Source organism: Lampetra fluviatilis, chromosome 44, assembly GCF_964198595.1.
Source record: "Lampetra fluviatilis chromosome 44, kcLamFluv1.1, whole genome shotgun sequence".
In the NCBI taxonomy this organism is placed as follows: domain Eukaryota; kingdom Metazoa; phylum Chordata; class Hyperoartia; order Petromyzontiformes; family Petromyzontidae; genus Lampetra; species Lampetra fluviatilis.
In genome coordinates, this window is record NC_136318.1 from 2,287,774 (window position 1) to 2,431,952 (window position 144,179).

Sequence of the window (144,179 nt, forward strand, 5' to 3'; positions counted from 1 at the left end):
AAGCAACTTCGTTGAACTATGTGATAGCAAGGTCACTTCTGAAAAAAAGAGTTTTATATCACTCAGTGGGCCTTACCTGGTAAAATAAAAACAGCAACAATTTTAAATGCCCCTTTAAAATTGGTCATCGGCAAACCATGTGACGTTAAGTGCAGTTTCCAATACGTACCAAATATCGGCACAAATCAAATCAATTATTTCTAGATTTGAAGTTTTCGTGATTGCAAGGATCCGTACTCTTTGGTTCTTTCGGAAAAGTTACGGAGGTAAAAAATAATAAAATAATTAGTTTTTTTAGAAAGAACAAAAGAGTATAAATCAAATCAAGCCGCCCGAACACACCAATTTAAATTCCCGGATTGTCCGGCACAATGATACTCCACATGTGTCAATAACAGCGGGGCCTTAAAAACAAATACCAACCTAAACGAGACATTTTGGGCAATGGTCATTCAAAGCAAACATTGGGGATTTATAATAAATTTGTAAAAAAAAAAGTTTCCCCAATCAAGTTATTTTTTTAGTTATCTTAATTTTGGAGCTTTCGTGACTGCAAGAATTATTCTTTGGTTCTTTCGGTAAAGTCACGTATAAAGATAAAAGAATAAATTAAATAATCGCTAATATTTATTCAATTAAATAATAGCTATTACTTAATTTATTATTTTATCTTTATACGTGACTTTACCGAAACAACCAAAGAATAATTTTTTTGTAGTTATCTATAAGTAGAGCATTGTTTCTTAACCTGGGGGTGCGAGACATGTCAGATTGTTTTGAAGGTAAATAATCGAAAACAAATTCAGCACGGGCACGTAGGTAACACCTTAACTTTGTTTCATCAAACCCTGTGTATGTATTAACATTATACATGTTTTAACGATTGATAACCAAAGGGGCGCTAGGCTACAGTAAAGGTTGTGAACCACTGAGTTACAGCAACAGACAACCCCATCATTAATCAAAACAAGTTTTCAGAAACTAATTTCTAACACATTCCTGCGGAGGGAGCTGGTAGGAACGTTGTTGGGTTGCTCGGTCAATGGCCAGGGTCAACGGCGGCGTGGTGTATTCCGCAAATATGCTCGACTGTGAGGGCGGGCACAAGCCGGCGTGAGTAGGTTAAACGTTGAGTTTTATAAGGGCACCATGGGGTGACCAGCTCCTCCCCACCCAGCCCCACCCCACCCAGCCCCACCCCTCCCATCCCCCCACCCAGCCCCACCCTCACCACCCAGCCCCTCCCCACCCTCCCCTCCCAGCCCCACCCAGCCCCTCCCCACCCAGACCCACCCTCCCCAGCCCCTCCCCACCCAGCCCCTCCCATTTTGTATCCACGACGGACGGACACAATAATCCCCTGTGGGCTGGTGGAACCAGGAAGTTCCTACCAGTATTAACATTATACATGTTTTAACGATTGATAACTAGATGGGCGCGAGGCTCCAGTAAAGGTGGTGAACCACTGAGCAACAGACAACCAAATCTTTAATCAAAACAAGTTTTCGGAAACGAATTTCTATTAAAAGTTATGAAATGCTGCTGGCGCATTGCTTCACGACGGACGGAGCGCCGCAAGGTCAAGGTGGCCCTTGTCAAGGTCCCGCCGGCCCTCGATCTGGGGTCACCCGGCAAGAGATATTTCGCGTTGACAATCATGGCGAGTGGACACGGTGCTACTTGGCCATCTTATTGAGGAAATCAACGGTCAACAAATGTCGACAATGGGCTCATAGCAACTCTATAATGCACTTCAAGAGGCCAGGATTATCTAAGCTGATGTCAAAGCATGAATTAAAATGTCAGGCGTTGTCCCACTTCTGTAACTTTCAGAAGTGAAGTCGAAACCACAAATTGAGTTTTCTTATTGGTGCTAAGATTTAGACTCTGTTTTTGTTCCTTTAACGTCACCGCTGCATTGATGTTTTAACAATTTTAACATGCCATCTTAAACATGTAAATGTAAGTGTGGTTATGTTGCAGCTTCATTTGTTTAGTTTTTTTCCCCAATGTTACATCTTTATAAATAGTATCAATGACCCAGCCAGATTGCAGGCAAATGTTACTTCGGGAAACGATGACTGGATACTTTCAATGGGATGTTGATACAAAAAGGCACAAAGTGGGAAACCGTTTTCATTGCAAGATCTTCCAAAACATCAATGAATGCGAGAGCCCACGGAACAGAGATGCATAAGAGCACAAATGAATCAAGGGGAGCACTCAAAATACCAATTTAATTGTGGGAATAAGAAAGGCCGTTTACCTCAGGAAATTACAACAAAAAAGTTATAAAGGACTGGTATCCATCCAGCTTGCTTTTTTTTCATAATGTACCCTTAAATATGCTCATAGATCTTGCTAGAAATGCAACGGCACATGCAGAACAGAAATCTGAACAAGGAACAATTGTCCTAAGAGTTGGATATTGTATGAATAAAGCAGTTTTTTTATTAGTTTTTTTTGTTAGTAATACAATTTGCAAAGTATGTTTTCCAACAATATTACAGGTGGGCAGTGCAGTTTGCTTTGTGTATGGTAGCACAGCAGCCACCAGCACTGGACTGTGATGCAGGCATCTGGCACAAGATAACATGGAAGCATACAAATTAAACAAAATACACATAGCATCTCTTTCATATATGAAAGCAAATATGCAATTTATTAGGACAAGTTGTTAAATGAGGGGAAATTCATTATTGCAAGTATGACAAACATAATGTGTAAATTATAAGATCTGCTTCTTTACACTCGTAAAACAAACACATTTTTGAAATACATTAAAGATTGTTGAAATAAACTTAAATGCATGGAAGGGGCTTCTACAGTAAAGCTTGTTTTACATAAGACAACGTCCTAAATTACAAAACAAGTTTCAGCTCCCCAGGTCTTCATAAATTGTGTGCCACATCTTGCCATCGAAACAAAGGTATGGTCTCGTTTCACCCATCACTTATTTTACACATCCAAAAAGGAAGCAATCAACTCAATTTTTGAATCATGCAGTTACCCTAAGAGCCATCAAACCAAGAAAAAAAACAGAGGTACGAGACAAAAATGAAACTAAATTTTAATTCTGATGTTGACATATACATTTTACAGTGAAGACCAAAATCCCAAATGCTCAGTCCAGGAAACAACCAACGTAATGCAAAATACACTGTGGTTATGCCGGGCAGGAGACCATACCAGGAGGACAGAGCATATTAAAAGCAAGCATGCAACTCCTGCCTAAGCACTCTGCATCTCCTTGCCAATCTTGTAGCTGAGGATTTTGTTCCAGTCGATCTTGGTTCGGGTGACTGGCAATTGGCGGCGAAGAGCCTTAAAGGTTGTGTCCGACATCGTCTGATAGTTTTCTGAGATCGCCGTCTGCAAGATGAACGCGCGAATAATTTGTCACGCGAAATATTAGCACGTGAAATATGGACACTGCCAACAGAACGCTTTAGACTACAACTTAAAAGCAATTCCTACGTCGTAACGTACAAATGCACAATATCAAGAGAGAACGTGAGGACAAACAGGAATTGTTTTTCAAATATTACAAACATAAAACGTAAAGAAACGTCGGAAACAAATTATAAAATTCGTGAAGTTAGAAGAGCAATATTTTACTCGAGTGCTTCTTGAGATCAGAGGACAGAGCGGTTGGCGACTGTGCAAAGTAAGCAAGTCGAGAAGCATTTAAAACACATTCCTGCGGAGCTGGTAGGAACGTTGGGTTTTATAAGGGCACCACAGGGTGACCAGCCCCTCCCCACCCAGCCCCTCCCCACCCAGCCCCACCCCTCCCACCCCCTCCCCACCCAGCCCCACCCCTCCCACCCCCTCCCCACCCAGCCCCACCCAGCCCCACCCAGCCCCACCCCTCCCATTTTTTGATGCACGACGGACGGACACAATAATCCCCTGTGGGCTGGTGGAACCAGGTGGTTCCTACCAGTATAATACAATGGTGACCAGGCTTGAGAGAGCTTGACAGTAGATGGGCATGGCCTGGGGAAGTGGGAACTGTAGCACTGGAGGTATCAGCATGGGCCACAGCTGTAAACTCGTGTTGAGGAGAGTTGGTCATGCTGGGGGCAGCAGATCGAGCCAGGAGGGGGGTAACTTACGATGACTTGAAGGACATAGCAAATCGTACATTACAAAATATTAGTGGTTATGGTGATAATCATAACACAACATTTCCTTAATTGCTTGCCTTTGGCAGGTTCAATAACATTAAATAAGGAGAACCGGTACAAAGCTGAGTTTTACCTGATACTCATTCTCAGCATCTTCGATAATTTTGATGAATGCCTTGGCAGCTTGAGATTCATTCTGCAACAAGAATATCAACAAGCCGGGAGAACCACAGTGAGTGATTCTCACTCCCAACTGGAGTGTCCCATTGCTTGCTGAGATCGCGTCTGCACTGCACGCTCGATCTTCACTGCAAACGACGCTGGCAAGTGACCGTCTGCAGTCTACGGGATTTAGATTTGTATTTACTGCAGCAGGAAGGACACAATTAGCCGTTGGGCTCTATTTCACGGGCGTTGTGCGACGTAAGACTACGCGTGCTCAGGCGAGCGAGGATGACTTCAAAACCACAATACTCCCAGCAGAGTTCACGCCATCAAGACATGCACACCATTGCAGGCCAGGTGCAGCAGGCCCACAACAACCGAGATGTCTTCTTGGTTCTTTCGGTAAAGTCACGTAGAAGGAAAATAACAAAATAATAAATATAAAACGTAATAAAAGAATTCTCACGACGTTTCCGCCACAGCGCAAGCTGCTTGCGTTTCGGCCGAAACGTCGTGAGAATTATTTTATTATGTTTAATTTTTATTATTTTCCTTCTACGTGACTTTACCGAAAAAAACCAAGATGATGAATCCCTGCAGTCACGAAAGCTTTAAATCGAAATTTAACCGAGACGTCGTTTTACCACAGTCTGCCAAACCTCCACTAACTCGTCCTAATGCTGAGGGGTCGGTCTCTGAGCCAACAGCAGCAGGCAGCACTCCCGTTTGTGACACCTCAGCCTCACTCGCATTCACCACCAGAGGACGCACGTGGTACACACGCAGCACGTGGTACACACGCAGCACGTGGTACACACGCAGCACGTGGTACACACGCAGCACGTGGTACACACGCAGCACGTGGTACACACGCAGCACGTGGTACACACGCAGCACGTGGTACACACGCAGCACGTGGTACACACGCAGCACGTGGTACACACGCAGCACGTGGTACACACGCAGCACGTGGTACACACGCAGCACGTGGTACACACGCAGCACGTGGTACACACGCAGCACGTGGTACACACGCAGCACGTGGTACACACGCAGCACGTGGTACACACACAGCACGTGGTACACACACAGCCTCGCACGGACCACGAGGCATGGTCACCTCTCCTCCTAGTGGGTGCAACTGCGTGGCGATAATATTCTAAGCGCATTCATTCTCAACCTTTTTTGGCAACTGTACAACCTCGTTGACTTTTATTTCAACCGAGTGCCACCCCCCCCCCCCTTGTCTGAGCTAACATGGTTCGAGAAATGTATGAATAATGAACACCAATAGTTTAACCAATTACTCTTTGGTTTTTTTCGGTAAAGTCACGAAAAAAACCATAGAGTATGAATTCTCGCAGTCACGAAAGCTTCCAATCTAGAATTAAAGTTTAACCAATTGTCCAATTCAACGGACGCTCTCTGCATGCGTGACGTAATTTGTTCACGCTCGCTGGTTACTTTTGGAACCTGCATTGTTTACGATCAATGAGTTTAGAAAGAAAGGTCGTTCGAGGTTACCATATGGACTCAAATTTTATTGGAGTCATTTTATTTTGGCAGATTCATACGTGATTATTCACCAATGACTCTCACGTACGGTATAATTTCACACATTGATAAATCACTTCACGTACTCCCTGGGACATTGCCACGTACCCCCAGGGGTCCGTAGAACAGAAAAATAATAACATCCCCACCAAGGAAATGTACAATTTCAAATAACTAGTAGCGTGTGTTGGTCCATTAAATATTTGGAGGTTGAAAAGGGGCCGGGACACTTGAAAAGGCTCAAAACCGCTCTTCTAAACTCTTAATATTTACACAAATTGCAGTTTTGTAATTAAACAATTTCAGATAACCAGCCGACCATCATTACACAGCTTAAGAAACTGCATCCTGTGATAATTTTCTGGTCTTAACTTGAAGTCTCTAAAACGCTGAACTTTTACTCAACATTGCAAGTGTACCGGAACACAAATCACACGCAATGCAAGGCGAACGCGCTCGCCGTACGAGCGCAGGAGATATGGCATTTTTAAAATTTCACTTCTAATGGGAAGCCCAAGGGAAACACAATAGCACCGAAACGGATAAATCTCGAGTGGCGTGTGTTTGCGTTGCGCTACGTACATTACAGGACATGGACTCCTGCACATCCTTGTGGCTCACCAGCTGCACATTTCCATCCTCGTAGTAATGGACCTGCGACAAAGGGGGAGAAAGTGACATGGCAGCCGCCACGTGCACCACTGAGCGACGGTGATATTTGCCACGGAAATTGTGGGCAGGCTTGGGGTACACGCGCGAGGCCACGCCGAGTTGCCAACGGCTCAGAGGTAGCATGTCACGTGGTTTAGCCTCAGGTTATCGGACCATGATGGACAGCAGATGGACCGCTGTATTCCCCAGCCTCTGCCTTGTTTTGGCTCAACGTTGCGACATCGTTCCAGTGCCTCACATTTGTTTGATCGTTGGCTGCTGCAAGCCACCCAGTACCGCCATTCGGGAGCCGCCTCCACCGAGGAAAATCCCGACACTGCTGGTACAGCCATTGGCAAATGCAGCAGAGGACCAGGTCCCCTTGCACTACGACAACAAAAATAGATGCTTGGGCATTCAATGGTGGAGCCGATGGGGCAGCATGACACCATCAATGTATACTCTTCTGCCAGAGTAACGCATTGATGGGGAGGACCCTGTCCAGATGTTTACAGTACCTGTGAGTTTTTACGCAATCAAACATGGATGACATCTTGTACATTTGCTGCAATATTTGTCATTCCACTGCTGGATCAGGGCAATGGAACAAACGAGTGGAACTGCCTGATGAGGTCAATCATGAGGCAGTGCAGGACCAAGGGGACCGGTAGGAGGCTCCGAAAGACTACTTTCATATTGGAGCCAGTTAATCGATTGCCTTGAGGGCTTGTGCTGGCTCACAGCACAATGATAGCAGTGGTGTTCATTCACTTGCACAATGCTTCGAAAACGACGTCGACAGCAGCAGATGAATTCCGACGGCGGTGAGAAGTGACGCGGAGGAATGAAGCTCTCACCTGGATCTTAAGGATGCCGACCACCTGTGCCGTGGGCTGGGACACGGTGAACTTCCATTCGGATCTCCAGCGCCCGTTCCTGGGAAAGGCACACGCGGTGTCAAGTGTCAAACGCCTTCGCTCGCCCCGCTGAAGAGAAGCAGAGAACCTTGCGTACAACAAGCCAACATTTTTCATTCTAGATTTGAAGTTTTCGTGACTGCAAGGATCCATACTCTTGGTTCTTTCGGTAAAGTCACGTAGGTAAAGAAAATAAAAATAAATAAATTAAATCACGGCGTTTCGATTGCAACACAAGCAATCATCATCAGGTGTGACAACCACAGCAGTAAAATTTCTTGCTGTGGTTGTCGCAACGTTCTTCAATCAACTGAATGTACTGCAAGTTGTTACTTATTCTGAGGCTAGTAAATGGGCAGACAATTTATAATTGCCGCTCTGTGCAACTCACAATGACCTATTTCCCGAGCGCTGAATTTCACATCTGGCCAAAAGACCTCTGGGAATTACCATCCAAGCACAACTCAAAATTAACAAACAGGTTCTTGTGGATATACACAAGCTTAATCTAATTGTCAGCACCCTCCAAAATTAAATAATTGTACTTTTATCACCAGCTAACGAATGACACTAAATTCTAACGTTGTCCAGCCACTCTTCTACGGTAAACGTCTGTAAGCAATGACCATGGTGCATGTGGCATGGCATCAACTGCTTAATGACAGCACAAAGAAGGAGTGTAGCAGAGAGCACAAAGCAAACAAAACACAGCCGTCAGGCCCAGCAATTGCAGCTCGTCACTGTTCACAAGCTTGCGAGCCACGCAAGAGAAAATACCAAAGTTTGCGAAGCTCTCAAGCTAGATGGCAGGACAGGAAGTGGTTGAAACCCATCTGTTCGGAGCAATGTTACACCCTCGTATGTGCGGTGTGTTTTCTTCGTGTGCTCCCGTTTCCTTCCCAACTGCCAAACACTCATTAATGCATTTGGCCAAACATTGAAATGCAGGAACCTCCTGAAATAGAATCCTGAGACTCAAGTGAGGCTTTCCTGGATAAACAAAGGGCACTATTATGCACTGGCACAAGTGTGTAGGGGTTTCAAGTTCAAACCTAACTTCCTCCCCCCCCCCACTCGTGGAGATCGGTCAGGCCGAGTCTAGCACGTGATGACGTGGAACCTTGCGGAACCCCTAAGACAAAATAAACGGAGCTTACGGACAGGACACATCCTTGAGCACAAAAGACTTCGCAAGCACGATAACCAACACGAGGCTGGCTCATAGCCCATCAGAATATTATCTTGCTCATGTTATTTTCAGCATCCATGCTCACTGCAGCGTTGCATATACGTTCATTTTGTTAAATAAAACCAGTGTAGTCTCCTTTGCAAGAGTGAGATGCTGGGAAAGGGCGCCGATTGCTACGTATAATCCCAATTGATTAATTTGTGGGTAAAATGTAGAATTTGTACCGTGACACCGGCACACAACGACACGCTCGTGTGCGCAAACGACTTCAGGGGATCTTTAACATCCGCCGCGATCCAGGCATAGCGTCGTAGCGTCATCACGGTTATAACCACAGCGGTTGCTGGATACGAAACCGTGAACCCCTCCAACGAGCGGTGAACGCAGCGCCACCGCCACGTCACCACTCGGCAATGCTGCTTGGGACCACTGTCACTACGGATACCAGCGTCGAGTGAGGAAAGCAATTAAGAGGTTCTAGATTTGAAGCTTTCGTGACTGCAAGGATTCATATTCTCAGGTTTTTTCGGTAAAGTCACGTAGGTCAAAAAAAACCTAAGAATATCAATTAAGAGGTGCCCACCTGCCCATGTCCAGGGTGATTGCTCACGAGACACGTAAACACAAGGACACACCGCCGCGCGCCGTGAATTTACCAGAAGTTCTTGGGCTGGAACTGATGGCTTTCGATGCAGGCTATGATTGTGGGCTGTCCATCGATATTCTTCCCGTACACCTGTCAGGCAAACGCAATGTTACATGCACAGTACATTTTTTACATTTTTTAGGATAATAATTTACTCAAATGCTAAAATCATAAACATGAAAGCATTTCATTCATATTGTGTCATGGCCTGGAAATGCTCCCTTGGTGCGCAGGTCAACTTTACATGCCAGTTTATTGTCTTTTTTTCCTCCAATTTTATCCCATTAGTCCTTTCGGTGTCATGTCATGAGACTTTACTTATTTTAACTTAATTATCCAGGAAAGCCACACCTAGTCGTAGATCACTCTTTATCAGGCGGGTTCTGGATGGGGAGGGGGTATATTTTAACATGTTTTTAGCCAATTACTCAGCGCTTGTACAAGTTGGAGGAAACCGGAGCACCCGGAGAAAACCATCGCGTGCGAGGGATTAACAATCATCCAATCACAACTCGCACAAAGCATTGTGACCCTTTGGCGTTAAGAGGAACAGTCCACGGACACAGATATCAAAGAGCTACCTCAAACATCCCTTCACGTGATCTCTGTTCGACACACTAGGGGGCAGCACCTTTCCAAATGCCCTGCCACTGGCGGCAATATTCAAGGGACGTTGATCAAACGGATTTCTCAGGAGCTGGAATCCGGACTGATGATGAAGTGCAGAGCCATATTTCATACCATGGTTTTTGTTGTGCAGTCACTGGATTGGTGACCAGGCCGAGACCATCATCTCAATACACTTGAGAATCCAGTTTGATCACGGGCAAGTGCCAATATTCAAACGAAGGAACTTGGCAATGCCAGCTCAGTACTCTATTGCGCGTCTGAACCACATGGGCTGGTGCCACGTGCCAATAGAATAAGCTGGCCTTAAAAGTTTGTCCAGATATTCATACAGTTTGTTAGACAGGTTTGTATTGCTTTGCTCTTAATGAGGTTCACAAAGTTACACTGAAATCGAATAACTCCAAGTATCTTTGGCTCTTTTGAGTGTTCAATGAATGGTTACAATCAGCAATATAAATTTAATGGCTTAAAATCCTTGGAATTTCCAAATGAAGCTGATTATTTTTAAACATACTAGGATTTGACTCTTCAAGTCTTATTCGGCATTTCACTGAACCCTCCTTCCGGAGTCAAAGCAACAGCCTCCAGCATACATCAACACCTCTGTTTGCTACATGTTGACAAGACACGATCCTGTCACTGCAATGTGGTGGCCACTTTTGCAATGCACCCGAGGTGTCCCCCAACTTGACACGACGGAACAGCCCAAACGGTATTCCTCCACTGTCGTGCATTTGTTGTAGCTCACAGAAGCACTCTAATTCAGACGCTTCCCTCCCAGCTTAATCGACAATGTCTGTTGTGCCATGCTTTAATCACCGACCCACTTCTTAACATTTCTTTCATGCAAGGTGTTCATGCGGCAATCTGGCAAACTACTTGGCAAACTCGGCGCCCTCCTGCATTAGAAATCTAATCACATCATTCTGCTGGAATGAAACATCCACTCCGGCCATCTTGTTGGTTACGACTTACTGCAGCGTTTCTTGACAAGATGTTAATGAAACAAAACATGTCGGAGGAATGCTAAATTCAAAGGGCTCAAGCACACGCAATGCAAACTGGTAGCATGCCATCATGCGCTGAAAAAGAACCTGCAGATTTCCCAAGTGGGTGACTACACACAACATCGGACCCCTACTGTAAGAGTCTCCAGACGTGGGGCAGGCTTTGCCGGGTAAACAAGCAAAATAATAATAAATCACGAATAAGGATGACAACAGAGCCGGTTTGTATTTTCCAGGCCCGTACCCCCCCCCTCCCCCGTGCCATTGCTGCGAATGTCGGGCGCCGTACCGTGCTCACGCCGTTTGGGTAGTGCTCCTTGACGTAGGCCTGCAGTGCGTTGTCCACGTTGGACCTCCAGGACTCCATCACCATGGCGCCATCCCACGACGAGATGTCAGACGCCTCCTTCCGTAGATGGTCATACTTGAAGGACTGCTTGGTGCGTGGGTCCAAATAATGGCCACCGCCAATGTCACCGTGCTCTGTGATCAGTACCTGGCAAAGGTCGCAAAAAAAACGGAAATCTACTCAAAGCACAGGCCGAGGTTAGGCGAAGCGTAAACAATGTGACTCTTGTGCCAAGACCATTACACTTGAGTCCAGCATTAAGACCTGGTAATCCAGAGCATCGCTATACCCTTGCGACCAAATGTACGACGAAATAATTGGTCTTATTGCCAAGAAAGTTGAACAGCCAGCACAACTCTAAACATGAACAGAAACACAGCCCTACTCAGGAATAGAGCAACGTGGAAGGTATTGGGCATCAAAGATCAGATAAAATACATTCTACTGCAATAAAGCCTCATGCTGCTTTTTTCAACCTCTGAGAATATGTCCCTCAGCACCACTGAACCTGTCATTCTACCAAAATGGGTTCATAAGGCGGAGATTTAAGACAAAATTTTAACCCAGGCTCGCCTGCCAAACTCCGAATCCAGGCATTAATTAATGACGATCACATCCACTCCCCAAGTCAGCCGCGGTGCAAATTGGTGTCGGTGGCAAGCCTGTTCCTCTAGCCTTCAACAACGGCCATGGGTCCCTCCTGATGCGTGGCATAAAAAAATCCATTAAAAGCCCACAGCGACAAATATGAGATAAAAGCTCCCGATTTCAAGAGGCTCTTCCTATTTCATGCACTCCAAACAGCGTAAATATGCCGAGTCTTGCCAAGCATTCATGACCTACCCATCTAAATCACGGAGCACCCAAACTCTCATTACACATCGCTTAAATAACACACTTAATGTGCAGTGACACGGTCTAGCGGTAGTGCGTTCGCCGCTTCTTGCAGTAGTTCACGATTCCAAACGAACGCCGCCCAGATTATTGCTGCTGGTGTTATAATCGTAAAATGTATGCATGTACGTTGAACTTCTTTCAACAGTGCTAATCGGAAGTACGGGGGAAGGACAAACTACACAAAAAGCAGTTTTAAAGAAATGAGTTTTCAATGTAGATGGATTTAAAAGTGCGTGGCTCCAGTGGCTTCCTAATATCAGAAGGAAGAGCGTCCCAAATGGCCGCAGAAACGCATTCGACCGTCATTTGTTCAATGGCTCGCCAAAAGCCGCCGCGAGGATGACCGGAGTTTTACATGATGGTTTAACAGTGGATGCCAAAAATGCCCTGACGTCAATTCGCAAGAGTCGTAAATGTTCCTTCAAAAATACTCTGAAGCAGAAGATTAATGCCGGATACGGTCACATTTACAAATGTGATTTGTAAATTTGATTCTTAACAATGTATCGATTGTTAATTTTTCATGTAAAATTTTACCGAGGGACTGGATGTTGTCTTGGTGTGGTCTTGGGCTGTTTTTTCTGTTTTTTTTACTGCCTTTCCCAAGCTTTGGAATTGATGTACTAATACAATAGGAATTCATATACTTCATTTATTTACTAAACGACGAACTTTTTTTTATTTTACCAGCTAAGGCCCACTGAGCTGTATAGCTCTTTCAGAAGCGACCTGGCCACAAATGATAGCTCAACGAAGTGGCTTAGGTGGAAATTTAAAGCAGTCAAATACTCTAAAACGCATGTTTCTAAATGTGGAGGGAAAACCGGAGGACCCAGAGAAAAATCTACGCGACAACGGGGAGAGAGAGAGACACGCAAACTCCAAATATACAGCAGGCGTCAGGGTCTGAATCAAACCCACGACCTCCTGCGTACCAGGCGAGGGAGTTAACATCTCTCCACCGTGGTGCTTTGTGCTCGGGCAGCCGAACAATCACAGATCAGGGTTCTTCTCTTCCGCAGGATGCAGGACGAGCACAGCCTCAATATAAATCACCACAATCAATACAAAATTACCTGGTCTTCAATTCCCTGAACCTTCACAGGCGTGAACTGATCCATGTTGTAGTCGGCAAAGGCACTGCGAACAGATTAAACAAATTAGTTGAAGCTGGCTGCTGCATTGGCAGTGGTGCCACAAGCACAAATTGCAACAAAACCACATTCATCAATAACACTGCCTGAAAAGGAAAAAAAAAAGAATCGAACGTATTAGGTTTCGGACAATGGCGCTTCTTTGATGTGCTATGAAGAAGGGCCGTTGCTCAAAACGTCGGCCGCTATACATTTTTCACTTTAAGGCCGCGTGATTAACGAATGTGTTGTTATTTTGCTGCCAATTACAACGGGTTTAAACACAGGATATCGTCTTCAAAATACTGTTCAAATTATTTCATGGAATACACATTAAGCTACACATCGAGGGACCGCATTGCATTGGCACTGTGCAACAAAGGGAAACGAAAATCTGGAACAATTATTTGAGTTGTTCGTGAAGCTCAGTGGATTATATCATTAGAGTGGATATTATACTCTTTAGTTCTTTCAGTAAAGTCACGTAGATGAAGATGAAAAAATAATAATAAAATGAAAATAACTTGGATAAGAGGGGGGGGAGGAGCCAGGGAAGTGGGATGCAGGGGGGGGGGGGCATGTGGAGTCGGGGGGAGGGGTTAAGCTGAGTGAAGCTGATAAATAACATCCTTTTTTATTATTATTTTTAAAAAATATTTTTCACATACGCGACTTTACCGAAAGAACCAAAGAGTATGGATCCTTGCAGTCACGAAAGCTTAAAATCTAGAGTGGATATTCTCACGCATTATTCATTACTACCAACTGGCAGTTAATTAGCTGCATTCACAACATTGGAACACGCATCCTCTATTTGGACAGCCTACGTCAGACTAAGTAGCTAATTGGCCAGGGTCCACAATGTCAAGTAAGGCACACCAAGGATCGAGGAAGCATCTCGTCATTTGTTGTCCTCTCTACAGATACTGGTTTTAATTTTTTTTTTAATTTACACAGAAGCACACATCTGCCTTAACCCCTTACAATTAGAAAGGACTAAAAATGCAATTGCCACAAATTCATCGCGGCAATGTCGCACGAGTGCATTGACATGGGGCTGTGAATTGAGATTCAATAATCGCAGATGTACAACTTGACTGGCCATCATCAGCGACGGGAATCAAAGGCGCTTACTGTGACACTCCTTCCCTGAGGAGGTTGTCATTGTTGAGCAGCAATCGCACATCTGAAAGAGAAATGAAATCATGCGTTGAGGAAATCCATACAAAAGGCTTCTCCCGGTGAGATAAATACATCACAGCAATTACTATGACATGCCAATCAATTGCAGAACCCAAGTGTCGACTACAATTGCACACAATCCTTACACAGTTGCGTATCGACAAGAAAACCTTACAAACCCTTGGCACAAACACAAAATAAAAACTCGTCAATATAACAGCACAAAAACCTCGTTACATCTCAAGCGAACGAAACCCTGCCAACAATAAATAATTAGCAAAACTTTGTTTCCATCCAACGCAAAACAAACCACGAGTGGAAAGTGTTAACCATGAAACCCATATGAACACGAAAGCACGCAAAAACCATGCTCACTCACAGTAAATTTCGATTTAAAGCTTTCGTGACTCCAGGGATTCATCTTCTTGGTTCTTTCGGTAAAGTCACGTAGAAGGGAAGTAATAAATGTTTTATTTTTATTATTTTATTACTTCCCTTCTACGTGACTTTACCGAAAGAACCAAGAAGACACTCACAGTAAATTACAATGGCCAAGGTGAGACGTGTGCTTTCCATTTAGATGCAGGGGGAAGGCTGTCCCCCTCACATAACAGGTGCCCTGCAAGGGGACTTGAAAGTGGCCACCTAAGGTTACTATTATTATTACAAATAGAAAGATTCCCCATATAGCCTTGACAGACTATTGGCTTAAATTGCTGTTAGCGAGCACCTAAGAAGGCCAGCACAGCACACGAGGGGGTGGGTGGCCCGACCACCTTTGTCTCCCCAACGGCAATGGTTACATATCGCACCAGGTACTTATTTGAGGCTGAATCGACCTAGGGGAGGCCCAGAAACAGTTCAGATAATCGTCACCAGTGTTGGTCGTGAGCGGGAATCGAATTCGGGTCGCCTGGTTAGTAGCGCAGTACGCCAACCGTTCAACTATCACTGCCCACTAACATGGCGGTGCCGTGAACCAATTATTTTTACGCTTGTTCACCCAGCAAAACCTACCCGAGTCTCACGACTCTTTTTCAGGAGGGTCTTACCAAGTGTTCACAGTAATGGGTGGCGATTACTGTGCACATTCCAACGGAGGCATTTTCGGGTAATTTTTCTACAATTGGGATGTTTTGCCGCACTACTGCTGGGCCACGTCACATGTCCACTAACAATGGGAAAACTTAACACTCGGACGAGACGCACCGACTTTACCAATTTGTGTCAGATATCAGTCTCTTTAGTGGGTTGAGAGGCACCACGTTTTTGTGCGTGCGTTTCTGAAAGGCGTGCAAGGATTGTGCGAGAACGCAGGGTTGACTGCGGACACAGCCCTGACTGGTAAACTCCGCTCTAAAGATAGGCGCATCCTCGTAAATGCTCTTCCCAATGATAGTCATGTTCCAATGTTAGCTGAACCAGGAAACACAAGGAGTGCCACTATAAGAAGCATCTTCTGAGGATTACCTTGTCCTAAGCCAAAGACTTGCTGCAGAGACATTGAGTACGCCTGACAGTATTGCCCCACACTTAAGGACAGCTGCATCTGAACTAAGTGTTTTCTTGGAATTTCTCTCACTTGATACAGCTATCGTGCTGTGACGGTTCCACCTGAAGACGGAAGCTTGTGTTGCCTCCGAAACGTCGTGATTTTTATTTTATTTTTATTTTACTTTTATTAATTTTAATTTTTTACCTACGTGACTTTACCGAAAAAACCTAAGAATATAAGTGAAGGACATAGCCCTACAGCACTGGTCTATGCACTTACACTGAGACCCTCTCACCAGCACTGAAAAATTAGGACTTAGAAATACGCCATTCACGGAGGCTTCCTGCATCATGAAGTTGTGCAACACGCATACTTTGCAAGGTGTCGACATATCAGACAGCCGGATGCTAACCAAGCCACTTGAAAGTAAGCCGTTTCCATTCGTGAACAGCTGTTTGAGATAAATGCTATGCGTGTTGCGGAAAGACAGAAGCGATGCACAAGTCCTGAAGAGAACATGGCAGGCGAGCGTTTAGATATGATCAGGCAAAAACCAGTTGAGCCTGGTGGGACGAGTGTGTGCAGGAGGGGCGAGGGCCGATTGTCAAGACAGGCATTGAAATGGTCTCCACGAATCCGGCGACCAATGGGGAAACTTCTTGGTTCTTTCGGTAAAGTCACGTAGAAGGGAAATAATAAAATAATAAAAATAAAACATAATAAAATAATTCTCACGACGTTTCGGCCACAACGCAAGCAGCCGTCCTCAGGTGAAGAACAGGGCTGTCGGAAAGACAGCGTCTGACGCGTCCCTTCGACGTGACTTTACCGAAAGAACCAAGAAGATGAATCCCTGCAGTCACGAAAGCTTTAAATCAAAATGGGGAAACTGTCAGGGCAGATCTTGGAGGGCACGTGTCTACCATGCAGCAGCTGCAGGGATCTGGTGGAAGTTAGGAAGCGATGGCGATGTGTGGCTTTGGCCATGATGACACCAACAATCTTGACCATGCCATTAAGTTTTGCTTCAGCCAAAAGGCTGTGAGGCGTCAACGTACAGGGCTGCCGGAGTGATCGTCAGCCGTGGACAATGCCAATCCCTGTGCGGCACAAGCGGCAAAACGTTACCGGTCGTCCGGGAGGCAATTGCCACAGAAAGGAGGAAAACACAAGACGGAGGAGGAAGACCTCTGCATCGCTTGAGCAAACACTTGGAAGCACACAGCATCCAGGCTGCGTGCAGCCATGGTAGAGTCCCTTCGTTTCCCACTGCTGCCCATTCGGACATCACTGTGCACTGCCCGACCACCCCACTCAAGCCCCCCCCCTCCCATCTCGCCCCGATTGTCTCAAGTTAGATTTCCCCATTCAAGTATAAAATGTGTAAATGTCTTTAACCGTGGTGCAATGTAGCAAAGTAAACGGCATTAAGGCGCTAAAACGAATCGCATGCGACATTTGAATAGAAAATAAGGGTGAAAAATGTTTCGTTCGTTGATGTGTTGCTACAGGCCTAGTGCCCAAGAAAGGTTTGTGCCCCGAGTGAAGTGAGACATCAGAAAACATCTTAAAGAATGTTATTCTCATCAGGCCTCACGGTGTGAACAAGCGCAGCCTCCACAAACCCTTAGCCAATCCGCCCGCTGATCGTCGTAACGTTCTGACCCACCCATACTGAACATCTGTGAAAGAGCTTTATAGCGGATTCCTCCAGTATAAATAAATGTTCTGATTATGAGAGGGGTCTGTGGAAGTGGGGAGAGAGGGAAGGGAGGAGTGGGGGGACAGGGCGAGGCCACTTGGTTTATGTGGATCCGACTCCACCTTGGTTTAGTTCAGGCTCCTGCAAGGCTTCATCTCTTATAACATATATAAAAACTATTAAATATTTTTTGTTTATTTTACCAGGTAAGGCCCAATGAGCTATGTAGCTCTTTTTCAGAAGCTACCGGGCCCACAAATGATTGCTTAACAAAGTGGCTTATCAAGCGCAAATTGATGGCAGCCAAATGACCCTAAAGCGTGATGTTGATTCTAAATGTGGAGAGAAAAACTGGAGGACCCAGAGAAAAATCCACATGACCACGTGGACAACATTTAAACACCAAATCTACAACAGTCATATTTGGAAGCTGCACAGCAGGCAAGGGAGTAAGCACAATGTCATCGCGCGTGCAAGCCGTCTTGCTCGGGCTTGTGGAGCAGCGGCCGATGATTCGCTGGAAGGCAAGTGCACCTAGACCACAGAGGCAAAACCACAGCGGACTGAGCTCACAGTGCAAGGGCTCACTGTGCCAGACCGCAGCAGTGTGGCTTGCCGGCTCTCAGCCTCACTGCCCGAGTTCAGCGCTGCTCACTCAGCACACCATCATTCGGGTATGCCCAAACAGGAAAGAGAGCTTGGTGTACACCATGGAAATGCAAATTTCGTTTTGCAATTGTATGCAGTTACACTTTCCCCGATGTGTTCTAGTGGTATTGAGGTTATGGTTCAAATTTGGCTGCTGCAAAAAAGCGTTTCAGACGGAAAACTTTTGGAGGGTGAATGCATTTTGAGCCGGGCAGTGGCACAGGCCCGAATTCAAACACTTTGGAGGCAAGGCTTGGAGGATCACACGGAATTGTGAAACTCCCAATCCTGCATGTCTGCGTTATAGCCAGAGGATTGCAGTATAATGTATCCTTGAAGCCACCTGTGCAGATATGCCCGTTATTTGCCTATACGAATGTTTCTCCGGGTACTCTGGTTTCCTTCGACGCGAAAAACATTAACTAATGACATTGTCCACACATCCAAAGGAAAAGCTCCCCCGAAAATGATCGTCTCGGCGAGACTTTCCTAAGGCGCGTTTAATTGGTTTTTTTTTTCAGAACTTTACTAAAATAATGTCCATGAGCCTAAAGCAGATAATTTAGTCATTAGTACCACTGGAGTTGGCATAGCTTCAGTGGTTCCAATTTCTTGACGGGGCCAACAACTATGAATTATATAAGAACAATTTCAAATGAGTGGGTTTGTCAAGCAATTCACACATTACCCACATAAATGGGAACGTTATGTTACCACAGGTGGTATCAATTTCTGCTCTGGCCCATAGACTACAAGATGACATCGGTGTTGTTGCCAATCACTAAATGGATTGCATAATACTAATAACAAGAATTTTAAGTGACGCATTTTTTTCCCCTTACATATATCCCCTATTTTCAATGGACAAGTGAAGGGTTATGATCATGCACATATGCATCTGCACTGTTCACTGCAACTATTAAGTCCATATTTTATTGATTTCGCATTTGCACCAAGCAGGAAGCGGCTTCATCATCTGTGGAACACAGCAACCTCAGACCGCTCGCCAAGGCTGGGTTAGCAGTCCAGAAAAGTCATGACGGAAACTAACCTAAACACATTCCTGCGGAGGGAGCTGGTAGGAACGTTGGGTTGCTCGGTCAATGGCCAGGGTCAACGGTGGCGTGGTGTATTCCGCAAATATGCCCGACTGAGGGCGGGCACAAGCCGGCGTGAGTAGGTTAAACGTTGAGTTTTATAAGGCCACCACGGGGTGACCAAGCCCAGCCCCACCCAGCCCCACCCTCCCCACCCAGCCCCTCCCCTCCCTCCCCACCCAGCCCCTGTCTGCACGACAGACGGACACAATAATCCCCTGTGGGCTGGTGGAACCAGGAGGTTCCTACCAGTATAAAGTTACTTTGATACGAATGTCATTGAACTCAAACTCAACTCCTGCAGTGAACATAGAGAATTCGTCATCCTGTGCAAGAACCACAAATTCACTTTAATCACTTATAACCAGATACTGGGGTGTTTTTGGCATGATGTATTATGTAATCGCGCGACATTTTCTTACGCAGTGTACATGTGATAAACGTACAGAGAAGAGACTTAATTTCACGTTCTCAACAAAATTCTGCTTTAATTTTTTGGCAGTTAATCCGAAAGAAAGCAACGTTGTACAATTATCGTATAGTGCCTACTCGTTGTACCGAACCTATCAACAAATATTGCCGTATGGGGGGGAACCCAAATGAATTCACATACATCTTGGCAGTAAAGAGTCCCATCGTGACTGCAGTAAAATCTACACTTGATGAGACACACAGGCTCCTCGTGCTGCCTGGTGCTCATTACACACCGCAGTGTCTACGTTCGCCATAACAGTAAACCAATGGTTTACCAACATGTAAAAAATTACATCTCCCCAATTGCCTTAAACTACCAAATAAGTGTGATATGCCATCACTAGACTGAATAATTGTACTGCCGTCTTAATCCATTGAGCGGCATGGTGGTACGCATGCCTGTAATCCAGGGTTGGTGGATCAAAGATGTTGGTGAAATTTCGATTTAAAGCTTTCGTGACTGCAGGGATTCATCTTCTTGGTTCTTTCGGTAAAGTCACGTAGAATGGAAATAATAAAATAACAATATAAAACAACAGACCTGGTCTTCACCTGAGGACGGCTGCTTGCGTTGTGGCCGAAACGTCGTGAGAATTATTTTATTATGTTTTATTTTGTTATTTTATTATTTCCATTCTACGTGACTTTACCGAAAGAACCAAGAAGATGTTGGTGAAATCCCCAAACCTGCTGGGCCCAGATGTCAGGGATGTGGCAGTACACAGTGGACGTTTTATCAAATGAAGACTGTTTCACAGCTTCGAGGTGAGCACCTTTCATCGGCCATCCGGAATCCCCTCTCCCTTACAACATGATCTCAGATTATAATTTGACTATTGTACACGTAGCAGACCCACTGAGCAAGTCCAGCGACACGCAGCAAAACCACCGCACCGAGACCAGCGACAAAAGCCCCAAAGGGTCAACACACGGAGGGGAACTTCCTCTTCGTCAGGTTATAAAATAAAATACTTCCATAATACCGGACCGTTAAATACTTTCAATACTCTACAGTGTACTTGGCATCATCATAATCACACCCCCATTCATTACCAAACAATTCTAGTAAAAGTCCGATACAACGCGGTTCGTTAAGCGGGCAAGGGTCATGCCGCCCCCCCCGAAAAAACAACAGTGGTCTATCGCTCCCCCCTCTCCACTAGTTGCGGCACCGTATGGCAAATAGCCGTCAACACCCACCACCTGACCTGCCCCTCACAATACCCTCCACGGTGGTGCATGCACGGTTGGGAAAACAGACACGGAGACACTCACACAGACACATGTAGCCGGATGCAGAGACACACAAAGAGACACGGAGAAACACACGTGCATGTTCCATTGTAACGGGGGGGGGGGGGGGGGCAGTAGCCTAGAACCCGGGTGACTATTCATGTCCACCCCCCTCCCCGCGTTAAAATCGACCTTACTGTGGCTATTTTTTTACGTCAGTTTCACGATCTTCAATTTTGCAAATCAACTTGCTTATTCCGATTGCAACAACTTAGGTGTGTGAGAATTACTAAGAACCACACTCATTTTAAACAATAAAATTCCCCACAATTGCAGTCAGAGAATCCAAACCAATTAAAATGTTCCCGTGTATCCCAAGTCCAGTGCCGTATACCTGGACCTTACAATGCACAGCCACCGCAGGGCATACAGTCTGATTGTAACAACATGAAATACTCTTCCGTATTAAGAAGAGGAAGTTGCTGAAATTTCAAGTGGTGGCCCATACTGTGTGTGGCATGCAGAACTGGAAAGCTTCTGGGACTCAATAGAATGTGTCAATATAATTAAGGATTAATTTACTTTTTTTAATTATCGAGTAACAGCTGTCTTCCAAAGAGAAAAAAATATGACTTGCAGAATTACAAGCACAGGGCTATTACAACCAATCCGTTACTAATGGTTTTTAACTCTTACAAATGTCCTTTTGAAAGTCTAAACGAGAGAATATTTGAAAGTCCATTTCCATTGGCTGTTTGTGGAAATCATCAGTCCTATCCCAAGTTGACCTTCTCCTGATCCCTGTTCTTAAATATTTGCTCTTTCCCATTGGTCTTAATCAGTTGATTCACCTCAAACAAGTCACCCAACCTATTGTTCGAGTTCCCATAATTCCAACACATCCCTCCTCGTCTTGGATGAGCGTTAGAGGATTTACATGAAGTGGTGGCTAAAGGTCTCTGGATCTAGAGTTGTGGGACTAATAGGGTACAGAACCAATCCCAAAAGCAGGCGAGGCTCAAGTAGGACACATTGGCACCCAAAACAGGATAGTGGGTCACTGGATATTCAGGGAAACAAATAATATGAAAACAAATAACAATAACGAACATTGTGACGGAGTTGTGGGATTGACAAGTCAGCCCCAAAAAAGGACATGGGCACACTGGAATGTGCAAACCTCTGCCAAGCAGATAAGCCAAGCGCTGCTAGTTAATAAACGTAAATAAAATAACATGACTATTTATGGAGACAGTTAAACGACATGGAGAGAGGCGAGTGTAAGTTAGGGAGAGGGGATTTACACCCCATGGCAGAAGTTCAACCCTTCTGGGCTTGTCAACCAATACAAATCTGTCCATGGACCACAGGTTGGGAAGCACTGTCCTAGATTTGAAGCTTTCGTGACTGCAAGGATTCATATTCTTAGGTTTTTTCGGTAAAGTCACGTAGGTAAAAAATTAAAATTAATAAAAGTAAAATAAAAATAAAATAAAAATCACGACGTTTCGGGCGCAACACAAGACAGAAGCTTGTGTTGCCTCCGAAACGTCGTGATTTTTATTTATTTTTATTTTACTTTTATTAATTTTAATTTTTTACCTACGTGACTTTACCGAAAAAAACCTAATAATAAGCACTGTCCTGTCTCATAAACGTGGTGCCACTGGGCCATGTCACCACCCCAGGATACAGCATTTGGAGCAGGATGGAAGTTCTTGCAAACCTGAGATAAGTCGTTGAATCAGAACCAAAAGCTTCGTGGTAAGGTTGTTTTCGAATGAGTGTGGGTTAAGCAGGAGAAAAGCTGTTCGGTCTGGTTGTGAAAATAAAGATATAATGGTGGTAAGTATCTAAAACAAAGAGAGTAGGGGAAGGCTAGACATTCAAACTAAAGCATATTTCTCCTCTTATGGTACATACAAGCTTTAAAAAATATATTAAAGTAACCAAAGAATGAATGCTCTGAATGTCCATCATTTTCTTATATCATAAAAAGCTTGTAAAACACACACATACCCAAAGATACCAATACAGGGTGAAACAGAACGTGGAGCCCTTCAAAATATTGTATGCAGCAGTCATTCACGGTTTTATCAGTTAAGGACATCAAGAAATAGAAACATTATCAGAACGTATAGCGTGACAGAAGGTGCCAGGCTAAGGTACGACAAGCTCAGAATGGTTTTTATTATTCTAAAAATTACGGTATTATGTAACCTTGGTGACAGACAAGATTACTGAGTGTGTTAACCATACAAATAAATCACACATTTGTCTCATTGGACATAATCTACACTTTAACAACTTAAACAAAACACAGCAAAGTGTTTCTCTCCATGTGCAGTGTGCCAGATGGCCAGTTTCTGCAAAGCCAACCAAATATCAGCTGATGGCAGTAAGTGCCACCCTCAGTTCCACATAGTGAAGATACTAAAAAAAGTGAGTGGAATTTCATCTACACATCATATATAGCCATTAAAAGCTGTTGAAATAATAAACAGTTTTATGTACATGGACAAAATTTAAATTATTATGGCTAGGAAAACCTATATGTTAGAATACAAGACAGGGTTTAAAACAAAACAATAGTACATTTTGAACCCTTGAGTAGACGGAGTAGTGAATATTTGAAGGTAGCGTAAGAAAACAGGCTAAGCAGAAACTTACCGTTAAACACCTCGTTAAACTCCCCCGGAGGTGCATGTTTGATGAAGTTGGCCGCAATCCGCACCTGAAACAAAAATATAGCTTCATTAAAAAAAAATTCAATTACAAAGCACATGACAAACACACTATTTAAAAACCAGTAACTTTAGAAAACTACACAGCCGATCCCTGCTTTTACGACACAATGCATTGCTGGAAAGGCCGTCGTAAATCGGATATTATTTTGCCATTGATGGCAGAAACGTTGGAAACATCACTTGCCGGTGATTTTTTTCCTTTCATGAGCAATATTTAAAAACGGGGTTTAATGAGTAAAAATCCACAAAAACACTTGAGGATAACAAAAGCTTCATGCCAAGTCACATCGGAAACAAGACTGCCTCTGTTCAATTGTGTTCAGAGTCGTTGTTGGAATACAGTTTTTTTTCCGTCGTAAATCGATCCATATGGTGGCATTATATGAAACTCTTAAATGTGGATCACCACTGTAAAACCGGAGACCACCTGTAACAATTCAACTGCAATGTAAGTCGACAAAACCAGCAACACCAATCATCGAATTCCAAAACACAAGAGGTTGCATGAAAACTTCCCAACATCAAAATGAAAGGCCATAAATATCTGTGAAGGGGGTGGCAATTTGCGGGGCCATCTTAGAGAAGTGATGCAAGGCTGCATTTCCCTCCCCATGACAGAGGGGGGGACACAGTTCCAGCAACAGATTGACACGATGTACATTCACGTGCAAAATGAGTTTCATTTGCAAATGTAGGCTTCCAAAAGAAATTGAATATTAAACAGCCGTCTCTCCTCCAATCGGATGCAATTACTTCACTTCAGAATTTTACAAATAGCAATTAAATCAAAAGTTTCTTGTTTTACCCCAACAAAAGGTAAATGTGCCCAGGAATGCAATCCCAGCGGTATTGTGCCTTGTCCTCACAAGATCAAACATTGCCACAATGCATTGTCCCAGCAACCTTGTATAATTTTAATGAGCTTACTCATTAATTCTAGATTTGAAGCTTTCGTGACTGCAAGGATTCATACTCTGAGGGGTTTTTTTTTCATACGCTACAGCAATTTTACTGGAGCAGTTACACCTGATTGCGGAGGCTTGTGTTGCTTCCAAAACGTCTCGAGTCAATTTATTTTAAAAATTTACCTACGTGACTGTACCGAAAAAAAACAAAGAGTATGAGCTTAGTCATACTTTTTAATGATCGACGTGTTTGCCTGCTACTCAATAGCGGCTATTAGTTACCTATTCGTATGCCTATTAAACATAGGCGCTCAGAAAACATCTTAAAAGAATGTCCTCAACAGGCCTCACGGTGTGAACAAGTGCAGCCTCCAAACCCGTGTCGAATCTGTATCTCTGGCCTCTCTGTTTCTGTGCTGTAAAGAAGGGCCATCGCCCAAAACGTCGCCCGCTGACTGTCGTAACGTTCTAACCTGCCCCTACTGGACACCTGTGAAAGAGCTTTATTGCTCTTCGGATTCTTCCTGCAGGATAAATATTCTGATTCTGTAAAAAAAATGTAGGGCCAGTGTTATTGTCGAATGTGTTGAGGTCGGTTTGTTTCACCAAACATGCTGTTACACACACGCAGATGTACTACATCAAAAACAAATGCATTCATTGCATCACCAAAACGTGCTTAGTTTCCAAGGCATCTGTCATTGTTTGTGAAATAATATTTACTCTGCTTCAAGGCAGCAATCTCTGAAGCATGGTTCTGTATCCCCAGCACTTGAGATATTTACATTTTACAAAAAACACCCTCTACACAATGACTCCTGTTGTACAGCGTGTATGTGTTACTCTCTCGCGTGGCCCAGGGCAGAACGGCACAGCACGTTTTTCGCAGCGTGCCATTCATCACATTTCACTCTGCGCTCGCTTCGCATCATGCCGTAAACTCCACGTTGAAATCCCGTTAAGATTGTGTGACCGGAATCATGTTACACTCTCCCCTGTATTTACACCACTGGTCTTTCAATGTTTGCGTTACAAAAATGCCCTTAGTAGTAGCCTTCTTTTGTCGGTGTTTAATGTAACAAGTGTATCGCGTGTAATGTTAACATTGTTTCTAAAGCTGGGGTATTTTGAAAAGTTCCTCGGCTAACGGCAGACTTTAATAAGAAGCCATGAGGCGCAAACTATCAGGCATGCCACCACCGATGACTTCAACATAAACACGCACATTCTGGTGGAACAAGTGGAATGGCTTACAAAATAAATAAAAACACCATTCGAAGCCTGTTGCTTTTTTGTTTCAAACTACTAACGAAAGAAGGCAACTTTAGACGTTTAGCAACGTCTCAAAAAGGGGTTTAAGAGAGAGTCGAGGAGAGCAAGAGACGTTGCCCAGTGGGATGGCAGCCACACCCCACACTGTCCTACGAGGAATCTCACCATTCCTGCCAAGCAAGTGGCGACACTCAATCGCACACTGGCTCTGCCGAGGTGCAAGCCCCCTACACACTACATCAGTGGTTCGTAACTTTTACTTGCAGCCTTGCACCCCATCTTTGGTTCTCAATTGTAAAAACAACGTATAATGTTAACAAATACATCGGGGTTTGATGAAACAAAGAAGTTGTTAAATTTCGATTTAAAGCTTTCGTGACTGCAGGGATTCATCTTCTTGGTTCTTTCGGTAAAGTCACGTAGAAGGGAAATAATACAATAATAAAAAATAATAAAATAATTCTCACGACGTTTCGGCCACAACGCGGGTGAAGAACAGGTCTGTCGGAAAGACAGTTGTTACTTAGGCGCCCGTGCTCAATTTGTGTTTCGATGGTTTACCTTCTAAAAAAATCTGGCAATGTCTCGCACCCCAGGTAAAAAAAAACACTGATCTACTTCACTGTTGAGCAGTACACAGAGATGAGGAGCTGTTGCCCGTAACAGTGAAAGCCCCTCTGAGATGACCCTGTATTTAAGTGCCAGGCAAATGGGAGTCAATCTCCCGCGGAAGAGTCATTAAAAATATCGGGTATCGTGAAAAGTACTCGCAAATAAGAGAGCACATTCCAAAAACACTGCAAAGCGTGCAATGTAAACTGGATTTTTTTTTATTGTGTGCATGTTTTTATCAGTGTAATTGCCTTCCATCGGCACAGCCATTTAAATATACGTACAGCAGGTACTCAAATGTTCACCATTTATAAAATAATTCCACTATATTTGTAACTAAAATAGCTTTCAATTGTAACTCAAAACGGTTGTCATGTCTACAGGTGATATAGGTTGTGAGTATTGTTAATGATGTAGGTAATAATTCACTTCCCCCCCTCATTAATTATAATTTGGGGTCCCAACTCATAATAAAAATACTGTAGTTTGTTTTACCAGTGTCGTGCGTGGAATCTGAAATGGTTGCAAATGTTACATCAACCAGTGTCAGCAGCCAACAACATCATACGTCACCGATGAATGTTTTGTTCATGCAACAATCACTTTAAATCCATGAATCGTTGCAGGCCTGCTGTTTACGATATCATAATTTAATCGAATGCAAAGTGCATCCGGCATTCTCTGCCCTTCCAATGAACGTCATAAACACACATCATCAAGTCACCAGCAGAATGATTGCCTCTGTGAGAGCCGCTCTCCTTGTGAAATAAAATTCTTCATATTGCACCGCGCATATTGGCGAACGATGGTGGAACTGTGCACGTTTGCAAACTTGGAATGATCATGGACTGAAGCGACTTCCCCCTTGAATAGTGTCCAGTCGAACCCCTCTTAACGACGGTAATTGGTTCCACGAAACCGGTCGTTAAGCGAGTACTGGATAGGAAATACACGTGACAGGCTTCATTTGTTCCCATAGCACCGACACTATTTCACCCCAAAAAAATACTGTATAATATTTAAACAATGGATATTAATACATAAAGATAATAACAACATTACAAACACATAATATGAAAAGAAACATGGTTAATCGATGCATTAATTAATATTTACTGTACCTACAACAGCGTGTCGTTAACAGGGGAATGGTCAGTGAGCGAACACATTGGGCTCTATGGAGACCCGTCTACTATACACTACACTATACACTACACTATACACTACACTATACACTACACTATACACTACACTATACACAACTATACACTACACTATACACTACACTATACACTACACTTATACACTACACTTATACACTACACTATACACTACACTATACAACACATTGGAATCTATGGAAACCCGTCGTTAAGCGATTAGTCGTTAACAGGGGTGGTCGTTAAGAGGGGTTCTACTCTACAATACCAAACACTACACTACTATACTACACACTACACTACACCTACTACACTACACATTGGGCTCTGAGGCCCGTCGTTAAACGACTAGTTGTTCACAGGGGTGCTCGTTAACAGGGGGTTCTCCTCTACAAGACTGCTCCCCCCCCCCACTGGACATGATTGTCAAGAAATTATCCGCCAGTCGGTTCGCGTCCTTGCGCCCAGCGCGTCAATAGCGCATGGCGAGTCAAGGCAAAGTTAAAACATTAAAAAATCTTGTTAGGACTCGTTGTTATTCCGGATAGAGTTATTGTCCTTTCTTTCTGTCGCCGTGAAAGCGCGTTTTTTAAAACATCCGCATTGGTGTCCTACTAAAACAAATGTATCTCGAGAATTGCATGGGAGATCAAATGTATCTGAACTCCTCACTCTCCCCATATTAATTTTTTTGAGCAAATACCCTCACACCTTACGCATCACACACCTGCCTTGCAGGCAGCAGCAACCAAAGCCTCCTATATAGAGGCTCTTGCACAATGTGTGTGTGTGTTTCAGTGGGAGATTATACAGCGTTAATAACACATTCAACCACGCGTTTCTTTTCGTTCACTTGGCATCTGTGTGTTGTGCAAATGTGAAGGGCGAGGGGGGAAACAATGAAAGCCTGTACTGTGCAAAATTCATGCACGTACGATTCGTTTGCAATGAAACACAAGAGAGACGATATCTCACCTTTTTAAATTTCGATTTAAAGCTTTCGTGACTGCAGGGATTCATCTTCTTGGTTCTTTCGGTAAAGTCACGTTTATATATTTTTTTCATTTAAATGTACAAATGTAATGTCAGTTGTACGCATACAGCAAAGTAATTTTCACGCAAATGTATATGTTATCCTAAAGCTGTGCCGCGTGCTTTAATGCCCTGACTAATGACATGTTAATGCCACGTGACCCCCTGGCACAGCGTTTCTCACGCTCTTTGCAGATCTACTTCTTGCACGAGAATGTTATCCCTATGGGCCCCCAAATGACTGTAGACTCCGTGTCAATAGAAGAATACAAAACCATTTAGTCAATCTTCACCCTGCCATTGTGGTTACCTTTGTTGACTTTTATCAGCTCAAGAAGTTAAACAAAACATGTAGACCCTCCTTCTTCTTTACCAAGTTATGGTTCCGTTTTCTACACCGGCTACAGTGCAAATTCCTCTTCTGGTGTATAAATATCCTGCCGAGCAAGCATTGCCACGGTCTGACTGGGGCAGATGCCACTGCCTCAATGTGCTGAACAAGGAGTAGCCACAGCAGCAGTTACCGAGCCAGCCAGGGCTTCACTGAGCCACTGTACAACACAGAATATTCCGGCCACCACTCATGACGACTGCAGCTCAAACCTGAAGTACCCGAACCACAAACGAGTGCACAAAGGTTATTGTTGTCATGCGATTACAGTGCCTCCGTGTCCAAGTACAAATATTAAACAAAGGAGTTAGTCATCCCCCACTTCAGCGGGGGGAAAAAATGCAGCCTCTATCAGCAAGTTGTTATGCTGCAAAGCCTTACCTGACTGAAATACTATACCGTATTTGCCTTTGGAACATTACAATAAAGCCTCTGCTTAGCAATGCAAAGCAAATATTGAATTAGAAAATCCATGTTCAGATTTACACTGATTTTATATGAAGGCACTTAGAAAAAACTCAAGTTTAGCACTGACGATATTTCCAGTTCCAAGTGCACAATTATCAGTGATCATAAAAGAAATCTATTTTTTAAGAGGTTAATATCGTGAGTATACATAAGTAACATAAAGGACATAAGCCCTACGATAAGAAACTCATGACATTACTGTATTGCTCAATCTGTACCTGAGTAACAATAACGTTATTTGGCAAATAAGATATTACTTTGAAAAAAAAAATCTAAAATAATGTCAAATACCCTGAATCTATATTCACCTCAATCAGGATTCTGCATGGCTCACGAACCATCAATGCATTCTGAGTGGTAGTACAGTATACCTGCAATATAAACAATACCTAACCCACATCATCAATGCAAAGACAACTATGTAGTGGTTCCATCATCATCATGAGCCATGAACTATCCATAGTTGGATGGAGACCTCAACCAAGTCATGCAAATCGCTCAAGATTCTGCCTTGCAACAATCCACCTTGCTCCTTCTTACACACGAGCAAATTCGATTCCTCCATCTCTTCCAAACCACTTGAATCGGTTCTCATCCACCTCATTTAATAATTTTCATTGCGGTCGATCTTCAATTACCACCCTAGGCATACATACCTAGGACAGCACATTAACTTATCCAACCAATCCAGGTAATCGCCATGGTAAGTATTCCCAATGGCAATGGAAATAGCCATAACGTCCATTAAAAAGTACACTCATGTCCTTTACAGGCTTAAAATTTTCATACCATTATAATTAAGTACCAAAGATTACTATTAGGCACCTTTAGCCAGGAAAGCCTCAATGAGTCTCATGACTTTGTCAGGATGGTCCTGCAACGCTTTTGCGGTGGTGGGGAGGGGGGGGGGAAAGATTGATATGCATATTACAAATGAATTATCTGTGGGTAAGTTATACAAATTTCATAATTAAGACATTTCCAAAACATGATAAAATCCCCAAAAATTCGTACGTGTTATATTTACTACACTGGAGCGTGGCAATGCGGGTAGATGGTTTCAACTCATGACAGGAGGATACAAAGTAAAATACTGGCCTCAGCTCAGCAGATTACCCACTTGTGGTTGAGAAAAGGAGGATTGCTCTGGGGGAGGGGAACGTTGACAGTGAAAATGTTGAAATTACATCAATGGTTAAGAGCTACGAAGGGAAATAAGAAGTGTACAAACAAAATAAATATAATGTACTGAACTACAATCAAACACGCATCTCCCAGTAGGTCAAAAGCATCCCTATCGCAAATTCACTCACATCATGTTCAGTCAATAAAGAAAATAGCGCAATTTTATAGTGGTCGTAAACATGTTATTTTTTAAGTTAGCTATTAAATAAGTTAACTGTTAACAACCTTAAGCGCTTTCCGAGATGACTAATTTTCTTAAACAATATGGATATTAAAAAAAAACCTATATTAACATAATTAAATGTCAACGTTCCACAATATCTCTTGTGCCAGGTTTGATGCACAAGGCTGTGCAGTGTAGCTAACACTTTCTGACATGGGATGGGTAATGAGGCACATCAAAGTACAGTAACTTGGATATGTAGACAGGAACAGACCAAGCATCCTGCATCCTTTTTTCTGGTTTGACAGTCTAATGATCTTGTGCAAAGAACATCGCCCATTTGCTTCACATTTATTTAATATGGGACTACCACCAGCTCAAATGGGATGTTTACAAGCACGAGATTGATTTCGGTCTGCTTTCCTCACAAGGGACATAGGCCCAACGGACCTCTAGATCTTGCTGTATTCGTGAAGTCCCTCTGATCTAGATTAACAGCCAATGCTTTGGGTATAAGGCAAGCAAGCAATATAACGTGGCGAGCAGAGCCAACACCCGACCTGTTTTGCTTGAGAACACCACAAGGCATGAGAATGTAGATATTTTTTTTGTAATCCTCTGGATTATTCACAACGTTCACCCTGAACTATTATGAAAGTGTTGAGCTTGGTGTAGATTTTGCAGGAGGGTACTTTTTAAAACCACCTATAAGCAACAGCAACACGTCTGTCGCCATAAACTCCAAACGCATTGATATTGTGCATGCAATTACACATTCTCCTTCAGGGGTCAATGCAGACCATAAACCCTTCGGGGGAGGAATGTGACAAGCAAAATTATGCAAGTGGAGGTTGGTCATGCCATAGACACTGGACCACAAGCGAGAGATTTCGACCACTGGCTCTGGACCCGCCACGGAAAAAAACGTGCCACTTAATCGCACGTTTGAGCAAGTACTCTTGATAATGCATTCTTCAATTCCTAACGCGCAGTGTTTGACCCAAAGAATATATGGATACGATTAATTCTTGTTGGATGAAGCAGTAGGTTTAGTTCCCGAAAAATAAACTGGCGAGCGAAGAAATACCCTGCTAAAGATTGAAATAAATCAGTTACTACGGTACAATACTTGCTCAGACTTCCTGCAATCCTAACACGACTATGAACAATACTTTAAAATGCGTCGTCATCCAAGTCTCACAATGCCTACATTGCGCAATAACAGAACTTAAAGTGTTCGTAATTACTTCGCAAAATACTCCAATGCCACAAAGCTCACTAAAAGTCAAGGCACTTTCTGTTGTGTGCCTTGACTTTGTTATTGAAAATACTCTTAACGTTGTCTATATATACACACAAAAGGTATTCTTACATATAAAAGACGAGTAGTACAGATTATACAAAAGGCCAATAATAAGACGCGTTCAGCTACTGGATGTGCCACTTGTCTGCTGTTGTGAGTCGCGTGAATATTGCCAAATCCTGTACACAAATGGCAGCAATACATGGCAAATAAGACGGTGTTTACACAGCAACCATATGGTAGAAATCACAGCGAAGTACTCTATTTAACCTTGCTGGATAAATAAAGGAAAGGATTTTGCTTTCAGGAGGGAGTCGGGCGGCATTGTGTGACGTTTGCCAACATTATCTTGTGTTTGTCATGTGGCAGGGGAAAAGCGAGGCGAAGAAGCGTGGCGCCGGATGCGTGAGAGAGACACAGCAGAGAGAGAGACAGGGGCGAGGTCTCTCGGGTTTTTTGTTGTTGCAGACCGCTGCTCGCGGACGCCCTCGGGCACCGCGAGTAACGGAGGCGGCGATCCACGGCGCCGGTGTGCAGATACACAAGAAGCCCTGGACGGAGAGAGAGAGAGACGCAGGGAGCCTAGAAAGGCGACAGAACGAGATGTGTGTGGTCGAGAGAGAGAGTTGTATGGGGTCCAGAGAGATGCGGTAGCGTGAGGCCGTGACCGTAAGAAACCGCGAAGGGATCCGAGGCATCGATACGAGGAGGGGGGGGGGGGAGGCGTGAGAAGCCGTGAGAAGTCGTGAAAGATGCCGTGAGAGATGTGTGAGGCAACGCAGCGTGAGACAGCGAGAGAGAGCACGAAGCCGCGTGATGGATGCGTGAGCGAGCCGCGAGGTTCTTTGAGACACGGGGCCCAGCCGTGAGCTCGCGAGAGGAAGGCCCGAGACGCGATCGGGAAGGCGCGAAAGCCTGCGGGATGGGGAGAGCGTGAGAGGCGTGAGAAGCGTGAGTTGTTGATGTCTCGTGGAGGGGGGGGGGGCCGTGGCATCGGCGAACAACGCGGAAGTGTTGGCGAACGGGCCCCGCGCGGGGCGTCGTCCCCCGGGACAGGGTCGGGGTGGTGGTGGTGGGGGGTAGGAGAAGCCCCGGGCGGGCGAGGGCGAGAGAAGAGCAGCCCCGGCGAGCCCCGTGCGAGGCGGCGAGAGAGCGCACGAGGAGAGAGAGAGAGACACGGGAGAGAGGCCCGGGGTAGTGATGGGGGTGGAGGTAGTGGTGGTGGTGGTGGCCCGCGCCTCCCTCGGCCCCGTGCGGCGCCTCTGCTAGGCGATGGAGGGAGACGAAGAGCTCCCCGTAAACCCCCCCGCTCCACGGCGAGGACGTCTGGCCACCGCGCCGCGGCTTCCTCGCTGCCCGCCGCGGTGAAGGCGGCCCCCAGGGCGCCCCGAGGTGGTCCCCTCACCTTGTCCTGCTCCGAGATCTGCTCCTCGTAGTCCGCCATCTTGCGCCACCGCGAGCCCCGCCCGCCACCGCGCGCGATGCATGCCGGGAGCGGCGCGCCCCGCTGCCGCCTCCGTGCCCATATAAGGCGCGGGGCCTCCAGCAGCCAATCAGGCTGAGGCTCGCAGAGATTCAGACACACACAGAGATTCAGAGACACGCTCAGACTCACAGAGACACACTCAGAGACTCAAAGCCACGCTCAGACTCACTGAGCCACAGACTGACAGAGACTCACAGAGACACACTCAGACTCACAGAGCCACACAGAGATACACACAGAGACTCAGAGCCACACTCAGACTCACTGAGCCACACACAGAGCCACACTCAGACTCACTGAGCCACAGACTCACAGAGACTCTCTCAGACTCACAGAGCCACAGACAGAGCCAGACTCAGACTCACAGAGCCACAGACTCACAGAGACTCACTCAGACTCACAGATACACAGAGCCACACTCAGACTCACAGAGCCACACAGAGATACACACAGAGACTCAGAGCCACACTCAGACTCACTGAGCCACACACAGAGCCACACTAAGACTCACTGAGCCACAGACTCACAGAGACTCTCTCAGACTCACAGAGCCACAGACAGAGCCAGATTCAGACTCACAGAGCCACAGACTCACAGAGACTCACTCAGACTCACAGATACACAGAGCCACACTCAGACTCACAGAGCCACAGACTCACAGAGACTCACTCAGACTCACAGAGACTCAGAGCCACACACAGAGCCACACTCAGACTCACAGAAACTCACTCAGACTCACAGAGTAACTCACACACAGACTCACAGAGTAACTCACACACAGACTCACACACAGACTCACAGAGTAACTCACACACAGACTCACACACAGACTCACAGAGTAACTCACACACAGACTCACAGAGTAACTCACACACAGACTCACACACAGACTCACAGAGTAACTCACACACAGACTCACACACAGACTCACAGAGTAACAGTTAATAATTATAGAGCAGCTAGCTACACTGAGTGCAAGAACCATTACTAATCAGAAGAGCAGTCGGACAGGGACGAAATATATTCACAGTGGCATTAAAATATATTTTCCAAATATATTGAGATAAATGGAGAGTGTGCATTGGCCATCTCTGTTACAATTAATAATCGGAAATATTGTGTTGTGTAACCATGATGAGTGGCAATTAAATCGTATGCTAAAAAATTCTACACATTCAGTAGTAGGTTTTTACCCTTTAAACTGGTACAAAACTGACACCTTAATACAAGGCATCATGTTTGCAATAACCACAACACAAGTAGTCAAAATGCAAACAACAAAAAAACAACTCTGATGATGATAATGATATGCACTGTCCTTGAAGTTGATTGGTCCACACTCAAGACAGCTTTACTTAGAGCCTAGTCTCCATTGGTGATAACACCAAAAGGCGTACAACTCAAAGACAGCGCACTATCAGAGTATTGAGAGCTCGGGGTAAGCATTTACACTATGAGACCTCCTTTCCCAGTGGCAAAATATAGTAGTACCAGTTTAAAGGGTAAAAACCTACTACTATATTTTGCCACTGGTAAAGGAGGTCTCATAGTGTAAATTCTACACATTCGTCAATAACTGCCTTGAAATGAAAAATAAATACAATACTGTATCATTAATGAGTGCCAGGCTTCATGTGGGAGGACACCGGAGTTCCTTGAGAAACCCTTCTATGATGAGGGACAACACTCAACGGTCTGCACAGACGCGTTCACGAACCCGCTTCGTCTTCTGACATTACTTAGTGACCTCGCCGCTCAACGGGTGTGGAATTGAACAATTCTCAACGTGTCTTCTTGGTTCTTTCGGTAAAGTCACGTAGAATGGAAATAATAAAGTAATAAAAAAATAAAACATAATAAAATAATTCTCACGACGTTTCGGCCACAATGCAAGCAGCCGTCCTCAGGTGGAGAGCAGGTCTGTCGTCCTCAGGTGAAGAACAGGTCTGTCGGCAGACCTGCTCTCCACCTGAGGACGGCTGCTTGCGTTGTGGCCGAAACGTCGTGAGAATTATTTTATGTTTTATTTTTATTATTTTATTATTTCCATTCTACGTGACTTTACCGAAAGAACCAAGAAGATGAATCCCTGCAGTCACGAAAGCTTTGAATCGAAATGTAATTCTTTACGTGATCCGCCAACCCTCCCGTCACTGGATCACAGGGCGTGCTCCACCATGCCACGCACAGACCCTGACGAGGAATCGAACTTGCGCCTGCCAACTGAGCGGTGTGGCAACTGTCTGCAACCTTCCACTTGAAGGGCCATGGGAGCTCACGTTGGCGCCAGGATTTCCTAACGATGGTATCAACAACCCCCTGCTAGTATGCCATCACCAGAAATAGGGTTACAGTTGAACAATTGAACAGTTTATTTAGAATTTCCCTGCGGGCTCAGAAGCTCTTGAATCGGGTTTGATAAACAAAACAAAAACAACTGTCAAATTAAAACACAACGTTTGCAACAGGCCGCATAAAAACTATAAATACAATAAATACGGCAATGAAAAAAAGTCAACAACAAAAAACGTACAATATATTACTTAATTATAAAGTAAATATTTAACTAAAGTGAACATTAAGATTAGAGAAAGATATTGCAACATAGTGCATCTAGTGAGGAATAAGATTCGATACAATATTGAAAAACAAAGGTGGGCAGGCGTGATGCTGGCCGAAGGGTAAATGTGTTTTAGTCCTGTGACATCAAAGTAATGTGAGAACTGAAAATACATTGCATCATAAACTATTACAATTTAAGAAAACGAAAAACTTGCATGATGTACAATTCTTATATGTTTCAATTGTTTATTGCAGTTCTAAATGTGTATGCGGATGATATCCTTTGTACAAAAACTCACAAACTGTACATGACACTAGATTCCTTAGGATATCAAATGGTCTGACTTATTTTTCATATCCATAAGCACATCATTATCCAGCTACCATACCTCCTCAGATTGTGCCGAGGACTGGTATACATTTAAAAAAATGGATTTGAGGTGTGTCTGGGTATCGATGTGGAACTTGTGATCACATTGCTAACAGCCGAAACACAAGGGACCCACCACCCCACCATCATCGATGATGATGATGAGCGAGATGGTGAGACTGAATGTGATGATGACGATGGTGAGTAGAGCAAGGGGCGGATACTCAAAGTTCCCTGTCCTCACCTCCCCACCACACCACATTCCAACTCTGAACACCCACACACATCATCATCAGCCACCAATGAAAACACCAGCGCACAGCCCAATTGAATACACGTTCAGTGGGACAATTGTATGGAGGCCAACAAAACATCTAAAACCAACAACAAAAGAACAATTGCCGCCGAGGTGTTGTGGCCGAAACGTCGTGAGAATTTAAATTGTATTATGTTTTATTTTTATTATTTTATTATTTCCCTTCTACGTGACTTCACCGAAAGAACCAAGGAGATGAATACCTGCAGTCACGAAAGCTTGAAATCGAACTGCATTACATAACTCGTGCACTCATAGACCTCAGCCAGTTGCAGTTATCTAAAGATCCACATGGCTCTTGAATGCGCCTGCTGGCTCTGCGAGCTCAAACTCTGACGATGGAATCTCACGGAATGTATCTGCAAACGTCCCAGCGGTCTCTAGGTGGCAGTAAGTGAATGCACACCACGTGTGCAGGAGGAGTGGTTTTTTTGTTATGACAACAGTGCTGTTACTCGACGATGCTTGCTTACCTCGAAAGGTTTTACTGGCAGGAACCGCCAGGTTACACCAGCCCACAGGAGATTATTGTGTCCGTCCGTCGTGCATCCAAAAATGGGAGGGGTGGGGCTGGGTGGAGTGTTGAGGGTGGGGTGGGGCTGGGTGGGTGGGGAGGGAGGAGCTGGGTGGGAAGGGGAGGGTGGGGAGGGGCTGGGTGAGGAGGGGCTGGGTGGGGTGGGACTGGGTGGGGAGGGAGGGGCTGGGTGGGGAGGGGCTGGGTGGGGAGGGGCTGGTCACCCCGTGGTGCCCTTATAAAACTCAACGTTTAACCTACTCACGCCGGCTTGTGCCCGCCCTCACAGTCGAACATATTTGCGGAATACACCACGCCGCCGTTGACCCTGGCCATTGACCGAGCAACCCAACGTTCCTACCAGCTCCCTCCGCAGGACAATGTGTTTTTTCAGGAGGGTCCTGCCAAGATTTCGCGGTAGAGGGCGATGCTGCTCAGTGTAACTCGCTGGTGCTCGACTTGCACGTGCAACTTACGGTAGAACGAGTTGAGAGCTCAATAACAAATTGGCCCCAATATCCCCCCCCCCCTCCAAACAAAACTGTCGTAACAGAGACTTGAAACTCCGTAACGCTTCGATAAAAGTGCGTCATTGTTCTCATTGCTAGTGCACACCTCAAATGCCCTTATCAGTGCCCCACCTTATTACAGACCAACTCACACCCTATTGGCCACCCCGTGTCCCTCACCAATCTCAACGTTCATCCTACAAAGCCCCATCGCAAGGGAGAAACACAAATACATTTTTGTGCCCGTATTGAAACGGCTGTACGCCGTATGGACCTGAAAACTCAATTTCCCTGCACAAGAATACGGGGTAAACTGTATGGGCTGACAGATTTTCACTACCCAGTGTCTCACTACCCAGTGTCTCACTACCCAGTGTCTCACTACCCAGTGTCTCACCACCCAGTGTCTCACTACCAGTGTCTCACTACCCAGTGTCTCACTACCCAGTGTCTCACCACCCAGTGTCTCACTACCCAGTGTCTCACTACCCAGTGTCTCACTACCCAGTGTCTCACCACCCAGTGTCTCACTACCAGTGTCTCACTACCCAGTGTCTCACTACCCAGTGTCTCTCTACCCAGTGTCTCACTACCCAGTGTCTCTCTACCCAATGTCTCACTACCCAGTGTCTCTCTACCCAGTGTCTCTCTACCCAGTGTCTCACTACCCAGTGTCTCTCTACCCAGTGTCTCACCACCAGTGTCTCACTACCCAGTGTCTCTATACCAGTGTCTCACTACCCAGTGTCTCTCTACCCAATGTCTCACTACCCAGTGTCTCACCTCCCAGTGTCTCACTACCCAGTGTCTCACTACCAGTGTCTCACTACCCAGTGTCTCACTACCCAGTGTCTCACCACCAGTGTCTCACTACCCAGTGTCTCTATACCAATGTCTCACTACCCAGTGTCTCACTACCCAGTGTCTCACTACCCAGTGTCTCACCACCCAGTGTCTCACTACCATACCTTTCAACCCCTTATCAACTCAGACCTTATTGGTTACCTGGTCAAATAAATATAAATAATTTGTCGTTTAGTAAATAAATTAAGTAAAATATTCCAATTGCATTAGTACATCAATTCTCAAGCCTGGGAAAGGCAGTAAAACAACAGCAAAAACAGACACAGACCACAGCAAGACAACATCGAGTAAAATTGTACATTAAAATGTAACTATCGCTACATTATATTCTTGGTTCTTTCTGTAAAGTCACGTAGAAGGGAAACAATAAAATAATAAAAATATAAAACAATACAATTCTCACGACGTTTCGATTGCAACACAAGCAATCATCATCAGGTGTGAAACCCACAGCAAGAAAATTTGAAAAAGTGGCGTTTTTTTATTTTCTTAAAGTTAGCACCAGCGATTTAAAATCAAAATGTATCGCTACATTGTTAAGAATTTAAAAAAAACTATAGTTTAGTTAACAAAAACATTCTGTCGTTAAGGACGTGGGTAACGATCTGCGATTGTATTGAGTGAGTGTGTGTGGGGGGGTCTGGGAGTCGCTGAGTGGGAGGAGTGGCAACGCATGAAGCCGGATCTTGCCACGTGCTGCGCTCACCGCACTCAAAGCTTCGCGTGGACAACAACAAACGGAGAAGACACGCGGAGAGACGGAGAGTCCCCAGCTTGACATCACCACGACACACACAGCACACACACACACAGCGCACACACACAGCACACACACACAGCACACAGGGCACCTGCCCAGGGCGGAGGAGAGCGATGACCACCACCAGCACCACCAGCACCCCACAGCACAATCGCCACGACTCGCCGCTGTGGATTCGCGAGGCATCCTCAGACGACGCTGCACGCCTCGTGCGGCGTTATCGGTGAGCAGCGCTCCCTGCCACCACTGCACGCGACCAGGCGACTGATCAGCGAGTTGCACGGCTCGGCACGGGGATATTGACGAGGCACGGACCACAGCGGAGACCCCAGGGGCTCTCAGCTACATCTGAGTTACTCAACTACCTGAGCTACTCAACTACCTGAGCTACTCAGCTACATCTGAGTTACTCAACTACCTGAGCTACTCAACTACCTGAGCTACTCAGCTACATCTGAGTTACTCAACTACCTGAGCTACTCAACTACCTGAGCTACTCAACTACCTGAGCTACTCAGCTACATCTGAGTTACTCAACTACCTGAGCTACTCAACTACCTGAGCTACTCAGCTACCTGAGCTACTCAACTACCTGAGCTACTCAGCTACATCTGAGTTACTCAACTACCTGAGCTACTCAACTACCTGAGCTACTCAACTACCTGAGCTACTCAACTACCTGAGCTACTCAGCTACATCTGAGTTACTCAACTACCTGAGCTACTCAACTACCTGAGCTACTCAACTACCTGAGCTACTCAACTACCTGAGCTACTCAGCTACATCTGAGTTACTCAACTACCTGAGCTACTCAACTACCTGAGCTACTCAACTACCTGAGCTACTCAGCTACATCTGAGCTACTCAACTACCTGAGCTACTCAACTACCTGAGCTACTCAACTACCTGAGCTACTCAGCTACCTGAGCTACTCAACTACCTGAGCTACTCAACTACCTGAGCTACTCAGCTACATCTGAGTTACTCAACTACCTGAGTTACTCAACTACCTGAGCTACTCAACTACCTGAGCTACTCAGCTACCTGAGCTACTCAACTACCTGAGCTACTCAGCTACATCTGAGCTACTCAACTACCTGAGTTACTCAACTACCTGAGCTACTCAACTACCTGAGCTACTCAACTACCTGAGCTACTCAACTACCTGAGCTACTCAGCTACATCTGAGTTACTCAACTACCTGAGCTACTCAACTACCTGAGCTACTCAACTACCTGAGCTACTCAGCTACCTGAGCTACTCAGCTACATCTGAGTTACTCAACTACCTGAGCTACTCAACTACCTGAGCTACTCAACTACATCTGAGCTACTCAACTACCTGAGTTACTCAACTACCTGAGCTACTCAACTACCTGAGCTACTCAACTACCTGAGCTACTCAACTACCTGAGCTACTCAGCTACATCTGAGTTACTCAACTACCTGAGCTACTCAACTACCTGAGCTACTCAACTACCTGAGCTACTCAGCTACCTGAGCTACTCAGCTACATCTGAGTTACTCAACTACCTGAGCTACTCAACTACCTGAGTTACTCAACTACCTGAGCTACTCAACTACCTGAGCTACTCAACTACCTGAGCTACTCAACTACCTGAGCTACTCAGCTACATCTGAGTTACTCAACTACCTGAGCTACTCAACTACCTGAGCTACTCAACTACCTGAGCTACTCAACTACCTGAGCTACTCAGCTACATCTGAGTTACTCAACTACCTGAGCTACTCAGCTACATCTGAAACTCAACTACCTGAGCTACTCAACTACCTGAGCTACTCAGCTACATCTGAAACTCAACTACCTGAGTTACTCAACTACATCTGAAACTCAACTACCTGAGCTACTGAACTACCTGAGCTACTCAGCTACATCTGAAACTCAACTACCTGAGTTACTCAACTACCCAGGCTACTCAACTACCCGGGGCTCTCAACTACCTGAGTTACTGAACTACCCAGGCTACTCAACTACATCTGAAACTCAACTACCTTAGTTTCTCAACTACCCGGGGTACTCAACTGCCCGGGCTACAGCTCCCAGAGTTTCGCACCCGTCGGATTTGGACAGCTGAGAGTTGGACACCGTCACTGCGGTGAGTGACTCACTTCACACCTCACACTCCACACGGTGTTGTTACACACACAGCGATGTGTCACCGCTGCAGCGAGGGGTCACCGCTGCAGCGAGGGGTCACCAGGGGTCACCGCTACAGTGACGTCACCGCTGCAGCGAGGGGTCACCGCTGCAGTGAGGGGTCACTGTGAGGGGTCACCGCTGCAGGGAGGGGTCACCGCTGCAGTGAGGGGTCACCGCTGCAGTGACGTCACCGCTGTAGCGAGGGGTCACAGCGAGGGGTCACTGCTGCAGTGAGGGGTCACCGCTGCAGTGACGTCACCGCTGTAGCGAGGGGTCACAGCGAGGGGTCACTGCTGCAGCGAGGGGTCACCGCTGCAGTGAGGGGTCACCGCTGCAGTGAGGGGTCACCGCTGCAGTGACGTCACCGCTGTAGCGAGGGGTCACAGCGAGGGGTCACTGCTGCAGTGAGGGGTCACCGCTGCAGTGACGTCACCGCTGTAGCGAGGGGTCACAGCGAGGGGTCACTGCTGCAGTGAGGGGTCACCGCTGCAGTGAGGGGTCACCGCTGCAGTGAGGGGTCACCGCTGCAGTGACGTCACCGCTGTAGCGAGGGGTCACAGCGAGGGGTCACTGCTGCAGTGAGGGGTCACCGCTGCAGTGACGTCACCGCTGTAGCGAGGGGTCACAGCGAGGGGTCACTGCTGCAGTGAGGGGTCACCGCTGCAGTGAGGGGTCACCGCTGCAGTGAGGGGTCACCGCTGCAGTGACGTCACCGCTGTAGCGAGGGGTCACAGCGAGGGGTCACTGCTGCAGTGAGGGGTCACCGCTGCAGTGAGGGGTCACCGCTGGAGTGACGTCACCGCTTCGGCTATGATTCACTGCAGTGCATTTTTACGCGGAACTGTGATACACGACCGGCATCAGTGAGCGATGTCTAAAACCCGGTTCCTGGGCCTCCTTAAGGTTGACTCGGCCTTAAACGAGTCCACTCGCTGCCTGTGCGGCTGTGTAGACGTGCGCACTGGGGAGAGACAAAGGCGGCCTCTGCTGGTATCAATCGACACCCCCCCCCCCTCCTCGTGTGCCGTGCCGGCCTCAGTACCAAGCTCGCTTAGTGCGGCATTCGCTGAGAGCAGCCTGACCCCAGACAGTCTGTGCGCATATTCTGTGGCTCTTTCGGTAAAGTCACGCAGACTTTACCTAAATAACCAGCGAGAATGGATTCCTGCGGTCACGAAAGCCTCGAATCAAGTTCTGTGAGCAGGCGAACACGTGGTGAGGGGGGGGGTGTAAGATCTTCCGTCTTTGTGCAGAGTGCAGGATGGGAGAGTTCTCGGACCGCATGTACAAGCTGATCTTCATGGGCGACGCGAGCGTGGGCAAGACCAGCCTCATGATGCGACTCTGCCGCAACGAGTTCCGTGCCACCATGAGCTCCACGCTGGGTGACTATTCAATGACTCCCCCCCGGTTCAAAATCTGATGTCTCTGTACTGCAGGAGGAACCCAAAGAGTTATACAGCTCGTTTTGTGATTGTGTGTGTCACTGTGTGTGTGACTGTGTGTGTGTACGTGTGTGTGTGTGTGACTGTGTGTGTGTGACTGTGTGTGTGTGACTGTGTGTGTGTAACTGTGTGTGTGTGTCACTGTGTGTGTGACTGTGTGTGTGTGACTGTGTGTGACTGTGTGTGTGTGTCTGTGACTGACTGTGTGTGTGTGTCTGTGTGTGTGACTGTGTGACTGTGTGTGACTGTGTGTGTGTCACTGTGTGTGTGTGTGACTGTGTGTGTGTCACTGTGTGTGTGTCTGTGTTTGTGACTGTGTGTGTGACTGTGTGTCTGTGTGTGTGTGACTGTGTCACTGTGTGTGTGTGACTGTGTGTGTGTCACTGTGTGTGTGTGTGTGATTGTGTGTAACTGTGTGTGTGTGACTATGTGTGTGTGACTGTGTGACTGTGTGTGTGTGACTGTGTGTGTGACTGTGTGTGTGTGACTGTGTGTGTGACTGTGTGTGTGTGACTGTGTGTGTGTAACTGTGTGTGTGACTGTGTGTGTGTGACTGTGTGACTGTGTGTGTGACTGTGTGTGTGTAACTGTGTGTGTGTGATTGTGTGTAACTGTGTGTGTGTGTGTGATTGTGTGTAACTGTGTGTGTGTGACTGTGTGTGTGTGACTGTGTGACTGTGTGTGTGTGTGACTGTGTGTGTGTGATTGTGTGTAACTGTGTGTGTGTGTGACTGTGTGTGTGTGACTGTGTGACTGTGTGTGTGTGACTGTGTGTGTGACTGTGTGTGTGTGACTGTGTGTGTGTGACTGTGTGTGTGACTGTGTGTGTGTGACTGTGTGTGTGACTGTGTGTGTGACTGTGTGTGTGTGTCACTGTGTGTGTGTGTGTGTGACGCAGGCGTGGACACTCACGTGAAGACGTTGACTATCAATGAGAGGCAGCTGACTCTGCAGTTGTGGGACACCGCCGGGCAAGAACGGTGAGCGCCCTGCCAGTCGGCGAGATCGCGCACGTGGCAATTTCGAAAGAAAAAAAAGCACCGCTAAGTATATATTAACATGGCATTATACGTACAGCGGTGTTTTTTTATATAACGTTTTAATAATTAGCAGAAAAATTACCAGCGTATATATGTCATTAGCAGCGTGTTTGGAAAAGCATGTGAATAATTATCGTATATATAAAGCCATGTGACTAATTAGTGGCGTATATATACTACCACGTGTATGTGTGTATTTATATATGGTGATATATACACACACACGTGTGTGTGTATGTTATGGATTGAACAGAGTTTGAAGAGGGCTTCAAGGCCACGTGACCAAAGTCAGAGAGGCTTGACCAAGAGCACGGCTCTAGTCTCCTGGCAGTGGCTGTGTCACCGTGGAGAGTCCGGGAGAGTGGGAGAGAGAGTGGGAGAGAGTGGGAGAGAGTGGGAGAGTGTGGGAGGGTAGGAGAGAGAGTGGGAGAGTGTGGGAGAGAGTGGGAGAGAGTGTGGGAGAGAGTGGGAGAGTCCGGGAGAGTGTGGGAGAGAGTGAGAGAAAGTGGGAGAGAGTGTGGGAAGAGTGTGGGAGAGTGTGGGAGAGAGAGTGGGAGAGTGTGGGAGAGAGAGTGGGAGAGTGGGAAGGCAGTGGAGAATCCGGGAGAGTGCTCACCACGCTGCTGTTGTTGACATCGAGTGGCTGTCACGAGGAGCTCCCGTGAGGCTTTCTCCTCGCTCCCAGACGATTTGATTAAGTCTGTACGTCCGCACGTGTGTACGTTGAACGTCTTTCGCACCGTACGTAGCCAAACGTGCAAGTCGGAGGCGCGGGGAAGTTTTGGCTGCGTCGTCGGGTGGCGGAGGGTTTCTCGACACAAATTTGGCCCGATAATTACGTGGCCTGACCGCCCAAAAACGGAATCTCGCGTCGTGGAGGTCACCTCTCAACCCCCGAGGAAGGGTTGCCAACTCTGACTGAAGCTATTCGGGGGGTGTGTGAGTGGGGGGGGGGGTGTTAATTTATCTCATTAAAATATCCTGGATCAAAATCTCCCCGATTGCTTTCATTGGCCACCGGTGTGAGATCGATCGATCGATGCCAATTCCGCGGAGTAAGAGACTCCCGGCCAATGCTGCCGGGAGGCGAGTTGGCAACCCACCACCACCGCCACCGCCGCCACCACCATCGCCACCACCACCGCCACCACCACCACCACCGCCGCCGCCACCACCACCACCGCCACCACCGCCACCACCACACGCCACCACCACCACCACCATCATCACCACCACCACCGTCACCACCACCGTCACCACCACCACCACACAGCTTGGTGGTGACCGGCTGTTGAGGCCTTCGCTGACCACCGCGACGCGTTCCCCCGTCCCGCAGGTTCCGCAGCATCGCCCAGACGTACTTCCGCCGGGCCGACGGAGTCCTGCTCGTGTTCGACTGCACCCACGAGGGGTCCTTCCTCAACGTGCGAGAGTGGTTGCTCGCCGTGGAGGTACCAAAATCCCGCGGCGCCGTTCCTAAAATCCCGCGGCGACTTTCTCCTCCCGGCCTCCGCTGGCTCCCAATCCCTCGCTCGCCTCTAAAAATTTTAATTTTTTTTTACAACTCTTTGGTTTAGTAATAGGGTTTTACCCTTTCAACTGGTACAAAACTGACACCATTATACAAGGCATCATGTTTGCAATAACCACAACACATATTCTCAGGTTTTTTTCGGTAAAGTCACGTAGGTAAAAACATTAAAATTAATGAAAGTAAAATAAAACAAAACAAAATAAAATTAATTTTAATGTTTTTACCTACGTGACTTTACCGAAAAAACCTGAGAATATGAATCATTGCAGTCACGAAAGCTTCAAATCTAGAATTAACCACAACACAAGCAGTCAAAATGCAAACAAAAATAAAAAGAAACAACTCTGATAATGATAATAAAATGCACTGTCCTTTAAGTTGATTGGTCCACACCCGAGACAGCTTTTCTTAGAGCCTAGTCTCCATTGGTGTTGGACCAGATGACGCCAAAAGGCGTACAACTCAAAGACAGCGCACTATCAGAGTATTGAGAGCACGGGGTAAGCATTTACACTATGAGACCTCCTTTACCAGTGGCAAAATATAGTAGTAGGTTTTTACCTCCTGGGCGTCCACCACGAGGCGGGCGCACCGTGACGGCCGATACACGCCGCGGCATCGACCTGCGGGAGGCCTAAATTTCGATTTAAAGCTTTCGTGACTGCAGGGATTCATCTTGAGTTCACTGGCAATGTGTTCCTGGTCGGAGATGCATTGGGCTCTATGGTGTAGAGTCTTGATGAGGGAATTCTTCTGGGATGGATGGTGGTGGGAATCCGGTATTAGGTAAGCATCCGTATGGGTGGCTTTCCTGTAGACAGAGTGGCTCATTGAACCATCAGGGGTACCCCAGTAAGCTGCGGGAGGCCGCGTGATTCGAAGCGGACGAACCTCCGCGGACGAGCGGAGCAACGGAGCAACGTGCCGATTGTGGTCATCCTCAGGACGCTGCTGGGCGGAAGCTGCCCACTGTGCTGGTGGGGAACAAAATCGACATGCGCGACACGTGTGTCAAGTACGGCAAGAAGTGCGTCATGCCGGAGGACGGGAAACGCCTGGCCAAGGTACGGACAGAGAGCTTCTCTCGCGCCGTACGTGGGCGGACGCGCTAGTCGGAGGCGCGCGGGGGAAGGGACAAACTAGACGCAGAAAGTGGCTCCAAAGATTCTAGATTTGAGGCTTTCGTGACTGCAAGGATTCATACTCTTAGGTTGTTTCGGTAAAGTCACGTAGGTAAAAGATTTTTTTTTTATTATTTATAATAATAATTTTATTTCTATTTTTATTTATATATTTTTTTAAATAGAAGTAAAATTATTTATAATAATAATTTTATTTCTATTATTATTTCTATTATTTGTATTATTAATTTTTACCTACGTGACTTTACCGAAAAAACCTAAGAGTACGACTCCAAAGAAATGAGTTTTCAATCGAGATGATTATTTAGACGTGCTTAGCTCGAGTGTACTCCTGATATCGGAGAGGGAGAGCGTTCCAGACGGCCGCAGAAGACCACCTGGAAGTGTGCGATAATCATAATGATTCAAATGTACAATGCGAATTCCATCCTAGAATCCCAATGCGCAATGCGTGGAAAGCAGGAAACAAAAACAAAGCCAGGGGCAACCGACCAAACTAGAGAGAAAAGGCCACTTGTAAGAGATGGGTTTTCAAAGCTGACTTGTATATGTATCTACCGACTCTGATTGCCCCGATTTCAAGTGGCGAGGCGTTCCGTAGCCTGCCTGGGTGCCACGCGGACAAAAGGCCGATCGCCAAAATGAGCGCAACCTGTAGACCTGGGAGTGATGAGCAGTTGGAGATCAGAATATCTTAAGGACCTTGATGGATTATCTTCTTGGTTCTTTCGGTAAAGTCACGTAGAAGGGAAATAATAAAATAATAAAAATAAAACATTATAAAATAATTATCTTTCGGTAAAGTCACGTAGAAGGGAAATAATAAAATAATACAAATAAAACATAATTATTTTATAATGTTTTATTTTTATTATTTTATTAAAGAACCAAGAAGATGAATCCCTGCAGTCACGAAAGCTTTAAATCTAAATTGATGGATTATGTCAATGTATTAGTTCCCGCAAGCAATGTGGGGTGAGTTATTTTAAAGCCTTAGGGGCCGTCCATAAATGACGTCACGCACCTGGGGGGGGGGGGGTCAGACATTTGTGACGATGTGTGACGAGAGGGGGGGGGTGAGAAATGTGACGTCACATCAAAATGCACAACTTTAAATAAATATAGACGACACGTTCTACTTAATTAAATAGACTTTTTAATAAATGTTTTCTCCTACAACATCAGAGTGCAGCGCCACATTAAATACGCACTACAATGACAATAGTTTAAAGCGATTTGAAGCATTTAAATTTCGATTTAAAGCTTTCGTGACTGCAGGGATTCATATTCTTGGTTCTTTCGGTATTATAATGTATTGTTTCGCTTCTACGTGACTTTACCGAAAGAACCAAGAATACCATTTGAAGCATGTTTTATTTTTTTTGGGGGGGGGGGGGGGGGGCAGAGCTTTGTGACGTCATATTTGAGGAGGGGGGGTCTGACTTTTTGTGACGCCGTGTGACGACGATGGGGGGGGGGGGGGGTAAAAAAATCGTCCAAAATCGCGTGACGTCATTTATGGATGGCCCCTTATATGTGCGATACAGTGACCGTACACACATTCGTGTTCTGGCAAGTGCCATTATAACTTAGCCGTCGCATACCGGGAAGGATCCACCACTGTCCGTACCAGTGACCGTCTTCGTTCGAGCGATCAACCGATCATGCAGCTCACGGGAGGGCGACAATCCCTGAGTTTGTATTCGGGATAAAACCCACGACATCCTGTGTACCAGGCGCGGTAGTTCAGATTTCGCCACCGTGGAGCCTGATGATTCTACGACTGTGAAATTGTGTTCGCAGGAATACAATGCGATCTACATCGAGACGAGTGCAAAGCAGGGCACGAATGTCCAAGATGCGGTGGAGTTGCTTGCCAAGTGAGGATTACGCCTTTTGATACGAACAAGATTTGCATAACATCAACAGAAACACATTCCTGCGGAGGGAGCTGGTAGCAACGTTGGGTTGCTCGGTCAATGGCCAGGGTCAACGGCGGCGTGGTGTATTCCGCAAATATGGCCGACTGTGAGGGCGGGCACAAGCCGGCGTGAGTAGGTTAAACGTTGAGTTGTATAAGGGCACCACGGGGTGACCAGCCCATCCTCACCCAGCCCCACCCCTCCCACCCCCCACCCAGCCCCTCCCCACCCAGCCCCACCCTCCCCTGGAGAGACAAAGGCGGTCGAGCGTGACGCTGGTCACCCACCCCCCTCGTATACCGTTCCGACCAACAGTCTGTTAAGGCTATCAGGGGGATATTTGTCTTTGGTGTGCTGCATGTGTGGTGTGCCGCCTGTGTGATGACGCTGCTGCTGTGGTGTGATGATTCTACGTGACGTGACGCCACGTGGTGTGATGACGCTGCTGCTGCGCGTGTGATGATTCTACGTGGTGTGATGCCACGTGTGTGATGACGCTGCTGCTGTGGTGTGATGATTCTACGTGACGTGACGCCACGTGGTGTGATGACGCTGCTGCTGCGCGTGGCGCTGCTCAGGCAGGTGCTGGCTGCGGACATCGCGGAGACGAAGGCGATGACTCTGCAGCTCGGAGGCGACGTCTCCGTCGACGGAGCCGCTGGCCGCTCCGGCTCCTGTTGCATGGCGGCGCCGTCCTCCACGTGAACACGTCCTCACCGCACGCGCGACGAACACGTGGGTGTGGCGACCACGTGCTCACCACGCCCACGTGCTCACTACGTGCTCGTCACGCGCACGTGATGAGCACGTGCTCGCCAAACAGGCGTCGAACGCGCGCGTGCCCTGGCGTCTACGAGGGGGCGGTCACGGCACATGGCGCGCGTGCGGCGACTTGTGAAGAGACGCAGCAACGCGGGCGCATCTCCCACTCCGGCTGTCACGGCCTGGGGAGGAGGAGGGGAGCGGTGGACAGGAGGCGACACAAGACCACGTGGCCCACGTGACCCACACTCCCTTCGTATCGGCCCGTCTGTGACGTATCCAACAGACGCGACAGATTCGTCAATTACACCGCCATCGCCCCCCTCCGCACCCAGCAAATTAAATAAATGTTAGGTGAGGTTTCGGCCAATGAGCCTTCTTAATTTAACTGCCACGCCAGCGTGCTTCACACACTATACTATTCCTATTTTTTTTTTATATATAAAGTAAACAAAGATACGTATACGATTTTACGGAGGTCGCACGTACATTTATATGCCGTTCATAGTTGTAACGTGGGTGTTAGGCAAAGCAGAAATGTGTGTATTTATGAAATAGAACCAATAGAACCTCATTCAGTTTTAACTGACAATAAAATAAAAAACATCACGACCAAATTGTCGTCTCTGTTGATGTTTATTTTTCAAGCTGTATTTTTTACAATAATTCATTTTGTTTGAAACAGATCGCCACGTAGGTATAACGTCACCGTTTCCACCATCACCGTGCACCACCCGACAGAGCCACGTGTTCATTGCAAGTATAAGCGCTGCGTACGATGACTGAAGAAAAATGTAGCCGGCTCCGTTGGGTGTTGAGAGGGTTAGTGTAAAACTGCGGCATTCTACCTACACGACATTCTGACGCTAAATAAACTGATTACGAATCGTAAATGTTGGGTCGCGAAAGCCTACACGCGTTGAAAATAAAAGTGAAATCCCCCAACTGCATGAAGTTCTCAAGCGCCGAAATTCCCTCTCCCTGCGGTTGTTCCGAAACCATCGGATGGTTTTGTACCGGGCTTGCACGCGCTTACCTCGATACAAATAAAAAAATCACTCTTTGGTTCTTTCGGTAAAGTCACGTAGAAAGAGAAAATAATAAATTAAATAAAGCATACGACGTTTCGATTGCAACACAAGCAATCATCATCAGGTAGGCACAGAGAGAAACACTCTCTGTGTGTCTCTGTGTTATCTCTCTCTGCTTGTGTGTCTGTCTGCGTGTCTCTGTGTGTGTCTCTCTGCTTGTGTGTCTGTCTGCGTGTCTCTGTGTGTGTCTCTCTCTGCTTGTGTGTCTGTCTGTGTGTCTCTGTGTGAGTCTCTCTCTGCTTGTGTCTGTCTGTGTGTTTCCGTGTCTGTGTTTTGTCTCTCTCTCAAATGTAGCAATCTTTGGAAGAACGTAATCAACCAGGTAGCGTGTTGACTGTTATGTTAGCCGACTCTCTGTGTTGTACTGCATTATATTTCTAAGTTCACTAGGTTTTTTTTCTCATTCATTCGTACCTGATGATGATTGCTTGTGTTGCAATCGAAACGTCGTATTCTATTATTGAATTTATTTTCTTTATACGTGACTTTACCGAAAGAACCAAAGAGTAATTCCTGCAGGCACGAAAGCTCCAAATCAATTTTGAAATTTAAAAATGTCAAGTAAAAATAAAGCACAGAAAGCAGGGCAACACGGCGGTCCCAACAGCTGCAACAAAAAGCAGGCGTCACGGGAAGATATTCTTAGGTTATTTCGGTAAAGTCACGTAGGTAAACATTTTAAATTAATAAAAGTAAAATAAAAATGTCGGAAAGACAGACAGACGCTGTGGTGAAGAACAGGTCTGTCGGAAAGACAGACAGACGCTGTCTTTCCGACAGACCTGTTCTTCACCTGAGGACGGCTGCTTGCGTTGTGGCCGAAACGTCGTGAGAATTGTTTAATGTTTTATTTTTATTACTTTATTATTTCCCTTCTACGTGACTTTACCGAAAGAACCAAGAAGATAAACAGGGGCACATTTATCACTTTAAAAAAATATCCAATTTAGCATGAAATCAGCGTCCCCTGTGACAGAGCTCGTGGGGAGGGACTGCTACCTGGACAGGTCCTTGTGAGGGAGAACTGCATTGTGGTCAGCGGCCGTAGGGCAGGTGAGGAAGTGGCAGAGGTGGGACAAAGTCATTGTTATGCAAGTCCAAGTCGAGTCGCAAGTCATCAAATTCATGACTCGAGTCTGACTCGAGTCCAAGTCACATGACTCGAGTCCACATCTCATAGGTGGGACAAAGTCATTGAGATGCAAGTCCAAGTCGAGTCGCAAGTCATCAAATTCATGACTCGAGTCTGACTCGAGTCCAAGTCACATGACTCGAGTCCACACCTCTGGGAAGTGGATGTCTCGGGTGGTCGTCCGGACCACGTGGGCGACTTCAGACTCCGTGGCGTCAACCAGAGGGAGCGCAGGGCGGACGTCTCGTGCTGTGTGTGTGTGCTGTGTGTTGTGTGTGTGCTGTGTGTGTGCTATGTGTGCTGTGGTGTGGTGTGTTGTGATGTGCTGTGTGTGTGTGCTGTGTGTGTGCTATGTGTGCTGTAGTTTGGTGTGTTGTGATGTGCTGTGTGTGGTGTATGTGCTGTGTGTGCTGTGTGTGCGGTGTGTGTGCTGTGTGTGTGCTGTGTGTGCTGCTGTGCGTGTGCTGTGTGTGCTGTGGTGTGTTGTGGTGTGTGTGCTGTGTGTGCTGTGTGTGTTGTGGTGTGCTGTGGTGTGTTGTGCTGTGTGTGCTGTGTGTGTGCTGTGTGTGTTGTGGTGTGCTGCTGTGTGTGCTGCGTGTGTGTTGCGTGGCCTCGACTCTGGTAGTGCGTTGCTGTGACCGCCGGGATTGGGTCCCCGCCACCGTCCACGCTGCCACGCGGACCTCGATGTGTTTCGCGCGCGGGAGACGACCGAAACGTGCTTGCGTGCATCCATGTGCAATTCTTTTTTGCTGAATCGCAGCAGAGCCGAATCGTTCACAGCCCGTGACTGTGCCGAACACAGCCGCAGACCCCCGCCACGGACCTGTATTTACCAGCTCAACAGTCCGACAGGGAAATTAATTCCTGCAAGCGCATTTTCTGGGTGCAATTCCGTCCCCAGCTACGCACGATTGCACAACTTTAATAGTGATGATGATGATCGCAACTTGTATCGTGCACAGAATTCGCTTGCTCTCGAAAGGGAGAAAACGGCTCAGAGGCGAGGGAAGACAGGCACGCGATGAGCCAGTGACAACTCCCCCCGCCCCCCAAAGCTCTGTGGTTCTCTATATATGAAGGTGTTACATGTGGGAGGAAACCGGAGCAACCGAAGAAAATCAACGCGTGAGGGGGCAACACTCGATCCCGTACAAAAGGGGGGCAGGTGATATTCATCAGCACTTTGCTGTACCACCTTCTCCTGGCGAGCCAGAGTATGGCACCTTCTGTGACGCCCAACGGGAAGGGGGTTTCACAGCATCTGTGTGATCCACAAACCCTCGATGCTTCCAGTGTTGGATGACAGGCTACGTGCATAGCCACCACCGCCCCCGCCCAGTGTTGTGTCGGTGGACCTGTTCACGAATATTGACTCCACAGGTTTAGTGATTCAAAGAGAACTCTAGTCTCCGTTTGAACCTCCAAACTCTATTAACGACGCCTGCAGTATTGCACATTGCACACTGCAGCAGACAAAATGCATTATCGCCGTTTAAAGCGGCCGTCGCCAATCACTGGATCGCGATCCAAGCGACGGATCGCAAAAGGTGTTCTGGGAACTTCAGCGCAAATCGGAACAAAAACTAAAACATAAAAGCAGCACACAATTCGCATTTTGGCTGATGGAAAAGCTACAAATCCCGGACTAAGAATTAATTTTACAAAAAGCATTAACTTGTACCAGTAGACGGCTCTGGTACCTTACAGGTGTAGAGGAGTAAAATGGGGACGTGACGTCAGGTGTGCCGTTCAGTGCGATGACGTCACGTTTCCTAGGGTATTTAAGGGAGACCCCGTGACGTAAGCGGGGTCACCGTGGGAACAGGTAGAGTGAGCAGGGTGAAGAGGGAGCCAGGGGTAGAGAGAGGGATCGAGTGGTGAGTCTGGGGAGAAGCCGGTGGTAGCCGTAGAGGTGCTTCTCTCTCCGCTCGGTGGAGTCGGCAGAGTCCACGATCCGACACGAGAGAGAGAGACCGGAGCTAGCCGGCAGGGACCCGGACTCAGAGTAGGACCCCCCTAGCCCCTGGGAGTTGTGTACCCTGCTGTGTAATATTGTAACAGCTTTAATAAACCCTGGCGGAAGCCCTTAACTTACCTTCGTCTCCGGAACTTCTCTACACAGGGATTAAATCCCGGTGGTTGGTCTGAGCCTTCTCCGTGGATCACAGCGCTTGGCGTATTTGCCACTGCTGCTTTAATTTATTTAATGAAGCAATTTTAAATGAAGAGGTTTACATAAAATCCGTCACGAAAATATAGCCTTGTAGCTCACATCCACACAGAGTCGGCGTGTCTTTTAAAACAAATGTGGGATATTTTATTGTGTAAACTTAAAGGGATTGGCTAATACTTTACACGCATTGTTTCCCTGCACGACAATTTCACCCAACGTTTCAAGAACTTTCTCTCGCACGCTTTGAATGCGTCTCCAACGATAACATTAGTGTAAAAATCATCAAATCATCAAATAAAAAAAAAACAAAGTGGGGGCTTCGAACAGGTGAGCTGTAAAAACTTGTCTCAAGTATGAGCCCCACGTGGGCGGCTAAAGTTTGGTGTGATTAACACACTGAGTGTAGGCGACTTTGAAAACCCACTTTTAACACATTTCACCATTAGGTTCCAAGAATGTGATTCGCATACATGTCAGACCACCCTGTATGGAACCCTATAGTGTTCAATACCAGTGTCGTATCCCTGGAAACAAGTCGAAAAACTTCAAAGACGATTAAACATTTGGGGTCAACCAACTCAACCGTCCCAAATTCCACCGTGTAGCAACGTATCATGCCAGCCGGACTTTTAGGACTTAAAGCGGAGTGTTTCATCGGACTGATAGTTCAATGTTATCAATCGTCACCGTGGATGGATCTTAATGTTGACAGCTTGTGGGCAGAGTGAGTGCCAACGACTCAAAGTCCCAAAGCACTGTGGTACGTCGCACCGATCGGCAGTCCAGGAATAACCGACCATTAAAAAAAAACGTTAAAAGTAACACAGTGCAAAGGGAAAAATAAAAATAATGCCAACTTGTAACGCAGTATTCACTTACTCTGGAAGAGAGAGAGAGAGAACGACTCGGAGACACCAGCACGAACCGCGGACGAGTGGGAAGGGCAGCAGCAGCAGCAGCCAGCACCGCATTCCCATCCGAGCTCTGCAGTCCTCTACATACGAAGGTCTTATCGACAAATTAATGAGCGTTTACGGGTGGAAGAAGACCGCAGCACCCGGAGAAAATCCCCGCATGGCGAGGGGGCAACACGAGATCCCGTGCCAAACGGACAGATGATATTCATAACGGACGGAACGGGTGGAGTCCACGTTTGCCGTACAGCCCCTTCTCTTGGCGAGCCGGGGTATGGCGCCACCTCGATGCCAACGTGGAGGGGCCGTTTCACGCCATCCGTGTGTCCGCCAAACCCTCGCTCCCTCCACGGTGATGGGTTACATGTCACGTGCGTGTCCACCATTGGCTGCGACGCAACCACGTTTGGTTGTTGGAGCAAGCAGCGAGTATGGCGGGCGACTGACAAGTAAGCAAGCGTTTAGGAGACTTTCACAGCCGTTGGAATGTGTGGGAGTTCAAGTCCGGGTTGAGGATTTAGTTCATCCCTTCAGGGTGAACATCAGTTTGTGGGACATTTTTTGACAAGTGGTTGTCCCGCGGATCGACTCGACCCGTCGTAGGAATGTGGAGTGTCCACCACCAGATTTGTAAACTTGAGCAGGAAACAACTTTTGACATTTGATGACTTTGCGCGCTTCATTTAAATACAACCAATGCGTTAAAAACAGATATTGTGCATACACATTTTGATTACAAGCAGACGACTGCGCGGAAAAATCTCAAGATTACCCAAACGGGATGCACACGACGCCATTTGAGGTAACAAACACATTGCATTGTTGGAAAGAAAATAGAAAAGAACGATATTGGAAAGCAACGTCTCTTCTGCTGGTCCCTACGATTTGAAACATTGTTCTATAAAGTAATATATATACTGCACTGTGCGCAAGCAACTACATAAGCGTGAGTGCCAAGACCCCCCCCCAGGTTCAGCATCACGATAATGGCGGTGGATGGCAAGTAGGATTTGTTCACCCATCGGCCACATTTTTAGAAAGCTCGCAGAGACCTATTATGATTTTTATTCACTCACATTCTCCCTTCAGATCGGGGTCACAAATCGGCGAGGGTTAACCACCTCGCATCGTAGTCCGCGTACGAGCGTTATGTACCTCTTTGGAGCTACGACACTGTAACCGCACACTCCTGTAAAACAAAAACAAAAAACGAACGTGCCGATGAAACGTAGCCGAAACGCGTTGGGGTTGTTGTGACGTGGGACAGCGCTTTGGGCCGCTTCTGCCCCTGGCTCAGATGCGGTGGCGATCAACCAGCACGTCCACGTACTGGCTGGTGGCTCGGGCGACGGGGTCTCGCTCCCAAGGGTCGCCAGCCGCCCCCAGTGGGGAGAATCGTTGAGATGCCCCGTCCAGCTCCGCATGGGCTGCAACACACAACGGCGGCGGTGATGATGATGATGTTGATGATAACAATAATAACGATTTGTTTTTTCGTAGAGGCCACGCTCGTTTATGCCGGTGGCGTCGGCATCACCGTCAACGCAGCAGCAGGATCATTGAATAGTTTGGGTAAAACGGACATTTATAGAGAAGCATGCGTTTAGGGCAGTGGTTCTTAACCTTTACTGCAGCTTTGCACCCCTTTAGTTCTCAACCGTTAAAACCCATGTACAATGTTAATAAACACACAGGGTTTGATGACACAAAGTAGTTGTTACTCATGTGCCCGTGCTTAATTTGCGTTTTCAACTATTTACCTTCTAATTCTAGATTTGAAGCTTTCGTGACTGCAAGAATTCATACTCTTAGGTTTTTTCGGTAAAGTCACGTAGGTAAAAAATAAAATTAAAAGTTAACAATGGAAATAAAATAAAATTATAAATCACGACATTTCGGAGGCAACACAAGTCTCCGTCATCAGGTGGGACCGTCACAGCTAAAATTACTAGCAAAATCTGTTGCCAGGTCTCGCACCCCCCAGAAAGGGCACCTCGCACCCCCAGGGGGTGCGTGCACCCCAGGCTAAGAACCACTGGTTTAGAGTATTTGGCTGCTATAAATTTCCACGTGACAAGCCACTTCGTTGAGCTATCATTTGTGATTGCCAGGTCGCTTCTGAAACACATTCCTACGGAGGGAGCTGGTAGGAACGTTGGGTTGCTCGGTCAATGGCGGCGTGGTGTATTCCGCAAAATGTGCCCGACTGTGAGGGCGGGCACAAGCCGGTGTGAGTAGGTTAAACGTTGCGTTTTATAAGGGCACCACGGGGTGACCAGCCCCTCCACAGCCAGCCCCACCCTCCCCACCCAGCCCCTCCCCACCCTCCCCACCCAGCCCCTCCCCACCCTCCCCCCCCCACCCAGCCCCACCCTCCCCACCCAGCCCCTCCCCTCCCCACCCAGCCCCTCCCTCCCCACCCAGACCCTCCCCACCCTCCCCTCTCCACCCAGCCCCACCCCTCCCATTTTTGGATGCACGACGGACGGACGGACACAATAATCCCCTGTGGGCTGGTGTAACCAGGAGGTTCCTACCAGTAAAACAGCTATTCATCTCAGTTTGCCTTACCTGGTAAAATAAAGAAAATAGTTTAGTTTTAGTTTAACCACGTGGTCAGTGCCCTCTACTCAAGTCTTCTTCTTCTTCGTGTGGCTGATGTTGATGTGGAGCAACACAACTCATGACTTTTACATTGAGGTGGTGGAGCCAGATAATTGCATCAGGAGTAGCGGAGTGGTGCATCGCTGTGATAATGCCTCCTCCTTCTATGAATCGGGCATTGGTTCCGTTATGGGTCACAACACAGTACCCACAAAGTTTCTCATTTTCAATTTGTGCATCATCAAGTACAACCGCATCTGCTGCTGCCTTGGTCTGTGCAGTTGGCTGCAATTTAGGAGTCGTGGCCATACGCTTGTGTGAGGTCGGGTCTTTCCCGCGGTGTTTCAACTCTCGTGACTTCGCAGAAGTACGACTGCTCTACGCCCATCTACACGCGGTTGGCAGAGTGACATCACACTCCTGAGCCCCCGTCCGCACTCCCCGAATATTATCAGACTGTATTATTTTTAAAAAGTTTTGCTGGCTGGCTGGCTGGCTGGCACGCGGGAAGGCAATGCTCCGTGGTTACGTGACCACGCATATCCGCGTGATGACATCACCCGCATCCCACAGCGTGGAGCCGAGTGGTTCGAGCGTCGCTCTGACATCATAATACCACCCACCGTCCAACCCGGCAGTGTATCCCACGCAAATTCGTGGGCAGAGCTTGTCAGCGTATAAAATAACAGCGCGCAGATAGTCCATCAAAAGCTGTATAGTTCTCAAGAATGTTATATAAATGCGCCTACCATTGTTTACACTTGTCCAGTAGTTCCACGTGGAGTCACGTGACCGCCATGTGGTTGTTTGCTCCATTCTCAAACTACCACACCGGTTAACGTGGACTCGGTGAAGTTCTCTGACTTCGATAGTGTGATATACTCGGTTACCATTATCACGTAAAAAAAAAAACGGCACAGGACGATGTCAAAATAAACAGTTTGTGCAATTGCTTGCTCCTACCTTGGCACAACTCTCGAGAAATGATTTTGTCCATCTCCTGCTGCATCTGGAACACAAGACAGATGCCACGTCGCTCAAGTGGTATATTCACCGGGGGGGGGGGGCATCGTGGCAGGAGAGACCGTTTACTCGGCACGGCGGCGCGGCACGGCGAGTAGCGGCGTTGGCAGAGATTCGCGGCTCAAAATCCGGCAGGCCGCCCTGGATCTTTCTGCGGGTGCATTCGCCGTGCAAAAGCTGTGCCCCGTCCGCTTCACCAGTGCACTGACGTCATTTCAAACGAATGCGTGCGGCATCACGGTCCTAGTTGGTCAAGTTCCCCCCAAAAAAATCCCCGCAAATTGCTAATTTGGGATTATACGCAGCCAGGTGCCGAGCCACCTTGTGCAGCGCAGTGACAGCTGCCTCCGGGGGTGCCCATTTGAAATGTCTTGAGATGAGATGTGACGCAAGTCGCTTATCGTGCGCAAAGCAACGCAATGCCACGGCGTGAAGGAGGACGGGGTGGGGTGGCCCTATCAAAAACAAACCATTATCATTATTATTAACGCAGATATAATCACGATGGGACTTAATCTGACAAATGAAAAGCGAGACGATGTGGAGACTACCTCCCCCCACTTGAAACATCGCAGCGGTGAATTCCTACAGTCGTGTGTGCACTGTACCCACAGAATGGGGAGCGGTAGTGCAGGGCAGGGGTTAGCGCGCTGCACTACGAACCTGGCAACCCGGGTTCGATTCCCGCTCACGGCCATCGCCAGTGACGAATATTTGAACCTTTCCTGGGCCTCCCCTAAGCCGACTCAGCCTCACGAGTACCCGGTGCGGTGTGTAAACATCGCCACTTGGAAGACAAAGGTGGCCGGGCGTGGTACTGGCCCACCCACCCACCCCCTCGTGTGCCGTTCCGGTCTTCACAGGTGCTCGCTAACAGCACTCGCCCCAACAGTCTGTTAAAGGCTACACGGGTGAACTTTGTCTTTGTTTGTACCCACAGGGTAGGTGTGCACCCAGCTTCTGGGCACTCACCTTGGTGTGATAGGCATGCTTGAAAGTCCCAGAGTTCTGGCTGTCTGCGGGGTGCGAGAGGAGGCTCTGAGAGAGGCCAGGAGAGCGGCCGTGAGGTTGGTGGTAGAGGCCTTGAGGTTGATGGAGGAGGCCCTGAGGTTGATGGAGGAAGCCCTGAGGTTGACGGAGGCCGGTGGTGGCAATGGGCAGCAGCGTGGCGAGCGCCGTGTTGTCCAGCAGGCGACCGCTCATCAGCTGAGAGCTTCTCTGCCGCTCGCTCCCCAGCTGCGCGCTCATGTCTGCCAGCCTCTCATTCGCACTGCGGCGCACACGGAAGTCGGGTGAATGCGGCGCGCGGCTTTTAACGTCCGAGCGAGGGGTCGACTTAAAAAAAAAAGGTCGAGTGGAGATTCGCGACGGGACATTTACATTCATGCATGCAAATTATTCAGTTCCTTGAAAAAGGTTAAACTGACCAAAAATATATCAGACTCCACCTCTCTTACCCAGGTGACTTACGCTAAATGGAATTTATGATTTCAAAAATGATTTAGGTTTTTGCAATATTTAGATTTCTCGCACTGTCGCCGTGATTTATACTTGCTTCGTTGCCGCACCTAATTTGTATCGCTTTGTCGTCTTGGCAAACCCAGGTAGACTCGTGCAAATGAAACACCATGAGACCATTGCCCCTCAACTTACCAGTGGGCTGAAACAATAACAAGCGTCGCACGTCAAACGCTCACAGACATGACAATCTCATTGTTTGGCGGAGGAAAGCGGAGGGTTATGAGCATTAAAATTTGGCCAAATCATGACGTGGCCTAACCTCCAAAAAATCAACGATGAATCCGGGCTGCTTTTTACTCTCATACCAAAATCGTACCGACGTTCACGCAAGCCGTGCGTCTCTCTCACCTCTCGAGCTTGGCAGAGAGGGCCTTCCTGCAGCTGAGCTCTTCTTGGTAGAGGCTGGTGTAGCGCTTCAACTCGGCCTGCAATTGCTCCGTCACCCTTTGGCTCTCCTCGGCGTTGCTCCTCAGCCTCTCCACCTCCGCCTCCACCTCCTGCAGCTTCTGCTCCATCATCCGCTTCAGGTGCAACTCATTCATCGACCTCAGGCCCTCCAACGTCTCCTGGGACACCGCCTGGCTCTGCAAGTCGACCAGGCCGACGAGGGGTCGTTACGATTCGCGAGCCGGACTTCAACGTGCGCTCTCGACGTCCCTGACAGATTCCTCGCTTTCAGATGCGCTTCTGCGGCCGTCTAGAACACTCTTCCTTCCGATATTAGGAAGCCACTGGAGCTATGCACTTTTATATCTAGACTGAAAACGAATTTCTTTAAAACTGCTTTTTGCATTTAGTTTGTTGTCCTTCCCCCTGGCGCCTCCGATTAGCACGGTTGGCTACGTACGGCGTGATAGAAGTTCAAGGGACATTACATACAACACATTCGGCAATAACACGGTGGCCGGAAAAGGGTAAAAAGATATCCAGTAGAACCCCTATGAACGACGGTAATTGGTTCCAGTAAACCGATCATTAAGTGATTTGGTCATTAAGCGAGTATAGGAAATACACTTTAAATGCTTAATTCGTTCCGATAGCATTGAAAGTTACCCCGTTTTTAACCCCAAAAACGTACTTTATAATATTTAAACAAGCGATATTAATACCTAAAGATATTAACAACATCACGAACACATAATATTAACAGAAACACGGTTAATCAATGCATTAATTGACATTTGCTGAACCTACAACAGCGCGTCGTTAACAGGGGAATGGTCTGATAATTGGTTTTTTACCCTTCTATCTGGCAATAAAACTGACACCTTTTTTACAAGGAGTCATGTTTGCATAGACCACAATACCTGCAGTCATAATGCAAACAAAAAACATAACTCTGAAAATGTGTACTGTCCTTGAAGTTGATTGGTCCACACCCGAGACAGTTGGTCCACACCCCTTTTGGCGTAATCTGGTCCAACCCATGTGAGACTAGGCTCTAAGGAAAGCTGTCTCGGGTGTGGACCAATTAACTTCAAGGACAGTGCATACATTATCAGAGTTGTGTTTTTTGTTTGCATTATGGCTGCAGGTATTGTGGTCTATGCAAACATGACTCCTTGTAAAAAAGGTGTCAGTTTTGTTGCCAGATAGAAGGGTAAAAAACCAATTATCATATTTTTTACTGGCAAATGAGGTTCCAATGGAGGGGAATGGTCGCTAAGCGAACACATTGTTATCAAAAAGTTCATGTTGGCGAACAAATTGGCGGTGTGAGGCTGCCGAGCGCGCGGGAGGAGGCCGCCCGAGTGCGCACCTGCAGGAACGCGTTGACCTCCTGCAGCTTCGTCGCGAGCTCTGTCCGGGCCAGCTCGTGCAGCTCCCGCTTGTGACGCTCCAGCTCCGCCTGCGTCGCCACGCTGCCGCTCAGCTGCTGCTTCTGCAGCGCAGACATTGGCTGGCGTCAGCGTCCGGTGAGGTGGGGAGGGGGGGGGAGTTCAAGGGAAGCCGCGGGGTGGCGTTGAACTGATACCAGATTACGGATGGGGACGGACGCCTGAAAAGTTCACATCAGGAAACACAGAGGAGGCGCTGCCGATTGCTTGGCACAATCTCCAATTGAATCGCTTTATCACGAGGTGGTGCTGGTAGTGGTACACCATAGTTTGCTTCTCTTCCGCCCCCCCTATACCGATACTGCCACACGGCACCAGCTGACTCACTTTAGGCTACGTCAACTGAGAGCAGGACGAGGCCAGGTTCAGACACCAATTGCATCCAGCGGAGCAATAACGGGGAGAATTGTTTTCAGACGAAGCCTCTAATATGCAATGCGATCCCATCACAAAGACCGCCATGCTATCGCAAGTAACTTTGTGAACGATTTCCATTGCTCTTGAAATACGAACTCGGTTTGAATAAACATCATAAGACGTTGATTCGGAAATCCTGCATCAAATTATTTATTCTCTCAATTAAGGGCACCATTACCTTGATTACGTCAACGTCAGAACAACATTTCACATACGCGTCTACCCGGGGTTAAGGAAGCGGTTACGGGCGAGTGAAAAGCCAGGACCACCCCCGTGGGTTCACTCTCCAACACACACCGGTTCGTGCTGTAATCGTAATAAATTGGCACGTTTTGTCCACGTGATTAAACCTTACTAATTGGCTGTGGCGGGTGGTGGCGGGTTTAACGACACATTTATATTTATGCTGAACTTCTTCTTCCGCACCGTACGTAGCCAACCGTACTCACCGGAGGTAAACAAACGTTCAGTCATGAATAACGTCGCAAGTAACTTCACGTGTAAAAGCACGGCAAACGTCACCACCTCCTGCGAAAACCTAGCAGGACGCCCCTGACAACGAGCCTCGCACGTACGTAGCCAACCGTGCTGATCGGAGGGAGGTAAGCGAACGTAAATTCGCGCGAACAACGTCCGCGACAGAGGGGGCACCGGCGGGCACCTGCAGGTGGCGCTTGCTGCGCCGCAGCTGCTCCTCCAGCTCGCGGTTGCTGCGCTGCAAACTCTGAGCCGTGTCCTGGGTGGCCTGCAGCTGCCTCGTCAGCTCCTCCAGCCTCTGCTCATCGCGCAAAGCAAAGCCGGCAGCGTCGCCGATGAGCACGCCGCAAACACACCCATTCTCTTGTCTCTGCACTGGCTAGCAGTCGAGCATCGAGCGGACTATGAGGTCCTGATGCTGACCTACGAGGCTAGCGCAATGGGTCGGTCCCGCAATATTCGCAGGAGCTGATGCATTGCTATACGATAAACTAAACTATTAACTCTTTTTTTATTTTAGCAGGTAAGGCCCACTGAGCTGTGTAGCTCTTTTTCAGAAGCGACCCGGCCACAAATGATAGCTCAACAAAGTGGCTTATCGAGTGGAAAATGTATAGCAGCCAAATACTCGAAATGCATGTTTCTAAACGTAGAGAGGAAAAACGGAGGACCCGGAGAAAACCCCATGCGACCAAGGGGAGGACACATTCCAGCTCCAAATATACAACAGGCGTCAAGGGTCGTCGGGATCGAACCCACGACCTCCTGCGTACCAGGCGAGGGAGTTCACATCTCGCCACCGCGGCGCCGTCAACCGCTTAAGAACATCAACAGGCCGACGCGCACATCTCCTCCGTAAATAGAAAATGAAAGATCCAAGCCCACGGGAGGACAAGACGGCGGCCACAGTTTAAACCGCCGGTGACTCCGAGGAGGAGGCGGAGGAGGAACGTCAAAGCCAGGGGGTGCGATGTCTGGGTCTCGAATGCGGGCGTGTTTATCCTGGAAGTCTGCTGTGAACGATGCAACGCGACGAAAGGAGAGCGGCTCTTTCTCTCTCTCCGCCTCCCCGCTACGCACCTTTTCCTGCGCGTGTCTGCCGGGGTCATCAGCCTGCAGGAGGAACCTGTCGCCCTCACTCCGTGAGAGCCTCGCCTGCTCGCGCTCCTTCTTCAGCGCCTTCATCTGCAATTTCATCCTGCGCCCCAACACACGCGCCGCTGTTACCAACACGGCCCGGCACACGGCTGGGCTCACGGGGATCTCGTGCGCCAGAAAACCTGCGGTCCCCAACCCCTCGGCGCCCGTGGCGACAGCCGTCAACCCTCCTGATCGCGGGCTAAAGCTCGAGGAAAGCGACCTTGCATTTCGTGAAAGGGAATCGGCTTCTGCGATGGTTCCCGCGGGTCCACTTGCGGAGCCTCCAGCGTTCCCGCAGGGCGCAGCTTGGGAAAGACTGAGCTCACGCACCGTTTAAAACGACAGCGGGTCCGTGAAGCCATACATACGGTTAATTTACACAGGTCTGCGGCAAAATTTTCTGACGCTGTTTTGTATTTGTTTTTTTTAAAGCACTGTTTATTCTTTGCGATACGTTTTGGCGTGGGTTTCGTGTAAATTGTGTGTTTTACTTTGGTTGGTTTGCACATCCCCTCCCAGCGATGTCCTGCTACTGCCGCCACTGCCGACCGCCTTAAGCTGTGGTCTACAAGTCTCAATATAGATCTATGACTCTCTACGAATGTGAATCTGTGCACCTCCTACTTTATTTCTATTATTACTTCTATTAATTTTATTTTTATTTTTTACCTACGTGACTTTACCGAGGGAGCCTGGGTGTGTGGATCCTTGCAGTCACGAAAGCTTCAAATCTAGAATTAATCTAATTTGTCTTGTGGTTGTTGTTGTTTGACTTGCATCCCACTGGGATTTTTGCACACAGCGTTGGTGTGCGGTGCTTTTTCTGCAATATTTTGCTGTCTTTTCTTGGATTTTCTGTTGCACTCAGTCACATAGTCACTTTAAGATGTTTTCTTGTTCATGTTTTTGTTTTGTGTTTGTTGCGGTTGCACCCGATTCAAGAGCCGAATGGCTCACAAGGCTATACCTAATAAATGAACTTGAACTTGACTATGCAACCGCGATCTCCTGCAAATGCCGCCACTAGCGATGGTCTAGGGCTGCGATCGTACACGTAAATAAGCCGCTTAGCTCAACGGGCCTTACCGGCTTGAAATAAAGTCTGCGTGTCTGAATATACAAACATGTAACAAGTGTTGTATGTGGAAAGTTAATTACTTGTGCAGCTGGGAAGCGTTACATTTCCCTACATCTTGTACCTAGAATAAATATACGGCAATAATAATACTACTACGAATAAGAGCCTTGATGATAATCTAAATAGAATGATCTGAGTAATGGGATTATTTGGTGATGCTGCGTTGGCGGTGGTGCAATGACAGTTTCATCGCAGGACCGTGAGACATGGCGTCAGCTTGGGGAGTCCTTCATCCAGAAGCGGAATGATCATTGCTGATGATGATAATATAAAAATGGGATCATAAATACGATACTCTTTGGTTCTTTCAGTAAAGTCACGTAGGTAGAAATAAAATAATATAAAATTAAAATTTTTATTTTAAAAAAGTAGAAATAAAATAATATAAAATAAAATTATTATTTTTTTATAAAAAAAAAAAAATTTTTATATTATGTTATTTTATTTCTAAAATAAAATAATATAAAATAAAATACATTTTTAAAATAAAAAATATAAAATTTGATTTTATTTTATTTTATTTCTACCTACGTGACTTTACCGAAAGAACCAAAGAGTATGGATTCCTGCAGTCACGAAAGCTTCAAATCAAGAATAAATACGATTTTCATTATTATAAACGATCAAAGAGCAAGGATTAGCGGCGGGACGATAATCCTTGCTCTTCGATCCTGTTAATTAGAACTGCGTAATTCCTGTTTCAACGCGTGCCAATCTGCTCTCGAACCCGCAATGAACGTCCCAATTCAGGAAGCAGGAAGCAAGCCGTGTCAACCAAAGCCAAGGTGAGAGAGGACTAACCTGTTGCACTCTTCCTGCAGATCTGCATACTTCCTGGACTTGCGCTCCAGTTTGCCCTCCACCTCCCCTAGACGCCGCCTCCTCTCCTCGTCCAGCTGTCGAGCAGCGACACGAGAGACGTCAACGACGCATGGCCACAGACCCCCCCCACGCTCAGTCCGCTCCGCTACAATCCCGCGTCGTTGCCAGCGTACACCGACACGTTTCGACCGCTGCTCATGCGGCAAACATCAACACCACGTGCGCCAATAAAATCACGACGACGGACACCCCGTATTCTCCGTAAACCGTGCGGATCGACATCTAATTGACGAAATAAAATAAAAAACCGCACGGAGTAGGTGTGAACTTGAGCTTCCACCTTGGCTGCCACCTCGGCCCTCTCCGTGCTCATCTGGGAGAGCCGTGCGTCGGACTCCGGCAGCTCTGGGGCCTTCTCCTCCGACGCCGCCAGCATAGCGCTTTCGATCTGTCGCCCCAAAAACGATACGCAACACGTCCATGGAGAGGCTGCGGACCATCGGCAATGATTATTATTATTATTCATGAATGATTTTTGAGCTCGTGTTGATTATCCACGAAGCCGAGTTCTAACCGGGAAAACCAATCCAGCAGAGACACAGGCAGTGAGACCGAAATCAGGGCGACACTGATTGTTGTCCTTCCCCCACACCTCCAATTAGCACCGTGAGGCTACGTACGGTGCGAAAGAAGTTCAGCATACGCACAACATGTCTACGCGGTTGCTCATGAAGGTAAAAGGACTGATGCATGCGGTACCACTTGCTGTCGGCGCCTTAAAGACGTGACCCGAAAAACGAAGCTTTGTCATTTTATTTGAATTCCTTGTATCTTCTAATCGTGTTATTTTACTTATGGAAATAGTTCACCTGGATAATCTCTCCATATGAAACATCTCGCCGGTAAGGGCAGACGGGGTCACAAGTGGCACTTACACAGCAAACACGTAATGACACGTATATACAAAAACAAACGTGCCAAATCTATAACTTGCACGGTTTATCATTTATAAGATTGAATACTTTCAAGATCATCCTGTCTGTCGGAGAGACATACTGGAATTCCCACCACTGGGTAGGACTGCCAATTTGAGCAGAGGGATGTTTTGACTTTGGGAGGGCATAGTTCCTCCACTGTAAGACCCGCAACCGTCTCAGTGATGTGATTGTTGCTCCCATGATTTCGTAATTTATTTCCTAAAAAATGAATTCCCTTGGTTACAGCACCGATTTGATCTTTTCAATATACTTTACTGTGATTTGTGTTCCTGTGTTTGTTAATAAAAAAAGGTTTTTGGGTTATATCGCGTGAATATAAATGAGTCGTAACCCTCCACCATCGGACACAGCCAGTAAGGTTTGCCACTTAAACAAAACGCGCCAATAACTTTACTACTTCAGCCACCGGTGTGTTGGAGAGTAAATCCACAATATTTACAATTTGCGTACTGAAATTGTTGAAACAACCTTTCCCCTTCATGTCTTTGTATAACGCTTGTTAATGACTCCACAAAGTTCATCCTGCTATCTCTTTAGTCTATGCTGCGTAAATGCAATCGTGTGTCCGGCACAGGGCAATGCGATGTTTAGTATGGTTTAGTTTTATGTAGCAGCGTAGTCGTACATGCAAGCGCACCTCACATTCGCTGAGGAACCACAGCCAGCGGGTGAGACCCGGTGCTACCAACAATTTCCCAAGCTCTGCGATCCTCTCAAGATTAAGATGTTTTCAGCCAACTAATGAGTGTTTGTTATACAAGTGGGAGGAAACCGCAACTTTTGTGCGGTGATCTGCCAACCCTCGCTGCTGCCTCCACAGTGCTGGGTTACAGGCGGCCACGTGTGTTGGCACCACCGCTCAGCTAAGGGTAAATCAGCTGATGCATCGGCCCCCCCTCCCCCACCGTTAGACTTTAGCAATCATTGAGACAGTCTCTTCTCAACTCTGGCTATCGCCTGATGACACTGGTTGTAATTACTTGCGAAACGTCGTACTCGAATTGCAAATTTTGTGGGTTTACTCTCCAACTCGCCGGTGTGTTGTACGAGAAACGAACTGGCACGTTCTGTTTACGTGACAAATCTTACTAATCGGCTGTGTCGGGTGGTGGCGGGTTTAACGACACATTTATATTCACGCGATCTAACCCAAAAAAAACACCCCTCTATTATGGCTAATATTGTATCGCGAAATCCGACGTGTTAATCTGTCTCACCTGCTTTAGTTTCTCCTCCAATGCATTCTTCTCTTCACTCAACTGCTTCGCTGTCTCCTCCAAGCTCTTGCAGTCCTGAGATACATTCACGGGTAACGTTGAAATATCATTGGCTGCGGCGTTCATTCAATGGGCTTGGGGTTGTGTCCGAGAGTGAGCTCGGAAGAAGCTTCTATACTGCAGAGGGAATGCCGAGCAGACGTCGCAAACGGGTTTTGATTCCTTACCCGTACCCGTACCCGGCTGCACCAGGGTCGCAAACGGGTACCCGTACCCTACCCGATACCCGGCTACCCATACCCGGCCGGGTATCGGGTAGGGTACGGGTACCCGATTGCGACCTCTGGGATGAAGCCATGTTGCAGGCGCGGGTGGGTTGGTTCTAGGAACTTGAATTGTGAGAAGAGACAAGACGTTGGGAAATGAGTGACACACGGTGACTCACCAGTGACTCACGCCTTACCAGTACCCGGCCGCACCAGGGTCGCAAACGGGTACCCGTACCCGGCCGGGTACGGGTAGCCGGGTATCGGGTAGGGTACGGGTATCGGGTACCCGGTTGCGACCTCTGATGCAGAGTCTGTGTCACTGTACGCAGAAGTGGGGGTGATGACACCGGCACACAAATTCATAACATCCCTCGCTGTGGCTTTCTTTTTCACGAACGTATTAAGGGGACTTCCGCTCGAACATCAAGAAATGACTCGGGGAATGATCCGGATAATGAACGAAGTAGACGGCTGCATTTGGCCAGGAGATAGAGAAGTCGCACTCGGTGAACTAATGAGAAGTCGAAACGAAAATATGTTTACGCAGTGGACGAGCACAGGCCCAGTATCAAGAAGCACTCTCAACGTAGTCATAGATGAGAGTCAACACGCTGCTTGAATTGAGCAAGGTTATTATGGGAGAAAAATAAAATAAAACAAAAAATAAATTTATTTTTCCACCTACGTGACTTTACCGAAAGAACCAAAGAGTATGCATTCTTGCAGTCACGAAAGCTTCAAATCAATATTATTATGGGAGGTTTGAAAAAGAGACGCTGAGCGGTGCCAATGAAGATGCGCAAAGAGAAGTGTTGTGACCTGCAGTGTGGTGGGTGGGTGAGTGGGTGAGTGGATGGGTGAGTCAGGTGAAGGTATTGTGTGAGCTGCAGTGTGGTGGTGGTGGTTGAACGCAGTACAGAGAAGACAAAACAGTGTCTGGTAAGACCGAGTCCTCAACGTGGGTGGAGGGGGATCAACGAGGGAAAGTTCACGGAAAAAATAAACATCCGGCTGGATAATACAATCTCCAGCGGGTGCTTTGCAGGAAGGTGAGGTCAAGTGTGGCGGTGGTGGTGGTGGTGTGGGAATGGTCTCTGCGAGCTGGTAAGAGGAGGTGCTGGTAAGAGGAGGCGGTGGTAAGAGGAGGTGTTGGAAAGAGGAGGTGGTGCAGGAAAAGAGGTCCAAATATACAGCAGCAGGCGTCAGGGTCGCCGGGATCGAACCCACGACATCCTCCATACCAGGCGAGGAAGTTAACATTTAGCCACCGCGGTGCCCTTATAAATATTGAGGGGGGGGGGGGTATGGGCATGGTGAAGCACTGGGATTAGGGGCCAGGGTGAGAAGAAGGAACAATAAGGGATATGGAGGCGTTGGCGTGGCGTGGAGCGTCCGGCGTACTCAGCGTTCGGCAAGCCGCCCCCGTGTGCCGCGTGCGTGTGAGCGCTTGCGGGAGAACGCGTGCGTGCGAGCGTGTGCGTGCGAGCGCTTGCGGGAGAGCGCGTGTGGGCTGGCGCGTGCGTGCAAGCGTGTGCGTGTGCCGTGTGCGTGCGAGCGCGTGCGGGCACCTGCGCCGAGCCCTGCAGCTGAGCCCGCAGCGCTTCCGCGTTGCCGCTGTGAGCCTGCACGGCCGCCTCCAGCCGACTCCTCTCCGCCTCCACCCTGGGCACACAGAGGCACGCCGCCGCCCTCACCACCAGCACGGGCGTTTCACCCGTCGCAACGCACTCGGGAGCCGGGCGGCGTATCGCCGAATCACATCGGTTCTTATCAATTCACAATAATAATAATCTATGTTGAGCTTCTTTGTTTAAAAAAAAATCATCGTGCACTTACAATTAAGTGACGGACACATTAAGCAGACGTATGTATGTTGAACTTATTTCGCACATGACGTAGCCAACCGTAGCTTTCTAATATCAAAAGGAAGAGCATTCCAGACGTCCGCAGGAGCGCATCTTAAAGCGTGCGATGTGACGATCGTCTTTGTTGGATGGCTATCCAAAAGCCGCTGCGAGGGTGATGACAATAATCACAGCTCATATTGGCGCCTTTCATAAAATCTCAAGGTGCTTTGTCAATCGACCGATTTGCCGGACGACGCCGTGGGGGTTATTCGACCACGCTTACACCGCGCGGACCAGCGTGGGCTTGCTCAAGGCGGGGAGAGCATGGACGTGCGGGTGCCGTAGAATCGCAGCCCCGCAGCAAACATACGACAACCTGGCGTGAGCTGGTCATCACCCGTCCAAGCGCAATCCCGAATTTCGCTTTCAGGGTGTGACGAGATCGGGTCCACGTTGCCGGTTATCCCGCAAGACGAAACCGCCCCCAGAACCACCGGTACTGGCACGTTCGCGAAATCGAGGCGACGAGCGATGGCGGCGTCAGCGGGGGGGGGGGGGTACGCACCGCTGGCACTTGTCCTCCAGCTCCTGGAGCTGCCTGCGGGCACGGTCGAGGCTGCACGCGCGCTCGTGGCCACTGGCGGCGTGCGCCGCCGCCTCCCGCCTGCTCTGCTGCAGCGCCGCCTGCACCTCCTGCAGCTGCTGCTCCGCCCGCACGTGCTCACGCTCCTTGTCCAGCAGCTGCGACGCACACACGAGCGCACGCACGCACACACGCGCGCACGCACGATGGCAAACGAGTGCGCACAACGACAACGATCTCCCGTGCGGCCTCTAACAGTGGGCAACGGCAGAGGTCGCAAACGGGTTTTGATTCCTTACCCGCACCCGTACCCGGCCGCACCAGGGTCGCAAATGGGTACCCGTACCCGTACCCGGCCGGGTACGGGTAGACGTTCCCTACCCGTACCCTACCCGAAATGAGTGATAAACAGTTACTCACCAGTGACTCACGGCCTACCTGTACCCGTACCCGGCCGCACCAGGGTCGCAAACGGGTACCCGTACCCGGCCGGGTACGGGTAGCCGGGTATCGGGTAGGGTAGGGGTATCGGGTACCCGGTTGCGACCTCTGGGCAACGGTAAACGTTAATCTGCCGCTGCTTAACCTGTATGAAAACAGCAGGGAAAAAAAGCCATGGCTGGTGATGTGCTGGGAACGTTTGATGATGATGCGTACACAGCAGCTACGTGTTGTCATGTGGGTGGGTTTGAGCTACAAGGATTGGTCAGTGCCCTATCCGTGACCAGGTCAGCTTGGCCGAGGTCGCTCCTAACCTGCTGTCTCTGTGATTCCAAGTTGTTGTGCAGTTGAGTTTTCTCGGCCTCCAGCGCAGTGCGATGGTTGACGGTGATATCCAGAGAGGCCTCCGACATGGCCAGCTTCTTCAGAGCGTCGGCCAGGTCCTGCTTCCGCTGGTGCAGCAGGTCCTGTGAACACATCGCTCTCATGAACCCTGCCGCTAACATACAGCAACGCCGGTGAACTGGGTCCTGTGCACACATCTGGGGAGGCCTGGAGTGAAAATTCCGTATCTCTGACGCTTTCATTAGTGACAGATTTTATCTCCTGCAGCCAACACCAAAACGTGTGGATTGAAACGGAGCACGCAGAGGCTTACCTCGTTATTGCTTTTCTCATCCTCCAATTTCTTCATCGTCTCCTTCAAGCAGTTGGCACTGGCGACAAGTTCGTGATTCCGCTCCTCCAGCACCTGCTCCCGCTGGTTCTTGTCAGCCTGGAGTTTGGACAGCAGGTCGTCGAACCTGTCCTGAATTCCCGTAACGACCGTCTCCTTTTGCAACACCTTCGCGCTGGCCTCCTCCAGCTGCTGGCGCAGCAGCAGATTGTCGCTCTGGGCCTGCACCATGCGCTCCTTCTGCGACTCCTCGCGCACCAGCAGCTTGGCCGTCTCCTCCCTCTCGCCGCGCAGGGCGACGTCCAGCTCCTCGGCCCGCTGCCGTGCGGTGCCCAACTCCCTCCGGCAGGTTTCCAGAGCGTGCTCCTTCTCGACGAGCTCCAGCGACTGGCGGTGGCGCTCGCTCTCCAGCTCGCTGCAGCGGCTCTCCGTGCGGCTCAGCTGCTGGGACAGCAGCGCCTCCCGCTCCAGCAGCTCACGCAGCTCCGTGGCATCACGCCGCCTCTGCTGCAGCTCCGGCTGCCCCGGGCCGTCGTTCTCCTCGAGCCCATCGCCTCGCTCGGACGTCGCCCGCAGCAGCTGCTTCCTGACAGTCTCCAATTCTTCCAGCGCGCGCTCCCTGCCGACCGTCTCTTGCTCAAGCCTTCGGGCGTTCTCGTCCGCTGACGCTCTTGCGCTGCTCAGCTCCACGTTGTACTTCTGGACGGCTTGCTGCAGGGCGTCCTCGTTCAGACTCACCTTTCTCCGCAGGGCCTCGAGGTTTTCAAGCAACGTGTTCTTTTCATTCATTAAGAGTTCTTCTCTTTCTCTGAAGGATGCGGAGTGGCGCTGCATGTCACGATTCAACACGGAGATCTCCTCCTGCAGCTTGCTGTTGTCCAGGGCCAGGGACGGTCGCCCGAGGTCCTCTCCCTGAACACATGCCGCCTGTACACACAGCACAGGCATGTCTATAAACTAAACTAGTTTCATTTTACCAGGTAAGAACCACTGAGCTATGTAACTCTTTTTCAAAAATTACCTGGCCATGAATGATAGCTCAACGAAGTGGCTTATCATCATCATCATCACGTGGACATGTATAGTAGCCAAATACTCTAAGCGCGTCACGTTGATTCTAAATGTGGGGGGAAAAACCGGAGGACCCAGAAAAAATGCACGCGACCACCGGGAGAGACACATGCAAACTGTAAATATACAGCAGGCATCAGTATTATTGTTGTAACCATGCTTAAATTTATATTATTTATTATTTCTACGTGACTTTACCGAAAGAACCAAGAATATGTAACCATGCTTGTTTGCGTTTAGAGTATGTGGCTGCTATGAATCTCCACGCGATAAGCCACTTTGTTTGAGCGATCATTCGTGAAGGCCAAAGGTCGCTGCTGCTGCAAAAAAGCTCCACAGTTCAAAGTCTTTCTCGTGATGTTTGGTCAAGTGCCGCCACGCACGGTGACAGGGCCATGCGGTTTACTCACAGAGTTCCTTTCGCGTTCCTCTTGCGATTGCTGCTGCTTTTGCAAATGCTCGTCAAGAACGCGTTCTTGCTGCAGTCGCAATGACCTCTCGTTCTCCAAGTCTGGCTGGATTTCAGACAGCTTCTTCTCGAGCTTAAACAATAAAACAAGGCACAAATACGTGAACACACAGTTTTCAGCAAATGACGCGTCATTCCGCCAATCATATTTGAACATACATCATAATAAAACACTCCCCCCCACCAGATATTGTTTTAGCATCCAAAAGTGTCACGCCAGTTTTCGAACATTTATTTATTTTTTGTGTGTTACGCACGAGCATCAATCTATATGTAAGCTATGAGAATAGCTTTTTCCCCTTTTTTTCTGGCAACAAAGCTGAAACCTTTCTACAATGAATCATGTCTGCATTAACCACAATACTTGTGGTCAGAATGCAAACAAAAAAAACACACTCTGATCATATATGCATTGTCCTTGAAACTGATTGATCCACACCAGAGACAGCTTTCTTTTGAGCCTCGTCTCAACCGGGTCAGACCAGAGGACGCCAAAAGTGACTAATCCCATATCTGCATTTCCCATAGATATGCTAAATTCCTCTTGATATGCAAATTATTTTGTCAAGGCGCTCTTCCCCCTCCAACCCAGCTTAAATATACGCACCAAGCCTGGTGGTGTTTCATTCAGACGCTGTCACCCCGACAGACCTGTTCTTCACCTGAGGACGGCTGCTTGCGTTGTGGCCGAAACGTCGTGAGAATTATTTTATCATGTTTTATTTTCATTATTTTATTATTTCCCTGCTACGTGACTTGACCGAAAGAACCAAGAAGGTGGCCTTGGTACCTCTGCTAAATGGTCACTCAGCAGCTGCACGCGTTGCTCCGTGATGGACTTCTCCAGCTGCGCGCTCTGCAGGTTGTGCTCCGCGCGCCTCTTCTCCTTCTCCTCCAGCAGAAGCTGCTCCTCCTTGAGCTGCAGCTGAGCTTGGCACTGCTCGTACAGCTTGGAGACACCGCGGCCATTCTCCCGCTCCTGCTGCAGCGAATCCCTTGCGGCGACGCGCGCAAAGCGAGAACGCGACGCGGACAGAGTGAAACCGCGCGTCTCTGGTGTGGAGCAATCAGTTCTAGATTTGCAGCTTTCGTGACTGCAAGGATTCATATTCTTAGGTTTTTTCGGTAAAGTCACGTAGGTAAAAAATTGAAATTAATAAAAGTAAAATAGAAATAATATATTTTTTTTTTATTTAAAAGCCTAAGAATATGGACCAATCAGCTTCAAGGACTATGCATATATTACACTGGTCAACACACTTTTTCTGGCATAAGGTATTCCGACGGTTTTAATGTAATTTTGGGGTGCTGATTCCAAATCTGGCATCAGTTTTTGTCTATCAGGTTTTTGAGATATCAAATATTGCATTTACAATAAAAACTGCAGAAGAAAAATATTAAATAAATGTGGATATCTACATAAAATTATATTATAAACACACTATCCTAAAAATACAGCACCATATTTTAACACTAAAGCAGTCACTGACTCGCAACAACTTGCAATCATAAGTGACAGAGTTAATTTCGGGTAAAATCAATGAAAATGGGGTATGCCGATAGCATCAAAATGAGATGTGATAGAGCAAATCTGAGATCAGATTTGGAATCAACACCCTGAAATTAGTCTAAAACAGCTGCAAAAGTCCAGGCCAGAATTTTTTTTTTGTTGACCAGTGTTATCAGTGTGTTTTTTGTTTGCATTCTGACCACAAGTATTGTGGTTAATGCAGACATGATTCTTTGTAAAAGGTTTCAGTTTGGTTTTCTAATATCTTAACACCTCACTATTGGAACCTCCTTTGCCAGTAGCAAAATATGATTATTGTTTTTTTACCCTTTTATCTGGCAACAAAAATGCTTACCCCGAGCTCTCATACTCTGATGGTGCATTGTCTTTGAGTTGTGCGCCTTTTGGCGTCATCTGGTCCAACACCATGTGAGACTAGGCTCTAAGAAAAGCTGTCTCGGGTGTGGACCAATCAATTTCAAGGACAGTGCATACATTATCAGAGTTGTGTTTTTTGTTTGCATTCCGACCGCAGGTATTGTGGTCAATGCAAAAATTACTCCTTGTAAAAAAGGTGTCAGTTTTGTTGCCAGATAAAACAGCTGTTTGTTGCCAGAAAAAAGGTGGAAAACCTATTCTCAAACAAAGTAGTTGTTACTTACGTGCCCGTGCTTAATTTGTGTTTTCGATTATTTAAAAACATCTGGCCATGTCTCGCCCAGGGGGTGCGTGCACCTCAGGTTCAGAACCACCGGTCGAATCAAAATCGATTAATTTGCATGTACATTTGAAAAAAGTTGACAAATTAGGACCTTGACGCCGAGGACACGATGGGCAGACTTTTTCTGCAACTGACTTTTCAACGGGGCTCTTTAAACGTCTCCCGTGAAAGCAGGCGCCGCGTGGCATTCCACGGTTAATCGACCGGCAGCCAGAGCCGGGGGCGGAAATCGTGACTTGCAGAAAAGACAACGTCCAGCTACCAATGCGAATTCAAAAGCACAAGAATCCGCACCGACGAGGGAGCGCAGCACCACGACGGACACTGGTCAATACCGGAGGGCGTCGAGGTCCGATTCCAGGTTGACCTTCTCTTCCTCGAGACCCTCTTTGCTTCTCGTCATCTCTGACAGAGCCTTCTGCACGGCACTCCGCTCTGCCTCCACCTGCTTCAGCTTCTCGCGCATCGCCCGTGAAAGGAAAAAACAAGCGTTGTCCTTCACGTACCCGCATGCACCACGGGGACAAATATGTTCGTTTTGAAGCTGGTTAGTTTGTATGTTCGCTGAACTTCTTTTTGCACCGTACCCGGTCAACCGTGCTAACCGGAGGTGCAGGGGGGAAGGACAACAAACTAAACACAACAACAAGCAGCTTTAAAGAAAGTAGTTGGTTAATTCTAGATTTGAAGCTTTCGTGACTTCAATGATTCATACTCTTAGGTTTTTTCGGTAAAGTCACGTAGGTAAAAAATTTAAATTAATAAAAGTAAAATAAAACAAATTTAAAAATTCACGACGTTTCGGAGGCAACACAACCGTCACAGCCACGACAGCTGTCGTAGCTGTGACGGTTCCACCTGAAGACGGAGGCTTGTGTTGCCTCCGAAACGTCGTGATTTTTTTAATTAGTTGGTTAATGTGGATGATTTAAAAGTGGCATAGCCCCCAGTAACTTCCCGACATCGCAAGGAAGACGTGACAAGTGTGAGACATGACGTGGTGCTCACCTTGTCGGACAGCAGGCAGTATCGGTTCTTCTCCCACTCCAACCCTCGCTGGGCCTGGAAGACCCACGCCTGAAGCCTCGCATACTGCGCCGGATCTGACGGAACGCACCGCGCGGGCAAACAACACACGCACGCACACACAACAACAACAACAACAAAGATCCCTTAGACTGCTGGGACAATCGCTGTTAGCGAGCAGCTATTAAGGCTGGGGGGGGGGGTGGTCAACACCACGCCCGACCGCCTTTATATCCCCAATGCTGATGTGTACACACCGCACCAGGTACTCGTTTAAGGCTGAGTGGACGTAGAGGCTAGGAATATTCGGCACTGACGTTGGCCGTGAGCCTGAATCAAACGCGGTTCGCCGGGTTATGGTAGCGCGGTGCGCTAATCGTTACACTACCGCTCCCCACAACACACACATGCTCCCAGGCTAAAACAAATATCCTGCCTTCCCTTTGTCAGCTAGGAAACACACACTCATAACTACACTTACTGCGTAGCGATCAATAGGAGCCTGAGATTTTTAGAAACGAAGCTCACAATGCACACACAGCACTAAACCGAGCACTTACCAACACTCCAAACATCTTCACGGTTGAGCTACGTCAATACTTGGGTGGATCTAAAGGGTGTTACATGTGTGGTGGTGATTACACGAGGTGTGTGCTCACACCACACACCTTACGGGGGATGGGTGAGTGATGAGAACAACAGGGCTATAATTACTAAATGAAATTCGAGATAAATAAAAAGGAAAGGCTTGCATAAAAATGCCTGTTTTAGAACGAATGTAAATTTGGAGGTTGTATCTGCAGGTGTCTGGTTTATTTTTGGATGTTTCCTTCTTTTGTTCATCATCAAAGGGTTTGCTCTTTATTACACGCTTTTATTTAACTCACTTCATCTGTTGCATCCTTCGTACCTGATAGAGGATCCTTGCCTATATGTGCCTGGCAGTTCACCAGCATTTGTTTTCAAGCAAGCCCAAATGCTGACGACAAAAACCAGTCCAAAGGTTGCTTACTTTGAACAAATGCTGCAAAAAATTACGCACTTCCGGAAGGCCGTGCAGCTGATGGGATGTGTCAAATCTACTGGAGGGGATGGATCTGTGAAGGTGGGCGTATTGTCTGCTTATTCAATTCAATCATTAATTTCATATTCAAGAAGGTTACGTGATGAAGAGAACGTCCGCTGCGAGTCCAAACGTGGACGTTAGGGAAAGAAGCCACAAAAACCCGACGGGATTTGACGCGACGCAGGACACGCGGGGAGTCCTGGCTTAAAGCGTGGTGTTCGGAGGGCGCGAATTCGCTGCAATGCGGTTCTTCCATTCGGGAACACTTGCGCACAATGCGGAATGGGGCCGTTCGTTAGAATCACAGTTCCTATGATCACTGTTACATTGTTTTTATGGCTTTATTTTGGTGATTTCGAAAACGTTTTGGTTTAGCCATGCTTGTTTGTTGTAGTACAGAGTTAGCCTGATAACTTTAATCTACATTGTATTATGTGGTTGTTATTGTTTGACTTGCATCCCACTGGGATTTTTGCACACAGCGTTGAAATGCGGTGCTTTTTCTGGAAGACTTTGCTGTTTTTTCCTGGATTTTTCTGTTGCGTGTCGTCACTTTAAGACGTTTCACAGGGTCATACCTAATACATGAAAATTAAATGAAAACTGAAAACTGAGAATGCGGAGCGCGTGCACCGTTACAGCGCGGTTTCTGAGCGTTCGACGGCGAACTACTTTGGTTTAACACATAGTAGGCTTTCACGACCAATACTATTCGTAATAATGGTTTTTGGGGCTAGATCGCGTAAGTATAAATGTGTCGTAACCTTCCACCACCCGACACAGCCGGCAAGGTTTGTCACGTAAACAAAACGAGCCAATTAATTACCACTTCAGCCCACCAGTGTGTTGGAGAGTAAATCCACAACATTTACAATGAGTACTGTGACGTTTCACTGGTAATTACATCCAACATCATCGGGCGATTTGCCAGAATCGTGATGCAATCCACCTGCTTCCGGTCTTAAATAGAGCATCAGGTGCAGAGATCATAGGCGGAGGAGGGGTTTATCGTAATGATATAATAGATTAGTAATCAGTTAATTAGCATGTGTTTCCTCTAGAAGTAATACATTGTGTTGAGCTGCGCGGCTGAGCGGTACGATACAGCAACGCGGCAACGTACCTTCAGTTCTGTGTCCCGCCATCTTACCGCATCGTGCGTACATCGTATCTCGCCAAACTTTCACGATATTTATGGGGAAACTGTTTTCGCTTAACGCGTTTTTCACGCGGCACTTTTCAGGAACGCATCTACTACCGCGTGAAACGAGGAATTGCCTGCGTTAGTTGAACTTCTTTCGCACCGTACGTAGCCAACCGCGCTAATCGGAGGTGCGGGGGAAAGGAAAACAAAACTCAACACAAAAAGGAGTTCTAAAAAAATACGTTTTCAATCTAGATTATTTAAAAGTGCACAGCTCCTCCAGTGGCTTGTTTAGAAAAGCCGTACGGAGTGGACACGGACCTGCGATGGAGAGCCCCTGCAGAATGGGGTTGGAGAAGGACGGCAGGGAGCCGATCACCGCCCCCTCCGAGTCCTCCGTGTCCGACGACTCGGTGAGCACGTCCAGGCCTGCCGGCAGCTGCACGGCCCCATCGCAACAAGGCCAGAGGGAAGGGGGAGAGAAAGATCGTCCTCTCGGCACCTACACTTTCACGGCGTCAAGGGTCGTGCGTCGTTAAATAAAAGCAAAAATAAAAGCAGCAATCTCAAGGGCATCGGGGCACTGATTTCAACTTGCAGTGTTCGCTCGGAAAGAGAGAATGACTCGAGAGGTGAGAGGAACCACAGAGAAGTTGGACGGCAGCCACGCGGCTGAGCCTGTGCCAAAAATTAGCAAAGCTCTGCTGTCCTTTATATATCAAGGTGTTTACCGGCCAATTAATGAGCGTTTATGGGAGGTACGTGCGGAAGGAAACCGGAGCACTTGGAGAAACCGTGGACGAGAGGGGGAAACACTCCATTTCAACCAGAAGGGACATGCCATTAGTCCACACTACCCTGCACAGATTTCTCCTAGCAAGCCACGGTATGAAACCTCCCCGACGCCCACTGCAAAGGAGTTTCACAGCATCTGCACAACCCGCCGATCCTCGCTGCCTCCACAGCGGAGGATTACAGGCTACGTGCATTGCCACCGCCGCCCGGTCAGTGTTGTGCCGGAGTACCTGTTCACGAATATTGACTCCTTAGGTTTAATGATTTAAGGAGGACTCTAGAACTCTATTATCCGTGTCAACCTCCAAACTCTATTAGGACGCCTGCAGTTTTGCACATTCCACATTGCAGGTGACGAAATGCATTAACGTCGTTTAAAGCGCCTATCGCCAATCACTGGATCGCGATCCAACGCCGCGGATCGCAAAAGATTCGTGATGTAATTTGATCCCTTTCACCATCCTTGAGGACTGTGCGGTGATCGAGTGCGGAAAGCTCAAGCGTGTGTTCATGAACCCCTGAGGTGCTTGCTAAATCATCTCTCTGCATCTTCCTTGAGGACACAGTCGGGGCCTGCACATGACGAGTGATCGATTAGAATTTCAGGTGGGACCGTCACAGTAAATTTAACTGTGACGGTCCCACCTGAAGACGGAGACTTGTGTTGCCTCCGAAACGTCGTGATTTAATTTAGTTATTTTCATTTATTATTATTTTATTTCAATGTTATTTATTTTTTTACCTACATTACTTTACCGAAAAAAACCTAAGAGTATGGCCATGCAACTCAAACTGTGGACCGTATAAGTGAACCACTTTCATCTGTGGAGGAGCAGCAGCAAACACGACACGAATTCTCTCCTGACGCGCTCTCCCGTGACGAGCAGACCTCGATGTGTGGTGCACGTGCAAGAATGTAACAAGGCCAACTGAATGGCCACAGGGAACGCTTCTGATGAGTGTTTGGCAGTTCGTTTCTGGCAGTTGTCCACAGAGTTTTACCTGGAGGTAGTTGTGTGGTAGCATGTGGACCGTACATTAAGAGTCGGTGAAAGAAAGGATCAATCAAGTGGGCGTCTCGTTATTTATCGCAGGCGGGCAAGTACGCTTCGTGCCGAGAGGAAGGGCGCCAACATAATCTAAGAGAAGTGCTCGGTGAAAGTACTGGGCAGTCGTGTCTCATTTGTCTACACCTGAACTCGCAACGGTGCAGAGTTTGGTCTTTTGAAGACCATAATGTCAACAAATGCTGCCGGAGAAAGACTTACCCCTGCTTTAATGTCGTCGCTTTCAATACCGTTCCTGGCAGTGCGTTCCCTTTCAAACAAACACAGAATGTCAACATATGAGCACATTGTTCGCATCGTGAATACGACACAACTGCTTACTTATCGACTTATGATGTTAAACCGCTGGGTGCCAACCAACTGCAGTGTTCCGTGATAAATGATTGCACGTAATACAGTGGCTGAACGTGCAAGAGAGAAAAACAAAAGATGGAAGACACACGGTGAAAAAAAAACCAATGAGGCAACATGAATTGAAACTGTGCTGGTACGCAAACAGAAACACAGCAGACTTTCGATTAGCCGCGCTCATGATGGGGAGGATGGCCGCGGATAATTCAAAATCGCGGTGCATACAAAAATAGAACCATTTTCGCAGAAGACCGCGCCCACGAAGTGAACAGCAGAGCCACGCCAATCAAAATCAATCAAACTCCGCCCACTATTGTAAAGATATGCAACTACTGTACTGTAGAGGCGATCACGTGGATTTTAGATTAACCGGAGCACATATTTGTTCGCTTTCAGCAGATGACTTGTAATAAATAAATAACACAATGTGACTGTTTTTACATTTTGATTTAAAGCTTTCGTGACTGCAGGGATTCATATTCTTGGTTCTTTCAGTAAAGTCACGTAGAAGGGAAATAATGAAATAATAAAAATATTCAACAATAAAATTCGACTGCAACACAAGCAATCATCATCAGGTGTGAAATCCACAGCAAGAACATTTTCTTGATTATTGCTTTTGTTCCAGTCGAAACGTCATGAGAATTGTATTGTTTAATATTTTTATTATTTTATTACTTCCCTTCTACGTGACTTTACCGAAAGAACCAAGAACATGTTTTTACATCATTAATTTGGGCGGTTAATCCGCAAATCGGATAAACCGCACGCGGATAATGGAGAATCCACTGCATAATATTAGATACATTTTCTATGACAAAACGAACGCTCTGCCTAGTAGCCATACTTGGGAGCAGCAGTGTGTCTCTTGGTGGGCGCCAGAGAGTCTGAAAGAGGCCTTGAAGGCAGACCGCGGACTCCACCGCCGCCGCCGCCGATGGCACGTCTGCCACTCCGGTGTTGGTGTTCCTCGTGGCGGGCCGCGGGAAGTCCGTGCCGTGGCCCCTGCTGCTCAATCTCGGAAGGCTTCGGCCCACTCGTCTGAGCGGAGAGGCTTGCAGGCCCATTTTGAAAATCGCGTCTCACAGCCGCATCACCAGCAGCCTTGTCTGGTCTGTCGGAGGTAATCTATTCAAAATGAAACATAAGGAAAGATGTCACCCGTAGCTTTTTGCAACCAACAGTATGGTTTATAGTTGACTTTTTGGGTCAGGCCATGCGATGATCTGGCCACCCGACACACCCAAACTGATTTCATTGCCGTGCGTTCAAGCATTTAGCAACGCACCAGTTATTATCGTTTAAAAATCTCGCAACCAAATTGAGCAATAAGCATCTAACGTCAACATCTGGGGTGTGAGAATTGTGAAATGAGCCGATGAGTGAGCTGAAACAACAATAACAATGGCAGGGAAAAAGGAGGGAGAGGAAAGGGGCATTCGTCGAAGTGAAGAGGGCGGCAGAGAACACAGAAGAACGGAGAGGATGTCATCACAGGTGCTGCCCCCCCCCGTTGAGACAGAGCGCCAGATAAGAAGGTGAACAGGGTAACTCCAGCGATGTCACCGCAGTGGTGTTGGATAAACATTCTAGATTTGAAGCTTTCGTGACTGCAAGGATTCATACTCTTAGTTTTTTCGGTAAAGTCACGTACATGAAACATAAAAATAAAATAATAAAAATCACGACGTTTCGGAGGCAACACAAGTCTCCGTCATCAGATGGAACCGTCACAGCCAGATTTGCTGTATATTGATACAGCAAATATATTGATACAGCAAATCTGGCTTTGACGGTCCCACCTGATGACGGAGACTTGTGTTGCCTCCGAAACGTCGTGATTTTTATTATTTTATTTTTATTCATTTTTATTTCATTTTTTTACCTACATGACTTTACCGAAAAAACTAAGAGTATGTTGGATAAACAATCGCGGGAACGACGCGGCAGCGCCGGTGCGTGCGCCTCACCGTCACGAGGAGGGAGGGACAAGCACAACGCCGATCACAGCGCCGATCGCAGCCAACAACTGAGATAAGAGGCAAAGTAGATCCTGCCCGCTTGGAAACCCGTCCGCTTTAATGTGTGAATATGAGCTACGAATTCATTTTGGAAAAGAGGCCGCTACATATGAGATGATGAGAATGAAACTTGGCGGGGAAATGTTAAACGGATGGCAACGGACACTCTGGGTTAGCAAAAGAATGTTAGAGCTAACAACAAGTTATTGTAACTGTTTCTAATCCATAATACCCACTAACACAGGCTTCATAAAGTGCTTTTATAGGTCTGACGTGTTTTAAAAAAATGCCTTCATTTGCTCGAAAGAAAACCCAGTTCCCCGTTATCGCATGCAAAATGCACGGGAGTCCGAAGGCACACGATTTAATGTGACACCGTTAAAACCATGTACCTTCTGTTTGAGATGAATATTCTGCTTTTCCAAATGGAAAAAAGCTTGCTTCAACATATCGACCTCGTGGTTAAACCTCTCGATGTCATCTCGACATTCCTTTTCCGAGAACTGCTTTCTGCAATCGACATTGGATTCTGCGCTTCTCCACGCGGAGCTGCATGGCGTGCCCTGCTCCTTGGAAGGAAAGGCGTCGTTCGCTCGAGGATGACAAGCTCGGAGTGCGGGTCTGTCAAGTGCACGGCGTTCATTTAATGATTTAACAGCGACCGCCAGCTCGGAATTAACTGCGGCATCGCAGGTATCTATCTCCACGGCGGCGGCGCTCGCTAACACGCACGCGCTTCCTTGTTCATCGTCAACAGGTTTGCTTTTGAAAACAATACTGCTACTCGGTCGATCTTTGTGCGCCGATTTCATAAGCATTTCGTTAAATGTTTGAACTAACGCCTTTACGTTGAGTGAGCTCGAGTCCTCGGGAAGACTCGGTGGCCGGGCGGGGGGGGTGGTAGGAATCGAGGGCGGCTTCTCGGACGACGCGAAGTCTTCGTCACACGCCCGGGCGGCCGTCGGACTTGCGGCGCTCTGACCCACCGCATCAGCGCACGAGTCGTTTCCACCGTGTCGTGTGGACAACGCGACCGTGTCCTCTCGTACGAAGCCATCGTCGTCTCCACCTCCTCCGCGCCGCGCCGTTTCCCCCGCCGAACTGGTCCGACGAAGACCAACGTCACTCTGGTCGTCTGCGGGCAACGCGGCGATTCCCTCGGCAGTTCGTACACGGGTCATTTTGGTGAACTGGGGATTCGACGAGTCCGTGGCCTTCTCATCGCCGCGTGGCAGGGCTGCAGCGCCGGTGTCCGCTGCGTTTTCATCGGAGCCCGTCTTCGGCTTTTCACGCCCGTCCCTCGTGCGACCGTCGGCTTGCTCATCGAAAGCTGCTCGCGATTCGTTGGCGCCATCGTCCTCTGCCCCGGCTCCTTCGGGGCCTCCCGATTCCAGGCTCTGCGTGTCGTCAACCTCGTGAACGACACTTTGCTCGTTGTCCTCAAGCGCCGGCTCATCACTTTCATCATCCACCCCTTTACTCACAGGTGCAAGGTCGACTTTACTTACGTCCTTTTGCAAGCGTGCAATTACAAGAAGATAAGCAGACGAATAGATAAGCATTCGCATCTCGTCGTGATACACGGTGTATAAAACAAACGCAATATTTCCATTCACTATTGGTTCAGATTGAAGAAATCAAATCTTTAAAATTTCATATTCACACCGAGCGTATTATTTGTTTGCGGGTGTAGTGCACAATGTAATTGGTGTATCTAACTTCGAACAGGCAAGAATTATTACAACACCTACTGAGCATGTTCCCAACTACATCTGGTTTCGCCGATTCGGCAACTATTCTGATATGCAGTTTGTTGTGTATAACCCAGTGAGCTTTTTTCTCTCTTCTTGGTTCTTTCGGTAGCGTCTTTCCGACAGCCCTGTTCTTCACCTGAGGACGGCTGCTTGCGTTGTGGCTGAAACGTCGTGAGAATTGTATTTTATTATGTGATATTTTTATTATTTTATTATTTCCCTTCTACGTGACTTTACCGAAAGAACCAAGAAGATGAATCCCTGCAGTCACGAAAGCTTTAAATCGAAACCCAGTGAGCCTGTGGGCATTTGAACTACCGACTGACGAACGGACTCCGATACAAATGATCAATTGATCAAGTTTAACGATCACACCGCACAGCAAACGAGGGCATTCCTAAAGCGAAGAAAATGTTAAACACCTACGTACACTTCCTTGAAATTACTTCATTGAAAGGAGTTTCAATAACTCTGTGTATATATTAGATCTTTTCTCGCCCCCGTGTAAACACTCATTAATTGGTCAATAACACCTTGATGTGTAAAGAACCGCAGAGCTTGGGCAAACACTGTTGCGGGCTCAGCGCGTGGCTCCCGCTGCCTTCCCGCTTGTCCGTAGTTCCTCCTCGAGCCTCCGCTGTGCGGCGCGCTATTACCACTTATTCATGCATTACACCGGTACGTTAGGCGAGACGCTTACCCTGTGATCGGTAATTGCTTCAACGTCGAGTTCCTCCCTTTGGCTCGTTCCGCCGGAGGAGAAGGTCTCGCACAAGTCTTCATCTGGATCGACACCCGGCGATCCGATCTCATCTGAAGCAAAAGCGTAAACTGCGTATAATTACGTATGAAACGCAACAACGCTCACCACATAGGCTATTAAAAAAAACGATAAACTATTATTTTGCTCTTTTTTAGAAGCGGCCCGGCCACAAATGAGAGCTCCACGTTGTGGCGACATAACCGCACAACACGAGGCAATGCCGTAGCAACATCTCGTTCACTCGAAGCGTCGGCGTTTGATCCGACTATGGTAGCCTTGGTTACCGTAATAATTGGCTTTTTGGGGCTGGAATGGGGATGGGTGGGGGCATGGGGGGGGCGCCATAGCAAGCATGTTGAGAACCACTATGCGACGACACTGTGCTGATGGGTCACTGCATCACTGCTGTTGTCAGTCGGTCACATTTTCTCGACATTAATTTTGAAGGTGACCCAAGACAAGACGTCCACAATGCACTTCTTCAGGAAATGCTGCAATTTTTTTTTCCAAACGCGCAATTCACTGTGTTCTTTTTTGCGCATTTTTGCGTCCCGTAAACCTTCGTTCGCAGTAAAATCACCACCCCTTCAAGCTATCCAATAATTAACAAATGCACGGCAACGCGGCGTTCCATTTCCTTACCAAAAGCAACCTTTGATTTGTCCTCAATTTTCGATGGGTGCTCAATATAAGCAGAAGAGAAGAGGTTGCTGCTGCTGCTGCTGTTGTTGTTGTTGTTGGAGGTGTTCACCAAGGCTGCCGTTTGAACACTCGGCAACGTCCGGGGACCGCTCCCTGCAGCGGCACCGCCTACTCTCTCCGCAGACAGCGACGACAAGTCTGAACTTTCACGCCTCACAATCTTCAGAGGGCTACTTTCAACCGACAGGGACGGCTCCGACTCTGCCGTAGGCTTGCTCGGCGTGAGAACGAGAGACGCCCGGCGACCGGCGGCAGAACCCAGCGCCCCCGCGAAGCGGGACGGCGGTTTGCTTGAAGACGCCGACGCGGCTTGTTCCAAATCGGCGGGGGGCCGTGGTTCCCGCGGCGAGGCGGGCGCGTGGCCACCGCCGACAGCATCGGCGGAGCCAGCGGCGCGCGCGTCACGCGATTTTCCTGCCGCACCCCGAGGAGCCGCCTCGACGTCGACGCCGCCGCCGCTCCCGGATCCCGAGGGCTCCTGGACCGGATGGGACGCGCGCGACCGCGTGTCCCCGCGGACGGAGGGGGGCGCGAGCTGGGAGGGTTCGGCGGCGTCCCGGGCCGCGTGGAAACCCTTCTGCTCCGCGGTTTGGGCACGCGGTGGCTTGAGCGGGCTAGGCCCCGCGTCGTGGGAAGCTTCGGAGCGACTGTCCATGGAATCCCATTCGGAGGCATCTGCAGGCGAAAGAACACACACGTGTGAGTAAAGACTCTATGAAGGTTCTATACCGTTAAGTAATTTACCACTATCTTTTCGGTGTTAGAACTGGACATCAACAATCGTTAAAATATCGCAAAACTCGACTATCTTTTTGGAAGATGCAATAAATGTCAACCAATGTTGACTTAGTAGTTCCAATACTTGAACAAGTTCTGAATTTCAAAGAATGAACACGCGTTTAACCCACGACGTCCGAAACATCTTTAACCCCGTGCCCCCTCACTGTGCAACGTTTCTATTTTAGCAGTCGCCAGGTGACGTCACGTCAAGTGGGCCTTGCACGGAAAAATAAACACACGCGGTACGAATTGGGAAGGGAGACGTGAGGAACCGAATTTGGGAAACGCCACTTGAAGCAGCTTGACGACTTCTAGATTTGACGCTTTCGTGACTGCAAGGATTCATGCTCTTAGTTTTTTCGGTAAAGTCACGTAGGTAAAAAATTAAGTTTATATTAATAAAAATAAAATTATAAAAAGCACGACGTTTCGGAGGCAACACATGTCTCCGTCATCAGGTGGGACCGTCACAGCCAGATTTGCTGTATCAAGTGAGGCAGGGATTCCAAGATGCAAGTTCTTAAATACAAGTTAAGGGGGAGGAGAGGCGGGGAGCTTATCAGAATGTGGTAGCCAATGAATGGAACGTATCGGGAGGGGGCGGGGCTAAAAGAGAGCACGAGGTGTACGTAGACGTGGATGTGTTTGTGTGCAAGCCCCTGTTGGTGCACATGACGACGTATTGGAAGCTTGACTACACCGACCCTGGGCGTGTCCAAGCCACTTGAGCACAGGCTACGTTCGCCAACTTCTGTGAGGTGGAAGGCCGCGCGCGCGCTTCAGGCAAACCTGAAATCATTCTGTGGAGGTGACTCCATCTGCAGGACGAGCGGGTCACGACCTGGCACCCGTCCGGAGAAGTCAACACTTTTGTCGACAACACTGCCTTGCATGGCACATGCAACTTGAAGAAGGGCAATTTAGCCAAAACGTCACAGCTTTATTGACGAAGTTGGAGTTTAAGTTAAATACCCTTGTGCATCACTGCCAACGCAGTGTGGCCAAACACTTTGTTGACGATTGCTCACGAGTCATCAATCCCAAATGGAGTTAGCCAGAAAGACCAGCACGGCACTTGGCTCGGATGGCATCTGGCTAGGATGGCATCCAGCTAACATGGGATCCAGCTAATATGGATGTGAGTGTGCGCGTCTAATTTGACTGACTGAACGCGCTGGATGAAAGCGTGCGTCTCCTTACCCTCCAGGTCATCAGCATCGTCCAGGCCAAGGTCATCGATCACATTTGCTGCATACAAACACAGCACGGATGACGGGCAGGGGAGCATGTCCCGTATGAGTACGTTGCTTTTAATAACATCTTAGTTTTGTATCGCGTGCGGGAACCTCCCGAACGGGAGTCATCCTACCAAGGCGTTGTTGGCTCTCCCGGAGTAAATAAGCGACCCGCTCGTCACGGTCTGTCGTGCTGTCACGCGTGCGTGAATCGCTCACGTTTACTGCCGCTCAAGACGCTCAACGGCTTTGAAGACGTCTCTTGACCCGGAGGCTTCTGAAGAGGCCGCACTTCTTTCTTGTCGGACACGGCCTCCGAGAACTGGGAAAAAAACAAATGAACATCGATGACAGAGCACGAGACCCGGCACGAACCGATGGTCGCAAAGATATAGCGGCCGCAGGCTAAACGGATACGCCACGCATTGTTTTCATAACGCTAACTGGACGCAACGTGACGGATGTATTCGGGAACGAGTTTGTTTATAGTGCTGATGCGAATCGGATAGAACGCGATCGGGTGAACGGAACTACGTCGCAGCACGAGGAGGAATAAGCGGTCGTAGCGGCTAGCCGGGCGCAGCGTCGCACAAGGTGGGATGCTGCTGGATGCTTCTAGACGCTACCCACGGCGCCTCAGTCTTTGTTCAGCCTGCGTACGCATCTCAAGGTGTCTACCGTGCAGCAGCTGGGGCATCCGATGGAAGGGCAGGATACCGGCATCGAGGGCTTTTGTCATGAAGACGTTAATCGTTACAAGATAATAAATGAAAGTCTTTGGAATCTTCTTCTTCTTTCATACGGCTGCTGATGTAGATGCAGAGCGACAACTACAATTTTACATTCAGGTGGTCAAGCCAGATAACCGCATCAGGAGTAGCGGAGAGTATCATCGCTGCGATGTCTCCGTCGTGTTTGTGGATTGGGCGTTGCGTCGTTATACGTTGTGCTACGGCCTGTGACCACAGTCGCACACTACTACCGGAGAGTTTAAAAATTCTCCATTTGTGCGTCAGGCGTCCGCATCTACCGTAGTTCGAGCGAATGCGGTTCAGGGTGGACCATGAGCTTCGTGGAAGATCAAACCCAGAGATCTTCTGCGCTGGTTGTTTCACAACAAGGTGTTTTAAATTTTGATTTGAAGCTTTCGTGACTGCAGGGATTCATATTCTTGGTTCTCTCGGTAAAGCCACGTAGAAGGGAAATAATAAAATACAAATACAAAACAATATAAAATTCTCACGACGTTTCGACTGCAACACAAGCAATCATCATCAGGTTTGAAATCCACAGAAAGAAAATTTTCTTGCTGTGGATTTCACAAAGAACCAAGAATAACAAGGTGTTTGTTTGTGATTTCTTTAGAACTCCATTCATCTCTCCAAGCTTTATCCGTTGTTTAAGGTTGAACTTAACCTTAAGCAATCCAGACTTGAAGGTTAACCTTAAACAATGCCGATTCGATGACGGCACGCGTATAAGTTCAGTGAATACCTCCGAGTCAGATGGGGACCACCTTCCGTGCTCCTGTCCATCGTCCTCTTCCTCGTCATCTTCCTTGTCCTCATCCTCCCCCGTGCCGGCCGCTTCTCCGTCCGCGTCTTCTGCCGCGTCCTCTCCTCCGTCCTCTTCCTCCAGCCCGAGCGCCGCCATGAGGTCTGGGAACGCCGGATCGCGACAAGAAAAGTCCCGCATTTGAAACGGCACCGAGTGGTGAGCGAAGCCCGCAGTGAGCGAGAGAAGCGGTGAGCTCAGCAGAGAGAGAAGCGGTGAGCAGTGAGTGAGAGAAACGCCCACCCCTCCGTGCGGCGTGTGGGGAGCGGGTTCCGTGCTTCTCTGGGCCCGGGGGCCCCAGAGCGCAGGGGGAGCCGGAGTGGAGCGACTCATCGCTGCAGCTCCCAGCAGCCTCCTCCTCCTCGTCCTCCTCCTCGTCATCCTCGTCGTCCGCCGCCTTCACGCAATCACAAAGCGCGACAGCCAGACGCGGCGTTACCCTCACCGGGCGAGTTTCACCTGGCGTTACCCTCACCAGTTTAATGACAATTACACGCGGCATTACACCTAACCAGGTGAGTGACAATTACACGCTGCGTTACCCTCACCAGGTGAGCCACTAATACAGGCAGCGACACGCGGCTTTAAAGAGCTCAAGACGGAGACGACCCACCTTCACCTTCGTCTAGGAGAGCGTCGCCGGCTCTGCTATGTAGAACAAAAGGGGACCGAGTCTGTTGTCTGCGTGTGCGTGGAGGTTGACGAACGCTGCACACGCGGCGTTGAAAAACGATTCTCGAATCGAATGCGAACCTCCGCCGAGAACGGCACCGAGAGGATTATCCAACGACGCCGCTCCCACGGTGGTTAGAACGCGAGAGGCGGCGACGGTGACGCGAGGTCACGCGACGGTGACACGACACGCGCGTGTCGCCATTGCGTTCGGTTCGCCCCGATGAGCCGCTTGCGCAACCCGTGCTGCTAGCACCGTACCTGCCGCGCCCCACGTGGGGGCCTTGAAGCGTCGCACAACGGCGCCGCTCCCATCTCCAGCAGCTCCTCTGAGCTCACGCCAGGAGCGTCCCGCCGGCCTTGCGCACCGACGCGTGCTTCTTCTATCCCCGCTGATTCTGCGATTTCCCCCATCCCTGCTGATTCTGCGATTTCCTCCTTCCCTGATTCTGCGATTTCCCCCAATCCTGATTCTGCAATTTCCTCAATTTCTGATTCTGCGATTTTCTCCATCCCTGATTCTGCCATTCCCTCCATCCCTGACTCTGGAATTTCCCCCAATCCTGATTCTGCAATTTCCTCAATTTCTGATTCTGCGATTTCCCCCATCCCTGCTGATTCTGCGATTTCCTCCTTCCCTGATTCTGCGATTTTCTCAATCCCTGATTCTGCAATTTCCCCCAATCCTGATTCTGCAATTCCCTCCATCCCTGATTCTGTGATTTCCCCCATCCCTGATTCTGCCATTCCCTCCTTCCATAATTCTGCAATCTCCTTGATCCCTGATTCTGAAATTTCTTCTATCCCTGATTCTGCGATCCCTGCTGATTTTGTGATTTCATCCATCCTTGATGATTTTGCGATTTCCTCCATCCTTGATGATTTTGTGATTTCCTCCATCCTTGCTGATTTTGTGATTTCATCCATCCTTGATGATTTTGCGATTTCCTCCATCCTTGATGATTTTGCGATTTCCTCCATCCTTGATGATTTTGTGATTTCCTCCATCCTTGCTGATTTTGTGATTTCATCCATCCTTGATGATTTTGCGATTTCCTCCATCCTTGATGATTTTGCGATTTCCTCCATCCTTGATGATTTTGCGATTTCCTCCATCCTTGATGATTTTGTGATTTCCTCCATCCTTGATGATTTTGCGATTTCCTCCATCCTTGATGATTTTACGATTTCCTCCATCCTTGATGATTTTGTGATTTCCTCCATCCTTGCTGATTTTGTGATTTCATCCATCCTTGATGATTTTGCGATTTCCTCCATCCTTGATGATTTTGCGATTTCCTCCATCCTTGATGATTTTGTGATTTCCTCCATCCTTGCTGATTTTGTGATTTCATCCATCCTTGATGATTTTGCGATTTCCTCCATCCTTGATGATTTTGCGATTTCCTCCATCCTTGATGATTTTGTGATTTCCTCCATCCTTGATGATTTTGCGATTTCCTCCATCCTTGATGATTTTGCGATTTCCTCCATCCTTGATGATTTTGCGATTTCCTCCATCCTTGATGATTTTGTGATTTCCTTGATCCTCGCCGATCCTGCGACTTCCTGCCCATCCCCATCGCTCTCCCAGTCGCTCCCACCCCGCCCACGGCCGTCCCCGTCCCCACGCGCGCGTCCCTCCTCCTCCTCCTTCCGATCCTCGACGAGGAGTTCCTCCTCGTGGTTCATGTCATCTTCATCTGCAAGAAGTTCACAGCTGCGCTCACCAAACATCTCGCCGAGACCCCTACACTGCTCGCCTGATCCTTCCATCTTAATGTCCTCTCCGACGACATGCACACTCCGCTCTTCAGAACATCTTTCTTCGCGATGATCTCGTTCCTCTCGACGGCCATTTCCTTCCAAATCCTCGATTTCTTCTTTGACGAGGTCCTGCTCCTCCCCCACCACACCGAGGTCATCTCCAGCCGACTCCCTCCTTGCGCCGTCATCCTTGACGACCGATCCTACCGATGCTCCCTCGTCACCGCTTTGCTTCTCGGGCGTACGTCTCCCGTCGCGACGTGGTTCTCTCCCTCCGTGTTTTTCCTGCGCACGTTCACTCTGCCACTCGTCCGAGTGCCCATCCTCGTCACCCTCGAAAGCCGCTTCCTGTGCGTCATCCCAATCGCCATGACCCATCTCCTCCGCGCTCCCACCCGGCACGCACGTTTCCCTATTCCCGCGCGAACGCGCTGCACTCACAGCGCGCTCCCTGCACCCACCGCGCCCCTCCTCAGACCGATCGCACGCTTGCTTCTCCTCCGCTCCCTTTGCCCCTCTGCATCCTCCTTCCACACCGTGAGCCTCCCGATTCGTGTCCCGATCCCTTGCCTCTACGCCGTCGCATCCCGCTTGGCCCAACTCCCCTTCCAATTCAGTTTCTGTCGTTTCTGCAGCGTGGTGCCTGACTACGTCCCCAATCTCCTCCACGTGGCAGCTCCGTTCCGCTTCTGTGCGCACCGCTGAACGTGTTTCCGCCCCAACGTCTCCTTCAGCTGTGGCCTCGCTATCCCCGTCGCCTCGGGGGTGTCGTGCCGCCTTCTCATCCGCCGCGCGTTCGACGCACGTATCTTGAGATTCACGCCCATCGGAGTCCTGCGCCGCTACCTCACTTTCCTCACGTCCACAATCCTCCTCTGTAAAGTCGTCGCTGCTGCTGCTGCTGCTTCTTGGATTCTCACTTTCCAGTTCGTCCCAGCTCTGCCGGGGCCGACAGTTGCGTTTCGCTCCCCCAAGTCCACGTCCTCCAGTATTCTCTCGCTCGACACGTTCTCCACACACAACGGGGTCGTCCTCTGCACTATTGTCTTCACATTCGTTACTGTCACTGACGTCCATGAAGCAGGCTTCTTCACGATCCTCTTCCTGATCACCCTCAACATCATCATCACTAACATCAACATCGTCGCCGTCATCATAATCGTCATCGTCCACGGAGTTGCTCTCTCCTTCATCATCAATATCTTCCGACTCATCCAAACTTCTCTCCTCCTCCTGCTCCTCTTCGGCTTCATCTCTTTCTTCAACTGACGACGAAACCACCGTTTTATATTATTTGGCGCCACCGAGAGGGAAACGTACCGCCGAGGGGAAAAAAAGGATCACCGCTCACCGCTCTAATCCAATTAAGCTCTCCGGGCAGGACAGGGCACCGGAGGGAGACACTACGGGATGGGTGGGCGAGGGGTAGGTTACCTTGAGACGACCAGGACGAGCGAAGGGATCTAGCCGGGGTGAGGGCGAGGAAGGGCGAGGGACACGGCTGTAGGAGCTGGGAGGGGAGGCGCGGGGGAGCGGGCGTGCAGACACGTTCCTCTCATCTCCACTCTCTCCGGCAAACTCCTGGTCGGGGACTGGGTAGGGGTCGGAGGAGCCTAAGGGATTGGGAGGGAACAACTGGGATAAGCACGAATGGAAAGATTGCTACTCGCAACGAACTTAACAGATCTGGTGGGGTTGTAAACGTATGGCCATGCTGACGATGACTAGCTTTAATAATGAAATATGCGTAAAGCAACGACATGTAGGGATTACATAGAACGGCGATGAGGCCTGCTTTTTAAGGAATGGGTAGAGGTGAAATTAAACGGTGCAACTTTTCTGCATTACAGTTGCTTAAAACGGCGTTCATATCTGTGTTGACGCTTGTAACAGAGGCTGCAACACTTCGGAAACGAAGCTGGAGCTCGATCGGCAACTCACAGCAGCTGTGATTGGCTGGATGAGTATTCTCAGGTCTTTCGAAAAAGAGCCAAGAAGATGAATTCCTGCAGTCACGAAAGCAAGCTTCAAGTCAAGATTTGGCTGGATGAGGTCACGTGTGGGTGGCGGATGCATCGTTGGCAACGCAAAGAGAAAGGGGCAAAAGGATGTAAAATATCTGCATGGTGAGACAAGCTAATGTTTAATCATAGTAATAATAATACCGGACTGATTGATATTTGTTGTGTTAATAACGAACCTCAGATAATGTACACATCCCATAATTTCAACCTCATTTATTTACCAACCTAATATATATTATTTGTCAGATTTTCATATGCTGAGAAAGTTTATTTCCTCCCCCCCCCCGCCCCGCCCTGATTACGTTGCAATTGCGGCACCGGCAGTACCATCGAGAGATGAAGACATGTCCACCCGCAGCTCCTCCACTGAGCAGTGCACCGTGTCGTGAAAAAGCCCCGGGAAATGACATCACAGAACCACTACATCTGAATTCAAGGGGCCTATTTCCCCACTCCCGCAGGTATACCCAGGCGACATTGGCTTGGCCAGATCCCTGGTGTGAGGTTAGCGAGATGGGCCGGGCTGCTCAGGCGAGGGGAGAGGGCGGGGGGTAGAGCCTCGGAGCATCTGACCCCGGGATTTTGAAACTCCAATCCGGGATCTCGGTGTCTCCGACACATCCATTATGGACCTCATGAGCGACAGAGAGAAAGACCCAGAAGCCAGGGATTTAACCTAGCATCTCAACGACGCCGGCTCAGTAAGGCAGGCCTGGTCTGGAGTCTGGGGACGCCAAGGCCTCAGCTGCATTTACTTTTTAAATTAAAACATTAATTACAAACGAGACGACATCACAAACTCTGCTGATGTCATCCTTTTTAGTACTCTTAGGCTTTTTTCGGTAAAGTCACGTAGGTAAAAAAGAAAATTAATAGAAGTAATAATATAAATAAAAGAATGAGTATTTTATATTATTTAATTTTATTTCTATTATTACTTCTATTAATTTTATTTTTATTTTTTACTTACGTGACTTTACCAAAAAAGCCTAAGAGTATGAATCCTTGCAGTCACGAAAGCTTCAAATCTAGAATCCTTTTTCGTATTTTGGAATCTATGTGCGGATGCAACGGGGCAAGATCATAATGTCTCGATAATTGTCCCGTAAAAACAGAAGCGGCAACTTGAGTTCAGAAACAGGCTGCTGCCAGCAAGGAGCGGAGGGGAAATTGCAGAAAAGTGGCACCGTTTAGCTTCAGATCGAGAGGGGGGACGGAACTGCGGGGACAGCGAGCACTCGACACAAGGCTTCCATAGCCGCAATGGCACGCGGCCTTAGCGACGTTGCATTGGTTAAGGGTGCGTTGAGGAGGAACGCATACATTTCAAAAACCACGGCAAAACATTCGTTTTTATTAACTATAAACGCAGTGCACACTTACCTTCACTTTCCAACCTTTGGCTTACTGACAGAAGTTTAGATAAGTCAGGTTTCAAAGGTTTCTGTAAGAGAAAGCTCAACATGAGTTCAACGGAATCACCGAATGCCGCATAACATTATTACTTTGCAGTATTACAGCAGAAATGTTTATGCTTACTTTGCAGTTTCACAGGATAAATGTATATGGTATATACCACAAACACATTGGAGTACGTTATTGTGCTTGTAAGCTTACATTTATACTGGTAGGAACCCACTGGTTCCACCAGCCCACAGGGGATTATTGTGTCCGTCCGTCGTGCAGGGAGGGGCTGGGTGGGGAGAGAGGGGCTGGGTGGGAAGGGTGGGGAGGGGCTGGGTGGGGAGGGGCTGGGTGGGGAGGGTGGGGCTGGGTGGGGGAGGGGAGGGTGGGGAGGGTGGGGGTGGCTGGGTGGGGAGGGTGGGGCTGGGTGGAGAGGGAAGGGTGGGGAGGGGCTGGGTGGGGAGGGTGGCAAGGGGCTGGGTGGGGAGGGAAGGGTGGGGAGGGGCTGGGTGGGGAGGGTGGCAAGGGGCTGGGTGGGGAGGGAAGGGTGGGGAGGGGCTGGGTGGGGAGGGTGGCAAGGGGCTGGGTGGGGAAGGGGAGGTAGGGTGGGGGGTCCAGTACAACGTCGATGGTGCCATTTGTTGCTGGTCGTTTGGCGTTTTGGTGCTTTGAGCTTGCGGCTCAGCAACCGTGTAGCAGTTTAAATAAAAAAGCAAAAACCTTTGGGCTGAAGTCGAGGACGTCCTCGTCGTCACTGGAACACCAAGAGCCTGCGGCCTCCTCCGCCGTGGCCCCGGTCCTGCAGGGCAAAGCGACAGCAGCGGCCAGGATGCAGGGGGAAGCTTCGACGCTCACTCAGCGGCCCGCGGGAACTCTCGCGCACTCGTCGCTCGACAAACGTCGACGGCAACATCGGGAGAACGCGGCACCAACTCGTGCAGTGTTTCTGACACCGTGTGAGTGAGACTCCTTGTAGGTATGTTCGTTGAACCTCTTTCGCGCCGTACGTCAGCCGGCCGTGCTAATCGGAGGTGCGGATGGACGCAATTGAAAGACATGGAGCAGAGAGGTTTCAAAATGACCAAGGCCCTGTCATCGCAGACGCTGACGGAGCACAAAGGAAAATTGGCAATGACAAAAAATTGCTTCGTTATGCGTGACACCAACTGAAATGGCATCGATGCCGACAGTAATCGCATCCACTCCAGGATGTGGAACTCAAGCGGCGAGGATAGCCTCTTGCACACGGAACTATCCTTGACAATTGAGTTCTCCCTGGGTAAGAATAAAATCAACTAGGAGATTTCAACCTGAATATCCAAACCATCGCACCAACAGCCATGGACGAAATACTATACAAGGCGCACACTGCAATAGGTTCAGGAGGACTCTGGTACCTGCTCAATGTCTCTGTGTTAGAAGCATCTTCTCCCGCTGAAATTAAAACAAAGTTGACAGTTAGACAGGACACGCTTTCAAACATCCGCGGTAAAATTCAAGTGTGTATACCATTCAACTAAACTATATTTAATTTACCAGGTAAGGCCTATTGAGACCTATAGAGCTCTTATTCAGAAGCGGCCTGGCCACAAATGATAGCTTAACGAAGTGGCTTATCATGTAGAAATTTATAGCAGCCAAATACTCTAAACGGATTACTTACAAATAGCTCACAGATATATGCTTTAGGCGACATAATGACTTAGCCAAATATATGTCACAAGATGTTCCCAACACCCGCTATAGCCAAACAAGTTAAACTCGTCACATGTGCAGTGACGTAATTGGACTATTGTGTTTAGCGCCAGCTGCTGTCACAAGAGTGGAACTGCGCGTCTTGAACCTCTCTTTGACACCAGAGTAGGCATGGCATGGGAGCTGCCCTAGGGGGCATGGTTCTGGTGACGGTCAGAGAGAGGGCAAGTGAGGACGTGACAGTCTGGGTGAACCCGAGATTGGCACGTGACCGGGACAGGGTAGCGAGGGGGCCCAAAGGGTGGCTTGAGGGACACGTGGTGCTTGGTCGAGAACCTTCTGCTGAGATCCAGAGGGCGGAGCGAGGCATAAAAGGGAGGTCCCGAGTACAATCGCGGCTGTCTGCTGGGATGGAATCCTCGGTGCTACGTCTCTTAGGTCTTCGGTCGTTACGCTCGGCATCGTGGATCAGGCAGTGTGTTGCTGACCTGACCCGTTTAAGTAGTTACCCTGTTGGAGTCTAGTAACTGTGCACGTTTATGTAGAAACCCTGTTGGGGGTGTTATAATAAACGTGTTGCCTCCAAGTTCAGGTGTGTGCCTCCGTGGAACCCACTACACATGTACGAGTGTACAGCAATAGCAGATCAACACGTGGCCCGACCATAAAAAAATATATTGGCCGCAAGTAAAGGACAAATAACTCACCATTGGAACCTCATTTGCCAGTAAAAATATGATAATTGTTTTTTTACCCTTCTATCTGGCAACAAAACTGACACCTTCATCTGGTCCAACCCATGTGAGACTAGGCTCTAAGGAAAGCTGTCTCGGGTGTGGACAAATCAACTTCAAGGACAGTGCACATTATCAGAGTTATGTTTTTTGTTTGCATTATGACTGCAGGTATTGTGGTCTATGCAAACATGACTCCTTGTAAAAAAGGTGTCAGTTTTGTTGCCAGATAGAAGGGTAAAAAAACAATTGACAAATAACTCGTCCAATTGAAATCACGAGGCACCTTTATTGAGCGCGGGAATGCCCAAGCGAGCGGCAGCCCCCAGCTCTGGCAGGACAGGGCCCCTCCCCATGCTGCCCACGGACACCCGTGACTGTGCAGCCCTGACCCCTTGCTCCCCAATCAGGTGAGAGCACCTGCCAAACGCACCACAAGCACACAGAACGGCCAATAGAGCGATTGCAACAAATTAAAATCATCATTAACAGTCATCTTTATATATATATAAAATCCTGTTCCTGGAGAGATTTTCTTTTGCATATGCAAAAACAGACAGGGGTAAGCCGGTCGGCTACTGGCTACGCACGTCGCCTGCAACCCAGCGCTGTGGAGGCAGCTAGGGTTGGAGGATCACCGCACAAATGTTGTGAAACTTCCTTCCCGTGAGCATCAAGTGTGCCATAGCCTAGCTCACCAGGAGAACGCAGTACAGCGAATGCGGACTCCACCTGTCCCGTCTTGTACGAGATTGAGCGCTGCCCCCCCTCGCGCGCGTGTGCCTTTCCCTACGGGTGCTCCAGTTTCCTCCCACAAGTAGAACCTCATTAAGTGGCCGATTAAAACATTCATATATTTAGAGGACTCCAGAGCCTGAGGGGGCTCACTACCTGGCTTGCCTGTCTCACTCGGCTGTGGTTCCTCGTGCCTCCGACTCGCTCTCTCTCTCTTTTCCAGAGCGAGTGAACGGCCGTTGAAGTTATTATTACTGTTGCTATGTGCAGCATCTTAAGAAAGCTAAGATAAGGCCTTCGTCCAGGTGTGAATTGACAGAGGGCTTTAGATTACGTTACTGTATTTTGGCAAGGGTGTTGCGAGCTTAAGGCTTTAAGGCCCGACGTATTAACCTTCTTGTGACTCACTAATCTACACCGTGTGCAGGCATTGCCGCTAGGACTCGGCGATGTGGCGAGCCGAGATTTGGAACAGACGCGTCTCCCTGCATTGACCCCTGTGCCAAGGGCAGAACAGGAAGCGGAAATTGCACCAACTCACTCAGAATTCCCCGTCAACAAATGCCCCGTTGCAGACTCACACTTCCTCGGCACAAAATTCCAACGCAGTAGAAGTGACACACCGCAACACTCGGTTCAATCAGTTGAAAATGTGAGGCGAATTCAAAAACGGAAACGTTCACATGAATGCAACGCACTTTGAGCTTTAGGCATACTTAGAAAGTCAACTTTTAAAAGTAATGTTTCGTATAGCAGGGTTTTTTAATTGTGCTATTTTTTATACATAGCTTTTTATACCGCTACAATGGCTTTCAAGACGTGTAGCTAAGTAATGCAAGCACTGAACAATCGCCACGCCAAAGCACAATACAAGTGTCAAAGTCAATCAAACGACAATCTGCCTACCACCCATGTGGCTGTCCACATAAAAACTGATTTTTTTTACATATCCTATCGGCCGCACAGCCTTCTGGGAGTGCACTTTTCAGAAGCATTCGTTCAACACAAGCAAAACTCCAGACTGGTTTCGCCATTCAGTGTCTCATTAGTAGCAGTCAGGCATGCTTTAAACCAATGCCGGTGAAATGCGAGATGTTAATAGGCAGTGACAGCAATTGACATCATGATTTTCATTTATACAGAGACTCCTCTACTTACGAACATTCCACTTACGAATTTTCAGAGATACGATCAAACCTGTCCGTATGTCCAGTTGCCTGCTCGGACCGAGAGTCGTAAGTTTAACCGCCGCGCAATAGGTGATGATGGTGGCATCTACGTCTGCAGAACGTGAAGAACCAGTGGCATCTACATTTGCAGAACGTGAAGAACCAGTGGCATTTACATCTGCAGAACGTGAAGAACCAGTGGCATCTACATCTGCAGAACGTGAGGAACCAGTGGCATCTACATCTACAGAACGTGAAGAACCAGTGGCATCTACATCTGCAGAACGTGAAGAACCAGTGGCATCTACGTCTGCAGAACGTGAAGAACCAGTGGCATCTACGTCTGCAGAACGTGAAGAACCAGTGGCACCTACATCTGTAGAACATGAAGAACCAGTGGCATCTACATCTCCACAACATGAATAACCAGTGGCATCTACATCTGCAGAACGTGAAGAACCAGTGGCATCTACATCTGCAGAACGTGAAGAACCAGTGGCATCTACATCTGCAGAACGTGAAGAACCAGTGGCATCTACATCTGCAGAACGTAAAGAACCAGTGGCATCTACATCTGCAGAACGTGAAGAACCAGTGGCATCTACATCTGCAGAATGTGAATAACCAGTGGCATCTACATCTGCAGAACGTGAAGAACCAGTGGCATCTACATCTGCAGAATGTGAAGAACCAGTGGCATCTACGTCTACAGCAGATTATAGAACTTTTAAAGCCATTCCCCGTGTTTAGTGTCCACGCCGTACAACGTGTTTGGAATCGACAGGAGTGAAGTTGGACTTACGAACAAATCGACTTACGAACGGACCTCTGGAACCTAACTCGTTCGTAAGTCGAGGAGTCCCTGTCTACCCGGGTTCTGCAACTGGCAGGCCGCAGGCCAAGATGGGGCACCCAGCGGCTCTTGCTGTGGCCCGCCAAGCGATGGCTCGCGGGGGAGGTTATGGCTCGAGGAGACGTAAAGACACGGCTTCGAGAGAGACGTCGGAAAAAAATGCGCAGATGAGTGGCCACGTGCAGAGACGTTGTGAAGCCACGGCGCCCGGTAACGTCGCGAATCTGTGGCGGCACAACCCTCCAGCGAAACACCCGTTTTATCGATTGGTCGGCCGGCACATAAGATTTGAAAGACCCCCTTGGTATCGCACGGGGATTGGTACTCGCCACAACCGAGGGGGGCGGGAGGGGAGGGGCGTAACTCCCTGTGACTTACGCGTGGTGCCCATGAATGACGGCGTGGTCTTCGGCCGACCAGCCCTTGTCGTCCTTGCACGACACGTCGGCACCGTGCTCCAGCAGCAGCTTCACGATCTCGTTCTCGCCGTTGCTCGCCGCGATCATCAGCGGGGTCCTGCTCACGTTAAAAAAAGAGGGGGGGCGGGGGGAGCGGCGTCGTAGAACGCCGGGTGGCAACGATTGCGTTACAAAGCTCAGCCACGACAGCTGTCTCTCCGATCGCACTGTTATCCGCCGCGAGTCTTCTGAACGGGACCGCCGCCGTTGATGACATCAAACATTCAGGTTACTGCAAGAGAGGTCAGAAGGACCGCTTACATCTGCCGTCGTGCGTGCCGTGGCTGCGTTGGCAAGGATGCAATACGGACAGATGCAAACATCAGGAAAGGATTGTCCTCGTCACGTTTTGTACGAGAGCATACGTCGGAGTGACATGGATAACAGTTGCCGTGAACTAAATAGTATGGGCTATGTAAACAACACCAGTGGATAATTATAATGATTATTCAATATTGTTTTGCTTTGGCCACGACACGATCCGGTCAAATTTTCTGTCATAAGACCCTCCCCCGCCACCACCTTACGTAAGAATGTACTACGAGCACTCCATATGAGCATCATGGACGACGTGCAAGCATCATTGCTCCTGCCGTTTCAGCTCACCGCTAAGTTTAAAGGTCGATTCTCGCGATAAAATTGGCCAATCAGGAACTTTACACGCGTGCGTTTTTCACTTCGTATTGCACCGACAGGGATGTTTGTGATTGAGGCGGTAAAGTGGAAGTGCGGTTCTGGTGGGTGGGTGCGTGGGCGGGTGGGTGCATGGGCGGGTGCGTGGGTGCGTGGGTGGGTGCGTGGGTGGGTGCGTGGGTGCGTGGGTGGGTGCGTGGGTGGGTGGGTGCGTGGGCGGGTGCGTGGGTGGGTGCGTGGGTGGGTGCGTGGGTGGGTGCGTGGGTGGGTGCGTGGGTGGGTGCGTGGGTGGGTGCGTGCGTGGGTGCGTGCGTGGGTGCGTGGGTACGTGGGTGGGTGCGTGGGTGGGTGGGTGCGTGGGTAGGTGTGTGGGTGCGTGGGTGGGTGCGTGGGTGGGTGGGAGGGTGGATGGGTGGATGCGTGGGTGGGTGCGTGGGCGGGTGGGTACGTGGGTGCGTGGGTGGGTGGGTGCGTGGGCGGGTGCGTGGGTGCATGGGTGGGTGCGTGGGTGAGTGCGTGGGTGGGTGCGTGGGTGGGTGCGTGGGTGCGTGGGTGGGTGCGTGGGTGCGTGGGTGGGTGCGTGGGTGGGTGGGTGCGAGGGTGGGTGGGTGGATGTGTGGGTGGGTGGATGCGTGGGTGGGTGCGTGGGTGGGTGGGTGGATGCGTGGGTGTGTTCGTGGGCGGGTGGATGCGTGGGTGGGTGCATTTGTGGGTGGGTGGGTGGGTAGGTGCGTGGGTGGGTGGGTGCGTGAGAATGGGACCTACCGCCGGGCATGGTTCCTGCTGTCCACATTGGCGCCATGCCTCAGCAGCAGCTCAACCATGGTCAGGTCGCCGCTGCTCATCGCCAGCAGCAGCGGGGTGTTCCCATCCTACACGGAGTGCAGAGCACAGCACACTCACTGCAGCCCAAAAACCCACCGCCACCATGAGAACGTCCAGGCGATGATACCTGGGGTGCAGCAGCCAGTTTCTAGCTCGCTCTACCTGACCGACGTCAACGTAAATCAGTTGGGTTGACCAATGATGCGGCGGTCACTGATGCACTGCAATAGCCCGCTCGCCGAAGGTCCGTCGCCTGTAGGGGACTTCCACACCTGGGGGGCGGTGGAGGCTCAAAAGAAAGCCGTCCCTTGGTGTGGACCAATCAGTTTCAAGGACAATGCCACTATATTATCATAGTGTGTTTTTTGTTTGCATTTTGACTGCAAGTATTGTGGTTAATGCAGACATGAATCCTTGTAAAAAGGTTTGTTGCCAGAAAAAAAGGGGGAAAACCCTATTATTATTAATATTATTTTATGACCCTTGTCAATTAAAAAAACTCAATGCATTCATTCATAACAACGCGACTTCAAAAGTAAAAAAATATATATTAAAGACGTGACGTTTCAGGCAATTGTGCTTCTTCAGAGAACACAAATGAAGGGCCACTGCCCAAATTTGCGAAAGGCAATTGATCTAAACAACACTCTATATATTTTTTCCTTTTTAAGTCACGATGTTATTGAGGAGCATGATTAGTTTTTTTGTGATTCACGCTTACGTGATCCGCTGCCAAACCAGCATCACCAAATCATTGTTTTTTTATCTTAAAATAATATATACATTTTGACTTATCCCTTCTCCCTGCCATATACGGTGACGTAAAAAAAAAATAAACACCACATGACCGACAAGTTGAAAAATATCTGAAAAATTGGCGCTGCATTAAGAAAAGCACAAGACACTTGCTGTCATGGGAGAGGATTCATTAACAATGAATGTAGCACAGGCCTGAGCCGTTGGGGTGCTGTGCACTCCATGGCTACGGAACTACAACAGCGAGCCGCGAGCCTTACACGGCCACCAACGCCGGGTCACGTTTCACATCCGCTCACGACAAAAGGCGGGCGCCGGTGGCGGCTACGTGCGTGACCTGTAATCCAGCACCACGGAGCCAACAAGGGTCGGTGGATCGAACGAACATCGGGAAACTCCCTTCCCGTGGGCTACAAGGAGCTAGCCATACCCTGGCTCGCAAACAGAAGGCGGTATAGCAGAGGTCGCAACCGGGTACCCGATACCCGTACCATACCCGATACCCGGCTACCCGTACCCGGCCGGGTACGGGTACCCGTTTGCGACCCTGGTGCGGCCGGGTACGGGTAAGGAATCTAAACCCGTTTGCGACCTCTGCGGTATAGTAAATTCGGACTCCACCTGTTCCGTCTGTATGGGATAGAGCGTTGTCCCCTCACACGTGTGGGTTTTCTCCGGGAGCTCTGGTTCCCTCCCGCATGAAAAATGCTCATTAATTGGCCGATAACACCTTCATAAATAGAGGACCGCAGAGCTTGGAGTGGGGAAAATTTGTCACCGGCTCACCGCCCCAGTCTCTCCCGCTACGTCTGTGGTTCATCCTCGCGGCTCCGAGACTGCTGTGTGGTGCGTTTCAAGTGGTTAAAGGTGGTAAATTTTAACACGAGAAATTGTGGTAAACGTCACACAGACTATGCTGATGTGATATGTTAAGCAGTTACGGATTTATGCGTTTGTTAAGACTTGGATAAGGCAGATTTTATCCGTTTCAGTTTTGTGAAAAACAAACCGAAAACTTGATTTGAAGCTTTCGTGACTGCAGGAATTACTCTTGGGTTCTTTCCGTAAAGTCACGTAGAAAGAAAATTGATTAAATAATAGAATACGACGTTTCGATTGCAACACAAGCAACCGTCGTCAGGTAGAACTAAATTTGAGAGAGAGACAAAACACAGACACGGAGACACACAGACACACAGAGAGAGACACAAAACATAGACACACAGAGAACCAATGCCTCTGTGTCGAGGCCTTAAATAGAGAGAGAGAAAGCAAAAACTCCTATAATTAGCATTTTTTTCATGGATGATTTTTTTCACAAATTATTGAAGTCGACAGTCAACTTCTGCACTTCTCTATTGTGCAAATCAGTTTTTCAGTTTCATTTATTTGGTATAGCTCTGTGAGCCATTCGGCTCTTGAATCAATGAATGGCGTCGCGTGGAATAACGGAGTTGCATGACTTTAAACTCCAAAAAATGTGCGATACACCGCGATGGAGAAAAAACATTTAATTGCAGATTGTTCGATAATTTTTTTCCTTTCTTCTTTTCTCCTTTTGCAAGCGTGCCGCGGATTTACAGCATTCGCGGAGTTAGCTCCCGGATGGGACAGAGTACCTTGTTCTCGGCGTCGATGTGAGCATTGTGCCGGAGCAGCAGCTGAGCGATAGGGCAGCTGGGTATGAGCGCCGCCTGGTGCAGAGCCGTGAGGCCATTGGAGTCCACGAGGGTTGGGTCGGCCTTGTGCTCCAGCAGGGCCTTCACACACGCCTCCTGCTGGCACTGCACGGCCTGTGGGCGGCGCGCCGGACAAACCGGACGACGAGCGAACGCACAAAAGACAAAGATCCCCCGTGTAGCCTGTAACAGGCGTTTGGGGCAAGCGCAGTTTGCGAGTAGCACCTATGGAGGCCGGCACTGTGGCACACGAGGTGGCCTTTGTCTCGCGAGCGGCGATGTTTACACGCCGTACCGGGTACTGGTTTGAGGCTGAGTCGACCATGGGGAGCCATAATCATCATTGGTGTTGGACGTGAGCAGGAATCGAACTCGGGTCACCAGGTTCGTATTAGAGCGTGTTGACAACTGAATAACTGCTCCCACTGTGCGTGTTCGCGAGCATACAGGCATGCACACACACACGGGCATGCATGCACGCACACACATAGGTACGCGGGCACAGAGGCACATACATAGGTACGCGCACACACAGAGGTACGCACAGACAAAGACACCCCTTATTGTCTTAGCAGACTGTTGGGGCAAGTGCTGTTAGCGAGCACCTATGAAGGCCGGTATGGTACACGAGGGGGTGGGTGGCCAACACCACGCCCGACCGCCTTTGTCTCCCCAGTGGCAATGTTTGCTACACACCGCTACACCAGGTACTCGTTTGAGGCCGAGTCGACCTATGGGAGGCCCAGGACCGGTTCAGATAATCGTCACCGGTGTTGGTCGTGAGCGGGAATCAAACTCGGGTCGCCGGGTTCATAGCGCAGCGCACTAACCGCTGCGCCACTGCTCCCCAAAAAGACGCACACATAAACACACAGGCACCAGCAGTCAAGTCGCGCATAGATGCGCAACACTGCTGCTGAAAGGAAGAATGTCGCTATAATTTACGATGCACGTCAAGGGGTATGGACAGAAGTTGCCATTGAGAAACTTGATATGACCAATAACGGGTTGACGTGGATTGGAGTACAAACAAGAACGAGTGTCAAACGGAGAGACGTGCAACACATCGCCCCGTCTTACCAAACGCATTTAGACAATGGTTTTGCGTGCCGTCAATTAACGGCCCGGGACAATGACCTTGCTAACATTGTGAGAGCATCGCCGCTACTCCGTTGCAAGACTGAGATTTGGGTCTCATGCGTCAGCTGTGCGCTACCGCTTTACACAGTTGAAGGGCCCCAATTTTTTAATGAATGCATTACCCTACAACAATTCTCACCTTCATCAATGGAGAGCGGTTGTCATTGTCGCATAAATTCAGCTTCACAAAGTTGTTTTGCAGGAGGAAAAACACGACGTCTGAATGTCCATTGGCGCAGGCCAGATGCAAGGGTGTTCTGAAAATAGAAAATTAATTTAATTTAGCAGCTGCGCAATAAAATAATAACAACGGTAAAGGTATTACGTCTCAAAAAATCGTGTTGTTGTGAGTAATCTGATTTCACTTTCTTCACTTAGAAAGAAACGGTCAGCTAGACATACACATCATGCGATCTCCTATGATATTAGGTTTTTCCCATTTTTTTTCTGGCAATGCAAACTATGAGAGTATGTTTTCTGTTTGCATTCTGACCACAAGCATCGTGGTTAATGCAGACATGATTCCTTGTAAAATGTTTCAGTTTGGTGTTTTAACATCTTAACACCAATTTTGTTGCCAGAAAAAATGGGACAAAACTATTATCATATTTTGGTACTGGCAAAGGAGATCCCATGATGTAGATGCTCACCCCGAGCTCTCATTACTCTGATAATGCATTGTCTTTGGGCTGTACGCCTTTTGGCGTCCTCTTGTCTAAAACCGTTTGAGACGAGGCTCAAAAGAAAGCTGTCTCTGGTGTGGACCAATCAGTTTCAAGGACAATGCATATATTATCAGTGTGTTTTTTGTTTGCATCATGACCACAAGCATTGTGGTTATTGCAGACATGATTCCTTGTAAAAGTTTTCAGTTTGGTGTTTTAACATCTTAACACCTGTTTTGTTGCCAGAAAAAAGGGGAAAATCCTATTATCATTAGAGATACACATGTTTAATAGAAGGTAAACAATTTACTGTGGTTTTACACGAGGTCATGGAGCCTTACTACATTTTTACTTTGATTCATCATTGATTTTGGGGTTAGGCCACGTAATGAATCTGGCCAAATTTCAGTCACAAGACCCACCACCACCTGACATGGCTAAAAAGATTGTCACTTGTATGAGCGTCTGATGTGCCAATGTTTCAGCTCACTGATTTTATATTAAATTTGTGTTGCAGGCACAGATAATCTCCAAGCCAAAGAATCTGGCCAGTTAACCCAGGAGTTAACCATAACTTTTGTTTTAATATTATCTATACTCTTTGGGTCTTTCGGTAAAGTCACGTAGATAGAAACATTTTTAAAAATGCACGACGTTTCGATCGCAACACAAGCAATCGTCATCAGGTGAAAAAATATAGCCAAGATTTAACATTATCTATTTTTGTAACGTATTTTTCAGAGTAAGCTCCAGTTCAGTAAAATTATAGATTAATTTGTATAGCACAGTGCTACTGAGTATTAACAAATACGGTCGCCGGTTTACTCAAGAAAGCTCGCTAAATTATTGGATCTAGTCCAAGTGTTGTTGAAAGGTATGAATAATATTTAGTATTAACAAATCACTCCCCTTTAATCAAATATTTTCCATTGCCTTGTGTTTCTAGTGCATATATCGTTGTAAGAGAATCAATATTTTTGCTAATGGTCATGTCAGTTTGGATTAATTTTAATTATAAACGATTCACAATGAGCTTCAGTGCACTATATCATCTCCCAAAATATACCTGCCGTAGAATTAAATCCCGCTCATGTGGCAAAGCCATTGTAACTATTATATATGTATTTTACACTGCACGTATTTACGTTGGACACAAAGCAAATCGAACAAAGACGTTCACTGCATCACGCGCTTTCATATGCACATCTGCAGCCGTCTGGAACGCTCTTCCTTCCGATATCAGGAAGCCACTGGGGCTACGCGCTTTTAAATCCAGATTAAAAACGCATTTCTTTAGAACTGCTTTTAGTGTTTAGTTTGTTGTCATTCCCCCGCAGCTCCGATTAGCGCGGTTGGCTACGTGCAGTGCGAAAGAAATTCAACATACGTACGTACGTACAAATGTGAACGGTGAGGGCGGAAGCGTGATGGTACCTGTTCTTATTCTTAGGTTTTTCGGTAAAGTCACGTAGGTAAAAATTAAAATTAATAAAAGTAAAGTAAAAAATATAAATAAAACATAATGAGAATTATTTTATTATGTTTTATTTGTATAAGTGAGAATTATTTTATTATGTTTTATTTTTATAAGTGAGAATTCTTTTATTATGTTTTATTTTTATAAGTGAGAATTATTTTATTATGTTTTATTTTTATTATTTTATTACTTCCCTTCTACGTGACTTTACCAAAAGAACCAAGAATATGAATCCCTGCAGTCACGAAAGCTTTAAATCGAAATAAAAAATATAAATCACGACGTTTCGGAGGTAACACAAGCTTCCGTCTTCAGGTGGAACCGTCACAACACGATTGCTGAAACGTCGTGATTTAAATTTTTTATTTTACTTTCTTTAATTTAAATTTTTACCTACGTGACTTTACCGACAAAACCCAATAATATGAATCCTTGCAGTCACGAAAGCTTCACATCTAGAATTAGGTACCTGTTCTGTTTGTCGAGCTGGTTCACGTCACCCTTCTTGAGCAGCCGTTTCAGTTTCTCGAGATCCCCCGAAGCGGCGGCCTTGTGCAGTTTCCCCAAGTCCTTGTCCTTGAGCTCGTACCGAGAAATCACACTGCCCGTCTCGGACGCCGACGGCGAAAGCCCCTTCTTTCGCTTCCCAAGTCCAAAGATTTTCTTCATGCTGACGGCCTCCGTACGCCTGCCTCGAGTAGCATGCAGAGGCACCGCGTGAGCCACTCGTGGGCACCGCTGGCACAGATCGAGCTAAAGCGCCGGGTCCTCACAGCCAAGGGCATCCCTCACGCTCCGTCAGTGGCGAGCCACTAGCACGAGGACATGATTCTTCTACGGTTTCAGCCCTGCAAGGCACGGATGGTAATGGGGCACATTTGGCTGATGGGATTAAAGAATTAGAATGCACAATAAATGTAGTACTCTACAATCAAGTGGAAAAAATACAGTTTGCATTTCAGATGGACATTCACAAGGCACTACATTAAGGATTTACAAGCACATACAATGCAAACACGCACGCGGCAATGCAATATTTGCACAATTTGTTGGTGCCGCTAAGTTTGCAGTAGCGCAAAATCACGAATAACAAAACAAACTCAACACATTCGTCGAAAACAACGCGGCCTTAAACGGAAAACTAACATATCCAACAGTCGACGCTTGCGTCCTTTCAAATGCAACGTGTTGTCGAGGAGTGTCACTGCCCAGAAACGTCGCCCGTTGTTTACTTTTCAATTTAAAAGCCACGGTGTGTTTTGGACAAACGTGTTGCGTTTTTTACTTTTCAACAGCTATACAGAACTGGATAACAAACAACACAGTCCAGCCACATTTACGTCAAGATCCCGGCCCGCGTAACAATTCATTCCAGCGATCGCCGTCAAGGTACTGATGGCCGCAACTAAAAGTGTCACAAGTAGCTTATAGCTAGCGCCGCGCTCAAATCACTCTTAACAGATTACCAAACACTGCGGCCACCAAGAAGATTACGGTAAATATCTACCGTCAGATAATCCCGTAGGCTGATTGAAAGGAACTTCAAACATTGGTGCTGCAGAGCTCCATATTTACCAAGAATGATGACGCTGCGTGCCATAACGACTCAATTTATTTACAAATCATTCGGTGAAACTGCACAGTTGGCAGTGGTGCATAAACACACGTCACAAAAAAGCAGCATATTCATTAGTAGAAAATTGTTTATATTTTCCTTCTTTTGAGGCAATGTTTATTGACTCGTCATTAATGCATTGAGTGGGGACTTGTGTTTGTTTGTTCATGTGGCACAAAATAACAATAAATGTAAACATTCACTCCCAGAAGCCTATGTGGGTGAGATGTGCAACATGTGGTGAGAATGAGTTAATTATTGTTCTAATTGACTTCGAATTGTAATGCCAAAGGCTATGGAGACTTTAGGGAACCTGCACTAGAATTTACACCACAATCCCCTCTCCTCACCATCACCTCTTCACCACCGCCCCCCACACACAGTCTTACATACTCACCACAATCACCTGTCCTCACCACCACATCCTCACCACCGCTCCCGCACATGCTCACACAACAGTCTCACATACTCAGTTTAACACGTAGGCTTTCGCGACCAGTATTATTCATAATAAAGGTTTTTGGGTTAAATCGCGTTATTTATAAATGTGTCGCAAATTAAAAAAATATGTAACTAAACAAATACAGCCCTACATCAGAAGGACATCTTCATTTATAAGAAATTCAGAACATCTTGTGAATGTGATTAAAGATATTAAACTTAACCCCTAATGATATTCTGGTAAGTATTGATGTAATTTCTCTGTTCACAAAGGTTCCAGTTAACGAGTCACTTATATTACTTGATGCACTGGTAAAGAAGACAGGTTTATCAGAAGATATTCCAAAACTAGCCGACCATTGTCTAAATAACACTTATTTCTTGTGGAGAAGTGACATCTTTAAACAAAAGGAAGGAGCAGCAATGGGCTCTCCTTTATCTCCGGCTATAGCAAATGTGTACGTGGAAAACTTTGAAACAAGAGCACTTGCCTCAAGTACATTGAAACCATCTTTTTGGTTTAGATATGTTGATGACACTTTGGTTGTCTGGCCACATGGTAAAGATTTACTTATTGAATTTTTAAATCATCTCAATGCGCAAAACCCAGCCATTCAGTTCACCACGGAAATGGAGGTGAACAACACACTCCCATTCCTGTATAGTTTGCTTGGATGTGGTCAAAATGGCAAAATAACACACAGCGCCTCCCGAAAGGGAACACACACAGATGCCTATCTGAATGCAGATTCACATCATCACCCAGCACAGAAATCCTCTCTCATCAAGACGCTCATACATCGGGCAAAGACAGTGTCAGATGGTGAAAGTTTAGGGAAAAAGATTAAACATGTTAAAGCACTAAGACTGAATGGCTACAATAATGCTCAAATTAACAGAGCATTGAATGCCAAATCAAGATCGAACAATACTGCTGAAAGTGATCAGATTATCAAAACAATTAAAATACCATACATCTCAAGAGTTACTAACAAATTAGCCCGTGTTTTGCAAAAGCCAAACATTAAAGTGAGATTTGGTATCATACACAAAATTCAAAAACTAGTGTCTTGTACTAAACATTAATTACCGAAGTTATCAACAGAAGGTGTATATCGGATCAATGGCTCATGCGGTAAGTGTTATATTGGACGGACGGCACGTAACATCAGCGTAAGACTAAAAGAACACCAAAGGAACATTAAATTCTCTCAAACACAGCTGTCAGCAGTGGCACAGCATGCTTGCCAACAAGGACATTCAATTGATTTTGATACCGTTGAAGTGTTATGCTAAACTAATTACAGTATTGCTGGCCAAGATTAGTGAATCAATTGAAATTAAGAATTCAAATAATTTTAATCGCTGTGATAGCTACAGACTCAGCGCAGCCTGGACGCGTATTATTAAGTGATACACAACACAAATTGCAATCACTTACAGGTGAGTCACATGCTAAGTGGCTGATTATTGATCTCGAATCCTGACGGGGTTCAACAACGATATTTAAGACCGGAAACACGTGGGATGGCTTCACCATTCTGGCAATTCGCCCGAAGATGCTGGAAGTAATTTCCAGCGAAACGTCGTACTACTCAAATGCTAAATGTTGTGGATCTACTCTACAAACACACCGGTGGGCTAAAGTAGTGAACTATTTCTCAACGTGCTCTCAATACTCTGATATTGCACTGTTTGAGTTGTACGCCTTCTGGTGTCATCTGGTCCAACACCAATGGGGACTAGGCTCTAAAGAAAGCCGTCTCGAGTGTGGACCAATCAACTTCAAGGACAGTGCATATTATAATCATTATCAGAGTTGCTTCTTTTTGTTTGCTTTTTTGACTACTTGTGTTGTGGTTATTGCAAACATGATGCCTTGAATAAAGGTGTCAGTTTTGTACCAGTTTAAAAGGGTAAAAACCTACTACTAGTGACACATTTTGTTACTGATTGGTCGTGTCGGGTGGTGGAGGGTTACGACGCACAAATAACGCGATCTAACCCAATAACATTTTATATTACGAGTCTCGCACTCACCACAATCGCCTGTTCTCACCACCACCACCAACATCCTCACCACCACCACACGCTCACACAACGCGGCTCAAGGCAACAATTGATCAAGAGGGCCCTCCACTCCTCCGTCAAGTGGTTGGAGGCGCGCCAACATTTAAACCAAAGTTGTCGCCTAAAGTTGACAAAACAAAGGTTTGTGTGTGTGGAGGGAGGTGAGTCGATGACCGTGGGAGTTTAGTAGTTGTTCACTATTTAATCTCGCTGCGCATCGTAACGCATCCATGACGCGTTTAAGAATCGAATATTATTTTATTTACGCCAAACGCGTTCGCTAATTCTCGGGAGCGTACACGCCGACGGTTTCATTTAATGTTGTGGTATTAATGATGCTGTGGGTATTAATAATGTTGTGGTATTAATAGTGCTGTGGGTATTAATAAGCGGGGGGGGGGGGGGGGCAATCATTACGAGAAGCCGTGTCGAACGGAGACTACAACAACAGCAGCAACAATAACAACAGCGACAACAACAACAATATCAACAACGGCAACCATAGCAACAACAACCGAACCTCGACTCTGGCACCAATGATCCGTCTCTGCGGTTTCCACAACTGGCCGCACTGTACGTACAGTGCGGGCAGTACTGCGATAAACACTCGGGGGGTCTGTCTCGTGACCTGTTCGTGCACCTAGCCTGGCACAGCAATGGACCCATGGCACCTGGGTCTGTCCAGTGACCTGTTGGTGCACCTAGCCTGGCACAGCAATGGACCCATGGCACCTGGGTCTGTCCAGTGACCTGTTGGTGCACCTAGCCTGGCACGGCAATGAACCCATGGCACCTGGGTTTGTCCCGTGACCTGTTAGTGCACCTAGCCTGGCACCTGGGTCTGTCCCGTGACCTGTTAGTGCACCTAGCCTGGCACCTGGGTCTGTCCCGTGAGCTCCAGCCAGTGAGCCTTCCGCACGTCACGTGACGGCATCAAGGTGCACCTAGCCTGGCACATGCGCCACTTACTTGGTGGCGAACGTCGTCGGCTGCTGTTCTTGTTGTTGCTACAGTCCTACTGTACGTGTACAGTGCGTCCCCGTACAGTTCGTTCAGTTACAGTGCGTGTAGTGCTGTACAGTAGCCGGTACAGTGCGTGTAGTGCTATACAGTAGCTCGGTGTGTGTACAGTAGCCGGTACAGTGCGTGTAGTGCTATACACTACTACTACACTACTACTACCACCACTACTACTACCACCACTACTACACCCTAATACTACTACTACACACTCCTGCACTAGTGCAGCTGCTGCTACACTACATTGCTACTACTGCTACACTCTACGACATTGCTACTTCACAGTAATGCTACTGCACTCAACGACATTGCTACTACTGCTGCACTACTGCAGGTACTGCACTACTGCATTGCAGTACTGCTACTACACTGCTACTACTACACTTGACGACTACTCGACTCTTCGCTTGCTGCTGTGCATCGCGCTGCTTCTCTCTCCCCCTGCTGCTGCTTCTCTCCCCCTGCTGCTGCTTCTCCCTGCTGCTGCTGCTGCTTCTCCCTGCTGCTGCTGCTCCCTCTCTCCCTGCTTCTCCCCCTGCTGCTGCTTCTCTCCCTGCTGCTGCTCCCCCTGCTGCTGCTGCTTCTCCCCCTGCTGCTGCTGCTCTCTCTCCCTGCTGCTCTCTCTCCCTGCTCTCTGTCCCTGCTGCTGCTTCTCCCCCTGCTGCTGCTGCTCTCTCTCCCTGCTGCTCTCTCTCCCTGCTCTCTGTCCCTGCTGCTGCTTCTCCCCCTGCTGCTGCTGCTCTCTCTCCCTGCTGCTCTCTCTCCCTGCTCTCTGTCCCTGCTGCTGCTTCTCCCCCTGCTGCTGCTGCTTCTCTCTCCCTGCTGCTCTCTCTCCCTGCTCTCTGTCCCTGCTGCTGCTTCTCCCCCTGCTGCTGCTGCTCTCTCTCCCTGCTGCTCTCTCTCCCTGCTCTCTGTCCCTGCTGCTGCTTCTCCCCCTGCTGCTGCTGCTCTCTCTCCCTGCTGCTCTCTCTCCCTGCTCTCTGTCCCTGCTGCTGCTTCTCCCCCTGCTGCTGCTGCTTCTCTCTCCGTGGTTCCCGGCAAGCGAGGCTGTTACCCCGCGTCGCGCGTGGATCGATGCGGGGGAATCGCCACAACGATTCGCGCCGAGAGAATCGCCGACACAGAGAATCGCGGCGCCGACTCTGAGGGGGTCTGTGACACTGAGGGGGGTGGGGGAGCGGCAGTGTCGCGGTGAGCCTCCCCCTAGGTCGACTCGGCCTCAAATGAGTACCTGGCGTAGCGGTGTGTAGTAAACGTCGCCACTGGGGAGACAAAGGCGGCCGGGCGTGGTGTTGGCCACCCACCCCCTCGTGTGCCGTGCCGGCCTTCATAGGTGCTGCTCGCTTCAGCTGTTAAGGCTACACGGGGGATCTTTATATTTGGGGCTGTCCATAAATGACGTCACGCGATTTTGGACGATTTTTGACCCCTCCCTCGTCACACGACGTCACAAAGTCAGACCCCCCCCCCTTCAAATATGACGTCACAAAGTCAGACCGCCCCTCAAATATGACGTCACAAAGCTCTGCCCCCTCCCCCCCTAAAATATATAAATCATGCTTCAAATCGCTTTAAACTATTGTCATTGTAGTGCGTATTTAATGTGGCGCTGCACTCTGATATTATCGGAGAAAACATTTATTAAAAAGTCTACTTAATTCAGTAAAACGTGTTGTCTATATTTATTTAAAGTTGCACATTTTGATGTGACGTCACATTCCTCGCCGTACTAAGGTAGGGGTGAGGGGACATTTTTAAATCCTTTATATTAAGTTCGCTTGCAAATCTTTCGGTCGTTTTTTAACCCACTTCCCGGGATCCAATCGAGCTGATATTTTCCACACAGACTCGTTGAGCGTGACAATTAATGTTCGTGAAAAAAATTCCGAAATTTTACACTTTTTAGGACAAAAATATTATATTTAATTACCAATTGCTTAATGGTGCAATGCAATCATCTGACCCATAGGTGGCAGCCATCTCAAGACAGAGGACGAGAGGACTCTAGCCGCCACGCATATAAAGGATTTATAGTGAAAAACTTTGTTTTTACGGGTTATACTTGTTCTTTCTTGTCGACACTGCGTGAGATAACATACGAAATCACAGCTCCCTTCATGCATAATATATCTTTTTTCTCTCGTTTCTATTACTCTTTTTTCAAAATACAGCGTACACATTAACCAATGTTTTATGACAGTATACATATTTACACAATATAACACGCTTTTTCCCCTGTGTACAGCTGTTTCATTTAATGTCCTCAAGTCTGAAGACAACAAAGTCCAGCCAATGTGTCTTTTTGCCCACAAACTTTCCTGTTGTGAGCAGGACTTTACGTCACAAACTATTATTACTTTGTTAACATTCATTTTTCACTGCCTCAAAGCTTCAACTTTATGGCGACACATTAAAAATGTCTTTAAGAACAGAGTACAGCTTATAGGGGAGTCAAGTGCATACGTTTTTGCTGACAAGCTTCTTCTGACTCACCCTGACAGAACTACACTCGGGGTCCTCCTGTACCGCTGTCTGGGCAAGCACTGCCTCCGGGCTCACGTGCCCTAACACAGGACTAGACTCAGGGTCCTCCTGTACCGCTGTCTGAGTGAGGCCTCGGGGCTGACTCACCCTAACACAGGACTAGACTCAGGCTCCTCCGGCTATGGGTGCCTAGGGGGAGGCTATTCTCACTCGCCCTATCCAGAGTGCGAGTTCTGTCCACTGACCCACTGGATCCAGCCCTTACAAGGACGTCGGGCCGGAGGTTCCCAGAGTCTCGCCACTGAGCCGCACAGAGTCCCGGCCCTGGTAAGGACAGCGGGGCTAGAGGTCTCAGGGTCCTACCTAGCTGTTCTTCAGCTTCGGTCTTCAACTGGTCCAGATCGGCTGGGGAGGTGCCCTTTTATACCCCTTGCCCATCGAGGGGTGGGGCTGCGTGGGATCCCGGATCCCCCGCAGCCCCCCCCCCCAGCCGAGGGCCCCAATGGGCTTCGCTGTGTGGGATCCTGAGCCCCCAGCAGCCCCTCCCCTCTTGGGCTGGCACTGCAGCCCCTCCCCTGGCGGAACAAGGTGCCGCCCTAGATGGCCCCGTCCACCATTGCAGGTAAGTGCGGCCCATCTACGGCGCTACACAAGCAACATGTACCTTGGTAATATTAAACTTTAGGTACGTAGTTATTGGCGCCGTCGGCATCATGTCGCCCATCATGCTGCTCAGGAATCGCCATGTTGTTCTCGCGTACAGTTCGAAGTTTCGGAATGAGTTTTTAAGAAGAACAAAAAATCGTGTTGTCTTTTTATGAAAACATTTTAAAAATAATAAATCATCGATTAATGTCGTGCATTTTTTTATCACCTTTCTTATGGAGCCTTTCCGAAAAGTCTAAAGCTACCTTAAGGTTTCGATTTAAAGCTTTCGTGACTGCAGGGATTAATCTTCTTGGTTCTTTCGGTAAAGTCACGTAGAAGGGAAATAATAAAATAATAAAAATAAGGTCTTTCTAACAAATAGTACCTATGAGAAAATGAAATCCTGGGAAACGTCGGGTATATAAGCTAGTATTTAATAATTTTAACGAGGTTAAATGTACACAAAAGTAACGGATCTCTTACTGAGGGCACCCGCGGAGAAAATTTATGAAATTTCTATTGTGGGTTTCCAGAATCTTCCTCGGAGAGACGGTGCACGGGATGATCCGTTTGCCATTGATGGAGCGCTTCTTTTCGTCTGGTTTTCAGAGAAACAACAAGAGAGACTGAATTAGTTCTGGTGATAAGTACAATGCGGAGGTCCTTAACCTTTAATTGTGATGCTGCAAATATAATTCCCTGTCGGCGGTCGACTCGGCATATCATCCCTCCAGGGTCGATACAATTGATAACGGTTTGTGAGACATCACAAGTAGTTGTGTGGAAAGGATGGTTCCCAAATATAAAAGTGAAATTCCCACTCGACGCTGGGCCACCAGACGAAATGAGGATCACCTGATGTTCATTTGAGCAAGGAGACACTTCAGATTTTTTAAATATATATTTTTATCACTAGAGAGGATGGTACATTTTTATACAAGCATATACGCTTAATAGATTCCTCACTTAACGACCCACAGTTTGTGTTGAGGGCTGTTCTGTAACACATTCCTGCGGAGGGAGTTGGTAGGAACGTTGGGTTGCTCGGTCAATGGCCAGTGTCAATGGCGGCGTGGTGTATTCCGCAAATATGTCCGACTGTGAGGGCGGGTAAATTTCGATTTAAAACTTTCGTGACTGCAGGGATTCATCTTCTTGGTTCTTTCGGTAAAGTCACGTAGAAAGGAAGTAATAAAATAATAAAAATAAAACATAATAAAATAAAAAAATAAAATAATATAATTTTATTTTATTATGTTTTGTTTTTATTATTTTATTACTTCCCTTCTACGTGACTTTACCGAAAGAACCAAGAAGATGTGAGGGCGGGCACAAGCCGGCGTGAGTAGGTTAAACGTTGAGTTGTATAAGGGCACCACGGGTTGACCAGCCCCTCCCTACCCAGCCCACCCCTCCCACCCCCCACCCTCCCCACCCAGCCCCTCTCCACCCTCCACACCCAGCCCCTCCCCACCCAGCCCCTCCCCACTCTCCCCTCTCCACCCAGCCCCACCCCTCCCATTTTTGGATGCACGACAGACGGACGGACACAATAATCCCCTGTGGGCTGGTGTAACCAGGAGGTTCCTACCAGTATAACATGGTTGTATTATGGTAGAACTGCACCATGCTGATTTAGAATACAGTTCCATCTGGCACACATTTTTAATCATACTTGGTTCTGTTGAAATTTAAAAAATGTGATGTCCAGAATACCATGTAATGCACACGTCCTCTGTTAGATTGCAAATCTCTATGGGTTTTCCAAATATATACCGTGCTACCTAAACATAACTGTTCATGTTTATTTTTTCATATCTTGTTACTGCCACAGTAAATCAAGATGTACTGGTAGTACAGTGAGGGAAAAAAGTATTTGATCCCCTGCTGATTTTTACATTTGCCCACTGACAAAGAAATGATCAGTCTATAATTTTAACAGTTGGTAACACATTACGCCGTGAAGGACTGAAATCCTGCAGCGCCCGCAAGGTCCCCCTGCTCAAGAAAGCACATATACATGCCAGTCTGAAGTTTGCCAATGAACATCTGAATGATTCGGAGGACAACTGGGTGAAAGTGTTGTGGTCAGATAAGACCAAAATGGAGCTCTTTGGCATCAACTCAACTCGCCGTGTTTGGAGGAGGAATGCTGCCTATGACCCCAAGAACACCATCCCCACCGTCAAACATGGAGGTGGAAACATTATGCTTTGTGGGTGTTTTTCTGCTAAGGGGACAGGACAACTTCACCGCATCAAAGGGACGATGGACGGAGCCATGTACCGTCAAATCTTGGGTGAGAACCTCCTTCCCTCAGCCAGGGCATTGAAAATGGGTCGTGGATGGGTATTCCAGCATGACAATGAACCAAAACACACGGCCAAGGCAACAAAGGAGTGGCTCAAGAAGAAGCACATTAAGGTCCTGGAGTGGCCTAGCCAGTCTCCAGACCTTAATCCCATAGAAAATCTGTGGAGGAGCTGAAGTTTCAAGTTGCCAAATGTCAGCCTCGAAACCTTAATGACTTGTAGAAGATCTGCAAAGAGGAGTGGGACAAAATCCCTCCTGAGATGTGTGCAAACCTGGTGGCCAACTACAAGAAACGTCTGACCTCTGTGATTGCCAACAAGGGTTTTGCTACCAAGTACTAAGTCATGTTTTGCAGAGGGGTCAAATACTTATTTCCCTCATTAAAATGCAAATTTATAACATTTTTGACATGCGTTTTTCTGGATGTTGTTGTTGTTATTCTGTCTCTCACTGTTCAAATAAACCTACCATTAAAATTATAGACTGATCATTTCTTTGTCAGTGGGCAAACGTACAAAATCAGCAGGGGATCAAATACTTTGTTTCCCTCACTGTACGTTGCCAAGACCGTTGTGACTTTCAAACCCAAATGAAGCACAGCATCTCATGTCAAAATTACGCGAAGCAGTTTGCGAGCCTTTGTATTCGAGCACAGTACGAGACACGCAGCTGCATTGCTACGACTCTCCTCGCTGTGGCAGCAGCAGCAGCAGCTGCGACCACCCCCCTCGTCCACTCACCAAAGGAGATGACGTCGGTCAAGGCGTCGATCGTGGCTTTGGGTGGGAGCCCCGAGAGCTGAAACCAATATCACAAGAAGGATGAGTTTACTTGAATGAGGTCCGTTGTTTGTGTGAACAATGTGTACATGCATAATACAGGTTTTTTTTGCAGTTAGATCGTGTAAATATATGAATGTGTCTTTTTCGATTTAAAGCTTTCGTGACTGCAGGGATTCATCTTCTTGGTTCTTTCGGTAAAGTCACGTAAAAGGGAAGTAATAAAATAATAAAAATAATACATTATAAAATAATTCTCACGACGTTTCGGCCACAACGCAAGCAGCCGTCCTCAGGTGAAGACCTGGTCTTCTACGTGACTTTACCGAAAGACTTTACCGAAAGAACCAAGAAGATATGAATGTGTCGTTAAACCCGCCACCACAGCCAACTAGTAAGGTTTGTCACGTAAACAGAACGTGGCCAATTCGTCACTAGTACAGCACTAGTGTGTAGTGTAGTGTATAGTAGTGTAGTGTATAGTGCAGTGTATAAGTGTAGTGTATAGTAGTGGAGTGTATAGTGTAGTGTATAGTAGTGTAGTGTATAGTGTAGTGTATAGTAGTGTAGTGTATAGTGTAGTGTATAGTGTAGTGTATAGTAGTGTAGTGTATAGTAGTGTAGTGTATAGTGTAGTGTATAGTAGTGTAGTGTATAGTGTAGTGTATAGTGTAGTATACTAGTACAGCACTAACCGGTGTGTTGGAGAGCCAAGCCACAACATTTACAATCTGAGTACGACGTTTCGCCAGTAATTACAACCAGCTTCATCAGGCAACAGACAGATTTGTGGAGACGTCCACCTGTTTCGTTATATATAGTTGTAGATGTGGTGACCACGCTCTTGCGCAAGCGCGCAGAAGTTCTTGTGCTGTCCTGGTGATGAATTGGCACGTTCTGTTCACGTGACAACCCTTACTAGTTGGCTGTGTCGGGTGGTGGTGGGTTTTAACGACACATTTATTTACGCGATCTAACCCAAAAAAACCCTCTTATGGATGATATTGGTCGCGAAAGCCTACGTGTTAAAATGTGTACGTACACCGCACTTTATCTCACTCAAATGTCTAAGAACATGGAACTTTGCCTGCAAAGGTTGCTGCTCATGCCTATAGATATATCTCTTGTTAACGGATACACTAATTGTTTTTTTATTGATACTTGCTTACTTGCTGTTCTCTATTTTATATTCTATTTTTTTTTTCTTTCTTTGTTATTTTTTCTCTTTTTTATCCGTTTCTTATTCTTTTTATCTTTATCTATTTTGTCTTAATTTATTTTCTTGTTTATTTTTTTTTTGTCTTTTTTTTTCTGTTTTTTATTCTTTTTTCTTATTTATTAATGTATTATGGGCAAAACACTAAATCGTTGGTCAGGTCGGTGAGGTCGATTTGTTCGAAGCACGAGACCTCCATCGGTGCTGGATTCCCGCTCAGGCACCCGGTGACTGATCCTCACAGATTGGGTCTAGGGGTTCGTGTCACTCGAATGGGTGTCTGGTGTGGTGTGTAAACATCGCCACTGGGGAGACAAAGGCGGTTGGACGTGGTGCTGGCCACCCACCCCCTCGTGTGTCATTCTGGCTTTCATAGGTGCTCACAACTAACAGCACTTTTGCCCCAAAAGTCTGTCAAGGGCATACGGGGGGGTATCTGGTTATATTTGGGGGATAATAAGTTTAGTGGTTAGCACACTGCACTGTGAACCCCGGTTACCCACGTTGGCTTCCTGCTCACGACCCAGTGGGCTGAATGATGGGACACGGCCCCCACAGGAGTTTGTGTATCAAGGAGATGAAATCCACTCGTTTGCAGGTGCTGGCTGCATTCATCACATCACAGCATCACGAGAGATGATGAACAATGTGTGGATGCCTCATCCAGCAGTGGATTGACTATGATTGTTGAACGTTACCCGCCTCCGCCCGATCAATAACCGTCACAGCCAGGACTCCCCCCTAAATATGGATCCGAAACGTCGCCCCTAATCGTCAATTATCACACCTCCATTACCTCGACCGCACCTCCAACCCTCGCCCCCACCCCCACCCTCACCCCCTGTGTCTCCGGTCACCTGGTTGCCTAGCAACGTGTCTCCCTAAATTGCTTGGAACCAGGGCTGGGGTTAATTGGAAACACTGAGTCGTGAACACTGGGAGGTCACCACAGAGCTGCATGCTGCAAGCGTTATGGATTTGAAACGGTGTTTTCCTCCACGGTAATCGTATATTCACATAGTAGCAGTTCTCTTCTTGAGCATGATGGCAGCAGAAAAAGGTTCGGGATCTGGCTGCCATTGTCACCTCCCCACGATGAGAGTGCTTCAAGAGACAGAGGTCACGGAGTTCTACTATCCCTACTCTGCTGAAGGAGTGCAGGCTACAGTGGTTTTATATAGACTGGACCCACAGACTCACACTGGACCCATAGACTCACACTGGACCCATAGACTAACACAGGAACCCACAGACTAACACCGGACCCATAGACTAACAATAGACCCACAGACTACCACTGGTCCCATAGACTAACACTGGACCTATAGACTAACACTGGACCCACAGACTAACACTGGACCCATAGACTAACACTGGACCCATAGACTCACACTGGTCCCATAGACTAAAAATGGACCCACAGACTAACACTGGACCCATAGACTAACACTGAACCCATAGACTAAAAATGGACCCACAGACTAACACTGGACCCACAGACTAACACTGGACCCACAGACTAACACTGACTCACAGACTAACACTGGTCCCATAGACTAACACTGGTCCCATAGACTAAAAATGAACCCACAGACTAACACAGGACCCACAGACTAACACTGGACCCACAGACTAACACTGGACCCACAGACTAACACTGAACCCATGGCCTGTGCATGATGGCAGGATTGCTGTGTTGAGGGCCGAGATGGCAACGTGGATGTCTGCTGCTGGCCATGATGAGAGGCTCTTCAGCAGAGTTTGTGTCACTTTGCTACTCCGCTGAAGGAGTGCACACCAGTGGCTTACTATACCGTAAACAGTTTGTAGGAATCGTATTTGTTAAGTCATGGTACAACATTGCATTTATACGTTGGGGCAGATATGATGAGTTACAAAATGGGACCTTTTTGCCAGTAACAAAGTATGAACACATAAGAATAGTTTGACCCTTTCTGGCAATAAAACAGGACGTGTTAAGATCTTCAAACACCAAATAAAACCTTTTGGAAGGAATCAATATCGTATTAATCACACACGGTACTTGTGTACATGCAAACAAGCATTTTCTGATAATTATCAGATAATATTTGATATGGAATTGTATTTAAAACTGATTTGCATACACCACAAGCACGTCTGGTTATTGCGAACTTAATTTATTGCTAAACGTTTCTATTTTGTGTGTACGGTACACATCTTAACACCTGTTTTATTGCCAGAGAGGGTAAAACCTATTTTGTATTTTCCATATATGATTAGTTAGATTGTAGTAGGGGTTATGTGTTGAGTCGTGGTACAAAATTGTATTCATGTAGAGAGACAGATACGAAAAGTGGCGGGTGGTCTGCTTATTTAAATCTCCACAATGACGCTAATGGGTGTCTTGTGTTACATATGACTGTATGTGTGTGGCTTTATAAAGACAAAGTACTGTATATAACAGGCAACGTTTTCGGGAAATCATCATTCTTCACAGCACTCTCTGCCCTGTCTATGTGGTTGTGATTGTGGTTAGAGTGTGGTTGTAATTGTGAAGAGGGTTGTTATTGTGGTTAGATTGTAGCTTGTGTGTGGTTGTGATTAGGATGTGGTTATAGTGTGATTAGATTGTGGTTGTGATTTGTGGTTAAGATTGTGGTTTGAGTTTTGGTTGTGATCAGGGGGTGGTTATTATTGCGGCTAAAGTGTGGTTAGATTGTGGTTCGGGTTTTGTTGTCATTACGCTATGTTTGTGATTATGGTGAGTGTGGTTGTGGTTAGTGTGGTTAGATTGTGGTTAAAGTGTGGTTGTCGTTATGGTGTGGTTTCTGGTGTACAGCATTTTCGATGTTTATGTTTTGAGTATTAATGTGATGATGCAGATTTGTGCCAGAAATGCGTCACGTGTGTAAACTAAAATACAACTGACTTCACTTGTTTGTGATTGTGCCGTTAGGATTGTGGTTCGGCTGTGGTTGCGGATCGTGGTTAAAGTGTGGTTACATTGTGGTTAGAGTGTGATTAGATTGTGGTAAGGGTCTGGATGTGATTGTGGTTAGAGTGTGGTTAGGATGTGGTTGTGATTAAATTTTGGTCAGTGTGGTTGTGGCCAGAGTGTGGTTGTGATTACATTGTGTTTAGAGTGTGGTTAGGGTGTGTTTAGAGTGTGGTTGTGATTACATTGTGTTTAGAGTGTGGTTAGTGTGTGTTTAGAGTGTGGTTGTGATTACATTGTGTTTAGAGTGTGGTTAGAGTGTGGTTAGGGTGTGGTTGTGATTACATTGTGGTTAGAGTGTGGTTAGGGTGTGTTTAGAGTGTGGTTGTGATTACATTGTGTTTAGAGTGTGGTTAGGGTGTGTTTAGAGTGTGGTGGTGATTACATTGTGGTTAGAGTGTGGTTAGGGTGTGTTTAGAGTGTGGTGGTGATTATATTGTGTTCACAATGTGGTTGTGATTGCATTGTGTTTAGAGTGTGGTTAGTGTGTGTTTAGAGTGTGGTTGTGATTACATTGTGTTTAGAGTGTGGTTAGTGTGTGTTTAGAGTGTGGCTGTGATTACGTTGTGTTTAGAGTGTGGTTAGGGTGTGTTTAGAGTGTGGTGGTGATTATATTGTGTTCACAATGTGGTTGTGATTGTCGTCAGACTGTGGTTGTGTTATTTTATCTCTACGCCCGTATTGCCTTTCCAATTTTCCCAGCCACACCCACAAACGCGGTTACAAAGTGGAGACACGGGGAGACACTGAGACACACACAAGGCGTTACAGAGACACACGGATCTACGTGGGGAGACACAGACACACACAGACACATCGAGACACGAGGAGACACACAGGGACACCACAGAGAGACACAGGGAGACGGGAAGACCTGGGGACACACAGAGAGACACGATGTGAATTAGAGACGCACATTCATAGACCGAGACGCACATATATAGAAACAGGGGACTTGGGGAAACAGAGACACTGAGAAACGCAGACTCACAGAGACTCGGGAAAACACAAAGACAAGGAGGGGGGGGGGGGCACATAGACACTTCGAAGCACACAGAGAGACAAGGGGGGGAGTCACGGAGTCAAGGTGAGTGTGTGTGCGCACACACACACATACATAAACACAGACACATAAACACGCGTGTACACAACGCACATACACATAATACAGTTCATGTGATCATACACAGATACAAAGATCCGTCATAAACATAACAATGATGCCCCCGTGTAGCCCGTATATAAACAGGCTCCTGGGGAAAGTGCTGTTAGCGAGTGGCACCTACCAAGGCCGCCTTTGTCTCCCCAGGACTGACGATCACACACACCGCTCCAGGTACTCGTGCAATCGTCGCTGGCGTTGGCGGTGACCGTGGGCTGGTGTCGAAATCGGGTGGCCGGGCTCGTAGCGGAGAGTTGCCCTCACCACTAGACACAGACACTCTATGCCACGGACAAAGACACACAGAACGCACGTAAACACGGTGCGTAGACGGAACGTTTCAATGGTTTGAAAGGCTTTGCAGTGCGAGCTTGGCAATGTGATCTGATTCACTCTTTGACGGCTATTAAAGCACGTGTGTGTGATTCCATGAAAGATTTAAAAATCTCACCCCTCCACAACTACTTTTCGACGTCTTTCTTGGTTCTTTCGGTAAAAGTAGCATAGAAGGGAAATAATAAAATAATAATAAAACATTATAAAATACAATTCTCACGACGTTTCGGCCACAACGCAAGCAGCCGTCCTCAAGTGAAGAACAGGTCTGTTGGAAAGACAGCGTCTCATTCAGACGAATCCCTGCAGTCACGAAAGCTTTAAATCGATACTTTTCGACGCTTTAAAAATATTAAAACTATCCTTCCTGCGGTGGGGGAAGTTTTCCATTGTTGGGAAATATGCGGAGTTATCATCTTTCACTCTCACGGAGGTGGTACCATGTTGCCATTTCTCGAGGACTGCTGCTGTATTGTCTCCTATGCCATAAAGGTTTGATTCGCTACGTAGAAGAGATGTTAACTCCGTCGCCTGGTGTGCAGGAGGTCGTGGGTTTCGATCCCGACCCTGACGATGCCTGCTGCTGTATATTTGGAGTTTGCAGTGTCTCTCTCTCTCTCATCGTCACGGTGGCTAGGAGATGTCAACTACCTCGCCTGGTGTACAGGAGGTCGTGGGTTCGATCCAGACCCTGACGATGCCTGCTGTATACTTGGAGTCTGCGTGTCTCTCTCTCTCATCACCATCATGGTGGCTAGGAGATGTTAACTACATCGCCTGGTATACAGGAGGTCGTGGGTTCGATCCAGACCCTGACGCCTGCTGTATATTTGGAGTTTGCGTGTCTCTCATCATCATCACGGTGGCTAGGAGATGTTAACTAACTCCAGACCCTGATGCCTGCTGCTGTATATTTGGAGTTTGCGTGTCTCTCTCTCCCTGTGGCCGCGTGGATTTTTCTCCGGGTTCCCCCCGGTCTGTCCCTCCACATTTAGAATCAACAACACGCGTTCCGAGTATATGGCTGCTAACAAAAATATTCCACATGATGACAAGCCACTTCGTTGAGCTATCATTCTGTGATGGTCAGGTCGCTTCTGAAAGAGAGAAACATCGCTCAGTGGGCCTTAGCTGGTATAATACACAAATATGTTTTTACCACCTCTGTTCACATGTCGAAGGAGTTCTGCTGCTGATCATATACACCACGATTCAGTCTGAGAATATCCTCGCTCCTCCACCTAAGCCGGCCAACTCCATGTACGGTGTGAAGTCAGACACTGGAGCGGTTAAATTTCGATTGAAAGCTTTCGTGACTGCAGGGATTCATCTTCTTGGTTCTTTCGGTAAAGTCACGTAGAAGGGAGATAATAAAATAATAATAATTAAACATAATAATATAATACAATTCTCACGACGTTTCGGCCACAACGCAAGCAGCCGTCCTCAGGTGAAGAACAGGTCTGTCGGAAAGACAGCGTCTGAATGAACACCACCAAGCTTGGCAGCGTATATTTAAGCTGGGTTAGGGGAGGAAGAGTGTCTTGACAAAGGAATTTGCAAATATACGCTGCCAAGCTTGGTGGTGTTCATTCAGACGCTGTCTTTCCAACAGACCTGTTCTTCACCTGAGGACGGCTGCTTGCGTTGTGGCCGAAACGTCGTGAGAATTGTATTTTATTATGTTTTATTTTTATTATTTTATCATCTCCCTTTTAGTGACTTTACCGAAAGAACCAAGAAGACTGGAGAGGTTATGAGTGCTTTTACCGTGGGGCTATGGAGTTAGGGTAGGGATAGTGGACCATACTTCACCACGCTGGTCAGGCCGGCCTGCCGAAGGTGACACACATCTCTACTCTCGTTGGGTACGTGCCCACCAGCCGGGCGGTGGTGGCGTAAGTAGCCAGTGTGGTTCATCATCAACGTCGGTATTAGGGAGACAAAGGCGACCGGGCGTGATTCTGTCCCCCCAATCTCGGCGTGTGCGTGTTCACGTGCGTGATTCGTGCGTGCCTCAAATCTGCGCATTCCTAACCGGGTCTCTCTTTCCCACGCGCACTCACGACAGAGCTCAGAAATGGACCCTCATCGCCATCCACAACCCCAGCCACAACCCCAGCCACAACCCCAGCCGCAACACCACGACAGCCATCACGAACAACAACACCACCACCACCATCAACATGATCCGTGCAGTAACCCACGCCCTCCCAAGCACCTCTGGCGGCAACCGCAGACACGCATCCACATCGCTCGCAGGGTCCTCTCCGACTCCGAGAAAGACCGGGTGCTCAGGGAAGAGAGGACGGCTCCGGTGAAGACCTGGATCGGCCCGGCCCTGCTCGGAATTGGCCACTGCGGATCTGCCGACTCGGCGCTGAAGAAATCGCGAGTGGCACCGGCTCAGGAGCAGTGGGAAGAGACACGGTGAGGAGGAGGAGATGAAGGGGGGGATCGAACCGGAGAGTTTGAGGCTTTTGGCCATGCACGTGGCGTATGATGCAGTGTCGGGTGAAGGTAGAGCGAGGGTTAGTGGATCACCGCACAGATGTTGCACAGCTGCCTTCCCCGTGATCGCCGAAGAGCCCATAGCCTGGCTCGCCAGGAGAGGGCGGTACGGCAAAGGGTGGACTCAATGCTGTCCGATGTGTACGGGGATCGAATGTTGCCCCCTCGCACACGTTTTTTTTTTCGGCAGTTGCTCCGGTCCCCCCCTCCCCCCCCACGTGTATGCGCCTTCGTGTGTGGGAGATTGTGAGAGATGAACGCAAATTGTATAAATGACGCTGCTATACAAACATTATTGTTGTTGACATTGATTAAAAGTCGCAGCCCTGCGATTGCCGGCTCACGCCACTGCTTGCGGAAAGGGCCTTCAGTAGAGGGGGGCCTCTGTGGTGGCCCCCCTCTATGGAAGGTATTTGGCCTACTCTTCCACGCTGGCCAGTACGTCTTGGAAGAGGGAGTACCCACACTTGACCTCACCACACGCAAGCTGCCGACCGACTTGCGTTAATCTCCCTCGCCCGGTGTACAGGAGGTCCGGGGTTCGACCTCGACCCTGACGCCTGCTGCTGTATAATTGGAGTTTGCGTGTCTCTCTCTCTCTCATCATCATCACGGTGGCTAGGAGATGTTAACTACCTCACCCGGTATACAGGAGGTCGTGGGTTCGACCTCGACCCTGACCTTTTGCTGTATATTTGGAGTTTGCGTGTCTCTCTCTTCGTGGTCGCGCGGATTTTTCTCCGGGTCCTCCGGGTTTTTGCCCACCACATTTAGATTCCCCATCACCCCGCGATTAGAGTAACTCGGCTGCGACTATAACTTCCCGCACATGATGATGATGAAGCCACTTCGTTGAGCTATCATGTTGTGATGGCCGGTGGCTTCTGAAGAAAAGGGCTACACAGCAGATCAGTGGGGACTTACCTGGTAAATAAAATCGTTTCACTGCCGCGTCGAGAAAACGAACTTCAAATCTCCGGTGTTGCTCACCACTACAGCGGGACACGGGGATGTGGATGGAGAGAGAGGGGGGGGTACAGAAACTAAACGGTGGGCATAACAAAGTCCACATTTAACGTGAAAACCAACGATTTGAAGCTTTCGTGACGTCAGGAATCCATACTCTTTGGTTCTTTCGATAAAGTGACGTGGGGTGAGGGTGGGAAGGAGGGATGAGGGTGGGTGGGAGGGATGAGGGTGGGTGGGAGCGATGAGGGTGGGAGGGAGGGATGAGGGTGGGTGGGAGGGATGAGGGTGGGTGGGTGGGTGGGATGAGGGAGGGTGGGTGGGAGGGATGAGGGTGGGTGGGTGGGATGAGGGTGGGTGGGAGGGATGAGGGTGGGTGGGAGCGATGAGGGTGGGAGGGAGGGATGAGGGTGGGTGGGAGGGATGAGGGTGGGTGGGATGAGGGTGGGTGGGTGGGTGGGTGGGTGGGATGAGGGTGGGTGGGAGGGATGAGGGTGGGTGGGTGGGAGGGATGAGGGTGGGTGGGATGAGGGTGGGTGGGAGGGATGAGGGTGGGTGGGAGGGATGAGGGTGGGTGGGTGGGAGGGATGAGGGTGGGTGGGTGGGAGGGATGAGGGAGGGTGGGTGGGAGGGATGAGGGTGGGTGGGTGGGATGAGGGTGGGTGGGAGGGATGAGGGTGGGTGGGTGGGAGGGATGAGGGAGGGTGGGTGGGAGGGATGAGGGTGGGTGGGTGGGATGAGGGTGGGTGGGTGGGTGGGATGAGGGTAAGTGGGAGGGATGAGGGTGGGTGGGTGGGAGGGATGAGGGTGGGTGGGTGGGAGGGATGAGGGTGGGTGGGTGGGAGGGATGAGGGAGGGTGGGTGGGAGGGATGAGGGTGGGTGGGTGGGATGAGGGTGGGTGGGAGGGATGAGGGTGGGTGGGTGGGAGGGATGAGGGAGGGTGGGTGGGAGGGATGAGGGTGGGTGGGTGGGATGAGGGTGGGTGGGTGGGTGGGAGGGATGAGGGAGGGTGGGTGGGTGGGTGGGAGGGATGAGGGTGGGTGGGTGGGTGGGAGGGATGAGGGTGGGTGGGAGGGATGAGGGAGGGTGGGAGGGATGAGGGAGGGTGGGTGGGTGGGTGGGAGGGATGAGGGTGGGTGGGTGGGAGGGATGAGGGTGGGTGGGAGGGATGAGGGTGGGTGGGTGGGTGGGAGGGATGAGGGAGGGATGAGGGTGGGTGGGAGGGATGAGGGTGGGTGGGTGGGAGGGATGAGGGTGGGTGGGAGGGATGAGGGTGGGTGGGTGGGTGGGAGGGATGAGGGTGGGTGGGTGGGAGGGATGAGGGAGGGTGGGTGGGAGGGATGAGGGAGGGTGGGTGGGAGGGATGAGGGAGGGATGAGGGTGGGTGGGAGGGATGAGGGAGGGTTGAGGGTGGGTGGGAGGGATGAGGGTGGGTGGGAGGGATGAGGGTGGGTGGATGCGTCTTATAATCCGGTAGCTGAGTGTGACCACTTTTCTACAACTCGATTGACGGGGTGTGGTGCTGTGTGTGTCAGAGGCCCCTCACCCCCTACAGCCGACATAAAGACTGTCGGGGCAAGTGCTGTTAGCGAGCACCTATTAAGGCCGGCACGTCAAACTTTGGGGGTTTTGTTGGCCAGCGTCACGCCCCGGGCCGCCTTTGTCTCCCCGACGTTGATGTCTACTGACACACCGGGTAGCAGACACTCAGTTATGGCCGAGTTGACCTAGAGGGGGGGGGGGTAGGCCAAACCGGGACAATTTCTGAAAATTCACGCCGCGGTGCGCTAATCACTGCGCCACCGCCCCCCACAACACACAGCTGACCAAAGACAAAGATCCCCCGTGTAGTATTGGTGGACTGTTGGGACAAGTGCTATTAGTGGGCAGGGGGTGGGTGGGTAACACACGACCACGTGCTCAGTGATGAACTCTATCCATTGACAATCTCCACTTTGTCTCGCTACTTTAATTAATCACGATTGAGAAATAGCCATTGGGAATTGCGTCCTTTATTTAACCACGACAACGGAGTTCTGAGGTTCATTCCTGGTTGCGACGGCCCATTGGGATTCGTTATCTCTTGTGATTGATGTCTTTAAATGTGACCCACGTAAGGGCCTTTAAATATGGTTTGTTTGTTCATTTTTCGATTTAAAGCTTTCGTGACTGCAGGGATTCATCTTCTTGGTTCTTTCGGTAAAGTCACGTAGAATGAAAATAACAAAATAATAAAAATAAAACATAATATGATAAACTAATATAATATAATTATATAATATAATAATATTATATAATAAAATAAATATTGTTCGTGTGTGTGTGGGTATATATGGTGCTGGCCACCCACCCCCTCGTGTGCCGTGCCGGCCTTCATAGGTGCTCGCTAACAGCACTTGCCCCTACAGACTGCTAAGGCACGGGGGATCTTTGTGTTGTGTACACGCCGTGTGTTTGTGGACGGACGTACCTCGATATCCGTCTGGGTTGCGACGAAGACCCCCCCCCCCCCCCGCTTAAAGTGAAACCGCGTAAACCGAAACGCGTTGGCCCATGCGTTCTCATAATTATTATTGAGTTCAACGAAAAAACATTTAGTTTACACAAAACACGATTACAAAAAAACCACAACACTTCTCAACTCAACTAATATATTAAATACGGATGAATAATAACCGGACGGGCCTCATTAAAACAAAACAACAACAACAACAACAAACACTTTACACAAAACTTACTCAGCGGAGAGTATGGAGCACGTGGCGAGGGGGAGGGGTGACTGGGGGCGTGGGGGAGCCGGCACGTGGAGCGTGTTTGGAGCACTGTACGTACAGTACACGAGTACTGTACGTACAGTACTCGAGGACTGTACGTACAGTTCTCGTGTGCAGCATTACAGTATTGTGTGTACAGTATTCCGGTGCTGTGATCCGGCACTTGTTTTCCAGTACTGTAATACAGTATTCCGGTACTGTATGTACAGTATCCCGGTACTGTGTGTACAGTACTCATGTGGTGTTCCCCTGTACTGTATGCACAGAATTCCGGTAATGTCCTCCAGTACTGTTATACAGTATTCCGGTACTGTACGTACAGTACTCCAGCGAGCCTAAATATCTGAATCACCTACTGTACGTGAAATAAGTTACCTGGAGTATGGAAGGCGAGGACATGAAATGAAGGGGTCTACAAACATCACATTGGTGACATACTGAGATAGTAACAGGCACGCGCTTATTGCCCGCGCTCCATCCAGCTACTGAGGGGTTGCGCAATCAGAGGGGAGGCAGAGCTCGTCGCTGCCTCACCTCTCGTCGCTTCCTGTATTTGCAGCGGAACTCCGCAAATTTGGGCGATTTTGACTCAAAAAATTATTGGAATCGTACAGAAATGACATTTATAACACAGATCAGTGGAAATGTTTTAATATTTATTTGATTTTTTTTTTACTTTTCGTAACAGCTGTTTTCATTGGCGTATTGCAGGTGAGGCTCTGCCTCCCCTGCCTCCCCTGACCGCACGTCCCTTGCTGCAAGTGATGTTAGCGAGCAGCACCTGTGATTTTAAAAACACGCCCGGACGCCTTTGTCTTCCTCCATCCCCCCCAAAGTGCTGATGTTTACACCACCGCAGTCGGCCCCACAATTTAAGGCTGAGTCTACCTAGAGGGGATGCCCATGGCGGCAGTGTCGCTTGCACTGTGCAAGTCACACACACACACACGTTTAAGCCCTGTACCGTACGTGCAACGGGCACGTGGGTCCAACATGCGTGCATTTATATTTAGAGGGACCCGCAAACACTCAATCACTCACACTCACATTATCTCGCTCGCACGTGTGGTACAGACACAAAGACACCGCCCCCCCCCCCAACCTCGTAGCTTTAACAAACTGTTGGGGCGAGTGTTGTTAGCGAGCACCTATTAAGGCCGGCGCGGCCGCCTTTGTCTCCCCGTTTCTGATGTGCACACACGTTCACCTACACATCCCACGCCTGTCAACCCCGTATCAGTGCCGACCTTGTTACACAGACCAAGTCAGACCTTATTGATCACCCCGTGGTGCCCCTTATACATCTCAACGTTCATCTTAAAAAGTCCCATCACAAGGGAGAAACACAAACAGATATAATTCTTAAAAATGTACCCGGATTGAAACGGCTGTGCGCAGTATTGACCTGAAAAGCTCAAGGCCACAAACACCGGCAGTGACAATTATCTGAACCGGTCCTGGGCATCCCTTAGGTCGGCTCAGCCTCAAATGAGTACCTAGTTGCGGTGTGTAAAACATCGCCACTAGGGAGACAAAGGTCATGAGCACACTGCCCAGGTATGGGAAACTCTCCACTCTCTCCACAGCTGTCCTATCACCAATTGGGAGTTGTGGGGGTGGAGTGTCCGATGGTACAAAATGCCCAGGCAGGTGCTTAGTTTTGGTGGGGCTGATAGTAAGACCCTACCTCTTAGTGGCAAGCTCCAGGTTCAGCAGCAGCGCCTCCAACTCCTCCTCTGAGTGAGCAGCAATTACCAGATCATCGGCATACATAACATGGTTGAGCAATAGGGAGCCATCCCTTGACCGCACCCGGGCATCGATCCGCCTCCCATTGTATCTGCACCAGATGGAGATTCCTCTGGTTCAGCTATTGAAGGCTTCACGAACGACGTGATCGAAATAGATGTTTAATAATGTGGGAGCCAGAGGACATCCCTGTCGCACCACAAAGTGAACAGGGAATGGCTCCGACTCCCGGCCATGTAGTTTTACCCGGGCCCGCTCACCATTATGAAGTTCCTTAATGATTGTGAGCAGCGGGTCAGGGACTCCGAAAGCACGAAGAACAACCCAGAGCCCAGGCCTACTGATGGTATCATAGGCCTTGACCAGGTCAATAAATCAGAGATGGAGGTCTTGTTGGAATTCCCTACACCTCTGCTGTAGCAGACGGACAGAAACCCATGGACTGCACAAAAATCTTGCAGCCTCCTACCGTTATTATTGAGCTGATCTGGCCCATGCCTTCCAATCACTCCAGACCAGGTGTTAGCATCATGACCAACTCGGGCACTGAAGTCACCCAACAAGATGACTCTATCCCGAGTGGCCACTTTAGCCAGCACCTGCAACAGGAGGTCATAGAAGGCATCTGACTCATCGACCTTGCCTACATCCCTCCACGGATGTTCGTCTTCGGTGGGGGCATAAGTAACCACGACCACCACTCCTCGCCTCTGGTAGATGGGAAGGCAAGCCGAAAGTAGCCTGGGGCGTACAGCTTCCCACACCTCACCGCCACGCTCCCACGCCCCCTTCATTCTTTTGTTCAGAAGAGCCACTCCCTGTTGTTTGGCAGTCTCCTGCCCCGAGTAGAGGACTGTCCACCCCTCATGGTGGCAGGAGCCAGAGCCGATCTACCGGACCTCCTGAATACCACAGAGAACCAGGTGTACCGGTCCAACTCCCGACAGAGGAGTGGTAGCCTCTCCTCCGCAGTGAGCATTCGAACATTCCACGTGGCCATCCGAAGTGGCTTTTTGTTGCTTCTGGAGGAGCCCCGAGGGTAAGGATTTAGTCTCCTGGGATTTGGCCAGGAGACGTCATAGACGCCTGTCCCCCCGGGGCCTCCGGCAGAAGCTTAATAAGTTTTATACATCGTAGTTTAGTGGTAGTTAATTTAAGGTGGAGGGGTTACCAGCCCCTCGCACCCGACAGACATACACACACAGTCACACACACACAGACATACACACACACAGACATACACACAGAGATCCACACACAGACACAGTCACACACACAGTCCTACACACACAGTCGTACAGACACACACACAGACACACACAGACACACACTCGTGAAGTCACTCCCCCACCACGTCCCCCTATCCTTCCCTCTCAGCCCAACTCTCACTCAAACTTTCCCAGCACACGAGGATGAAGACACCATCATAATCGTCACCATCCCAGATGTCATCGTTATACATCATCATTACCACCATCGTCATCATTAATATCAGCACCATCATCAACATCATTACCATCCGTATCACCCATCATTATTGACAATCACCAATACCATCATGAACATAACCATTAGCATCTAACAACATAATCACCATTAATATAATCATCATCGTCACAAACTGCAACACAATAGTTAACATAATTAAGATCGTTATCACCATCACCACAACTGGCACCACAACCATCATCACCACTGTTATCATAATCAACATCACTACCACCAACAACATCAACATCATTATCTCTGTCACCAACACCACCATAAACACCATCACCACTATCACCATAACCACCATTGTCACCACGACCACCACAACCATCATCACCACCATAACCACCACCATCATCACCACCACCACAACCATCATCATCACCATCACCATAACCACCATCATCACCACGACCATCACAACCATCATCATCACCACCACCATATCCACCATCATCACCACGACCACCACAACCATCATCATCATCACAACGACCACTATCATCAACCACCACCATCACCACCATCAACGCAGAGGCCACAGTCGATGGCTGTTTCTGCTTTACGCTCAGAGCCGGGTTTGTGTGCTGCCCAGCTGCGGTTTATTTTTGTCACGTATATTTATAACTTTCTGGCTGTATGCATGTACACGTGTGTGTGTGTCCACGTGTGTGTGTCGGTATGTGTTTGTCTTTGTATACACGTGTGTGTGTGCCTGTACGCGTGTGTATACACGTCTGACTGTGTGTACGTGTGTGTGTGTGTGTCCAAGTATTCTTGTGTACGTTTCTCTTTGTATGTGTCTGTCTGTCTTTGCGTGTTTGTATCTGTGTCTGTATCAGTGATGTGTTGATGTATATGTCCGTGTGTGTGTGTGTGTAAGTGTGTATACACGCATGAGTACATGAGTGTGTGTACATGTTTGTGTCTACATGTCGTATGTTTCTTCTCTTGTCCAGACTTCTATCCTCCACTCGACTCCAGATCAGAAATGTGGAAAGGTTCGCGGAGTATGTCCGAAAATCCGGCAGAAGCTCACTGACTCACTCACTCATCCAACACGCGTTCGTTCACCCACTCGCCAACTCATTGATTCTCTAACACCCATTCACACACACCGAAATACCACCCACTCACCCACCCACTCATTCACTCGCTCGCTAACCCACTCATTCACCAACTCATTCATTCTCTAACACACACATTCATTCACTCTCTAACACACCCATTCACACACACACCTAAATACCACTCACTCACCCACATACTCATTCACTCGCTCGCTAACCCACTCATTCACCAACTCATTCATTCTCTAACACACACATTCATTCACTCTCTAACACACCCATTCACACACACACACCTACCACCCACTCACTCACCCACTCATTCACTCGCTCGCTAACCCACTCATTCACCAACTCATTCATTCTCTAACACACACATTAATTCACTCTCTAACACACCCATTCACACACACACACCTAAATACCACTCACTCACCCACCTACTCATTCACTCGCTCGCTAACCCACTCATTCACCAACTCATTCATTCTCTAACACACACATTCATTCACTCTCTAACACACCCATTCACACACACACACACCTAAATACCACTCACTCACCCACCTACTCATTCACTCGCTCGCTAACCCACTCATTCACCAACTCATTCATTCTCTAACACACACATTCATTCACTCTCTAACACACCCATTCACACACACACACCTACCACCCACTCACTCACTCACCCACCTACTCATTAAATCGCTCGCTAACCCAGTCATTCACTCACTCGCCAACTCATTCATTTTCTTACACCCCACATATTCACTCTCTAACACACCCATTCACACTTACCCACCACCCATTCACCCACCCACTCATTCACTCACTCTTTAACCCACTCACTCACAAACTCCCTCACTCACGCACTCCACAAACTCATTCACCCATTTATTCACTCACCGACTCTCACACTTAATGACTCACCCACTCACAAACTGACTTTATCACTCACTCAACTACTCACAAACTCACCCGCTCACTCTTACACTCACCCACCCACTCAACAAACTCATTTACTCACCAACTCACCCCAATGTCTTTCAAATACAAACGTGCGTCTTTGTCCTGCAGCTGTATTCACGGTTCCAGGTGAGATGATGCTGCTGATGATGCTGATGCTCATGACGATGTTGAAGCTGATGATGTTGATGCTGACAAATACGGTGTTATTCATGATCTTGACAATGACGTTGATGTTAATGATCATGTTGACAATGGTGATGATTGTCAAATCGATTATGTTAATGGTAACGGAGGTTGATGTTGCTGTTTCTGATCCTGATGGTGTTGTGTTGAGGACTTCATATCACTTGTTATTGATGTTTCTGATGATTAATACGTCATATCTTCTCTACGTCTCTCCTGAATACATCTCATACCTCGTCTGTTGTGAAGCACAAATGATGTCACTGCACGTGCAATGTTCGTGGGTTAGTTTATTTTACACTCCGTTATATAAATATAAGAAATGCTGTTAGTCCAAGAACATTTTTAGTGATGCTTAGTTCAATCTGCAGTGTGTGCACTGTCCTGTCCAGCGGTGACATTAGCGTCGCGAGATGAAGAATCGCAGCGGGAACTCCCGCAGAACGATGCGACGCTTCGTGCTAGAGGATGGCCCAACGGAAGTGGACATCACAGAGCCACATCCGAGGCCCCTCCAATTGACCTTTACGAGACACCACGTAGGGCAGCACTTTCTCACACGCTCTGCGTGTGAGGTTGATGCTTGTCGCGTAATGGTCTAAACTGAAATTCAGCGAAATTAGTTCTAGAACCAAACAAAGTTGGCTGTAATGAGATGGCCTTGTTAGCGTAATCGTTGGTGACTGGGCCGAAACCATCAACTCCCGACATTTGAGATTCTGTTCATGACGACGGTCTGTGTAAGTCTGTGGGTCTTCTATGTGGGCGTACGAGTCCATGTGAGTGGATTTCTACACGAGCCCATGGAGCTCCATGTTAGTCGATGGGTCTCCGCGCGTTTATGGGTCTCTATGTGGGTGTATGAGTCTCTATGTGAGTCTGGGTTTCCACGTCAGTCTACGGATCTCCACATTGGTCGTTGGGTCTCTCTGGTCAATGGGTCTATTCGTCTACGGGTGATATCTCTGCGAGTGTTTGGGGATCACGCTCAGGTTATAGAAACTCGGTAGACTTGAGAACCACGCTTCATCACCGGGGGCTTAAACCTGGTTTGGAACCCGTGTTCTGAGTGGTGTCAGCCCACGGTGTCTGATCTTTAAGCCACCCAGCAACCTCTTGAGAATTTGTTCTATACCCGCGTGAGACGTGACATCAAAGTATACTGATTACGCTCATAATTACTGGCGAAACGTCCTACTCGAATTGTAAATGTTGCGGGTTTACTCTCCAACACGCCGGTTAGTGCTGTACTAGAACGAATGTTCTGTTTACGTGATAAGCCTTTACTAATTGGCTGTGTCGGGTGGTGGCGGGTTTAACGACATTTCTATTTTTACGCGATCTAACCCAAAAAAAACCTCTATTGTGGATAACGCTTATTCATGATGATGGTTGATGTTGCTCCTGCTGATGATGATGATGCCGCTCCTGCTGATGATGATGGTTGATGTTGCTGCTGCTGCTGATGATGATGCCGCTCCTGCTGATGATGGTTGATGTTGCTGCTGCTGATGATGATGATGTCGCTCCTGCTGATGATGATGGTTGATGTTGCTGCTGCTGCTGATGATGATGATGGTTGATGTTGCTGCTGCTGATGATGATGATGCCGCTCCTGCTGATGATGATGGTTGATGTTGCTGCTGATGATGATGCCGCTCCTGCTGATGATGATGGTTGATGTTGCTGCTGCTGATGATGATGATGTCGCTCCTGCTGATGATGATGGTTGATGTTGCTGCTGCTGCTGATGATGATGATGGTTGATGTTGCTGCTGCTGATGATGATGATGCCGCTCCTGCTGATGATGATGGTTGATGTTGCTGCTGCTGCTGATGTCGCTCCTGCTGATGATGATGATGATGCCGCTCCTGCTGATGATGATGCAGTGAGGATGGCGCTGTGTTCTCGGGTCCGCACGTCGCCCCGCAGCGTCGTGAGTCGTTCCTCTACCGCGGGGAGAGCCAGGGATCGACTCGGAGCGACTCGCGCAAGTCGTCCATCATCAGCGAGGGGTAGATAAACTCACCAGCTTCTCGTTGACTCTATAGCTCACCCATTCACCCACCCGCTCACAAAAACCCTCGTTAATTTGCACCTCTTAACTCTCTCACACACTCATTCGCTCACACGCAGTCACTGTCCCACTCACCCATTCACTCACACACTCACACACACTCACGCACACTCATTCACTCACCCATTCACTCACAAACCCACTCATTCACGCATACTGATTCACTCACACACACTCATTTACTCACCCATTCACTCGCACACACACTCACTCACGCATACTGATTCACTCACCCACGCTCATTCACTCAGCAATTCACTCACACACACACTCACTCACGCATACTGATTCACTCACCCACACTCATTCACTCACCCATTCACACACCCACTCATTCACACATACTGATTCACTCACGCACACTCATTCACTCACCCACTCACCCATTCACTCACACACACACCCACTCACTCACGCATACTGATTCACTCTCCCACACTCATTCACTCACCCATTCACACACCCCACTCATTCACGCATACTGATTCACTCACCCACGCTCATTCACTCACCCATTCACTCACACACACACCCACTCACTCACCCACACACTCACACACACTCATTCACTCACCCATTCACTCGCACACACACTCACTCACGCATACTGATTCACTCACCCACGCTCATTCACTCAGCAATTCACTCACACACACACTCACTCACGCATACTGATTCACTCACCCACACTCATTCACTCACCCATTCACACACCCACTCATTCACACATACTGATTCACTCACGCACACTCATTCACTCACCCACTCACCCATTCACTCACACACACACCCACGCACTCACGCATACTGATTCACTCTCCCACACTCATTCACTCACCCATTCACACACCCACTCACTCACGCATACTGATTCACTCACCCACGTTCATTCACTCAGCCATTCACTCACACACACTCACACACTCACGCACACTCATTCACTCACCCATTCACTCACACACACACCCACTCACCCATGCATACTGATTCACTCACCCACGCTCATTCACGCACCCACACTCACTCACGCACCCATTCACTCACCCACACTCACTCACACACCCACTCACTCACGCATACTGATTCACTCACCCACGATCATTCACTCACCCATTCACACACCCCCACTCATTCACGCATACTGATTCACTCACCCACGCTCATTCACTCAGCCATTCACTCACCCAAACTCACTCACGCACCCATTCACTCACGCACACTCACCGCTCTCTGTCCAATCCATTCTGTGTTCAATGTCTCTTATAGAGTTCTTCATGGCCGCCTTCCTTCCTACAAGTCTGAGCCTGTGCTAGGCCTAGGCAACAGGAGGTTGTAAGTGCCCAGTAACGTGGGCATATTAAAAAAAAACGAAGACTTTCGGTTGACAATGTTACATTGATGACTTCACTGCTATCAATGTGGCTGTCCACACCGCAGTGACATCATGCGCATGTCGATTGAACTAACAAACTGTTCAGGTTGCCACGATATATTTGTGTTCACGATGCGATATAAAATTTCACGACATTACGATTTGTTATGATATCAGTGTCCCGTATATATTTATAAATGTATATGTTTACATTTACGTCAGCTGCAATCATCAGCCTGCCGTATGTCTGCTTAATTATTGGAGCGTTACAATGTGTAATGCTCGGAGTGCATAATGCTGTTGGCCGTGCGATAACTTAACATTGGACATCGTGATGTCCAATAATCGCCATGCCCGTTAATCGCTCTGGAAAACATTTAGCAAAGCACTAATATAGCGGGTATTAGCTATTCACTACTTTGATTACTGCGCTTGTGATTCCGTAAACATTTTGTCAGGAAATTAATTGTTAAATAGAACGAGCAATGATATTCACGATATGGCGGCGTTTTATGTAACGGACGATACAAATACCGTGAACCTTGTATCATTACGATATATAATAGTATCGTATCGATGCAACCTTAATTACAACTACCGTCTACTAACACTGCTCGCTGGTGCCAGTTTTAGACAAGCCAGACACCTCCAAGATGCTCAGTTAGATCCTTGGGTCTGGGCGTATCTCTCTTTAGAATCATAGCGGCCGTATCCGGTCCCAAATGGCCACGATCAAGATAAAGACGTCCTCATGGCCAAAGCCATTGATGGCCACAGCGTACACCTCTGCACCTCACAGACGCTTTCTACCACTGGATCCCACTGCAGCCCTGTCAGTCGATATGCCACCTCTGAGAACTGCCCTAAAGGTCTCCCCACCATCTAATCTGAGGTCTTTCCCCTCGGTTACCGGTCTCGTGGAGACCACCCCAATGCCGGTCTCGGCAGATCGGCCATCTCCCATCCTGCGCGCGCGTCCCACCCAGCGGAACCAATTCTTTCTTGCCGGACCATATCTGCAACGCCTGAGACTAAAACGAATGTCGAGTTTACCAGATGAGAACCACTGAGCTGTGTGGCTCGTTTTCAGAAGCGACCTGGCCACAAATGATAGCTCAACGGAGTTGGCTTATCGTGTGTAAATGAAAAGCAGCCACATTCCCAAAACGCACGTTGATTCTAAATGTGGAGCGAATAATCGGAGGACCCGGAGAAAAATCCTTGCCACCACGGGGAGAACATGCAAACTCCAAATATACAGGCATCAGGATCTGGATCGAACCCATGACCTCCTACATACGGTGATGCCCTACCGGCCATGCTCTCCTCGAGACTTCTGCGTTGCTTCTCCTGTTTTGCCATTAAATTCCCAGCATCCATTTCAGATATCTCTGCTCCAATGCCAACAACTTATTTTCCGAGCTGCTTAGCGTCCAGCAGTCTGAGCCGTACAGGAACACAGAGTGCTCTCCTGCCTCAAATGACCTTTTCCTTTACGCTCAGACTCATCTCCCTTCCCTTCCAATAATGTTCTCCACTTCCCATCAAAAACTGGTCCTTCTAAAGCAATACACCCCTTGGCCCACCCCTCGCAGTCCCACTGAATTATAGACATTACTGCGGAAGTACAAATTCCTCTGCCACTTCCTTTCATGGACGTTGATATCCCCTCGTAGGAGGAGAACATCGTTCTATGGGTAGCATAGCTCCTTGACATCACTGCCGGATTATCCTAGGAGCACAAGTAGCTACGTATGCTACAGGCCCCGCACTTTCAAGGGCCCCGCGCTAAATGCTTTCAAGATATCAATTCTGGTTCAGTGATTCTGCACTAGCTCTATTACTATAGTACTATACTACCTTCAACTTTTATCAACGACTGGGTGTTTAAGGTTAGCGATTTGTCGTATTTTCTGGCTGTATAGCAAATGAAAAAATACAATCACTTCACTGTGCAAGTAAAACATGTATGTGTTTTAATATTAACGTTTTAGATTTATTTAGGGCCCCTTTATAACATATGCTACAGGCCCCACACGAGCTTAATCCGGCGCTGCTTGACATCCTCCTCTGCTCAGGAGATGCAAAATCCTCTACTGCCGACACGTCGCAATGCCCAAACCGTAGCCTGCCCGAGCGGACTGCGCATTACCTCGTTAATCGGAGCGACATTTGACCTCTGCGTGGGGCATTATCTCGCTGGTCACCGGCCAGTGTTTGCGGCTGGTGGCTGGAACCGTACACCCAGGTGTAGCCGCTCATTCCCAGTGGCTGTGGATGTAATGAGGCTGCTCAAACGTCTCTAGAGGCCTTGGCTAAGCAGTGGGAATGGCCGTGGCCGTCAGAATTGAAACTGAAGTGTCGGCTTCCAAAATGGCCGTCAGCTACATAATGGCCATTTAGGTTCATAGTAGCCACGTCCTGTGCTTAATGCTCGTGTCGGAAACACTGAGGTCCTGGAATTTAGCCCTGGTTCTGGGTGTCTGTCTCAGGTAGTTCCTAAAGGCAGTGTCAGGTTATGGCTTTGTTAAGAGACGCTGTGTGTGGTGTGTGTGTGGTGTGTGTGGTGTGTGTGTGGTGTGTGTGTGTTGAATTAACCTGCATGAATGCTCATAACGGCCATCTCGGAGACGACTATGTGTTGTGGTGAACTATAATTACCATACACGCATGAATGCTTGAATGAGTGTACATATACGAGGAACGAAGATCTCCCGTGTAGCCTCAACAGACTGTTGGGGCAAGTGCTGTTAGCGAGCACCTATGAAGGCCGGCACGGCACGCATGGGGATGGGTGGCCAGCACCACGCCCCTCCGCCCTTATCTTTATAGTGGCGATGTTTACACACCGCGCCAGGTACTCATTTGAGGCTGAGTCGACCTAGCGGAGGCCCAGAACCGATTCAGATAATCGTCACCGATGTTGGGCGTGAGCGGGAATCGAACTCGGCTTGCCGGGGTTCGTAGCGTAGCGCGCTAACCGCTGCACCACCGCTCCCCCAGGCACATAGCTACACACACAAACGGCATGTTTCAGTTTTTAGTTTCATTTATTTGGTATAGCCCTGTGAGCCATTCGGCTCTTGAATCGGGTGCAACCGCAACAAACAAAAAACAAAAACATGAACAAGAAAGCATCTTAAAGTGACTATGCACAAACAGAAAAATCCAGGAAAAAACTACGAAAAA

General features: G+C 48.1%; 4 protein-coding genes across 10 annotated transcripts; 2 read left to right on the top strand and 2 right to left on the bottom strand.

Moving 5' to 3' along the window:
- Nucleotides 1-2,210: 2,210 nt before the first annotated feature.
- LOC144947219 (F-actin-capping protein subunit alpha-2-like) lies at nt 2,211-33,824 on the bottom strand. The gene is made up of 10 exons (XM_078876415.1): nt 33,743-33,824; nt 23,770-23,833; nt 14,403-14,454; nt 13,212-13,275; nt 11,179-11,385; nt 9,263-9,342; nt 7,358-7,436; nt 6,432-6,503; nt 4,264-4,326; nt 2,211-3,372 (listed from the first exon to the last, which is right to left on the bottom strand). Exons 1-10 carry the CDS (start codon nt 33,779-33,781, stop codon nt 3,232-3,234), a joined length of 861 nt encoding a protein of 286 aa, XP_078732541.1. The 5' UTR covers nt 33,782-33,824; the 3' UTR covers nt 2,211-3,231.
- A 9,312-nt stretch (nt 33,825-43,136) lies between these two features.
- LOC144947143 (ras and EF-hand domain-containing protein homolog) lies at nt 43,137-46,772 on the top strand. Its single transcript, XM_078876339.1, has 4 exons — nt 43,137-43,263; nt 44,222-44,303; nt 45,700-45,814; nt 46,740-46,772. The coding sequence occupies exons 1-4, from the start codon at nt 43,140-43,142 to the stop codon at nt 46,770-46,772; spliced, it is 354 nt and encodes a 117-aa protein (XP_078732465.1). The 5' UTR covers nt 43,137-43,139.
- Nucleotides 46,773-46,867: 95 nt separating this feature from the next.
- On the top strand, nt 46,868-49,871 carry LOC144947172 (ras and EF-hand domain-containing protein-like). Its single transcript, XM_078876362.1, has 3 exons — nt 46,868-46,961; nt 48,843-48,919; nt 49,540-49,871. Exons 1-3 carry the CDS (start codon nt 46,893-46,895, stop codon nt 49,664-49,666), a joined length of 273 nt encoding a protein of 90 aa, XP_078732488.1. The 5' UTR covers nt 46,868-46,892; the 3' UTR covers nt 49,667-49,871.
- A 4,398-nt stretch (nt 49,872-54,269) lies between these two features.
- On the bottom strand, nt 54,270-114,961 carry LOC144947220 (uncharacterized). Of its 7 annotated transcripts, none has more exons than XM_078876421.1 (39): nt 113,858-114,961; nt 109,232-109,610; nt 106,760-106,877; nt 105,421-105,594; nt 102,986-103,092; nt 101,508-101,645; nt 98,659-98,792; nt 97,341-97,377; nt 96,664-96,742; nt 95,923-95,983; nt 93,950-94,128; nt 90,320-90,473; nt 90,017-90,180; nt 88,742-88,844; nt 88,488-88,535; nt 86,448-87,182; nt 85,743-85,855; nt 84,275-84,799; nt 82,115-82,395; nt 81,118-81,166; nt 79,376-79,493; nt 76,827-76,921; nt 76,154-76,272; nt 74,378-74,582; nt 73,529-73,660; nt 72,030-72,974; nt 71,686-71,838; nt 70,913-71,088; nt 70,069-70,162; nt 68,232-68,306; nt 66,330-66,464; nt 65,996-66,090; nt 63,997-64,114; nt 63,101-63,214; nt 61,944-62,066; nt 60,533-60,768; nt 59,636-59,933; nt 58,604-58,649; nt 54,270-56,463 (listed from the first exon to the last, which is right to left on the bottom strand). In XM_078876421.1, exons 2-39 carry the CDS (start codon nt 109,429-109,431, stop codon nt 56,330-56,332), a joined length of 6,810 nt encoding a protein of 2,269 aa, XP_078732547.1. In that variant the 5' UTR covers nt 109,432-109,610; nt 113,858-114,961; the 3' UTR covers nt 54,270-56,329. The 7 variants fall into 7 exon arrangements, with proteins under 7 accessions (XP_078732547.1, XP_078732546.1, XP_078732542.1 ...); XM_078876420.1 differs by having other exon boundaries at nt 66,357-66,464; nt 83,681-84,799; XM_078876416.1 differs by having other exon boundaries at nt 83,681-84,799.
- Nucleotides 114,962-144,179: the final 29,218 nt, after the last annotated feature.

Coding starts and splice junctions, on each gene's coding strand:
- LOC144947172 (XM_078876362.1), top strand. CDS start 46,893: ATGCGCGACACGTGTGTCAAGTACGGCAAGAAGTGCGTCATGCCGGAG. Junction 46,962..48,842: donor ACGGGAAACGCCTGGCCAAG/GTACGGACAGAG, acceptor TTGTGTTCGCAG/GAATACAATGCGATCTACAT. Junction 48,920..49,539: donor GCGGTGGAGTTGCTTGCCAA/GTGAGGATTACG, acceptor GGCGCTGCTCAG/GCAGGTGCTGGCTGCGGACA.
- LOC144947143 (XM_078876339.1), top strand. CDS start 43,140: ATGGGAGAGTTCTCGGACCGCATGTACAAGCTGATCTTCATGGGCGAC. Junction 43,264..44,221: donor CACCATGAGCTCCACGCTGG/GTGACTATTCAA, acceptor TGTGTGACGCAG/GCGTGGACACTCACGTGAAG. Junction 44,304..45,699: donor GACACCGCCGGGCAAGAACG/GTGAGCGCCCTG, acceptor CCCGTCCCGCAG/GTTCCGCAGCATCGCCCAGA.
- LOC144947220 (XM_078876416.1), bottom strand. CDS start 109,431: ATGAAGAAAATCTTTGGACTTGGGAAGCGAAAGAAGGGGCTTTCGCCG. Junction 97,378..98,658: donor CATTCCCGCGCTCAATAAAG/GTGCCTCGTGAT, acceptor TTTTAATTTCAG/CGGGAGAAGATGCTTCTAAC. Junction 87,183..88,487: donor CGATGCTGATGACCTGGAGG/GTAAGGAGACGC, acceptor TTTCGCCTGCAG/ATGCCTCCGAATGGGATTCC.
- LOC144947219 (XM_078876415.1), bottom strand. CDS start 33,781: ATGGCGGACTACGAGGAGCAGATCTCGGAGCAGGACAAG. Junction 9,343..11,178: donor ACCCAAACGGCGTGAGCACG/GTACGGCGCCCG, acceptor TTTGCCTGACAG/GTGTACGGGAAGAATATCGA. Junction 6,504..7,357: donor TCGGCATCCTTAAGATCCAG/GTGAGAGCTTCA, acceptor CCTTTGTCGCAG/GTCCATTACTACGAGGATGG.